Source organism: Rhinatrema bivittatum, chromosome 1, assembly GCF_901001135.1.
Source record: "Rhinatrema bivittatum chromosome 1, aRhiBiv1.1, whole genome shotgun sequence".
Classification (NCBI taxonomy): Eukaryota; Metazoa; Chordata; class Amphibia; order Gymnophiona; family Rhinatrematidae; genus Rhinatrema; species Rhinatrema bivittatum.
In genome coordinates, this window is record NC_042615.1 from 255,803,014 (window position 1) to 255,947,192 (window position 144,179).

The 144,179-nt window shown below is 43.0% G+C and overlaps 2 protein-coding genes and 1 long non-coding RNA gene across 5 annotated transcripts in view; 1 reads left to right on the forward strand and 2 right to left on the reverse strand.

Moving 5' to 3' along the window:
• Positions 1-2,760: 2,760 nt before the first annotated feature.
• Positions 2,761-82,788, reverse strand: LOC115087124 (5-hydroxytryptamine receptor 7-like). The gene is given in 6 exon segments (XM_029593887.1): positions 2,761-5,065; positions 5,067-5,193; positions 52,714-53,279; positions 57,207-57,340; positions 64,404-64,568; positions 82,610-82,788. Coding segments are annotated over 3 exon segments (1,278 nt in total). The 5' UTR covers positions 53,220-53,279; positions 57,207-57,340; positions 64,404-64,568; positions 82,610-82,788; the 3' UTR covers positions 2,761-4,420.
• A 3,031-nt stretch (positions 82,789-85,819) lies between these two features.
• Positions 85,820-102,594, forward strand: LOC115080433. The gene is made up of 3 exons (XR_003853562.1): positions 85,820-85,972; positions 86,075-86,113; positions 102,436-102,594. It is a non-coding gene; the product is annotated as an uncharacterized LOC115080433 (long non-coding RNA).
• A 37,992-nt stretch (positions 102,595-140,586) lies between these two features.
• SLC4A11 (solute carrier family 4 member 11) overlaps positions 140,587-144,179 on the reverse strand; it is a 726,210-nt gene continuing 722,617 nt past the window's right edge. For all 3 annotated transcript variants that reach the window (XM_029593900.1, XM_029593909.1, XM_029593918.1), the window contains exon 20: positions 140,587-143,341. In XM_029593900.1, coding sequence (XP_029449760.1) covers positions 143,278-143,341 — 64 coding nt within the window. In that variant the 3' untranslated portion in view covers positions 140,587-143,277. The remainder of the gene's footprint in view (positions 143,342-144,179) is intronic.

The window sequence follows — 144,179 nt, forward strand, 5'->3', positions numbered from 1 at the left end:
GCTGGGGATCCTCTCTGGACTGCAGTTTTCAAGTCTTGACACAAATTTTCTATTGGGTTCAGGCCTGGGCTGCTCGAGGACATTCTCTCTTTCTTCTTGTTGAGCCACTCCATAATTTGCTTTTGCTTTGCCCTGCTGAAAGATGAATCTCCTTCCTAGTTTATGGCAAACTGCAACAGGTTCTCCTCGAGGACCTGCCTGTACTTTTCACCGTCCACCTTTCCCTTCAATCTTCACAGAATTCCCTGACTTGCTGCATCCTCACAGCACAATGCTGCCAGCACCATGCTTTACTGTAGGGATGGTGTTAGAAGGCTTATGTGCTATGTTCGTTTTATGCCACGAAAATCGCATGGCATGGAGACCAAAACGTTTCACTTTGATCTTATAAGACCATAAAACTTTCTCCCAAATGCGTACAGTGCCCTCTAAGTATTTTCTTTGCAGATGCTATGCGGTGCATCGGGATTTTCTTCAGCAATAGCTTCTTTCTTGCCACCTTCCCATGCAAGCCATGTATGTCGAGTGATCTTGAAATTGAACAGTCTCTAATTTTAGGCCTCACAGGGATCTTGCACAGCAGTTTCCTTAACCCACGGCTGCTGGATTTGGCGTGACAGCCTGATCGCAGCAGTGCCTGGGTGGTGCCAAACTGTTTCCACTTTACAATGATGGATCTGACAGTGCCCCAAGGGATATTCAAACACGCCGAAATTTCCTTATAGCCGTCCCCCAATCTGTATCTTTGAATATCGCTATCTAAGAGCTCTTTTTAGCAGCTCCTTGTTCAGCATATTTTGACCTTTGCTTCACAGTCATTCCATACAACAGTGACAGCATGATTCATCATCCAGGAGTATTCAGATCAGCTCAACTACTGTGACTGGACACAGGCCACCTGTGTTTAACTTATGGGCCTTGTTATGGCAATTTGTTTTTTTGAACTGGAGCTACTATGGGTTTGCTATGACAAAGGTTGTAAAGATTTGTCTAATCAAGACTTTTTCGTTTTTCATTCTTACAGTAATTAGTTTTGGAATATTTATATAATCCTTTCATGATGAAAGTGTATGTTGCATAGTTTCTAGGGATGTGCAGAGGTACGCCATACGTTGCATTCAGGATACGTATTCGTCGGGGGGCAGATAAGTTGCATACATCCGTATGGCATCCCGATACGGTTATACGTCTAATCTTATTCGTTACCCAGCTAAAATTACATTTACTGCAACCCCCCACCCTCCTGACCACCCCAAGACTTACCAAAACTCCCTGGTGGTCCAGCGGGGGTCCAGGAGCACTCTCACACCCTCGGTACCAGTTCAAAATGGCGCCGATAGGGCCTTTGCCCTACTATGTCACAGGGGCTACCGGTGCCATTGGTCAGCCCCTGTCACATGGCCATCAGCGCCATCTTGTGCTCCTGCCATCTGACAGGGGCTGACCAATGGCACCAGTAGCCCCTGTGTCATAGTAAGGGCAAGGCTATCGGCACCATTTTGGTTCCTGGCACCCGACGGCACGAGTGCAGGAGATCGCTCCCGGACCCCCGCTGGACCCCCAGGGACTTTTGGCCAGCTTGGGGGGGCCTCCTGACCCCCCAACAAGACTTGGCAAAAGTCCAGAGGGGGTCCGGGAGCGACCTCCTGCATTCAGGCCTATTGCCAGTATTCAAAATGGCACCGGCGCTACCTTTGCCCTCACTATGTCACAGGGGCTGACGGTCGGTGACATAGTGAGGGCAAAGGCTAGCGGCTGCCAGTACTCAAAATGGCGCCGGCGCTAGCCTTTGCCCTCACTATGTCACAGGGGCTGACCCTCGACCCCTGTGACATCGTGAGGGCAAAGGCCCGAGTGCAGGAGGTTGCTCTCGGACCCCCGCTGGACTTTTGGCAAGTCTTGTGGGGGTCAGGAGGCCCCCCCAAGCTGGCCAAAAGTCCCTGGGGGTCCAGCGGGGGTCTGGGAGCGATCTCCTGCACTCGTGCCGTCGGGTGCCAGGAACCAAAATGGCGCCGATAGCCTTGCCCTTACTATGTCACAGGGGCTACCGGTGCCATTGGTCAGCCCCTGTCACATGGTAGGAGCACAAGATGGCGCCGATGGCCATGTGACAGGGGCTGAACAATGGCACCGGTAGCCCCTGTGACATAGCAAGTCAAAGGCTATCGGCGCCATTTTGAACTGGTACCGAGGGTGTGAGAGTGCAGGGGATGGGTCCCGGACCCCCTGCTGGACCACTAGGAAGTTTTGGTAAGTCTTGGGGGGGGATCAGGAGGGTGGAGGGGTTGTTTAAATTGGCGGCCGAATAATTCGGCGAAAATTCGTTGTATTCGTGGGGAATCGCGATACGTTTCGCTTCCCCACAAATACAACGAATATTGGCACATCCGTTGCGGATTGCCAATACGTAGGGACCAAATGCACACCCCTAGTAGTTTCTAGTTTTAATGCATTTTGATTTGTAAATTTTAGAGAGAATGTGAAAAATGTGAAGACCTTTAGAAACCTTCTGATGACGGAAAGCAGAGCTGCAGCTTTGAACCACAAGTGCTCCTGATTCATTTCTAGCCTCCATTATTCTTACATGTGGGGAAGTCTTGAGCCAGCAACCAGGCAGCGTTAAACACTTCTGCTGTGCAGGGGAAGAGAGCTCTTGTACATTTGAGTTCTGCAATTTCATCTCTCACACAGCCTCTATTAACAGGCGAGTTATTCTGCAATAAAGAGTTCAGGGCCTCATTTTCTTTTTTCTGTGCGGATTAATACAACCTCTATAGCCTTTATTATAATATTTAAGTTCACAGTTTGGACAATGCTGAAAATACTAACCCTCACTCCAGTGTAGGCATAAAGCAACTAGACTTTTCAAAAATGATACACTGCTTATTATCTAAGCATACATCGTGGTACCGTAAATCATACTGCTGCAATAATACCTGCTGCACTAAAGCTGTTAGCGAGAATGCATTTTTTTTCCTTTTCAACAAGCAAGTTATGCTTGAGTGTCTATCAATCACTTTGTCACAAAGTATGAAAACACATCACTTGACTGTGAACAAGCTATAATATGTATTCTAAAAAATATATCACTCTTACTTTATTTTCACTCCTTTGATACTGTACCATTTTCACTTGGTTAAATTTAGCAAACTAACAGGTTTCTTTAAGCATGCCACGTTTAGGTACCAGCAGCATAATGTGCTAGGCTCTGGAACAGTAATAGATTCAGTCTAGAGAGCTGCAGCAAGTCTGAGGACTTTGCTATGAAGGCGCAGCACAGAACATGTATCAGCTGCAACACTGAATACTCGTGAATTCTCTGACAGAGTAAGATTCAAAAGTTTACTACTGCACACATCTGCCAAGCAAAAGGTGATCTGGAAAATAGTTTAACCAGTAAAATGAAGATAATATGCAAAGGCATTGGTTTACAGTATTCAGTTTAAAAAATACATGGGAAAAAGAAAGGTCTGCCAGGTCAGGTCAGTGCAGTGTTATAATAGATAGCAATGCATTAACTAATTCCATCACCTTATTCCTTAATGGTGTCAGTATACGGTCACATGCATTAATGCAGCTGGAAGTCGCTATGCCACATGGAATTGAGGACATCTGGTTAATGCAAGCTGACAAAGCACAGCATCATGGATAACACAGTGAGCCAGCTTTTCCATCCTAGGTGTTGGGTACCATCCACTTAACTGCTTGTAAATGTTTGGTAGTTTTCAGAACTTTTACGCGTTATGTTTGTTTCTTTCCTCAGCACTGTTTTTAGACCAATGGAAATGATGAACAGGAGAATTGCAGGAGGAAAACTATTTCAGCAACTAGAAAAGCTCTTTCAGAATTTCAAATCTTGCTAACAATATTGGGAGCAGAGTGAATGGGGACTTAGGGAGGGGAGAGGGATAAAAGGCAGTTGGATGGTTAGGGCTGGTGACAGTAAATGAAAACGCCTAGGACTCGACTCTAGTTTCCAGCTCTGCTACTGATACTCTAAGTGACTTTGGGAGATCATTTTATCTTCTTGATCTCAGTCTACTTATGTATTACAATAATAGAAGTAATATATAATAGTAATGATATTATTAATAAGTCATATTGACACTGTTTTTTTTTCTATGCGCTCCCTTTTGGAAAGCATGATGTAATCCAAGCATATGAATATGGTAGTCAGGTTACCCTCAGGACAGTTACATGTATGTTTCTGAATTGCTGTTATCATAAAATATATGGAGATCCCATCTGGATGGAAAGGTGCGTCAAAAATTAATTACAGTAATTATTGACAATTCACCGTAAATCAGTGGCCCATGCAAAAGGCACCGGGCACCTCTCTTTTTAAAGTCCATTAGATAATGATCAGTGTCCTATTTGAGTCATCTCTGTACTCTGAGGAAAAAAAAAAACCATTAAAAATTTACAAGATGCCCTCATGTCTCTCTGGAACTTTAAGTGCCTCATGCATGCTTGCAGCGGACAATCTCCTATTTATGTTCCTGTATTTGCATCTCAGTAGGTTCCAAAAAGTAGTCCTTAAATCTCGGTTAAAGAAGGCATAGATGAGGGGATTGATAAGAGAGTTTGTATATCCAAGCCACAGGAGAGTCCTCTCTAGTCGCAGTGGCATGCAGCTGCACTCAATGCCACAAATGAACGGCCGAGCAGTGGACAACAAAAAGAAGGGTAGCCAGCAAAATGTAAAGGCCCCAACAATGATGCCAAGGGTCCTGGCTGCTTTCTGTTCTCTTTTGAAAATGGAAATGTTCTTCCGATCTTGCCTCAGCAGTTTGGACAACGTTGCACATTCTTCAGCTGCCTTGCTTTTCTTGGAGTTGTGGTGAGCTCTGATTTTTTCCTCCATACAATAGATCCCTTCTTGCTCACACAGTCTGGGGATGTTTATGAATTTGTGTTTCTCAGCGCTAATCTTAGCAGCTTTGAAGATCCTGTGGTACATAATAAGCATGACGGTCATTGGAATATAGAAGGCAACTGCAGTTGAGTAGACCGTGTATCCAAAGTCTTGGCTGATTAGGCACATCCTATCCACTGTGACATTTTGGGGCCCAGCCAAATAATGGAGGAAGGGTTATTGAAGCAGACAGAAGCCAAACTATAAATACCATCTGTGCCATTAATTTCCCATTTTGTCTTGCAGGATATGTTAAAGGCCGTGTTATTCCAAGGTACCTGCAATAAATAAATAAATAAATAAATAAATAAATAAATAAATAAATAAATAGAATTTGGTTTAGACAGTTTAAGCTTTCCTTCAATATTTCAATGAGCACTATTTATAGTGATCTCGGTTATAAGAACTGAAGTGTTTGACCCCAATGTATGTTTTGCAAAATATTTGTTAAAGTGGTCAAATTCTATTAAAAAAAAAGAAATATGCATTATAACAAACAGCGCTCATTGGCTTTCAGCCCATTTTTAATAAATAAAAAAAAAAGGGTGAGTGCATCTAAACTGTACATTTATTTTATAACTAGTGTCTGACATTTTTATTAAAATGTATGCAATACACTACCCTTTTTTTTTTAACTTTTCATAAGTTGCATCTGAACCCCATACTTGTTCAGTACTACAAGAACGAAAGCAGTCAGAATTATTAAAAATTAATTATTATGTAATATACCTAACACACCAGCAAGAGGGAAAAAAAATCAACTAGTCCGAGAAGACCTTTCCAGAGCTGGTGCATGGAATTAGGAGCACTTAGGCAAACATTCTCACCCCTTACACTCTGCGCCCCTCCCCCCACACACATACACAAACCACTAACTTCTGAAAATGAATTTTGTGCATTAGTATGAATACAAATCCTGCACTTGTAATTGCAAATTTATTTTACATCAAAAAGGAAAGCATGATACAGATTGCTCCTTTTTTTTTTTTTGCCATTCTACCAAATTACTATTGCCCATTCAGTCTACGCAGTTATTCTAGTTCATGTCTACTGTACCCGAATGTAATCTGCTTTGAAGTGCTGAAAATCAGAATATAAATTAAATAAAAATAAAACATTGTTAGGGATATATTCTGGTTTCTAGCTATAGAAGCAGAGATGGTGTTAGGTACTAAAAAGGCTTGTGCCCAGAGGGTCCCCTTAAGAAACTGTGATAATTAAACTCAATAATCATGATAATCTCCCATCTCCCCACTGAGAACAATGCTGCAAAAAAACAAAAAAAAAACACAGAACAGTTGTTTACCTGCGATTCTGTTGGCTTTATAGACAGTAATTTTGAGAGGCATTTCTACAAGTAAAACAGTGCTTTGCCTGCAGAAATGGCCCCTTATAAAATTACCTGCCTGATATGCAAGTAAATGTATGTGCACATAGCCTGTATGTGCATAAATTTACTCACATTGAACAGAGGCATTCCAAGAGATGGAGGATGGGAAGAGTTTGCACTTATAGGTACATTTTTTGCATTTTTAAATAATGTGTGTAAATTCCCCCCCCCCCCCCCCCCCCCCCAAAAGATCTGAGAATTAGCAGGTTCAATTATATATACTGTAGGTAGTTTTGGTCAGACAATTTTCAAAGATTAAGTATGCATGTACTTTAACTTTGAAAACTGGTGAAATTTATGCATGTATTTCATTTAACATTTCTGTGGGCTGTAGGGCTAGTGCTTTCATTAGAAAAACTAGGCAGTTGCCTAGAGCTCCAAAATTTTGGAGGCAGCAAAATCTCATTAGTGCAAAGCCCAGAGCTACTGCTGCTGGTAGGTGGGAGCACTGTGCTGGAGCTGCCACCAACAGGTAAGTAAAGGAAAGGGGATGCATGACTGAAGGTTTATTTTATTTATTTATAAGATTTCTATCCCGCTGATCCACAAATCTCAGCAGGTAACAGAAAATACACATATAATCAAACAGCAATAAACAAAAATAGCACACAACACAGTAAAACAAAGCCAAAATGAAACAAAGTGGCTGCATAACCAAGCTTAGAGGTTCCTAGACCGCAGTCAATGTTGTCTTTCAGCAAAAGATGAGTTTTAAGTTGTTTCCTAAAGTGAAGCAGATCGTTTTCGGTTCTAAGGTCCTCAGGCAATTCATTCCATAGAATCAGACAAACTATACTAAACATGTTCTCTGGAAGAAGCCAGGTAAGCATGTTTCATCGTAGGCACTCCAAGAAGGAGCTGAGATGAGGAGTGGAGGGCACGATTTGGAGCATATTGGCGGATGACTAGTTGGCGACTAGGGGGAGTTAAGTTGTGCAAGGCTTTATGGACAGTAATGAGAACCTTAAATCTGATCCTCCACTCCACAGGAAGGCAGTATAAAGACATCAGCACAGGTGAGATATTTTCACGTGAGGGATTGCCAGAGATCAGCCATGCAGCACAGATCTGAATTAGTTAAAGAACTTTCAGATCTGAATGTGGAAGGCCTAGAAACATTACAGTAATCCAATGCAGAGAGAACCAAAGATTGGGTAACTATCTCGGCCTGCTTCTCCGACAGTGTGGCCTGGATGTTCCGCCACCACCTTAAACTCAACAAGACCAAAACTGAGCTCCTTATCTTTCCTCCCCCAAGCCCACCTCCCAGCTTCCTCCTTTCTCTGTTTCTGTGGATAACATGGTCGTAATCCTGGTCCCATCAGCCTGTAACTTTGGAGTCCTCTTCGACTCCTCTCTCTCCTTCTCTACACATATCCAAAACACTGCTAAAACGTGTCATTCCTTTCTTTGTAACATCGCCAAAATCTGTCCTCTTTTCTGAACACACTACCAGAACTCTTATCCACTCTCTCAGCTCCTCCCGCTTAGGACTATTGCAACCTGCTCCTCACAGGTCTCCCGGCAAGCCATCTCTCTCCACTGCAGTCTGTCCTAAATTCAGCTGCACAACCTTTTTCCAAAGTCACTACACTCACATAACCTCTCTTCTGAAGTCACTGCATTGGCTCCCTATCCGCTCCCGCATTCAGTTCAAGCTCCTCTTTCTCACTTATAAATGCCTTCACTCTGCAGCACCTCACTACCTCTCCTCTCTCTCTATCTTTACATCCCTCCTCGTAGACTCCGCTTATCAGACAAGTCACTCCTACCTGTGCCCCTTCTCCTCTACTGCCAATTCCCGACTCCGTGCTTTCCACCTGGCTGTGCCGTGTGCTTGGAATAGTCTTCCTGAACTGGCGCATCATGTGAAACCACTTTTAAATCTTGGACCTGTTTGTCTGCTTCTAGTCTTGTTAAACTAGCTTTATTTTCTTTTTAACCATTACCTTTCTTTATGAAATACCCCAAGTCTCTTGTCCTGTATGTTAGCCTTATCAGATTGCAAGTGCTATTGAGCAGGCATTGTCTTGTTGTATGTTTTTACAGCGCTGCGTATGTCATGTAGTTCTATAGAAATGTTGAGAATAGTAGTAACCGGAAATCAGAGAAGACAAGGAACGGTTTAAGAAAATATAGCAGCCGCAGTCTGAAATAGGAGTGCTGAACCAGAGTTAATCTGTGGGCGCGGGGACAAAAGTGGAGTCCAGTAGGATGCCCAGATCGCAAGCTTGCTGTTTAATATGGATGGAATGGTTGTTAAACATTAAAATAGGAAAAAAATAAGTCTGGAAGCACCCTTGCCAAAAGCACCACCTCAGTCTTGTTGATGTTTAAAGCAAGCCTTTTGTCAGACAACCTGCTCTGCATTTTCAAGAGACAAATAGCATATAGTTTAAAAGAGACCTCAAGGAGGATGCCAATTATTCTTGCACTGGCATTGGCGGGCTGTTACAAAATTATCTTATAATGCAGGGATGGCCAACTCCAATCCAATCTTTTTATATTCTGCCTTTCATATGCTTCAAAGCAGATTCATTCAGGTGCTATATGTATTTCCATGGCCCCATAGAGCTCACAATCTGTTTGTTCCTGAGGCAATGGAGGGTTAAGGGACTTGCCTAAGGTCACAAGGAGTGGCAGTGGGATCTGAACCTGGCTTCCCAGGCTTGCAGACTGTTGCTTTAACAACTTAGCTACCTCTCCACTCCTGGCTTCAAAAGCCACAAATGGGCCTCAGGATATCTACAATGAATATGCATGAGATATATCATGCATGCACTGCCTGCATGATATACAAATGTATCTCATACATGTTCAATGTGGATATCCTGAAAACCAGGCCTATTTGTAGCTCTTGAGGACCGGAGTTGTCCACCCCTATCACAATATGAACTAACCATGCAGGCACACACCCTGGAAGAGCCAAGGGGATATACCATACTGCTGGATTCTTACACGCCTGGCAATGTGCTTCTGGTTCCTTATCAAAGGGTCCTCACCAGCTCTGTTCCACTCTGAGAGGAACACCTTGTTTCCACAAAATTATTTAACCCTCTATCACCTCTCTCAATGGAAAAAAATATAAAATGAACACAGAGGGGCAGATTTTAAAAGGGTTACTTACGCGCGTAACCCTTTAAACCCCTCCTGCATGCATGAGCCTATTTTGCATAGGCTCGGTGACACGCGCAAGCCCCGGGACGCGCGTATGTCTCCCGGGGCTCGAAAAAAGTGGCGGGGCGAGGACGGTCCGGGGTGGGGGCATGGCCAGAGGCCTCCGAAGGCCCACTGAGCCGGGGGATCGAGCGCCGGCACTCGGCGCAACTTAAATAATAAAGGTGGGGGGGATTTAGGTAGGGATGGGGGGGCGAGATGAAAGGAAAGTTTCCTCCGAGGCCGCTCCGATTTTGAAGCGGCCTCGGTGGGAACGGGGAAAGCCATCGGGGCTCCCCTGGGGCTCGGCGCGCGCAAGGGGGTGCACATGTTATAAAACCGGGCGTAGATTTGTGTGTGCCGGGTTGCGCGCACAAATCTATGCCCACACGTAGGTTCGAAAATCTGGCCCAGAATAATTACATACCAATCACAGGATTCTTGGCAAACAAAAAATTTACTGGCTCAACATAGGAATCATCAAAAAATATTGTGCTTGAGCTTTAGAAACCACACTGATCCCTTCTTCAGATGTTACATCAGAAATATTATTCACATCTGAAGTCAGGACCTAAGTGGTCTCGACAGCTCATGTACAATATTTTTGGATAAAATTCACATTGGTCCAACAAAAGTTGTCACAGCCTGCACAAAATCACTTTACTCCAGATGCACTCTCTATCTAAGTGCTATCAAGCTAGGTCAAGAGCACAATGTACAAATCTCATCTTTGTATACCTTTCCTCACTCCAAATCACATCAAATCTTCACAGATGTGTACTGTGCTGTTCGTACCTCTGACTGTGCATGTAAAACTGCTACCCAAAACCTAGACCACCACCAAAACCTCACCCTGAGTTATTAGTTGCCTCTCCTACAGTGGTATAAAAAGTTTCTTATATGAGAGCCTTATAAAAAGTCTCTCTCTTTCTCCCTCTCTAGCCAGCAGCAGCCCAAAATGTGGCAAAAGCCTGTCTGGGAACTTCTCAGCTTGTGATGTGAAAATATTACGGGCGCAATAAATTTAACGCGTGTTATGATAAAATATCTATGCAATGCGCTAAAATAGCGTGTGTTGCGATATCTCAAAAATTACCCTAACCACGCCCCCTTTTATTTAATTTTTTTTATTGTGGGCACTATTCTTGCAAAATTTGAAGATACCTCCCTCCAAACCATGAGCTGCTGAGTGACTGTTGACTTTCCCCTTTCTCTAGTTTAAAAGCTGATCTTTTTAAAAAGGTTAGCAACAGCAGCCTAGTTCCACCCTGGTTAAGGTGGAGCCCATCCTTTTGGAATGCACTTCCTTCTTCCCACTTCCTAACAAAATTAAAGCTAAAGTATATTTTATTTTGGGGAGACTTCCATGCTATGGTGTAGGCATTTGTTTTGAAATCTTTGGATTATTGTAATGCTTGTATGAAGGTGTTTCTAAGGGGCATGTTAAGGCTCTGCAGTTGCTGCAGAACTTAGCTGTTTGGGTCTGTTGGCAGCATCTACAGGAAACACTTTTCACCTCCTTAGTGCCAGCTGCATTGGCAGGCTGTGGCTCTAATTCAGTTTCAAGGCTCTTAATTTTTTTTTTTTTTTATTGTAATCAGAGGACCGCAATATTTACAGGATATAGTGTTTGCTTATATCCCTGGCCGGACACTGCGTTTAACTGATAAAAAGTTGTTGGTGGTCCCCTTTGTGAAGGGGGCCTGTCTTCAGGATACCCACAGGTGAGCCTTCTCGGTGATGGGGCCCACCCTTTGGAATGCCATACCATTAGAACTCCATGAGACTGGGAAATAGATATTCCAAAAGAAACTGACAGTCCACTTATTTTGTCAAGTGTTTGACTAAGGATGTGTTCTTATTTGTTTTATGTTATAACTGTTTTTGGTTTGTTATTTTAATATTATGGATGTGCTCTTGTAATCCACTCAGAATGATGAATTTGCAATAGGTGGAAAATAAGCTAAATAAATACACACCAATAGCTGACAAGCAATACAGGCAAACAATACAAGAGAACTGCAAAACAGGAATGAATTGTTATTGTTTAATAAAATGCATATGGATGACACCATACATTTTCTAATTTTAAACAGTAGCCATAGAAACAAAAAATGTTCTCATCTGTATGTACAGTAGCCAGTATCTAGGAGCTGTATCCATAAGCGGTAACTAGATGGCTTTAATCACAAATGAAGTGCATCTGTGAATGCTGCATAACGGAGGAGTACACAATTTCAAAGGACAGAAGCTGATGAAGAGTATTTACGATTTTGTTATTGTTTTTATATTTTTATGATTGTTGATTTGTAAACCGCTTTGAATCTAGCCTAACTGGTATTTTTTTTTTTAAATAAATAAATGCTAAAGGAAACAATTTACTCCTGGAGAATCCTTTTGAAAACATCAGTTCATTGCAGAGAAGACCTTTACAAACTGCTTCCTCTCCTCAGATATCCTTGCAAAGTACACACAGGGAGTTTAACTCCCGAGCACACTTCTTGATGAAGAGTTTGTATTCGCAAATTCTGTGGGTATTTCTGTAGCCATGGTCCCCACTGGGCCACAGATTTTCAAAGGGAAACTCATGGGGCATTTCTCTTTGAAAATCAGTTTTCAGGCCCGCAGGAATCAAGTATCTATGGGCCTATAAATTGCTCAGGGCACTGGTAATAGCCCTCAAAATAATTCTATCTGTTGGTCTTAACTTTAAAAAAAAAATGTAATTCCTGTTTGTAAATGGAAAATTAATTTACATGTTCAAAAGAAGAAATTTATGAGGTCCATTTTCAGCTGCTAGGTGGCTGGAAAAATTAGTCAGATAAACCTAGCTGGGCTATTCAGTGGCGCTGGTGCTGGGTCTCCTGAACCCACTGAATATACTCTGATGTCTAAAAGATAGTTGGAAAAATGTATCTGGCTAACTTTAGGATTGCTCTCCATCAGTATTATCTGGCTGACTTAGCTGGATAATGACACACTGTCGCAGAATGCCCCAGGACCACCCCTGACATATCCAAGTAAGTGTATAGCCAACCAACAACTAGCCTGGTTGTCAGGAACAGACAGGTGGGATTTTTAAATCCCACCTGTCTGTTCCTGACAACCAGTGATTTGTCCGGCTAAGTTCAAACTTAGCTGGACAAATCACTACTGACTATGTATCACATGACTGTCTTGATCCTGGGCCAGCACAGAGGATGCTTCTTGAGTTTTCCCATGTGCAGCTAGACCAGCAGTCTAGCTCAGCTTTTTCTTTTTCTATTGTAAGAAAAAGGACATGTCCCAGACCATAACGCAGCTCAGCATGCTAGTTAGGGTTTTTGACATTTTTTCTAAGTTTAATTTTTTTCAGCACTGCCACTCACCATCACCTCATGAACCTGTACTCTGTGTCCTACTCTGCCCCTGCTGATCCATCCTTAGATTCCTCTTCAACTTTTAGAGTCAGAATCTGATATTTCTAAACCTGACTTTTCTCTTGAGAGTAGTATTGAAGAGAAAAATCTCGCCAATCTAACCTTTAGAACCTTCTCCACAACTAGACAACAAAATGTTCCCCCCAGAGGACATTTCCTTTCCCAAGTTTGTACAGCCGAAGTCCTATCAATTTGATCTGGACACATTGACCCCACAGCTTCTTTATTAGGTCTCCTGGTACCTGGAAAAACTTAAGGAATTGATGACAGGGTCTGTCACAGGACTGCCAGCAGAGGATGGGTAAACACTCACACGCTGAGCTAGATCTTTAAAAAGTACTCGCGCGCGAACAAAAGTACGCTGGATTTTATAAGATACGCGCGTAGCCGCGCGTATCTTATAAAATCCGGGGTCGGCGCGTGCAAGGCTGTGCAAAATCGGCAGCCCGCGCAGCCTGCCTCCGTTCCCTCCGAGGCTGCTCCGAAATCGGAACGGCCTCGGAAGGAACTTTCCTTCCGCATCCCCCCACCTTCCCCTCCCTAACCCACCCCCCGGCCCTACCTAAATCCCCTCCCTACCTTTGTTGGGCAAGTTACACCTGCTTGAAGCAGACGTAACTTGCGCGTGCCGCCTCGCATCCCCCGGCACAGGCTGCAGTGCCGGGGGACTTGGGACCGCCCTCCCGGCCCGCCCCCAAACCATCACCACGCCCCCGGACATGCCCCCTCCATGAAGCCCCGGGACTTACGAGCGTCCCGGGGCTTTGCACGCGCTGGTGCCCTATGCAAAATAGGCCACCAGCGCGCGAGTGCCCTGCATGCGTAAATCCTCCGGGATTTACGTGTGCAGGGCTTTTAAAATCTAGCCCTTTATTCCTGTCAATAAGGTGGTCATGAGATAATGTGTCCAGGCAGCTCAGGTTTTCACAGGACCCAGCAAGCTCGCCAGAGCCTGGTAATCAAATTAACTTGCAAAAGGTCCAGGAAGCCTAATATGCTTGCGTATATCCAACCAGGCCATGGTTCACAGCAGGACAGGACAGGACCGGAAGGCTAATCTGCATACTTCTCGCAAAAGCCCCGCAGAGGACTCCAGAGGACACCGCAAGCCATCCAGGCTTCAGCTCCCACAGACTGCACAATTCCAGGAGAGGAGCAGAAGGCACATGCCCCGTCACCCCTTACAACAGCAGGGTTGAATCACTAACAAGGAATTATTTCAAAACAAGAGACAATAGGTTTGTAACCAGGCATTTATAAAAGTCGATTACTATATTTGTAATATTTTGACTGTCAATTACTGACAAATATAAAATAAACCAATAAACTAGAGTTACTTAAATTAGGTATAAAACAGTCATATTCCCTTAGAAATGTTAAATTGCTAAGAACTCCAATAAAATTAAGATGCATTTAGTAGTCCAGTAACAAGAGGGGGGTTATCCAGTCTTTTGCACAGAGTGCCACATGTATGATTATCTAATAGTTGGTGAGAATTTGTATGGGTGCAGTAGGTGAAAGGATCTCCAAGCCCTCAGAGAACGTGTCTGATCTCTGGAGGCCAGAGTGGCAGACCTGGAGGAGTTAAGGGAGACAGAGAAGTATATAAAGGAGAACTTCAGGGATATGGTAGAGCAGTTTCACTGATGTACGTGTTCACAGTCCCTATTGCAGGCCCAACTTGAGATCAAGAGCAGTGAAGAAGCAGTGGAACACTTTTTGATGTCACAAGTGTCATTATTTTTGTTCTCCTAAGTTTTTTGATTTTTTAACAAGTAACATTTTTTGCTTCAGTTTTGTGCTTTGTTTTTGCTAGGCAGGCAGACACAGAAGGGGAGATGTTAGATAGAAAATGCTGTAGAGGCAGAAAAGTACTGGATCACGGGGTTACAGAAGTTATGTTTAGAAACATCAAGGTCGTGCTGGCACTTCAGGCCCATAGATAACCTTTGCATACACAGCGAGAGCACATTAGAAATTTTGACAATCTGAATGGCTGTATTTTGTGATTGGCTTTTTACTATAAACAACTGTGTAACCTAGTTTAGGGGCTGGAAATGTATACGTGTAAATGCTATATAATATCTCATCAGTAAAGTCATTTGAGAGAGTTTTATACCGGTGTTTTGAGTAGTACTCAGTCTCTCATCGCATTCTCCATAAGGTATGCCTTGTTATAGATAGCATTTAATAGAAAGCTTTTCTCCACAGCTGTTGGCTGTAAGCATCTACTCATTGATCCACATTTACCACCTCCACTCAGGCAGTCCCTGTGCTGCCTTGGAGGACAAAGGTCACCTGGAAGGAGAGCATCATCTTGGTATGTCAGGAAGCACTCCTGTAGTATCCTCTCACATCAAGGATATGTCTCCAGGGGCCCATACCCAGGGGAGAAGGACTAGGATGGCTGTTGCAGGTGGTGATTCGATCAATAGGAATATGTAGGTGGCTGGTGGGTGTGAAGATCGCTTGGTAACTTGTCTGCCTGGTGCGAAGGTGGCAGGCCTCATGCATCATATAAACAGGATTTTAGATGGTGCTGGGAAGGAGTCAGCTGTCTTGAGCACCAATGACATAGGAAGGTGCAGAAGGGAGGTTCTGGAAGCCAAATTTAGGATTTTAGGTATTCTCTGAAATGCTTCCTCGATACATGTGCAGGATCCCATAGGCAAGCAAACTACCAAGTGGATGAGATGGTGCAGGAAACAGGGCTTTAAGTTTGTAAGAACTAAGCAATATTTTGGGGAAAGGAGGTCTTTTCCGAAAGAATGGGCTCCACCTTAACCAGGGTGGAACCAGGTTTACTGGCACTAACCTTTAAAAAGGAGATAGAGTTTTTAAACTAGATAACAGGGGAAAGCAGACAGTCGTTAGGAGCACATAGTTGGCATGATGTATCTTTGAAGGATACTAACAGGGAAATTAGAGATTCCAGATAAAGAGGCTGCAATAAATGCAAAAGTGGCCTAGGTGCTGTTAAATAAGGAGCAGACAGAGTTCAAATATTCCAAATTACCCCTCTCAACTGATAAGCATGTTAATTCAAACAAAATACATACTGTGAAATGTCTGTATACAAATGTTATAAGTGTAAAAAATAAGATGAGAGAGTTAGAGTGTATAGCACTGGATGAAGAAGTGCATCTCAGAGACGTAGTGGAAGGAGGATAACAAATGGACACTGATACCAGGGTACAAATTATATCACAATGATAGGACGGATCAAATTGGTGCAGGAGTGGCAAAGAGGGCATGGAGTCACAGGATAAAAGTTCTGCAGTATTTTCAACAATTAAAAACGGCAATAAGGAAATGGGTTGATAAGTAGCAAAAATTGTAGGGTCAAGGGAGGGTTTTTTTTTTGTTTTTTAATAAAGTAAAAGCCTGACAGAGGCTCTTTTCAAAAGTGAGGGCATCACTCCTTCTGTTAAGGAGAGACTGACAATCTTTGCAACCTGCTGACTCTAAGTCCTGATGTAAAACCTTTAAGAGAGTAGTAGGGCATCTAATCAGAAGGCAAAAACAGGGATTCAATTTAGTGATGTTAATGATCTCATCAGGGGATACTAGAGCAAAACAATCCCATAGAATAGGCAGAGGGGCTGTAGATTCAGAACCTAGTTTAACAGTGAGACAGCAAATAAACTGAACTATTTCACACCTTTTAATAAAATGAGGCAAATTCTTTGCAGAGGTTCAGATCAGCGGCTATATTGGTATCGTTAACTGATGACCTGCATGAGGTCAATCACTTTGCAATCAAAAATAAAATACGACAAATGCCTTTGGCCTCCGGTATCTTTACAGAAAAATAAAAAAGATTTCTTATCAACAAGCATCTTATATTTTAAGTCAGTAAAAAACATAAGGTTCTATTATCCACAGGGGTCCTTTCTCCAGGCGCGTTTTAATTTACAGAGATTTTGCTTCGCAGCACACAAATTGGAATTATACCACAGAACAACCTTTACTCTCTACCTACCTTGATTGCAGATGAGCATCAAGCTAGGTAGAAAGAACATGGTACAAATCTACTTTTCTTTTACCTTTCATCATGCCAAATCACATTAAATCTTCACTGATGGTAACTGTTCTGTTCATACATATGACTGTGCATGTAAAACTGCCCCCTGAACCCACCCCCAAACCTCACCCCGAGTTCATAATGCCCCTGTTGCGTTCGTGCCTCTTCTTGCCCCTCGCTCCTCCCTCTCTACCTTGGGAGCGACTCCCTTCGGCTCTGATGGACAGATGCCGCGGCGGCTTCTCCCTGCCTCTTGGTCCCGGTGTCCCCAGGCTGGCTTGACACTACGGATCCGCCATGTTCCTGATGACGTAAGGGCGCACACGCTCCAGACTTTGTACCAGCAAGGGCGTGAACCTCGGGGGCGTCCCCCCATAGTGAAGTCATCCATTTCCACTTTAAAAGGTCTTTGTTTACTAACCTCTAACGAGTTAGCAAGGAACTCCAACAGGACTTGCTTCGGCAGTCCACAATACTTCCAACAACGATCCGAGTCAGCTAGGGGAATCCTTCTCCACTACTCGGCCTTTTCAAATTTACCAGGATTACCCGCTCCACGGGGGCTCTGCTCTCTCTTCTTGATTTCAGATTGCCAAGATGGGATCCGGTACTCGCTCCTCGAAGGCCTACGTCCCTGCATACTCGGAAGACTCCTCATTGCCTGGAAGCGATCGCAGACGTGAACACAGTGAGTTGTATTGTAGATAGGAATCGGTACTAGCTCCAAGAAGGCCTACATTCCTTGAGCTCTGAAGACTCCCTTCTGTCCTAGACGTTATCGCAGGTAACGGAGATCGAGAGTTATATTGGCAAGATTGCAGATAGGAACTGGTACTCGCTCCACAAGGGCCCATGTTCCTAGAATCCTTTACAGACTCTCTTCTACTCTAGAAGCCATTTCAAATACAGCACCGGCCCTGACCCTACAGGAGAGAACTAGTAAACCACAGTTCTGACTCTCCTCAAATCATGCACAACACACAAAAAGTTGATTTGTTCTCATAACAGTCCACTGAGTCAAATGAAGACAGAAGAAAAAGTCTAATGAAAGAGAAACTATTTACAGTCCATTGACAGGTCTGTCCACGATGGTCATAGATACACTCCTCCCAAAATCTTTACTCTTGTTATGCAACATTTCCCTAACAACCAAGAACAATGCATGCATTAGTCTCCGATGTGTCTTCACTCTCTGAATTGTTATAAAGCAGGTTTAATCTGGTACTCAGCAATTTGCACTTGACTCCATCCCACTCAGTCAAATTAAGATGATTACCACCTAGCCATCCATAAATCAATAGAATATAATTACAGGACATTCCTGATCGCTGTTCTCAGAGAATGGTATCCTAAAGCAGTGTTTCTCAACCCTGTCCATGACACATCTAGCCAGTAGTTTTCAGGATATCCATAATGAATATGCATAGGATAGATCTGCATACAAGGAGAGGCAGCACATGAAAATTTCTCAAGCATATTTTTTGTAGATATTCCAAAAACCCAAATGACTTGAGTATGTCCAGAGGACATGGTTGAGAAACTCTGCCCTAGAAATCCCATCAACCAAGAGTTTCTGTGGATCCCATGCACCTAGTTACCCAAGAGAGGTAAAGCTGTAAAGTATTCTCTCCTTCTCACAGTATTAGGAAGTTTTGAAATGCCATCTTACCCTTACTTTCAGGAGATAAGTTCTCTCTCAGCTACATCCAGTAATCAACTCCCCATTGGGGCCTATTTTGTGTTCATGGGAAATATGCTTAGCAAATAGCCACATATAACTACAGACAGGTGAGCCTGACTTCAGTGCCAGTAAAAATACTGGAAACTATTCTAAAGATCAAAATCACAGAGCATATAGAAAGACATGGTTTAATGGAACACAGCCAACATGGATTTACCCAAAGGAAGTCTTGCCCCAGAAATTGTTGGCTAAAAGACAGGAAACAGAGAGTAGGATTAAATGGACAATTTTCTCAGTGGAAGGGAGTGAACAGTGGAGTGCCTCAGGGATCTGTGTTGGGACCCTTACTTTTCAATATATTTATAAATGATCTGGAAAGAAATACAACGAGTGAGGTTATCAAATTTTCAGATGATACAAAATTATTCAGAGTAGTTAAATCACAAGCAGACTGTGATTTACAGGAGGACCTTGCAAGACTGGAAGATTGGGCATCCAAATGGCAGATGAAATTTAATGTGGACAAGTGCAAAGTGATGCATATAGGGAAAAATAACCCATGCTGTAGTTACATGATGTTAGGTTCCATATTAGGAGCTACCACCAGAAAAAAAGATCTAGGCATCATAGTGGATAGTACATTGAAATCGTTGGTTCAGTGTGCTTTGGCAGTCAAAAAAGTAAACAATGTTAGGAATTATTAGGAAGGGAATGGTGAATAAAACGGAAAATGTCATAATGCCTCTGTATAGCTCCATGGTGAGACTGCACCTTGAGTACTGGGTACAATTCTGGTCGCCGCATCTCAAAAGAGATATAGTTGCACTAGAGAAGATACAGAGAAGGGCGACCAAAATGCTAAAGCGGATGGAACAGCTCCACTATGAGGAAAGGCTAAAGAGGTTAGGGCTATTCAGCTTGGAGAAGAGAGAGCTGAGGGGGGATATGATAGAGGTTTATAAAATCATGATGGGTCTAGAACGGGTAAATGTGAATCAGTTATTTACTCTTTTGGATAATAGAAGAACTAGGGGGCACTCCATGAAGTTAGCAAGTAGCATATTTAAAACAAATCAGAGAAAATTGTTTCATTGAAATCACAATTAAGCTCTGGAATTTGTTGCCAGAGGATGTGGTTAAGGTAGTTAGTGTAGCTGGGTTTAAAAAAGGTTTGGATAAGTTCCTGGAGAAGTCCATTAACTACTATTAATCAAGTTGACTTGGGGAATAGCCACTGCTATTACTGGCATTAGTAGCATGGGATCTACTTAATGTTTGGGTACTTGCCAGGTACTTGTAATATGGATTAGCCACTGTTAGAAACTAGCTGCTTGATGGGCTTGATGGACCCTCGGTCTAATCCAGTATGGCAACTTCTTAAGTTCTTATTGGGCGCTAAGAATCTAAGAACATGCCATATTGGGTCAGACCAAGGGTCCATCAAGCCCAGCATCCTGTCTCCAACAGTGGCCAATCCAGGCCATAAGAACCTGGCAAGTACCCAAAAACTAAGTCTATTCCATGTTACCGTTGCTAATAATAGCGGTGGTTATTATATAAGTCAACTTAATTAAAAGCAGGTAATGGACCTCCTCCTACTGGAATATCACATGTACATATCACCCCAGAAATCTACTGGAATGTAACATCCTTCATAAGAACATAAGACTTGTCATAATAGGTCAGACCAAAGGTCCATCAAGCCCAGTATCCTGTTTCTAACAGTGGCCAAACCAGATCACAAGTACCTGGCAGGACCCCCAAGGGGTAGATAGATTCTAAGCTGCCTATCCCAAGGATAAGCAGTGAATATCTGCAACTCCACCTTAATAATGGTTAATGGACTTTTCCTTCAGGAACTTGTCCAAACCTTTTTTTAAATGCAGCTGCACTAATAACTTTCGCCACATCCTCTGGCAATTAATTCCAGGGCTTAATTATGCATCAAATAATTTTTATTTCTCTTATTAGTTTTTAATGTATTTCCCAGTAACTTCATTGTGTATCCCCTGGTCTTTGTACTGTTCAAAAGTGTAAACAACTGATTAAAGTTTAATCATTCCATTCCACTCATCATTTTTTAGATCTCTATCACATCTCCTCTCAATCATCTCTTCTCCTAACTAAAGAATCCTATCCTCTTTAGCCTTTCCTCATGGGAACTGTTCCATCCCCTTTAGCATTTTGGTTGCCCTTCTCTGTACCTTTTCTAATTCTGCTATATCTTTTCTGAGATGTGGTGACCAGAACTGCACACAATACTCAAGATGAGGTCACACCATGGAGCGATACAGGCATGTAATTCTCTGTTTTATTCTCCATTCCTTTCCTAATAACCCCTTAGCATTCTCTTTGCTTCCTTTTGCTAAGACAGGGATTCAACATTCTAATGAGGCTATAGGCCTTGTATCTAGAGAAGGTTTGTCCTACCTGAGACAAATGTAGTTCTACTGGGAGTAAAAGGCACTGCTGTTATAATTTAAGAAATGTAACTTATGGGCTGCCAAATAAGGGAAACCTTCTAAGGAATGTTACTATGGGATGCTTATCTGTATAGTGCATTATGGGAGACAGCATGTGACCAAATGTGCAGCAATCAGAAAGGGTTCAAAATTTGAGATTAATACAGACATGCAGCATATCTGCCTAGTTACTTAGCAGCTAGTTCAAGGATTCAAAGTCTTAACTGGCAGCTCAGAAAGTACCTTCAGTGCAGCACATGGTTAGATCACATCACATATGCAAATCTGTGAAGCTGCTGTTATTAGGATAGCACAATTAAAGACAATTACACTTTATGCTGCTCAACAAGATGCTTAATGAATTTCACAAAGTTCTATACTACATTTTATGCAGTTTTATTACAGTCTCCTTTAATTAGGGAATGGAAATTGTGCCAGTCTGCTGGGCAAGACTTGAATAATAATATGATGGAGATATTGTCTGTCTATGCAGGTATAGGCTCTAGAGGAAACTGAATAAGTTAATGGATGTTACTAACTACAAGCAGCATGCTTCAAGCCCCCGTTCCTTTTCAAAGAGAATACTGAAAATTCAACCCTAAGAGTAAAAGAATAATCTGTATGAATCCACCGAGCTGTTACTGGATAACCAAAATTACAGTAAAGCAATACTAAATTGCTTTACTGTAATTTTCTTATTTAAAATTTCTTATTTCTTATTTAAAAAAAAAAAAAGTAGCCGCAATGGGTTTACATATCTGGACATTGTCAAAGACACGATCTATGCTAGAGTGCAAGGGTCCATGGATGTCTGGAGACAGAAGGGTAGGAAAGAAAGGAATTATATATAAGCAGTGAAACTGATTAGAAGATACTAAAAATGCCACCAAGTAAATTAAAATTAAGGACAAGTAAAGGATGAGGAACATCCTGGAACCCAAGAGAGCAACTGGGCATCTGGCCAAAACCAAAGATAGTCAAAGGGTATGTTCTTATGTTCACTCCATGAATCTCAGAGGATGAGACATGAATTATATACAAAAATATGTACGTAGACAAAATACAAGCAAAACAGCAAAGGAAACAAATAGCCAAAGAGAAAAAGAGCAAACAGGCTGAGCATAATTAAGATTATATGACATGCTCAAGGTACAGATGCCTCTCGTACATTTTTTTTTTTTTTTTTTTTTTAACATAGCTAAGGTTTAGGAAAGTAACTATGCATCAGTTGAGGAGGTTAGGGCACTCCTTTATAGAGAATGGCTGAAAGCTGTAGTAATCTGGCACAACAACTATGAGAGAACTCACCGATCCCCCAATGACCACAATACCCAACACAACACAACAGGGAATTCTGTAACTAATAACACTTATTTGTTATCACATATACTGTATAAACATGTTCTAATTAATAAAATTTGTCATAACTATTCTTTAGTTTCACAACCAGTAAACAATTTATATTGCACTTTTCATAATACATAAAATAAACTTTACATACGCAATCTTATAGCAGCATCATAAGAGACAGTACATATCACCATATACATATACCCTCACCTTCAAATTATATATATATATATACACTAAATTGATTATACAAAATGTCCGAACATGCCCTCAATAATAACAATACATACCCTCAACCCTAACCCACTAATATCATAATAGTCACATACACTCATCACTCACTCCTCTAAAAATCCCAATCCCCATAAAATATGACCCCACCTGCCCCGATGGTCTGTATATATCACCCAATGATCTATATCTATTAATTGGTAAAGCAATTCCCTCCTAAATATATACTCATTTCCTTGTTCCAACGATGTTCCTGTACTTTCCACTGGACTGATTAAAGTAGTTCACCCAACAAGACTCCTTGTTTCACCCTCATAGGGCCCCGCCATCCAACTGACTTCCATATTGGAAGTTATCCTACCTGTTCGATGTAACCGCATTCTTATATGCATGTTAATTGTTATATTGTAAACCGAAATGATATGTAACTTTGCTACATGAATTCCGGTATATAAAAATGTTAAATAAAATAAATAAATAAGTCAGTTGGATGGCGGTCGGCAGCGGTAATCTCCTTGCTTAGTGAAAGATAGAAAAAAGTCGATGTTTGGAAATTTGTTTTTTAGATTCAAGTGTACTATGCGGCGTGGTTGTGAAGACCGGGTTGAGTATCGGGTATGTGATATATTGTTGGAGTTCTCATAAAGTGATATCAAGCAGTGGAGTTGGAGGTGTTCAGATATTATTGAGAAACGGTGTTATTATGGGTCCGGACATGCGGTGACTTAAAAACCCGTTTGTGAGAGAAAAGCATATGGTCAAAAATAAGAAGTGATATAAGATTTCCCCTGAAGAAGACCTAGGAGGGGTATTATGAAAAGTGCAATATAATAAATTGTTTACTGGTTGTGAAACTAAAGAATAGATATGACAAATGTTATTAATTAGAACATGTTTATACAGTATATGTGATAACAAATAAGTGTTATTAGTTACAGGATTCCCTGTTGTGTTGTGTTGGGTATTGCAAGCTGTAGTAAGCCATACCAGATTCTGATGTCAGGATACAAGTCAGGATTCAAATCACTCGCTGACCAAATGTTTAAATGCCAATATAGTGGACCAGCAGAAATGTTAAGTAAAATACGATTCCAGAAAAAAACTCTGTGTGGTCAAAATATGATCAAAGATATTGGTGAAGATTGTAACTGGATTATATGGAGATTCACTTGAGTAAGCTATTTGCATGACAGCTAGGAGAAAATAGGTATAAGATGTTGTACCAATGGTATTATACATGCCAGTCAGGTTGCATAAAATGAAGCTCTCCAAAGCCTGCAAGGCTTGGAAGGACTGGGGGAGGTGGGCTCCTTTGTTCATGTGTGGTGGCTGTGTCCCTTTCTACAATTATACTGGCAAGAAATACTCCTCTGCATCCAATTTACAGGAATTAGTCTTCCCTTTAATCCGCAGACCTTCTTCTTAGGGAAATACAGTGAACGGTCTGTGCCTTCACAGGGAGGAGGGATCTCATTAGACTCCCAAACTTTATGCTGCTTACTTCTGGAAATCCAGGACCAGCCCTTCAGTGAATAGTTGGTTTCTAATAATGTGGAAAGTGTTCACAACGGAGAGGACTGCATTTTATGTAAGAGACAGATACCAAAATGTACCAAGAATGTGGGCGCCCATCTTAACAGTAGAGGGGGAGGGACTAAAAAACACTCTCTTAAAATGAAAAATTTACCAAAGCGTCCTGGCCACATGGGTGTCTGTTCCTGAGGAACAAAGACACTTTGCGGAATGCCCTCACTTGCTATGTGTTCTGACAGGATACACTTTGCTTTGCTTAGCATTTTCTGAAACATCTTATTCAATGGTGTGCATTTAACCTGACTGGTAAAACATGTTTGCTTACTTTACTAATGCCACCTTGACTGATTTTTCTTTACATTGTAATGTGCCATGCATGGATGGTTACCCTTTTTTCCACACTGATTTATAATAGTTTCAATAAAGATTCTAAAAAAACAAAAAAAAAGCCAAAACTGTGTGCTCAATACAGAGAATTAAAAGAAATCACTTTAAAGAATAGAAACATCGAAAAATAAAGTATTCCACAGCATAGCATCAAAGCACCTCCAGCTGTTGCAAAACATAGCAGCAACGCTTTTGACAGGGGTCAAGCCCAGCAACCACGTGAAGTCGATCCCTTATAAGCTCTACTGCTTCCACAATGATAGTAGGATAAAATTTAAAGCACTTTGTATTATCTTCAAACAGCGCACACACAACCCAAGAAGGGAACTTTGGTCTTCATAACAGGCCCGTTTATCTGCCTAATCACCCAATGTTTTCAAGATCATTGGTATGGGTTCAAATTTGAAACCATCATATACTCATAAACCCAACCTATAATTTTCTTAAATTTCACTGCAATGATGACATGTGTATTTTTTGTACAACTTCTATGCCCACAAATGAAAATTTTTTGAAGTAATCAGATATGGTGTGTGTGTTGCCTCACAGCACGTTTACAGGAGCTATTATAGCTTCAATCAAAAAGCACTGGCACATAGGCTCTACATGAGATATTCCAGGAGGTACCGTTAATAGCCACCAGGAGAGGACATAACATCAGGGACCAGCTGGTCCATTCCAGGTTGAGAGATTTTGTTCCTACCACAGAGGGAACTCAGACGGTGCGGTCGGTGCACTGTATGTGATCATACAATTAAAGGTGCAACCTGGACGGACCCAGTTACGGGGTATACTGTTAGGAGGAAATATGACATTGATTGTCTAACCAATACTGTCATTTATGTAATAATATGTCGTACCCCAAGGTTTATGTTGGGCATACCAGCAGAGTAGTAACATTGAGAATTATGGAACATCATTCACTATTAAATACTTTGAATTTGACAGCACCAATTGTGGCACATTGCATTGAGTTCAAACATGCATTTGATAAATTATAATGGATGGTAATAGAGTATTTACTGACTGGAGAGGGAGATTTGTCAGTTAAATTAAACTATCGTGAGCAGTTTTGGATCCAGCTACGAATCGCTTCTAACCTCTCTCCACGCCATGGACCTCCAACAGATCATAACTAACCCCACCCACAGAACAGGCCACTCCCTCGATCTAATCTTCACAAATTCCCTTCTCCACCCAAACCCCCCACATATACTCCAGTACCCTGATCTGACCATTTCCTCATCAAAGCAATTTGATCCTTAAAAAATACCATTAAACAATCCAACATAAAAACAACAATCCAATTCAGAAAGCTGTGACCTAGAGATGACCTTATAGATGCTCTCACTGACAATCTTAAAAAACTAGACCTCACAGACCCCGAATCTGCCATCACTTCATGGAATCACATCACCAATGACACAGCCAACAAACTATGTCCATTAAAAACAAAATAAATACTTACATCCGTAAAAACAAAACAACCATGGTACACGCCAGAACTAAAAACCTTGAAACACAAACACAAGAAAAGAAGTGGCGCAAAGAACCCTCCCCGACAACTGGCAAAACACAAAACCCTACTACAAGCATACAGATTGAACACTCTCAAAACCAAATGAGACTATTACGCCACCAGAATACACAACTTTCATTTCAACCCCAAAGCCCTTTTCTCGTTCGTAACAGACTTAACTAGAATGTCACTAAAGACTACACATTGCGAAGAAGTCAAAACCAAATGTGACGAACTTGCTCAATTCTTCCACAATAAAATAACTAAGCTCACTACGCGCTTTCCTACCTCCACTACTCCCTTCAAAATCCCCCCAAAAACCTCCGACACCAACATGAATATCTTCGAGACCACATCTGCCACAGAAATTATCTCAATACTAAAGAAAATGAGACCCTCTACCCATCCATCAGACACTATCCCTACCAAAGTCCTCTTATCCATTCCAAACACCATTGCCCAACCCATAGCCACATCATTAATAATTCAATGACCACTGGAAATGTACCTAACCAACTCAAACTAGCCATGGTAAAACCTATACTAAAGAAACCAAAACTTGACCCAGCAGATCTAACTATCACCCCATTTCCAACTTATCCTTCCTAGCTAAAGTTCTTGAAAAAACCGTTAACACACAACTAACTAACTACCTAGAACAGCACCACTTTCTCTTCCCATCACAACACAGCTTTGGTAAGCATTTCAGTACTGAAACACTCTTGACCTCCCTATCCAACTTCATCCTCAGAGGCATGGACAAGGGCCACACATACATATTAGCTCTATTAGACATTTCTACAGCCTTTGACACTATCAACCACCACACCCTAATCGAAAGGCTGTCTGAAATTGTCATCTCTGGGATCCTACTCCTCTGGTTCAAATTATAGATCAGTAACAGACATTCAAAGCCAAAATTGGAAATCACAAATCCAAACCCATCAGCATAACACAAGGCGTACTCCCAAGGCTTCTCCCTTTCCTCCACACTTTTTAACATCTACCTCTTGCACCTCTGCCATCTCCTTGTAAATCTCGGACTCCCGCATTTCATATAAGCCGACGATGTGCAAACTCTCATACCAATCACAGACTCCTTATCCAGTGCACTAAAAAAATGGGAAAGTACACTCTCTTCCATCAACAGCCTACTCACTCAACTCAACCTAGCACTAAATACTAATAAAACCGAACTCATGATCGTCGCACCCCTCCACCTCAACACTATACTCACGTCCACCAACACACCCCCATCCCTCTCAGCCTTCTCACAAACTGTACGAGACCTAGGTGTTACCCTAGACATTCAATTTAACCTACAGAAATTCATTAACTCCACCCTCAAAGAATGCTACTTCAAGCTCCACACACTCAAAAAACTTAAGCCAATCCTGCACCTCAACGATTTTAGAACAGTCCTTCAGTCTCTCATCCTATCCAAACTAGACTACTCAAATGCTCTACTCTTAGGTCTTCCTAAAAACACTATAGCCCCCTTGCAGCTACTACAAAATGCCGCTGTGCGCATATTGACCGGCACCCGCAGAAAGGAACATATCACCTCAATTCTCAAACAACTCCACTGGCTCCCCATCGCCTCAAGAATTCATTTTAAGACACTAACTCTCATACACAAAGCCATCCACAACCCAAATATGCTCTGGTTTAGTGACGCTCTTCAGCTACGCTCCACTACAAGACCCACCAGAACACCCTATCTTGCAACCATGTACACCCCTTCCCCCAAACTCTTTCATCTCACATTTACCAAAGAATGCTCTCTATCCTTAGCTGGACCTACACTTTGGAACTGCATGCCCACCAACATACACCTAGAAATTTGCCCAAAAAAATTCAGACAAAAACTTAAAACTTGGCTGTTCACGCATGCCTACACCTGATACCTATCTCCCCCTCCTTAACTATGCCACCCCCTACCAGATAAACTTCTGAATTTTCCTTACCCCCCTGCAATTCCTAATCCCTCCACCTTACTTTAAAATCTTTCACCTCCCACCCTCCTCTCACCCCTCTTATCTATTCAAGGTACATAATCCCTTAACTTCCCTTTATCCTCCCCCCCCCTTTTTCACTCCCCCCTGTAACTGCAATTTTCAAACTCAACATTTCCCACACCCCCTTACCTCAGTGTTTCATTCTATAGCATCCCCTCCATAATACTTCCCATCCTGTAATAATGTTACTTTCAATGTACCCTCATGGCAATCTTCCCCTTTACCATCTCCTCCCATACCAGCTTCTCACATTTAATGATTGTACATAATGTTTCACAGTTTTGACTGTACATATTGTCCTTTAAGGATTGTACATAATGTCCTCTCACTTTTAACGATTGTACATAACTTCCAAACCTCTCGCTTAATGCTTGTACATAATATTGTCTCAGTTCCGATTGTACATATTGTCCCAGTTTCTGATTGTACATATGGTCGTTTAATGATTGTACATAATTTCTTTTTGTATTTAACGATTGTACATAATTTCCAATCCTTAATTCTATCTTTACCCTCAACTTATTTCCTTCCTCCCCACTCCCCTCCCCCCTCCCCCTCACCCCCCTCTCACATCAGTTTCACTGTAAAGCCATGTCGGCTGCATTCTTGTTTTATGGAAACCGATGTGATGTTTCTAACGAATGTCAGTATATAAAAATGTTAAATAGGCAAGCTTCCGAAACCAAATTTGTTCCATTTGCCAAGTCCTCTCCCCTCTCTTGAGTATTAAGTTTCATATTCAGAACAGATACAATTGGTTCTCTAAGTATAACATTCACATCACCACTATTACTCTCCAGTGTCCGAATAGGTAATGTTAAAAAGTCCTCCGCAGTAGTCCCCTTTCCCACCTCTCCTGCTGTCATCTCTCCGGCAGTATGCCTTAGATCTCTAGCATAGTCCTGGGGGTTACTTTGGAATGGAGGGAAGGGAGTTTCAGGGGCACCTGGGCTCAATGATATTAATTCATCCATGAGGGGCAGGATATGTTCCTTTCCTGTCCCCTCCGCGGACCTTACTCCCGGAGATGAGGCTGTCACCGGTGAAAAGAACCCCTCTATCAATGGTTGGGAAGGGATAGGTACAGATAGTGCGGAGGAATCTAGCCATACTCTGCCCTTCCTCTTTGTATGCAAGCTTGCCAAGAGCGTAGGGAAATTACTGGCCTTACATTGCAGAAATTATCCAAGCCAAATGTAATTACATTAGAATCAATTTGGAGTGCTTTGGTTACTTTAGAAAATTCAATTTCCTGTTTAACTTTAGCAAAAAATGCTTCTCAAAAAACGATTCAAATAATGGAACCAATGATAAAATTACATGAAGTACAAATCAAAGAAAGGTCAACACAAATAACAAATGTTCAGGAAACACGGGTAAAGTTGATTCAATCAGATACTATTACTACTACGAAAATTGAAAATGTCGAGAATAGTATGAGATATGTAAATCTCAGAATATTACATTTTCTCTCTATTAAACTAATTTCACCAAAAGAGCAATTTAAAAAATATTTGAGGGATATACTTATGTTGCCCTCTGAAGCTATTCCCCCAATAGCCAGGATTTACTACACCTCTACATTAAGAAATCTGACTGATCCAATAGTATCAGTTAATAATCAGAATATTGGTTCTGATTTAACTACCTTTTTAGAAACTTCTCTAAAGGAACAGGTGGACCATCGGGGAACATTATTAGTTTCTTTTGTTTTCCCCTCTGATAGAGATTTAATTTTAAGATCTTTTTTTCGTAATAGAAACAAGATATATTATGGATAAAAAGTGTGGTTATATCCTGATATAACAAAGGCTACTCAATCTCGTAGAAAATTGTTCTTGGGAATGTGTCAGAAGGCAAGATCTTTAGGAGCGCAAATAAACATTAGGTATCCATGTAAGTATACAATGAAAATAAAAAATAATAGATATATTTTCTTCGAACCCATACAATTAAGAAATTTTTTGGATAACTGTAAAGCTGAGACCAGTATAACCCAACCTGTTTAGAGGCATCATAGAAAATAGGCTGATATTCTTTCCTTATGGTTATTTATTTTTTCTTGCTTTAGCATGTTCCAGAATTTACTGGATCTTTTCATTACTTTATGAAAATATTAACAGTAAAGTTGCATTTATTATAGGTATTAGGAAGTTAATTCCTTATGTCGTTTTTTTTCTTCTTTTATTGTTGTTAATATTTACTGTAATTCACTTTCTGTATGTGAATAATATGAAAATTGAGAAATAAAGAATTAAAAAAAAATGTTAAATAAATAAAAATGAATAAGATCGGAACAACATTATGGGTTGAATGAGCTTGATTGGATGTCTCTAATTTGAAAAACCATCACTGATTGGTTCTCCATGAATGCCCAGGTGACTTTAAATTCTAGAGGTGAAGCTGTTGGACGTTAGACCGCCATTCAAGACGCCGGAGAGGAGGCTTCTCAGCGCATAACTTGAATTAAGGAAGAAGGCACGGCAATAGTACATGAACAACGAGTTGCAGCGATATGGTAACCCCTGAAGAAGGATTTCATTCAAAACTTGTACAAGTTGGGTTCAGCAATTTATTCATGAATGAGTGGAGGAAGATGCCATAATCTTCAGCTAAGTAGTGGTTTATCTGGCGGTTGGTTGAATATAAGAAAGCCGAGCATGGCATAGTATAAGCACAATAAGTTAACTTATATATTAAAATAGTATCTCACAAATTTCACAGCATGTGGCACAAATTTGATAACATAAGAGGAGGAGGGTTGGTGAGTTTATGATTATTTCAAAGGATGGTACAACCTGGATGGTTATTGCCATAACAGTGTATGAAACCACCACCTTTCATTTCAAAAAATTTTCGTTTGTGGGCATAGAAGTTGTATAAAAAATACATGTCACCATTGCGGTGAAATTTAAGAAAATTATAGGTTGGGTGTATGAGTATATCATCACTTGCTACAGCAAGAATAGCCTGCACGAGGTTTCATGCATTCAGTTGGTTCACACAGGGCTTATTTGGGAATTATTAGAAAGGGAATGGTGAATAAAACGGAAAATGTCATAATGCCTCTGTATTGCTCCATGGTGAGACCGCACCTTGAATACTGTGTACAATTCTGGTCGCTGCATCTCAAAAAAGATATAGTTGTGATGGAGAAGGTACAGAGAAGGGCTACCAAAATGATAAGGGGAATGGAACAGCTCCCCTATGAGGAAAGACTAAAGAGGTTAGGACTTTTCAGCTTGGAGAAGAGACGGCTGAGGGGGGATATGATAGAGATGTTTAAAATTATTAGAGGTCTAGAACGGGTAGATGTGAATCGGTTATTTACTCTTTCGGATAGTAGAAAGACTAGGGGGCACTCCATGAAGTTAGCATGGGGCACATTTAAAATTAATCGGAGAAAGCTCTTTTTTACTCAACACACAATTAAACTCTGGAATTTGTTGCCAGAGGATGTGGTTAGTGCAGTTAGTATAGCTGTGTTTAAAAAAGGATTGGATAAGTTCTTGGAGGAGAAGTCCATTACCTGCTATTAAGTTCACTTAGAGAATAGCCACTGCCATTAGCAATGGTAACATGGAATAGACTTAGTGTTTGGGTACTTGCCAGGTTCTTATGGCCTGGATTGGCCACTGTTGGAAACAGGATGCTGGGCTTGATGGACCCTTGGTCTGACCCAGTATGGAATTTTCTTATGTTCTTAACCTGCTACTCTTCCTTTAAGAAGAAAAAAAATCAGAGCCTGGCTATCCAGCCAAGCCTTCTCCATTTTCACCCATCCTATTGCAAGATTTCCTCCCTTAACAATGAAAACTGTTCTATCTTTCCCAGGAAAAGGGGGGATAGCAAATGGAAATAAATAATAAGCTAATTAAATTCTGTCTGCAAGTGCATTCTAGGATTTAGGACACCAATTCATTATACACAGACAAAAAAACTGCCTATGCATTTCTGAAGCAAAGACATAAAGCCATGAAGAAACTCAGAAATATTGGGGCAGATTTTCAAGGATTTAAACGCGTAGGGGGTTACGCACGCCGGGCCTATTTTCAAAAGGTCCGGCGGCGCGCATAAAGCAGAGCATGGGCAGGGCGGTCCAGGGCAGGGTGGGGCCAGAGCCTCCAGGCACAGTGGCCATTTGGTGCTGTGCCCGGGATCTTGGGCTGGCCATCGGCCGGTGCGCGCAACCTATGCCTACCTGGAGGCAGGCGCAACTTATAAAATAAAGGTTGGGGGGGGGGGGGGGCAGAAGGAAAGTTTTGGAAGGAGATTTCGGAGCAGCCCCAGAGGGAACGGGGAAAGCCATTGGGGCTCCCCTAGGGCTCAGTGTGCACCCCCTTGTGTGCGCCGACCCCGGATTTTATAACATGCGCGCGCCGGGTTGCGCACACAAATGTACGTCCGCGCGTACGTCTTAAAATCCGGCCCATTATATATACACACGCAAACATATACATATATCTCAGGTGCAGCACTGGGATACCAAGAAACACCGTGACAGGACCCAGAAAGATTTAAAAAAAAGACAGTTAGAAATAAGGGCAATCTCAAGAAGAAAGTGAGAACCAGGGGTCCCCGAATCCAGATAGGACAGGGATAGGCTAAAATGAATTCTAGAGGTGACTGAAAGGATAGGTCCAGTCACTGTTTCTCAGACTATAAACTAGGCACAGTCTAAACTCCAGATCCTATTAGCACGGTGCCAGAGGAGAAAAGCAATAAAGACAGAGCTGGGAGAGGTTCCCAGCTATAACCCCCTCAGTTAACCTTGCTTTTATGGCCAAATTGGATGGCCCTTGTTTCTACTCATAGATCCATTTAGTGACCTATTGTCCACACATGTGAACATCATGCTTTCACAGGCATGTATGTAGAAAAACCTTTGATGCCTGAAGCAGCCTGCAATCCACAGATTTACCCTGTGATTTGGAATGGGATCCACCAGAGAACATCTGCATGGAGCCAGATAAGAAAAAATTGTGCTCAAGAACAGATGAAGGCCATGTAGATCATAGCTAGGCTGTCAAGTATATTATGGTACAGGCCTCCAAAATCAAGGAAAAAGCTCAAAAATGAATTTTCAGCTTACAGATCAGAGATCATAAAGAATGCCATGTTCCACAAGAAAAGGCAATAGCAGTGCCTACATATTCTCTGTTCAGTTTATATGTCCTAGGAATAGAAGCCTCAAGGTAAGCATGGCAGACCTAAAATGCTTGTCAGTCCAGAATTGCTACTTCTTTTGGAATGAATACGCCAAGACTTTCCTCCAGATGAGGAATGGAAAGATTAAGGTACAAGAATGTGCATCTTCGTCAGGTGCAAAAATATCCAAAAGCCAGAAGCACCAAGAAACTAGATCCATTTAGGGGCACAGTACACAGCTTCCAAGGAAATACCCAAAAAGAGAGATTTCCACCATAATAACTATCATAGACAAAACATTACCAACATGGACATTGAAACCACATTGCAAGTGACAAGAAAAGGCTATGATCAGCGAATTAGTTGCATTATTGTCCAAGGTATGGTCTGTATGGCATCTGAAGGATTAACGGTTCTGGTCCTGACAGTACCTGGCTGTAGAAGTTCAGCTCTGGTCTCTATTTTCTGAGGCACTCTTGCAAATACTAATGCTCTAAACTTGAAGGAACACACATCAAAGTTGCTAGGGCTTTTACATTTAGGATTCTGACTTTTAATGGTTATATGTCCTCCCCTTCGTGGTAACACAATTAAGAGAGTACAGAGTCAACGAAACATCTCAAAAGCCTGGAAATCATGAAGGAGTGTGATCTCCAAGAGGATTTACTAAGTCGTGATATTTTTCTCCATGGGGAAAATACTGCGGGGTTTACAAAGTTGCAGTGCAACTTCACTGCCCCCCAAATTCCACACGATTGGCAGCCCCAGGACTGTAGGGCCGCCATGCCTTAAAGGAGCTGAAAATGTGAAAGTCCCAAGGGATCTCTGTAGACTCCCCTATCCCAACACTAACCCCACCCTCCCACTGCCCCTGGACGCAGCCAAGGCTGTAAAAACAAAAACAAGAAACAAACTTCTTAACACCCAGGCGCAGACCCCGTCCCCAACCCTTCACCTTTGTCAAGAAGTTGCCCTCTCCAGCCTCCTGACCCCACCTAGACTTAAAGTAGCCCTGGTGGTTTAGTGGGGGCCCAGAGCACCCCTAGACCGCGACCCAGTGATAGACATTTTCCATGATGGAGCAAAGGCAAGCTACCGGCTGGCTAAACGAATGCTGTATTGAAGGGAAGCATTCTCGGGGCCATATTTTGGGATGGATTGGAAAACAACATGCACATATTGTATTTTCAAGTCTAAGCACTATTATTTTCCTTACAAAATCTACCTGCACAATAAGCAACGAGAGTTTCTTTTTGAAATTTTGTGCAAAGTCTGTAGCTAAAAAGTACCCACAGACTTTGTCCCAAAGCAGACAGCATGAAAATGATTTTGTTTCTAAGATTTCATTACTTGCCTTTTTGTCAAAAAAACATTGAAGTAAAGCAAATTCTTAAAACAACATCATAAACAGATACAACAAATAATGGTAAAATAACAAACAATCAAAGTGTTGGGATCGTGGACCCTTGGGCCGATCGGAGCCAGAGGAAGAGCTGCTGTAGGTGATCGCAGCAGCGAGTCCGACCGGGAGGCGGCAAAGACGGACTGGTGGCCGGCCGAAGGTGGAACTCTGGGAGCCCTATGCGACCAAGAACTCTGGCGAGGAAGGAGGTGCTGGTGGTGCTGGCACTATGTTGAGAAGACCTTCGCCCTGGAAGCCGATCCTCCCCCGAGAGGAGCTCGTAGGAGTTCGGCCGCTGGGACTTAGGAGATTCACCCTGGAAGCCGGAGTCCCCCCAGGAGGAGCCCGTAGGGACCCGGCCGCTGGGACTTAGGAGGGCCCGCGAGGGCCGGATCTGATGAAGTCCAAGTGCCGAAGAGTAGTCGCTCGCCAGTCCAGAGTCAGAAACCAATGGATCACCGAAAACCAGTCCGAGGTCAAGAGCCGAAGAGTCAACGTAAGCCGGTCCAGGGTTAGAAGCCAGAGAGTCAACGTAAGCCAGTCCAGAGTCGAGAGCCAGGGAACATCGTAAGCCAATCCGGGATCAGGAAGCACGAAGAACAAGAGGACAGGAGAACGCAGCAACTGGAAGCAGGAATACCTGGGAACCTCGTTGCAAGGCAATCTCTAGGCTGAGCTGCAGGGTTTAAATACCCTGCAGCGTCTGACGTCATCCGGGAGCATCCCCTGCCTATTCCCGCGCTGGCCCCTTTAAATGTAAATCGGAGACGCGCGCGCGTCTAGGGGGCGGGGCCAGCCACCGAGGAGTGCCGGCTGCTGCGTCGCAGCGAAGAGGGCCTGGCAGGAGCGAGTGCAGGCCCGGGGGAGGCGGGGAGACGCCGAGCCCGCGGCAGCCGAGGTCCCCGGAGGTCCGGGGAGCGCAGGCCCAACGTGGGACTCCGATGGCGTGAGTAGCGATTCCGGGGCCGACCCGAAATCGCAACACAAAGCTAGACAGACACAATAAGCATCAGCAAAAAAACCATCATCAGAACTATGTAAATCACCATTAATTCATATCCTAGTTCCTGGACTATTATAGTTGCCTTCTTAATCCTCAATTTAAAATAGGAAACGAATGGTCAAAAAATCAGGCTTTGATTAACTTCCTATATCTCAAATAGTTCTCTTCTTTCCTTATTTTTAATAGTAATCAGATCCAAAATCACTGGTCCAAATGAAAGCTGCATGGAGCATAACCAACAATTTTACATCTGCAACCACAGGCACAAACACCAAAGTTTATTAGGAAGACCATAGTGCTCTGGCAAGCTCATACCTCTTCAATGAAATGGTCAGATATTCAGGATAACCCTGATATAGTATCTAAAAATCGGGGTCTAAACCTTAAATTATATTCTGGCCTTTACTGGCTGCCAGTAAAGATCATTCAGAATGGGCAGGATATGGTCATACTTCTTTGCCCCTATTAGTCACCCTCTCAAATATCTCAAAAATATAAATAAGGCACAAGCAACAAACAGTTTTCATTGGAAATGAAATTCGAGAAAATAAAGGCCATGATATGAGGCTCAAAGGAGATTCACTTAGAAGTAACATTAGAAAATGTTTGCAGAAAGGTTGGTTATTTCATGGAGCAGCCTCTCAGTGGTGGCAAACACACCAACTGAGAATCCTTAACTGCAAAGAAGTGACGTGAAAGCTGGAGATCAGCTATGGTCTATGAAACTGCAAAAGGAAAAGTAAATTTGGCAGTCTAGATGGGCTTTCCCCCCCATCCATTATTATATTTTATTTATTTATCGAGTTTTATATACCGTCGTATGGTTTCGCCATCACAACGGTTTACAAAGTATCCATTAGTGTCTGCTACTTAACAGAAAAGTAGCCAGATGGCTTCGGCATACACTCTTCTGTGAGGCAATGACATGGGGATATCATAAATTGCTGAATCATTCTTATATACCATGACCTTCTCAGTCAATTGGGAAGAATTACAATTGCTTTTGAGGAGGTCTATATTCAAAAGCCATTTAGATGGATAACAATAGTTATCTGTTTAAATGGTATACCCGACTATGTTTAGCACTTATCCAGCTAAATTCTAGCTGGGTAACTAGTTACTTGGCAAGAATTTAGCCGGATAAGAAGGGGCATTCCAGGGACGGGAGGGAGGCATTTCAGGGTGGCTCAGAGTTAGCCGCAAAAGTTATGCTGAGTCCGATATTCAGAGTTATCTGCTTAAGCAATTAACCTCAATCTGTCTGGATCTATTTTCTTTGCAATTTTCGGAGTCAGGGGAACTGGAAGTAGCTACATCAATGTCTTGATGCTTCAGAAAATCCGGGGCAATTCTTTCAATAGGCACAGTGAAATGGCAGCAAAATTTGGGGGTAGTAGTAACTGCTCCCCCCACCAGCAACCATCTCAATTCCCCACCAGGCAAAAGTCCCGATGCCAGCAGGGGTCCTCATCCTACTAGCAGGAATCCCACACAATTTATTAACATGCCATTGGGGTTCCCACCCCCCACCAGTGGGATGATAGAATTGCAGCCTGGACTGATCGGTCCACACTTGTCTGAGATGTGCTCCAGATCAGCTAATCGTCTGCATCTGTTTGAGATGCACGGAAAGTGATGTGATCCTGTCAAACATCTAAGATGCTTCCTGTCATTAGGAGGATTATAACTGCAAAACATCAAAAATCACTGTCAAAGTCTTTAATAATTTCAGGCAATAATTTAAAAAAAAATCTCCAGCTGCCAGCATAAATACATGCCTTCGCATTTCTCAAAAAAAGGTAAAAAAAAAAACCGGATGGGAAAACCTCAAAAAGCCCAGCTATGCTAAGCTGTAGTATTTTACCACGGAGAAAAATATTGCAGGATTTACTAATCTGCGATGCTCATTATGGCAGGTTAGTAAATTCCATGGTAATGGTGCACTCTGTCAAGGCAACACGTGATGGCCTCACAACCTCAGGACCACCCTTTTTATAGGGACCAACTGTTCCCTAAAAAATCCCTCCCCTCCAGTCTACAACTTTAAACAAAATGACACCCTCCCCCATCAACATCCAAGCCCCCAACCCAGAACCTCCACCCCTTAAAGCTTACTTCAAGTCCCTGGAGACCAGTGGGAGCAGGAGTGATATCCATTTGCTCCTCCCCCACCAATGCCACTGTCCAAAATAGCACCAGTTAACCCTTGACACTCTGTGGCCCTCCTCCTCCATGCAGAAAGGCAAAGTAGCATAAGGGGGTCAACAGACGCCAAATAAGCTTTAAGGGGCTCTGTGGATAGTTTAAAAGAGGTCCGGGGGCAGGAATTTATTTAAAGGGCAGGTTTCTCTAGAGGGGGGGTGGGGGGAGCATAAGGATATGGAATCTTTCACTCCGTTTTGGCCACTAGGGCTGAGGTGAGGATGGTGGGGTAGGGCCCAGAAGACATCTGGGATATTATCAGTGCTGGGGGGGGGAGGGGTCAAAGGCCATTTGGGCTCTTTAAGGGCTGACGCCAGGAACATCAGAACAAGGATCAATGTTCTGATGCTGCCAAGGGAAAAAGTTACCTGCACCCTGCACTTTTTGAGGTGTAGTTTGTTTATTTAGCTAACATCAGATATCACAGCATATTAATGGACTGATTTCTATGTATTTGCATGCAAATCTGCTCACTAACATACCCACGGTTGCACTAGGTTTGCTGCATTACAGACAATGCTCGGAATTTGAAATTCCACGCATTCTGCGCGTCAGTGCTTTTAATGCAAGGTAAATGCTGTTTTCTTCACGTCCTGCAGACCAGTCCAGACCAACGGGTTTTCCCTCCTACCAGCACATGGAGGCAGAGGACCACTTCTTTGCCTTCAAGCCGCCTTTCTATATAATGCGGCCTAATTGGAGGAGGCGTCAGTAGTCCTCTGCCTCCAGTAGATGGTAGGCAGACAGTCCAGCAGGAAAAAAAAAAAATACAAAAAAACAAACCAGGATGGGGCCTCGGAGTTTAACCACCCAGGAAGTGGAAAGCACTCCTCCCTGGTAGGCCAGGGCCGAGTCAGGGGATCAAGTGCGGGGACGGCTGACTGTGTCTGCTCTTCCCTGTCTCGGGGCAATCAGGGGGGAGGTTGGCCTCTGAATTTCCCAGCATGTGGAGTAACAGCGTGAACGGCACTGCATAACAAGTCCATGGCAGACACAGTCCATGCTTCCCCTACCCTCAGAGACCGGGTATGCAAAAGAGGAAGAAGTGTGGGCGGTGCGGGGCACAGCGCACACAAAAAGTTTATCATTGGCTCCTTTTGCAGGACCTGCGATGGGGAAAAAAGGCAGCGCAGCACACGCAAGAGGAAGGGGAACGTTTGGATCATAGCCCTGTGGTCCTGTCGCTATCCGCACTGCCAGCGCAAGGGCGCTCAGGAACATCAGGCCTGTAAAGATCTTCCCCTGTAGGGGAGCCATTGCAAGAAAGCCAAAGGTCCCCAGGCTCCTCAGTGCACTTTATCAAGAAGATGCACAAGACCATTTAGAGCTAAAGGGGCAGAAGAGTCATTGCCCCAGAGCCCTGGGGGCAGGAAATAAAGTCCCTCCATAAAGACAGCACGCTGGGAACTGGAAGGGGGGATTGTCTCTCCAGTGCCATGAGCTTGGTCCCCTGGGGAAAAACATTTCCTCAGGGGAATCAGATGAAGAAGCAGCATTCAAAGAGTGAATTGCATTCACAGACAGAAGACTCAGCAGTTAGGGCTGCTTAGACAGCAGGAAATGAGTGCTGTTATTTCTAAATTCTCTGAGGCTTTGCAGTTGGAGGAGGGGCAAGTGAAGGAGGATATGCCCAAAGGTAATCCAATCCTTACAGGCATCAGGAAGCCAACAAAAGTATTTGTGCTGCACTCCGCCATTCTGGATATGATGGCAGCAGAGTGGGAGACTCCAGAGCTGGCGTTAAAAAAATTTCAAAACTGTGGAAAAATTGTATCCCCCTGCAAGGAAGAGAGAAATTCTTTAGAACACCTCAAATAGATGCTGTGGTAGCAGCACTGTCAAAGAGAACCACAATTCCTGTAAAAAGGGGGTTCAGCTCTGAAGAACCCAAAGGATCGTAAGCTGAACACCTCTATGAAAAGATCCTTTGATTTGGCCAGCTTAGCCCTGCAAGCAGCAACCTGCAGGGGCAACGGTCTGCTGGTTACAGCAAGAACAGATCACATAGGACCAGCGGGGTCAGGATCATGTACTCGTGGAATCAGGGGCAGCCTTTCTGGCGGATACCTTATAAATGGATCTCTTCCAAGCAGGTGGCCACGTCTGTCATCTCCAGGCGATTGCTGTGGCTAAGAAACTGGTCAGCACCTTCAGCCTTCACAGCAAAGTTAACCAGGACACCCTTTAAAAGGAACCTGTTATTTGGTGAAGATCTGGCAAAAATGGTAAAAGAATCTGGAGATTCATAGCCACAGAGGCTTCCGGAAGACAGGAGGCCCTGGCTCAAAACCGCGACTAAATGTCAGACATTATAGGCCGGGAAGATTAGGGATACAGAAGGTTAAGTCTTCCAGGAGGTCACAGCCCTTTCAAAGCAATTGGCAGGGAAGCCACGAGGGTAAGTTCAGAGAGGCGCCTTCAGGTAAAAGGACCGGCTGACAATTACGGAAGCTACTCCTTGATCCTACAGGTGGGAGTCCGCCTGCAAAAATTATACGAGGAGTGGACCCATATCAAGGGCGACAAATGAGTGCTAGAGGTGGTTCACCAAGGTTACACATTGGTATTGAAGGCTCCAATACACAAAATTATGTCAGATTGCCTTTCAGGGGCTCAAAGAAGAAAAAAAAAAAAAGAAGAGGAGGTCTGGTCAATGGTACACAGGTTATTTCAGGTGGGTGCAAGTGTGCCTGTACTGAAGCAAGAGTGAGGAAGAGATAAATACTTGATATATTTTATTGTACCAAAGAAGGAAGGGACGTTTCAAACAATATTAGTCCTAAAAGGACTAAACAGGTACCTGAATATACCCCATTTTCAGATGGATTCACCACAGACGGTAATTGCAGCAGTACGCAAAGGTGAATATCTATTTTCATTGGACCTCACAGAAGCATACCTGCATATAACTGATCAGGCAAAGCCATCAACAGTTTGAGATTTGCGATAGGAAGTTGCCATTTTCAGTTCAAGGCGCTACCATTTGGGCTAGCAGCAGCCCCAAGAACCTTTACAAAGTTGATGGTAGTAGTAGCGGCGATCATCAGGAAGGAAATTTGCGTTCACCCATACTTGGACAACTGGCTTAGAGCCAACTCATTCCAGGAGGGGATGCAAGCAATGCAGAGGATGATACAGGTATAACTGGACCTAAGCTGGATAGTGAACCAAGCCAAAAGCCACATGCAGCCATCACAGGAATTGGTACATCTTGGGGCTCAATTTGACATAAGAATAGGCAAAGTGTTTCTAAAGCAGCAGAGGATTCACAAGCTGCTGCAACAGATAAGAGCAATCCTGAAGAGCCAAAAACAGATAGCCTGGGTGTATTTATACCTTCTGGGTTTAATATCAGCAACCACAGAGGTAATCCCTTGGGAGAGAGCTCATGTGAGACACCTACAAGAGAGTCTCCTGTCTAGGTGGTCACCGCAGGAGGGATACTTCAAGTGGCTCCTACTTTCAAAAAAGGCAAGAGGCAGCCTGGACTGTTGGCTGTCCAAGAGCAATCTGGAGAAAGGGGTAAACCTAGATGCTCCCCAGTGGATAACAATATCCATGGATGCCAGCAGAAAAGGATGGGGAGTGCTTTGCAAAACACACATAGTGCAAGGCCTCTGGTCTCTGAAGGAGAAAAGATGGTCAATAAATGCCCTGGAAACAAGGGTGATCTGGTTGGCATTGGTGGAGTTTCAAGGAATACTCCAAGGAAAAGAAGTAAGGATTTTTTCAGACAATGCCACAGTGTGGCATATGTGAACAAGCAAGGAGGTACAAGGAGCAAACAGGCCCAAAAAGAAGTCCAGTTATTAATGCAATGGGTAGAGAAGCACCTGCAAGACATCTCCCCAACCCATACAGCAGGAACAGCCAATGTTCAAGCACATTTCTTAAGTCACCATGAGCTGGACCCAGCGGAATGGGAGCTGGTGGACTTTGCCTTTGATCAGATAGTAGTCAGATGGGGACGTCCCAGTTGGGACTTTATGGCAAACAACAAAAATACATCTTCAGCAGGTCAAGAAGCAGTCTAGCCAAGGGAATGGATGCATTGACGCAGACCTGGACACAAGAGTAGCTATTATATATATCCCTGCCATGGCCGATGGTGGCCAGGAAGATTGCAGTCATTCAGGGAGAGTAGTATCGGTGGCCCCGGACTGGTCGAGACATCCAGATCATCTCAGGTGCAGCAGAGTGGAGCCAATAAAATTCAGCCCGGTCATAGGTCTGCTTCATCAGGGCCCAGAATACATGGAGGACCCAAGTCCCTTCTCACTTACAGCCTGGCTATTAAGAGGCAGAGATTGCAGAAGAAAGGGTATTCAAGACAAGTAATCTCAACATTATTAGAATTATGGAGACCTTCCACCTCTTGAGCATATGCAAGAGTCTGAAAATGCTTCAAGAACTGGTGTGAACAGCAAAGCACCAATACAAAGAAGGCAGAATTGCCAGTAATCTTACAATTCCAGCACACAGGGGTGGAGAAGGGCTTGGCGGTGAATTCTTTAAAGGTGCAGGTAGCAGCAATCGCCGGCTTCAGTGGCCAAGTTAAGGGGATCCCTATAGGCAGGATTTTAAAGAGAGCGAATCGAGTACGTCCTCCTAGGAGAAATCAGGTGCCAACATGGGTCCCAAACCTGACTGACACAGCCACCCTTTGAGTCAGTCAAACAGGCATTAGTGAAAGACTTCATGCATAAAACAGTGTTTCTGATAGCAGTCAGTTCAGCTAGAAGAATCTCAGAGTTACAAGTCTCATCATGCAGGGACTCATATCTGTTGTTCTCCAGAGAAGAGGCACAATCAGACCGGTTCCCTTGTTCTTACCCAAGGTGGTATCATGGTTCTATATTAAATGAGGCAGTGGTGCTGCCCGGGTTTAAGGAAAGAGGAGGAGTGGACAGGAAGACAATCATAAAAGGATTTGATGTAAGAAAGATCCTTCTAAGGTATCTGGAGGCCACCAATCACTTCAGAAAGTCGTATAGGTTATTTGTGCTGCACGCAGGATCACGTAAAGGGGAGGCAGCATCAAAGATGCAAGATGGATTAAGGAGGCAATAGCTTCAGCCTACATGCTCAAGGAAAAGAAAGTGCCAGAGGGCACAATACACACTCCTCCAGGACCCATGGGCAGAATCTGGGGCTGTTTCGCCACTAGATATCTGCTAAGCAGCTACTTGGTCCTCACTGCGTACCTTCACTAAACACTATAGGTTAAATTTGCAGGAACAGAAGGATGCAACATTCGCCAGAGGGGTGATGTAGGCAGCCCTGGGACACTCCCGCCGAGGAAGAGTACTGCTCAGGTACATCCTCATTGGTCTGGACTGGTCTGCAGGTCATGAAGGAAGGTGAAATTGGTTCTTATCTTCTAAATTCCTCTCTTTTAATCCTGACAGACTAGTCTAGAATCCACCCTAAGAGGAATTTTCTTTTCTTTGCCTCATTTAGCGTAAATATAAAGGATGAGAAGACATTGGAGCTAGGGGGTAGGAAAGGTAAATACTCCCTACGCTGTAGAAACGCGAGGAAGGAAAAGAGAGACATTAAGGCTCAATTTCTTTATTTTCTTTTTCTCAATACATTTCTTTTTGCCAGACCTTAAACACAATAAAAAGAAAGTGTTTAAACACTCACTCTGGGGAAAGAACAGAGGGAAACAGAGTACGTATCCAGGAAAAGAAGGATGCTCCATTACACATGCTTAGCTAGAAGGAACGCACACTCAGCATGGGCAACAGACTACTGACGCCTCCTCCGACTAGGCCGGGTTATATAGAAAGGCGGAGTGAAGGCAAAAGTGATCATCTGCCTCCATCTGCTGGTAGGAGGGAAAACCCATTGGTCTGGACTAGTCTGTCAAGACTAAAGTAAAAGGAAATTAGTAGACAAGAAACAAATTTCACCTTACCGCACGTCAATGCACAAAATAATTAAAATAAACATTATTAAATTTCCATTTACTGTTTAACAAAGATACCTTCATGAAATATTCTATAATAATTTTAAAAATTCTAGATCCTTTGGCAATAGATAGCACTGGTTTGATAGAAACTAGGGGACATATTTACTAAAAATGTGTTTTTAATATACTTCAGACTCCCGTGAACTCAGGATTTACTAAAGAGAGAGTGTTAAGCCCATAGTGGTATCACATGTTCCCAGCTTCCTGGCTCTCCAATCGAGGATATAAGGATTAAGCCCCTGCTTCCCCCACTCCCTAAGGGAGTCTGCTTTTTTGCCAAGTCACTTTCAGCCCTCAACCCCCCTTCCACACACACACTCCAAGGTTTAACAGGGCTTCAGGTCCTAATGTTCCCTCCTTCCCAAAGAGCTTCAAAAACATGGTGAATCCAAGGCCCCAAGATGCCAAAATTCAAAATATTGCCAGCTGACCTGTGGCTCGTGTTGGCCCACATGAGGAGAATCCACAAAGGGGCGCTGTACATCAGCTGGTGCCATTTTTTACATTTCGACAACAGTGGAGCAGAAGCAAATGGGAATCACTCCTAGCCAGGGAGTCCTACAATTTCTTCAGGAGGCAAAAGGAGAGGTCTGGGGGGAGAGGGGTCTCATAGGTTCAGATTCCCTTTAAACCTTGGCAGGAGTGAGGGGGCTGCCTTGGAGTCTACCTTGGAAAAGAGGATGGGAATTAACTCAAACTACTATCCTGTTTCCAACAGTGGCCAATCCAGGCTACAAGAACCTGGCAAGTACCCAAACACTAAGTAGATCCCATGTTACTAATTCCAGCAATAGCAGTGGCTATTCCCTAAGTCCCGGATTTACGCGCATAGGTGGGGTTACGTGTGCCGAGCCTATTTTAAAAAGGCCCGGCAACGCGCATAAAGCCCCGGAACACAAACGGCAGGCGCAAACGGTAAGGTTAAAGGAAAGGGGAGGGGGTAGGAAGAATAGAGTAGGGGGAAGGGAAGTTCCCTCACAGGCCACTCCTAAATTGGAGCGGCCTGGGAGGGAACGGCTGAAGACCACGGGTGTCAGCGCACACAAGATGCACTAGTGTGCACCCCCTTGTGCGTGCTGACCCCCGATTTTATAACATGCACGCACATGTTATAAAGTCGGACGTCCATAGTTAAAATCTACCCCCAAGTCAACTTGTTTAATAGCAGTCAATGGACTTCTCTTCCAAGAACTTATCCAAACCTTTTTTAAACCCAGCTACATTAACTGCACTAACCACAACCTCTGGCAACAAATTCCAGAACTTAATTGTGCTTGAGTGAAAAAGAATTTTCTCCAATTAGTTTTAAACGTGCTACTTGCTAACTTCATGGAGTGCCCCCTAGTCCTTCTATTATCTAAAAGAGTAAATAACTAATTCACATTTACCTGTTCTAGACCTCTCATGATTTTATAGTCCTCTAACTTATCTCCCCTCAGCCGTCTCTTCTCCAAGCTGAACAGCCCTAACCTCTTTAGCCTTTCCTCATAGGGAAGCTGTTCCATCCCCTTTATCATTTTGGTTGCCCTTCTCTGTACCTACTCCAGTGCAACTATATCTTTTTTGAGATGCGGTAACCAGAATTGTACACAGTACTTAAGGTGCGGTCTCACAATGGAGCGATACAAATGCAATATAACATTAAATTGGCCAAACGGTTAAAGCCAGAAAGATGCTTGGCTGCATAGGGAGAGGAATGGCCAGCAGGAAAAGGGAGGTGAGATTGCCCCTGTATAGGTCCCTGATGAGACCTTACTTGGAATACTGTATACAATTCTGGAGACCGCACCTTCCAAAGGATATAAACAGGATGGAGTCTGTCCAGAGGGTGGCTACTAAAATGATCAGTGGTCTTCATTCTAAAGCATATGGGGATTGAGGAAAGGCGAGATGGGGAGATATGTCAGATACATTTAAATATCTGAAAGGATTCCATGTACAGGAGGTGAGCCTTTTTCAATAGAAAGGAGGCTCTAGAATGAGGGGTCATGAGATGAGATTGAAAAGGGGTTGACTCAGGAGTAATCTTAGGAAAGAGGAAGTGGTGGAGACAAAAAAGCAGTATCTGAATTTAAGAAAGCATGGAATAAATATGGGGGGGATCTCTAAGGAAGTGATGAGAATTATAATGCTAAATTAGTAGGACGGATGGGCAGACTGGAGGAGCCATACGGTCTTTTTCTGCCATCATGTTTCTATGTTTCTAAACAGCATCTCCTCTGGCGTGCTGGAGTGGTGAGGCCCTGTTTGGATAAGGGGGAGGGGTGTGTATAGGGAGTAGTGTGACTTTTTTTTATAAGATTTAGAAGTGGAGGGGGCTGGGGGGGTTTTCCAGTTATTTGTTTTGGGCCTCACAGTCTAACACCTTTGGAGAAAGACAGCAGTTTTCCCTTCCCAGGGCACTCCCTGCCTAGAAGGGTTTGCCTCAGGTTGAATAAAGTGAAACCTTTTTAAGTCATTTTTGGAATTTTCTCTTTCTTCTTGAGAACCTCTAGTCCTAGCTGCGGGAGGAAAAGGACCCTGTTTTGGGAGGATAAGGGTAGAGAAAACCTTGTGCCCCTCTCACAACCAGTGGAAGAGTGGTGACTCGTCATAAGAACATAAGAAATTGCCATGCTGGGTCAGACCAAGGGTCCATCAAGCCCAGCATTCTGTTTGCAACAGTGGCCAATCCAGGTTACAAGTACCAAAAACTAAGTATATCCCACAAGAGAGTTTTGTTAGAGTTTTGAGAATTTGAGGTCACCCTTCCTTGCCCATTATGTCATCTGCACTGTCTACTGCTCTTGAATTTCAAAGATTTCTTCCCCTCATCCTTCCATTTCCACTATCCCTGACATCAACTCATCCTTGTCCCTATCCTCTACCCATCTTCTTCATATTCTCCTGCTCCTCCTTTCAGCCAGGGTTATCCATTCCAATCCTGGTCCTTCAATTCAATTTTCACCCCATTGTCCCATATCAAGCCATAACCCCTCCAATCTGATCACTATTTCCCTTTCTCCCTCCCTCTTGTCTTCATTTCTTGTGCTCCCTTTGGAATGCGAGCTCTGTCTCCAAGATGCTTGCCTTTATTCATGAACTATTTTATCTCTCGTTCTCTTCATCTCCTTGCCTTAACTGAAACCTGGCTTTCCCCTGAGGACACTGCTTCAGTTGCTGCTCTCTGTCATGTTGGTTATCTTTTCTACCACACACATTGCCCAGTAGGCCATTGTGATGGGGTTGGACTCCTGCTCACCCCCTCCTACTTATTAACTCCTCCTATTTATTAACTCCTTCTCTCACCTTCCTTTGAAGCCCATTCCATCCACTATACACACCACTACCTCTCTGGGTAGCAATCATCTATCGACCCTCCCCCCCCCCCCCCCCCCCCCCCCGATAAATCTCCTTCCTCTTTCTCACTGACTTCAATTCCTGGCTTTCATTCTTCATTGACCCATCTTCCCCTTCCCTTATCCTTAGTGACTTCAACCTCTATTTTGATGACCCCACTAACTCTTATGCCTCATAACTCATTTTTTAGAACTTCTTCATTTGATCTCCAACTCTGCTCTATCACCCCTATTCTCCTGTATGGCTGCTGCCTTGACCTAATCTTTTCTTTCAACTGCTGATGTGACATCTGAGAGACCCCCAGTGGAGTCTTCACCTGGAACCTCAGGTACTGTTGGGGAGGAGAACCCACTAAGGATACCCCCACTCACCTGGGACAGTTATCTTTCCAAACGCTGGAGGGTAAGCAAATATCAGGACCCAATGCTGATGAACACTTTCACAGAAAGAGAAAAACAATTTGTGGAAATAAATTAGTCTGGACTGGATGTAACTGGGAACAGCTTTGATGATGCAAATTGATTATTTTGAACTTGTTCCATCCATTTACATCTGCTCTTAAGTAACATGAAAAACACTCATGGAAGAGGTTCCACCAATACATAGAATCATAGAAATGACGGCAGAAAAGGACCAATCGGACCATCCAGTCTGCCCAGCAAGCTCCCACACTTATTTTCCCATACACATCTGTTTCACCAACCACCAATTTCAGGTCCCTTGTTGGTAACTGTTTGATTCAAGTTTCCTGCCATCCCCTGCCATTGATGCAGATAGTAATGTTGGAGTTACATCAAAGGTGAGCATAAGGCTTAATGGTTAAGGGTAGTAACCGCCGCATCAAGCAAGTTACCCCGATGCTTGTTTACCCAGACTGTACAGATCATTGCCTTGTTGGATGTTGTCTGAATGTAAATCCTGTTTTCCACATTTCCCCCTTTTCCCCTGCCGTTGAAGCAGAGAGCAACGCTATATATGCATTCAAAGTGATGTATCAGGCTTAATTAATTTATCCAGATTGTGAAGTTCAGTCCTTGTTGGTTGTTGTCTGAATGCAAATCCTCTTTTCCACATTTCCCCTTGCCGTAGAAGCAGGGAGCAATGTTGGAGTTGCATTAACCTTGCAAAGGATTACTGAGTAAGGGTAGTAATCACCATGTAGTAGCCTCCACTCCAATAATCTACCCCCATGGCTCTTCACTTCATTCCCATCCTCTAGCCTTTATGGATCCACAGTGTTTGTCCCATGCCCCTTTGAAATCCTTCACAGTTTTAGTCTTTACCACTTCCTCCAGAAGGGCATTCTAGGCATCCACCACCCTCTCCATGAAGAAATACTTCCTGACATTGGTTCTGAGTCTTCCTCCCTGGAGCTTCAAGTCGTGGCCCCTAGTTCTACTGATTTTTTTCCAACGGAAAAGGTTTGTTGTTGACCATGGATCATTAAAACCTTTCAAGTATCTGAAAGTCTGTATCATATCACCCCTGCTCCTCCTCTCTTCCAGGGTATACATATTTAGGTTCTTCAATCTCTCCTCATATGTACACCTTAGGGACTGAAGATCATCCTTCTTCCCATTAGAAAATAACCCATGCCCTAGGGTAAAAAGACTAGTGAGTGAATTAGGTGTTGCGTCCGGTCTCAGACAGCTTCGACCCCTATGCCTCACCTTTCTCTCTGCTCTCCCAGCTAGCCTTGGGAAGATGGCCACCGCCGTGTCTGCATGCCACTCTCTCCGGCGTCCCCGGAACGGCAATGGCAAGGCTATACGCCATGTTTCTCCTGAGGGCCTCCTAGGATATGCGCGCGCACACGCCACCCACGTCTTTATCCACGTCATGGCGGGAACCTCGGGGCCGTCCCCCTCGAGTGATGTCACGCCATCCAGGTATTTAGCCTGCCCTTCGTTTGCTAACAAATCGAGTTATCAAGGACTGGATATGCCTCCGGTCTGAGCTACTCTGCCGCTGGAAGCTCTCTCTGCCCTTCAGGGTATTCTCTAACCTGGGTACCTGCTCCTCGGGGGCCCTTTGCTTTATTTCAGGTGCCTATCTGGGATACCAGGTACTCGCTCCTCAAGGGCCTGCTCTCCCTACCTCGGTGCCTGTAATCCAACTACTTCTGCTTGCTGGGACCTCCCTCTATACAGCTACCAACTTAAGGGCTGATACAGTAAAAACGCGGGAGAGCGGGCGAACGCCCACTCTCCTGTGCACGCAATAAATTAGGCCCGGCGGTAAAAAGAGGCGCTAGGGACACTAGCGCATCCCTAGCGCCTCTTTTTGGACGGAAGCGGCGGCTGTCAGCGGGTTTGACAGCCGACGCTCAATTTTGCTGGCGTCTGTTCTCAAGCCCGCTGACAGCCACGGGCTCGGAAACCGGACACCGGAAAAATTGAGCGTCCGGTTTTCGACCCGACAGCCGCGGGCCCCGTTTTTAATTTTAATTTTTTTAATTTTTTACTTTTTTAAACTTTCGGGACCTCCGACTTAATATCGCCGGCAGAAACTAGCGCCTACCTTTGGGTAGGCGCTAGTTTCTGAAAGCAAAATGTGCGGCTTGGCTGCACATTTTGCTTACTGAATCGCGCAGGAATACCTAATAGGGCCATCAACATGCATTTGCATGTTGCGGGCGCTACTAGGTTCGGGGGGGTTGGACGCGCATTTTAGACACACTATTACCCCTTACTGAATAAGGGGTAAAGCTAGCGCGTTTTCCGTGTCCAAATGCCGGCTAACAGTGCGCTCCATCGGAGAGCACTGTACTGTACCGGCCCGTTAGTGAGTAATCTAACTTTGTCAGTCTGGCTCATCTACAGCTCAGCACTGGGAACCTGCATCCGGAACTCCCTATACTATCGTGTGCTGCTACATCTACCATTGTGAGACGGGTCTCCTCTGCCGAGGGCCCCTGAACTGCTACCACTGGATCACCTCACTACTGCCACCTCTGGTGGTATCATTCAGCTGTATAATAAAAGACAAATCTATGTGTTTGTGTGTCTCGAGTCTAGCCTAGTACTGTGGTTCCTCACGGGGCTCCTCCCCGTGGGAGTGGCCATCACCACAGTACCCAAGAATCTACTCCAACACCTCAAAACCATAACATAGGGTTTAGCCCTGTGGCTAAGTGTGATCCATGACAATTTCAGTTAACACCCTGTATTGGGCCTATCGAGGTGTATCCGGATTTTTGAGACGGCATATGACAAGAAGAGACTCATCAGGAAATTTAAAAAAATCATGGGATAGGAAACAATTTCCTTTTGTATACTGGTAACTGGCTACAGGATAGGAAACATAGAATAGGATTGAATGGTCATTCCTCTCAGTGGAGAAAGTTAAATAGTCGAGTGCCTCAGGGATCTGTACCATGGCCGGTGATTTTTATTATATTTATAAATGATGTGGAAAAGCGAGTGAAGAGATCAAATTCACAGATGACACAAAATTATTCAAAGCTGTTAGATCACAAGTCAATTGTGAGAAATTGCAAAAGGACCTTGCGAGACTGGGCATTGGGCATATAAAATTTAATGTGGACAAGTGCAAAGAGATGCATATAGGGAAGAATAAACCAAAATGATGCCTGGCTCCTCATTAGGCATCACTACCCAGAATCTTGGCATCGTGGACAATATTTTGAAATCTTCTTTCCAGTGTGCAGTGGCAGTCAAAAAAGCAAAATTTAATGTTAGGCATTACGAAAGAAATGGAAAGAAAAACAGAAGATATCATAATGTGTCTGTATCGATCCAAGATATGACTGCACCATGAGCACTGTGTGCAGTTCTGGTGCTCCTATCTGAAAAAAAGATACAGCAGAATTTCAAAAGGTTCAGAGAAAGGTGAACAAATTAATAAAGGGGATGGAATGGTTCGCCTTTGAGGAAAGGTTACACAGTTTAGGGCTCTACAGCCTAGAGAAGAGATAGCTGAGAAGAGATATGATAGAGGTTGAAAAAATCTTAGGTAAGGTGGAATGAATAGACATAGAATGGTTATTTACCTTTTCAAATAGTATTAGGGGTCACACCATGAAGCTAATAGGTAGCACATTTAAAACAAACCAGAGAAGGTATTTTTTCACCAACACATCATTAAACTGTGGAATTTGTTGACAGAGGATGTGGTGAAAGCACTTAGCATAGCTCAGTTTAAAAAGGATTTACACAAGTTCCTAGAGGAAAAGTCCATAAACCATTATTTAACCATGTAGACTTGGGAAATCCACTGAGTCTATTCTTAGGGTTCATACCAGGTACTTGTGACCTGGATTGGCCAATTTTTGGGGACAGGATGCAGAGCTTGATGGACATTCTGGTTTAATCCAATATGGCATTTCTTATGTTCTTATCTGCAGGCCAAGGCTCTGAGGGGGGGGGGGGGAGAAATAACATCTCAAGAGGTATAGTTAACTTTCCAAGGCTTATTCTGAATCATGAGATTTATCGCAATCTGCGTTAGGTCTTTTTAATGTTAATGAGCTGCTTTGCATATATTTGCATGGGATATAGCTCATTAATAAATTCCTCACATTGGTAATAAATGTGCATTAATGTGTTTTTTTAACTCACTTTAAAAGCACCAAATAAGGTGTTAATACCACTAGTAAACAGGCCTAGATTAACCACAATGAGATTATAAAGACAGATCATCTATTTAAGAGATGTTAGATTTGGTAGTACTTCACCGCTTTCAAAAATTAAACTAAGTGACTCGGCAACCTTTATAAGATGTTCCCAATTTAATTTAAAAATTAGCAAAAGAAAATAAGTTACATTTATAGCAAAACTGCAACTTAAGTGGCAAATAAACATGAATTGAAGAAAGTGTCTTAAACTTAGATTATGTGATATCAAATGCTAAAAGATTCACTTCAAGTTTCTGCCATCATTAGGAAGCAGTTAATCGTATATAAGGCTTCTGACTTTAGGTTTTAATCGATAAACCCCATTAAATCACCCTGATGCAAAAAATAAATAAATAAATAGGTGTTTATTAGATAAACAGTTGAAAAACACCATTTCCCCCTAGTACTTTTTCACCTCTCCATTGCTTAACTTGGATCCTCCACTTTCTTTTTGTGCCTTTTCTATGGTAACAACTCCTCGGGTTTACAACTGTATGTATTTGATTCAATTGGAATAGGTACCCAACAATTATACCTGCATCGTAAAAACACAGCTTTTTGGTATCCCCAAAATAAACACCTACATTTTCAATTTATAAGCACCTAAAATCAGAAGCCCTAGTCATACAGCAGTCAATAATCAAGTGTTTACGCATGAAAACGTGTATTCACACATGCAACAACGCAGTTTGATTACTGTAGATAAAAGTAGTCCGAGTTAGGCCAAGGGAGTGAAAGTATGCAGGGAGATTTTTTTTCAAATATCCACACATACTTTCATGGACATACTTTGCACCTGCCCCCATGAAGACATAAGCATATGCAGGCACTTCTGTACCCATCATTTATGCACTAGCCGCATTTTCAAGCTCAAATTCTGCATAATTATGTTCATTCAAATATCCAAGGTAGAAGGGTCCTCACCTGTCCACACTGATGACGCACAGAGTCATGATGGAAGCTGTGCAGCACATTACATCCATGGCAATAAACACGTTGCAAAACACTTTTCCAAAGAGCCATTCTCCGCCAACCAGGTCAGTGATAATCACAAAAGGCATCACAGCGAGAGCTACTGACAAGTCAGCTGCCGCCAAGGAAACAACCAGATAATTGGATGGCTGTCTGAGCTTCTTTACTATGCAGACTGAAATGATCACCAAGCCATTACCAGCAATGGTCATTAAAGTGATGATGGAGAGAACTATCCCAATGACAACTTTTTCAATATCCCCATAGAGCAGGATCTCCTCTCCACAATCGGTGAAGTTGGTTGAGTTGGAAAAGACCAAGTCTTGCTCAATTGGAATGGAGGGTCCTTCAGTCATGAATGGCGATGGAAGAAGGTCCTGAGTATAACAGACTTGCTCTGTGTTGTCTAAAGAAAAATGATTCTCCATATAGTGACTCGGGTTGAGTTGTATCAACATTTTTCTTGATTTTAATGTGTGGCAACATAAATTTACTCACATTGCACTCACTGTAAAATCCTACAAAAAAGGTACATGCTATCAGTCAAATATAGAAGTGATGCAATATATAAACCTAAATCATCTTAACAGACAAATTTTATTGTCCACACCTTACCTGTTAAGAAGCCTATTTACTCAGATTTACCTTCCACTCCCATCCATAACTCTAACATAAGTATCAACACATTATTTTTCATACATATGTACATACAAACAATATATAAGAAATGTGGTACATTATAGGTCCTTATCTGCAGTCACATTCTATGTCCCTATACATACACACAGACACACACACAGTAATTTTCAAGAGAGAGATATACTAACATATTATAAAGGAATAAATTTAGATTTGCAATTATTCCAGAAATCTTTTCTTGCATTATTGATTACAGAGGCTACCATAACAATGTGCAGTATCTTTAATACATATTGGCATTTTCATGCAACAAAGAAAAAAGAATTAAATTTCATAAAATGTATGTAGCTATAAACAAAGAATAGGAAGGCCAGCCTGGGGCTCAGCAGCAGTGCTGTACACTTCCATGTGGAGGACCTGGGTCCAATGCATAAGACAGCTAAGGCTGGAATGAAACAGAGACACAGGTCGCATGCTTTGCAGGACGTAAGTATTGGCCATTGCTCAACAGATACACCTAATGACCAGACATAGGTTTCTTGTTAGCCATGTTTCAGAGGGAGCCATGGTTTCTGGGCCCTAACTGAGGACTCTCACTGGAGATGGCTGGACTGATTTGAAAGGAAGACAAAATAGGGAAAAATCCCTAGGTATTTTTGAAAAAAAGGCTCATGGTGCTACAGCCCATGAGAGACAGGTTCCAGTTCTAACTAAATCCCTCAGGAATACCACCACTCACTCTGGGTAAATTTACTCACGTACAGGACATACACACACACTTTTACCCATGGAAATGCTTTTGAAAATGACCCTCCCTCTGAGCCCACACACAAGACACTTTAGACATTACAATAGCTTTGGTTATTCTAGATACTGTAAGATGCATACAAAATATCATGGTGTCATTAACTCAAAAGTAACAATTTTTTAGTGTTCATGATAATTAACAATTCAAATGTTACGCAGAGTCAGAAACCTGTTTAAAAATTTTCACCTTAATAGATGTTCTTGGGTAACACCAAGGAGATATTTGGATGATGGCTATGATTCACTATTTTAATTGATTTTATGTTTGTGTTTATTTTATGATGATTTTATGATTGAACTAAATGTGATCCACACTGAATGCTTTTTACAAAGGAAGATGCAGATACAAGATTTTATTAATTAAATCAGCCACACAGATGTTTCCAGTAACTGTCTTGCACCAGTGCAGAGAATCCATCCAGAGCTTTCAGGACATACAAAGGAGGTTTACTGTGCAGTGCCAGATCTGAAGCACCTCAGGCTAACATTCAGCTAAGCTACTAAGAACAGATACCAGCTCCCAAAGGGAAGGCAGATGGGTTGTGGGACTTGTTGCACTGCTATCAGAGGATACCCATTATAGGTGAGATATTTCACTGATGATAAGCAAGTGCAATGGAGTCATACTGGTGAAATGTACTCAAATACAGAGGAGATGATACCACTCTAATGTCTCAATCTGTTGCATTTGTTTGAAATAATTCAATAAAATATATTACAAAATAAAAAGTATGGGAAGGAAGACAAACATGAACAATGGTCAATGAATGAGAACATGAATGTTTTCTGTTGAGAAGAACCTCCACTTTAGTATTTTATCCTCTTATTTTTGGTAACGCAAAATCAGAAACATGGGTCAAAAAAGTAAACCTGAAACAATAAAAGCTGATGCTACAAAACAGGGCATAAGATGGACTTTACTCCACAAACATGCCTTATAGACAGTCCAAACCTAGAATATCAATAAACAACAAACAGAAGAATGTGTGGCTTGAACTCCATATCAAAGCCTTGGCAAAATGTCTTCTAAGTAGGCACTCTGTTGACCTGAAACAGAACCTGGCAGCATAAGCATTAATATGCCCTTCAAAGGTCAGATATGCCAAGGCATAATAATAATGAGAACTATGATCTGCTAGAAAGAGCGGTCTTGTTACTGTGAAGTATTGTTTGTTGGAATCAAAAACAAACAGAGCTGTGTGGATCTTCTATGGTCTTTGGATTGCAATGGAGATGTCTTCTTCTCTCTGGAGCAGACTAATGTACGACATGCAGCTCTGCCTTTATGGACATGAGGCCAAGGGAAGAACGTTAAGATGACTGAATGATTAAGTTGCAGGTCCAACAGCATCTTGGACAGAAACATGGGATGTGTACAAAACACCACCCTATTCTGATGAAATATAAACATAAGTTGGATAAATTGCAAAAGCCTGAAGAAATGATTATCACCAAAAATGCAATTATCCAGATCAATTACTTGAGCTTTCAAAGAGTTGAGAGGCTCAAAAAGGACTTCCATCAGCTGGGTTCAAACCATGTTGATGCATCATAACACAGCAGGAGGCTTTAGGTAAATCTTCAATTGAAACATTAAAAGGTTAATCACTAGAAACGTTTCTTGATGTTTTTTAATCCATCTATACAAACATACTTCTTACTTCCAGACAATATTAATTGTATTTCTGTATTCAGAATTTCTATCGCTAATAAAAAAAAAATGTAAAAATGAATTTAAAGCATGTTTTAATATTTATACTCTGTAGTACAATCATACTTCCTCTGAAAACTATCTCAGTTCACATTAAAAACTGCTGAAAGCAACGCAAAACCAGAAGATTTATGTAATTATCTTCCATCAATTTTATTTTTAGAATGCAATCCACCTAGTGTGCATAACAACCCCCTCACCCAAAAAGAAAATGCACCCTAGGAAAAAAGAAAATGTGTATATTTTTCAAATCCAAATAAAGACAGCTTCTACAAGTAAAGAGCAAATGGACAATGTTATAACGCCAGCCCAGACGCGGTCTAGGGATCGCCTATACCTCTGCTTTATGGTGACCCAGACTTCTCTTGAATGTTCAAAAAGTGACACTGGGGCCATTCTGTTCTTCAAAATACTTTAAGGGACATCCCAGAACATCAGCTTCCCAACGCAAACAAGCCCCGAATGTATTTGATCTGGTCAACTAAGCTCAGAGCCTCTCCTGCTGGTCCCAAACAGTTCTTGGTACAGAAGCTGCAAAAATAGGTATGGTGACCATCGTCCAGACATTTGTAACACCTGATGTACTGATCCACCTGAGAAATTTTCTGCAAGCACTCTGGGCACCTGCTGAAAAAGCTGGTTAGCTTCTTAACCATGGTAAGGGAAATGGACAATGCAAAAATCAAATTGTGAAGACATTTTTCAAAGAAGTGAGTGGTGTTAAAAAGAGAGAGAAAAAAAAAAAAAGTGTGTGACCAGGCTACTGGCAGCAAGCACAAGTCTGCAAATCAGGTGCCAAAAAACACATCCAACAGCATTGTAAAGGAAATAAAAATAAAGAAGAACCAAAATATTAAGGTGACTCGCAATGAAAAAAAAACAGTTCTGTGAAGAGTGCAGAAACCACCAACACATCGGTTGGCATTCCAGTGAAATGTTTTCTTCAGAATGACAAAAATCTGGAAAGCAAGTAGCTGCATGTTCCACAGTGCACGCCCAAAAAGCTTCCCTAAAACCCTGCATACCAGCACAAGATGAAGACGTGCGGTCCCTCTGTGTGGCTCCATTGCACCAGCTTACCATCAGATACATCAAATTATACTTTATCTGATCTCCCACAGCTCCCGGTGGGAAACAATGAAATTGCTTCAACATTCAATCCAAGATCTAAAAAACTGCAGTAGAATTAAGAAAATCAAGTCCGGGCACTTTGCATATCCTTGGAATACATAAAATTCTTTCCTGATAGTTTCCTTTGAATATTTTCTCACTAGTGCTCAATGATTACCTGTACAGTTGCTGGTGCTTGGTATCTGGCAAGAACTGCCCCCAGCCTGCTCGCTCGACATATTCATCTTCAAAACATCTATGAGGTTTCTTCTAAACTTTCACTTGAGTTGCCCAAATTGATCCAGCTTTCAACTATTAAAAGGAAGAACAAAAGGATTCAGCCTGTAGAAAATAACAGTCTCCAAAAGCACCCTATTCCCTTGTCCTCAATACCCCAATCCTATCCCAGTACCCTCAGTTCTCTGGACGGGATGTTTATTTCTTCAGAACTGCCTGCACAATCTGTTGATATTTACATTCATGAAGCCCACTTCAATTTGACAGATCATTCATTCACAGTTGGAGCAAATTCTATCCCCTAGGCCTGACCTTCTAGAGTAGAAAGGAAAAGGAAAGAATTCATGTAAATTACTGGCTCCATAATACATTTCAGAGCCAGATTTAACTTGGGTACCGGTTCCTCTGCAAACCCAAATGCTCTTCTCATTGGGTTGAATATTTGATTCCCAGTAATTGTAAACTGCAGTTATTTCTGTTTATAAGTTCCATGTCATGACACAGATTTTTTTTTTGTTAGTTTCAATCTCATAATTATCTCTCCATTCAAAATAAATCCCCACCCCAATTATGGACTAGCAGTTAAAAAAATGTTAACCACATTTTTCACTAAAGCTTCACGGAACATATAAAGGTGAATTTTAAAAGCCGGGTGCGTGCCAAAAGGCAGGTGGTGTGCATGCACGTGGGACATGCGCATGTCCACCAGATTCTAAAAGCCGCCTACATGCGTGCGCATCTCCCGATACGTGAATGAAGGGGGCGGGGCCAAGAGAAGTGCGCACAAGTACTTACACACCTGGGCATGCGCACAGGTCCAGTGTCGCGTAACTTTGCTTCTTCTATGGAAGAGGGGGTACAAAACAAAAAAAAAAAAAACAGGCAACCCTGAGTGGTTTAAGGGATCTGGGGTAACTGGGGGGATTGCAAGCTAGAGAACCAGGGGGGGTTGAGGGCCTAGCTCTAGACTAGGCAAACTGGTGAATCTAGTCATGGCGTGGACACACATCCGTTATAAAATTCCCCCATTCCACGGCTCATATCCGGACGTGCGTGGCTGCACTCGCCCAGCCGCAAAACGGGCACACGTACGTGCACCTAGGCTATTTTATAACATATTTATTATTTATTTATTTATTTATTTATTTAGGGTTTTTCTATACCGGCATTCGTGATTAAAAATCACATCATGCCGGTTTACATATAACAGGGGGTGTGAACACAGAAACGGAACATTGATAAGTGCAAAGAGTTCTTAAAGTTACATTACAACAGGGATCGTATAACTGGGAAGAGAAACAGAGTAAGATAACCGAGCAGTTAGTAAAACTATTTACATTATATTATAAAGTCTCTTAAAAGATATTGCTGTCATTCAAATGGGATCAGGGAAGGCTTGTTTAAATAACCAAGTCTTAAGCCTTTTTCTGAACGTAGGTAGCGCATAGGGGCGGATTTTAAATGCCCTGCACGCCTATTTTGCATAGGCCGCCGGCGCGTGCAGAGCCCCGGGATGCGCGTAAGTCTTGGGGCTTCGTAAAAGGGGCGTGTCGGGGGCATGTCGGAATGATGCGGCGTTTCGGGGGCGGGCCCGGGGGCGTGGTGCCGGCCCAGGGGCGTGGTCGAGGCCTCCGGACCAGCCCCTGGATCGAGTGATGGCGCGCCAGCAGTCCGCTGGCGCGCGTAGATTTACGTCTGCTTTCAGCAGGCGTAAATCTGCCAACAAAGGTAAGGGGGGGGTTTAGATAGGGCCGGGGGGTGGGTTAGGTAGGGGAAGGGAGGGAAAGGTGGGGGGAGGGCGGAGGGAACAGGCAGCGCGCGCTGGGCTCGGCGCGCGCAGGTTGCACAAATGTGCACCCCCTTGCGCGCGCCGACCCCGGATTTTATAAGATACGCGCGTATCTTATAAAATCCAGCGTACTTTTGTTCGCGCCTGGTGCGCGAACAAAAGTAAGCGCACGTGTATGTTTTTTAAGATCTACCCCATAGGTTATAAAATTGCTGTGTCCCTGGGGACACACAAACGCACAAATATCAATGTGCGCCCACACGCCCCTTTGAAAGTTATCATAATTAAGTAGAAAACAGCAATGAAAACATGGTTTGAGTGATTTAGGGATTTGAGTAATGAAATTATGCGCACACTTTTTTCCAATCCACCTTTAAAGCTCTCCCAACATAATTCCCCTTCTTAAAATAGAAAATCTCAAGCAGCTCCAATACTGTCAATCTCAGGATGAGAAGAATGCACCATCAGAATGGAAAGGACATATCATCTGAGCAACTGTACGCTGCTGTCAATCATGTCCCTGAACATATTATCCCAACAGATTGAATAAGCTTTATTTAGTTCTTGCCCAAATTAATTCAGGTTTTTATGATATCCATGGAAGGTAAAGGAGAAGACGGAGATTCACCGATGCATTACAAACAACAAAAGTAAGATTTTTTGCATCTTAAAAGTTACCCAGTTTTCTCAAGTTCCTGTTTGCATATTAACCAAGAAGTAGACCATACAATTTGCCTTTACTGTTACCCATTAAACACATTTTATTATCAAAGAGAAGTTCTCTCCTTGGATTGTATTCAAAACTAGATATTTTTGTTGGTAAAAGTAGACAGATATTTGCATCTAAATAAATTAGTTTATATTTCAGATTCATGCATTATTAAAAAAAAAAAAAAAAAATTTAGGTTTCCTAAGGTTAAAGATGATTCAAACTTACTCTGGCCATGCTGTAAATTCTCAACTTTTTGATTGCAAGTATGATTAAACAGGACTGCTAGATTTAACTCTCACTATAAGACACTTGAAAACACTTTCAAATCCTCCAATAAACAGTTCATTTTGCAGTGTCACAGCAGTATGAAGTTTCAGAGGAATTTAAAATTACATAGGCCATAATCATGAGAAATGTGGGTATCCACCAACAAATCGTGCATAGGAACACAATCTCCTGCGAGTCAGAACTCAATATTCTAAGACAATGTTTTTAAATTTTCAAAAAGGGAAACTTGCACACGCAGGCCTTCCCTCTGGGAATTATTCCACCAAAACTGGCTGTGCACAATCACCCCTGCTAATTTGGACTCAGATTTTTTTTTCTTAGAGGAAAAATGCACGAGTGCTTTTGAAAATACAAAAAACTTTAGCGTGTTATTGCAAACACTCCCCGACCCCATACCTGGGAACATCTCATCAAACCACAGGTTACAGTAGGCGGATAGGCCCAACGTGTGTGCATTTACCTGCAGGCAATTTTTTAAAAGCCCATTTCCACGGGTAGAACTCTCTCTCGCCCATGGAAATGGCTTTTGAAAACAACTCTCTTTGGGCATTTCTGATTTTACCAGAATACGTTGGCTTTCTAAGGCAGCCTCATCAAGGACCTCTGAATGTGATTTCAGGGCTCCTGCCCAAACTATTTTCTCTGCAAAATCTGTTCTCATCTGAGGTCCTTGCCGAAAGATTTCTTCCTGACACTATCCTCTTAACCATACTAAAGGAAATCATTTTGAAATACAAATACCAACGAGTGCAGCCAGCTCTCCATTTTATTATGCATTGACCTTTATTTTGCACATGTTAACATATTACTTTATAGACTACAGGGACCAGAAACTGTATCCTTCTAAAAAGTACTTCAGCGGCATTAAAACACTACACTGAAACTTCATCAACTGTATTCCATAAGGAAAGCAGATTACCAGGAACCCTGAACAGCACATTCAAAATTGCTTAAGAACATTATTTAGATCCTGGTGGTGCTTCCATTGATTTAACATGGCATAGGGGAAATGACTAGAATAATAAAAAGGAATACACCACGGGGGTGATTTTCTAAAGGATTTACAAGTGTTTATGAAGCTACTATTGTAGCAATTTTCAAAAGCCCACTTACTCAAGTAAATGCTTTTTAAAATCAGGCCCAGTATATTTTAAAAATCCATAGCACAACAAACAGAGACTATGAGAAAAAAAAGTCAAATTACTAGGACAACATTTTTAAGTTAAATATTTCAGCAAATGAAATCAGAACCAGTACAAGGAGATTTTATTGACCTGCAGGTAACGAGGGATGAACAAGATTACCATGCAGACATTTAGAGATAAATCATTTTATCTTATCGGAGTTTAATATATTAAACAAATACTTTGCTTCAGGCTTCCCAAAAGGAAATGCTGAAGAGGATGAGAGGGAGGAAGAGGATATAAAAATTGAGTTGGTTAGACTATTGGAAGGGGACTTCTAGAAAGATAAGATAAGCAAACTGCTAGGGTAATAAGAGTCAATAAAGCTGTGAGCTTAAGGGTATTAAAGGAGCTAAACCAATAGTGCTCAGCCTTTGCCACAGAGTAAATTAGCAGGCAGGTGAATCTCAATAAACTACATCAATGTGTTATCTTTCACCCTTAAAACGGATATCAGAGCTCCAGGTTATACTGTGTTTTAGAAACAATGGAGTTAAAAGCATCCCGAGGGCCTAAAAATACCAGGTGCAGATCCTTGGTCATAATACTGAGCTAAGATGTCCTATCTCAGCTTCTGTGTCTAATATAAACAGCTGTTTCTTATCATACAGGACAAATATATTAAATAAATATAGATTTATTTTTTTTTTACATATGGATTTGCTATTAATGGTTGAGAGTTATGGCAGTAGTTGTCCAAAAAATAGGAAATCACCTATTATAAAAGAACAAATGTTGGATTGGTTAAGAATGACCACAAAGCAACTATTTAAGCTTTTATTTTTGCTTCCCCATTTGCAGAGCTTGTATTACCTCTGCTGAACATGAAGTGGCACAGATTTGTTTTTAGTCTCCTTGTTTTAATATTTTGGGGTTTTTTTTGGGGGGGGGGGGGGGGTTTACTTGTGTGTCAGTTTTGAATATTCAGGATTCTATATCAAGAATTCTTCAGTAAGACAACCTGATGAAGCGAAACATTGTTTGCGTCAAGACTGCATAAAAAAAAAGAAGAAGTTTTATTATGCAACCTGATGTAATGCTTCATTGATCTTTAGGATTTTTTAAGACATCTACGAGACTTTGATGCGTATTCATTTTTTCTATTAATTTATTTAGTTTTTTCAGGTTTATGTGGTTGTGTGTGTTTTTTAAACATATATTAAATATTTAATTTTTTTTTTTTTTTGCTGCTTATGTTAAGAAGAGTAGAAACCTAGTGGTTAGAGCAGAAGGCTGAGAACCAGGGAAGCCAGGTTTCAAATCCCACTGACGCTCCTGGTGACACTGAGCAAGTCACTTCACCCTCCATTGTCTCAGGCACAGACTCAGGGTGTCATTTACTCAAGGTTTTCTCCCATTTTGTATCTATTGAAAATTCATCTTTAACCTTTTTTCCCCCAAACGATACGCGCTGAAAAATTAGCACACACACACACACAAATAGCATGTACCCGCAGATATGCAATTTTAAATATTTCAAATATACACGTGTGTGCAAAAAGAGGCGGGGCCAACATTTAGGCATGGAAGTTGCTACTTTATAAAAGACACTTGCGCATGTAGATTTGGCAACTTGCTCGCGTATATTTACACCCGCCTATCATCTGGCGTGATATTAAGCTTCTTTATTGTGAAATACTGACTGGGTGAGAGGCCCCCAAAACAAAGCCCGACACGAAATTCTAACCCGAAGCACATCTCTAATAAAATCTCACGGGTATATTTTTAAAATATAAAGTAAAAAACAAAATGCATGTATAGCAGTTCAGTGTCACTTAGCCAGATAAATTCCAATTTGCTTTGCTGCCACTTAGCCAGATAAGTCTTAAAAGCGCTACTTATCCTGGCTAAGTAGTGCTTCTAAGACTTATACAGCTATCTTACTTACATTGTCATTCATCAAAATGCATTAGGGCCCTAATGCCCGCGATACCGCCATAACACATTTGTTATTTTTCGCAGCGCGAGATGCGCATGCACATTTTGAAAATTTAGTCAAAGGGGAGGAGTCTGGGCAGACGGAGTTTATGAAAATGAGGGGTGTATGATGTTGCGTGCGACAGCATAACGCACGTTATCATGCCGGAAATAACTACACCTTTCTCCTGGCGTTATGCTGTACGATATGCCCGAACCGGGATTTAAGATAAATATCCCGTTTCAGGCAAGAGGGGAGGACTGGAAGAGAAAGAGTGTCTGGGGTGGCACACTTATATATCATCTATTTATACCACTCTAGGAGGGTCAACTAGTAACTCGAGGTCAGGTTTTGGGGGCCAGTTTTACATGCACAATTAGTACAAGCAGCACACTGAAGATTTTGTCATTTGGAGTGATGACAGGTACACAAAGATGAGATTTGTACAGTGTACTCTCACCCTAGCTTGATGCACTTTCTGTCTAGCAGCTATCAAGCTAGGGCGAGAGTACATCAGGCTAGGGCGAGAGTACACTGTACAAATGTCATCTCTTTGTGTACCTGCGAAGAAAAAAGGGGCGGGGGCGATAGTATGCATCCAGCCACATCATGGTAGTGTGTTTTCACTAGCCGCAGGTGCAGCTGCAGTGCACACTATCGCCCCCATAGTGTCACCTTAAAAGGTGGTATTTCCGGCGCTACTGCCAGAAATAATGTCTAAAACATTATCGCCCGCAGCAGTGCAGGAAAAAAAAAATGTTCCTAACCCCTCCCCTTTCCCTCATTTAAATTTTAACATCACGTTGCGGTTGCTATCGCATGCATTAGGGTGTTATCACACACGATAAGGCCACATCGCGTTTTAAAGAATGACCCCTCTGGGGACTGGGAAACAGCTATAGTACCTGAAGGTAACTTGCCTTGAGCTACCAATGAAAAGGCGTGTGCTAAATCCAAATAAATCCATCAATAGAAATGACTATTGTGATTTCCTCTTATTTTCTTTTACCTCTTTACACACACATAGTGACCCACAGTTTTCTGTGCCATTTCAAATGCATCACAGGCAGGATAAACTTGAGAAACCTCTTGTTTCTCCTTTCACCAGAAGGAAGTAAAATTCCTTTCCCTCATGCAAAAACTGGGCCTAGATGCAAGTTGCTTCCAACCCCCCCCCCCCCCCCCCGCCCCCCTTCAATCAATGGGATCTGTCTCACGATCACTCACAAAAGAAAAAGTCTTCTCACCTTGAATCGTTGTTTCAAAAATAAAATGTGCACTGAAGGAAAACAAAAGTCCTCACCCAGAATTACAGTCCAGCAAAAAGAGACAATACAGATCAGCAATGAAAATTCCAGCAGAAGAAGCAGACTCCGTGGCTTATTTGCAGTTGAAGATCCAATCAATTGAATCTGTAAGTAAAGCAATAAGAGACAAACAAGATCACTTGGCAAATCGACAGAGGTAAAGGAATATTTGGATACTGGATATTCCAGAATCAGTCAAAGAGGAATTATCAGACAGTCAAGGATATTTACAAGTTCAGTGTGCCAGGATGTAAAGGCAGTGAGGTAATGATGGAAAGGGCCTATAGGATCCATAGATGACAGGAACATAACTATGGTAAAAGCAGGGCTAATACTGCCTGTTCACACTACTTTAAAAATAAACAGACCCTCATGAATAATGAGTGAGAAGAACTCAATAAGCTTTAAAGGAGCAGAGATACACAAATACTTTGGGCCTACAAAACAAACACGGAGCAGCAGGAGGTAAAAAGTTCTCACTCTTTCAAAAGCCCACATAAACCACTAGGGCAGTGGTATTCAGCCAGGGGTATATGAACTCCTGTGGGTACTTGAAAGCTTGTCAGAGGGTACACAGCCAGACCATCATCACTGCACAGGAGAGGAGACCCTAACCTACAGCGGTAATCACCTGCCACTGCTGCAGGAAGAGCCAGCCTCATTGTTCTTGGTGGTCTATTTGTTGGCAATGATCTGCACTCTCTCTCACCTCCTGGATCACGTGCATCTCCCAGTCTCATGGCAGCTGAGGAGCAGGAAAAGCTTTCACCACTGGCATGAGAGGAGCAGGATAGACAGGCAGCACAGTGAACAGTGAAAGCACTGTTTTTCCTGTCCTCACACCTACTGCCCTCCCCCTCCCTGAAACCTGCACAGGAGTAGAGGCAGCCACCGGGGGAAGGAAGCACAGCACTTTCACTGTTCCTCTGGTATCTGTTGCCTTTGTCAAGTCTGGCTACTCTTGTGCTTGTGTTGGTTGCTTTGCTTTTACTCCCCAATTGGCATGGGAGAGTAAGCAAACGTTGAGAGGATGGCGATGAGAAGTGACAAGAGGTAAGAAGAGAATTAGGGGCAAGAAGCTGGGGAGAACAAATAGGAATAACAGACAGGTGGGGGGAGACAGAATACTGGTGCATATGTGTCTGGGGGAAGGGTGGAAGACATCCAGAAAGAAGTAGCTAGCGGACTGGGATGAGTGGGTAGACAGAGTGGAGGAAACAGATAGAGGGAGTATGAGCTGAGAGAGAAATGGGGAACTCAGCCAGGGTAATGGGAAAAGAAGCAGGAGAGTGGAAATGTTGGTAATAGAGAGAGATAGTTAAAGAAAGATGGAGAGAAAGGAGATTAAAGAAAGATATCAGAAAGAGATGAAGGAGATCTGAACAAGCACAGAAAAAAAAGGAAAAACGGAAGAGAGAATCTGGAAACAAAAAACAAATAAGTCGCCCACATGCACGCACAAGTACCAATGTGTGAATATCTCATATCGGGAGAAAAAAGGAGGCAGTTTGTGTGTGTGGTATGGGTGTACCAGTGCGAGGCCAAGAGATGTGTGTGCAGGTAGCTACGCACCTGGGCGCACGCCCAGATATATTTTAACGCAAAGTTACTTCTGCCATGGACGAGGTGTAAGTCTTAGTAAAACTATTTCCAGACATCGCTGACATGTTTGAAAGGGTCTGGGTTAACCGGGGAGAGTGCAGGCTATAGAACCAAAGGGGGTTTGGAGGAGCTAGCTCTAGATTGGGCAAACTGGTAGCCAAAACTAGTGAAACTGGTCATGTCCTGGATGCGCATCCGTTATAGAATTCCCTCACTTGCTCGCTTCAAAGCCAAACTAAGCTGCTGTGTGCGCGCAAGATTAAAATTAGGAGCATATATACGTGGACAAGGGCTATTTTATAAAATTGCCGTATATCTGGTTGCGTGCCCCTATACACATGTATACATGCGCCCGCACGCCTGTTTTGAAAGTTATCGTCCCCGAGGATAACTGTGCAACCGCATATATGCGCGCATATGACCTTGTAGGAATCCACGATAGGATTTTATAACCCGTGTGCATGACATATGTGCATATTATAGAATATGTGTAGGTCTACCCTGCAAAAGGTTTGCGCAGGAACACTTACGCACAAATACATGCACTGCATTGAACTTCTGCACTTTTCCCATCAATTTTAAAAATATCCGCCTGTGTATTTTACGTGTGAAAATAAAGTAGGACTTGTATAAAACCCGATTTACGCGTGCAAGTCGGTAGATTTTAAAGCATGTGCACATAAATGAAATTACCAGTTTTCCCGGTTCCTCCACCAGTTCACCCAGTCATTTTCTAGGTCACTGAGACCCTCCTGGTTCTGCAGCCTGAACTCCCCCCACCCCCCCAGCCAATACTACATAGTAAACAAGTTTGATATCAATTCTGCAGGTTAATTAGCCAGTGTTAAATTATGCAAATAAGTTGTCAAATGTCTGCGCACAATTGTTGTCCTCACCCAAGAACGCTCCTTTTTTTATGCACTTATATGTGTGCATAAGACCTAAAGTATGCGTGTACCTTCCAGTTTATAAAAAAGTGACTACGCGCGTATAGGCTACTTGCGTACGTATATGGTAATTTTTATGTGCGGAACACTTTGAAAATTACCTCCATACTTATTAAAAACATATTCGTGGAAGTCCAATTTCTGCCCAGACTGCATCCCCCAGAATGCCTCTGTGGTATGAGAGGAAAAATACCTGGCGTACATCTTGTATGCGTGCATTTTTCCCTGTGTGTCAGGTGGACAATTTTAAAAGAGGGCATAGGCCTTTTAAGATTACACTCCTTGTGTGCAAGTACTGACAAAGAGTACTGATGTACTTTTGTTAGCTCTCTTTTCTGCATGCGGTATCTATGCCTAAAAAGCACCATATCCTATTTTTGGCATATTTTTTTGTCTGGCAGGGAGAAGTGAGGTGCTGAAGGCAGTACCAGCTTGTAATATTCCTCTGACCACCTCCCTGAAGTGATCAATGTAAACTTGGGATGTATGGCACACCCTCCATTACTTCCCTAAGCATCAAACTGGTGCCAATTTACCATAAAGAGACAAGGCACAAGAAATGTATACTCCAGCTTCCTCGGCACCACAGGCTCTACCACTTCCTGCCAGGTTCAGTTTAAGTTTGTGTGTGTGGGTGTTTTTATTTAACAATTAAAACCCAACTGAAAAACAGGCCCAAATATTGCACTGAAATGCAAGTATAATATATGCTTTGAATGTTGCTGTTTTGCAACCCTGGAGGGTACACAAAACATCTCACTCTTAAAAAGAGGCACGGTACTCATGAAAGGGTGAGAATCACTGCACTAGAGGGTCACTCTCTGCCAGAGGAAAAGGACTGGATCACTACAGCAACCTCATATGGAGGAACTGTGGAGAGACTCGAGCAAGGTCTCTCCGCTCTCACGAACTAGCCTTTACAGCTCTTACACCTCCGGGCTCCTCTCCAGAGATCTCCCAACTCCCATCAGGTCTAACGGCTCTCTAGCATGTCCAAATCACCATATGTTGACCATTCCTCATATTGTATTTCAGTCCTTGTAATTAACCTGCAATTTTAGTTGACCTCAAATGTATCCTTATGTATTCCTTCTGTACTCCTTAGGTACAGAGAAGGGCTACCAAAATGATAAGGGGAATGGAACAACTCCCCTATGAGGAAAGACTAAAGAGGTTAGGACTTTTCAGCATGGAGAAGAGACGGCTGAGGGGGGATATGATAGAGGTGTTTAAAATCATGAGAAGTCTAGAACGGGTAGATGTGAATCTGTTATTTACTCTTTCGGATAGTAGAAAGACTAGGGGGCACTCCATGAAGTTAGCATGGGGCACATTTAAAACTAATCGGAGAGAGTTCTTTTTTACTCAACGCACAATTAAACTCTGGAATTTGCTGCCAGAGGATGTGGTTAGTGCAGTTAGTATAGCTGTGTTTAAAAAAGGATTGGATAAGTTCTTGAAGGACAAGTCCATTACCTGCTATTAAGTTCACTTAGAGAATAGCCACTGCCATTAGCAATGATAACATGGAATAGACTTAGTTTTTGGGTACTTGCCAGGTTCTTATGGCCTGGATTGGCCACTGTTGGAAACAGGATGCTGGGCTTGATGGACCCTTGGTCTGATCCAGTATGGCATTTTCTTCTGTTCTTATGCCTTAGGTATTCCTTAGATATTCATTATGTACTCCTTAGATTCTCCGTATGCATATATAATCCTTTAACTTGTTCTCAAGGTTGTAAGCGTTTCACCTAGCATTCGTTTGCTTCTTATGTTCCCTGTAATTTAATGATTACTCAAAGTTGATTTGAAGTTCTATTCACTTGTATCTCATGTTCCTTGTACCTCCCCCAGGCGACTTTCAGTTTCTATGTAAACCGGTGTGATTTGTATTTTATACAGGAACATCGGTATAAAAAAAGTTATAAATAAATCTAAAATACTCTCAGCGCACATATTTCCAAATCCGGTCAGAGAGTGGAACGTTTTGCAGATTACTACAAGGGTCCGTGTTCATCACAATTACATATACCACAGGATGACACGGTGAGGCGGCTGACGAAGCAGGCCATAAATCTTGATGAGTTTCTAAGGAATGTATTAATAAACCTTTTTTTTCCACTGAAAGAGGTTAGGAAAGCGATTTCTTGTTGAGAAAATAATAAAGCAGCTGGGCCAGACTGTCTGCCTGTGGAAATGTATAAACATATGAAGGGTCCTCTGACGTCAATTTTACTGGAAGTGTTTAAACTTGATCTTTTTAAAATGACAATTTCAGTAATCCCTAAGAGGGGCAGAGATATGCTTTCACCTACAAACTCCCCCTTTTTTTTTTTTTTAAGTATGGACTACAGGATTTTTACTAATCACCTGCAAATTGAGAAATATATCGTCACTTAGTTCCTCCTAACCAAAGAGAGTTCATAAAAGGTAGCCACAGCTCAGGCTACGCAGCTAGAGAGTCCAAAGCTAATTTTGCAAAAGCTTCGACAAACCTGAATTGCCCTTCTTTTGTCTCTTATACAATTTTGATTTAAGGGAAATTTCATCACTTGGATTAAGACTTTGTAGCTTGCCCCAACAGCCGCAGTACAAGTTTAATACTGTAGATGGATATCAGTTCCTATCTTCCCGGCATGAGGAACACAACAGGATTGTCCATCATTCCCCTCCCCCCCTTGTTCGCCCTCACCATAGAGCTCCTGATGATTTCAGTGAGTTATGCAGACACAATGAAGGGGCTCACAACGAGGGAGGGGGGGGGAGAGGGGAAGAGGGGAAGAGGTGTATTCCATCTCATTATAATGCAGATGACACTTTGATCCACTGGAAAGATCCCTCCACAGCACTCACGGATCTCATGGATGTTCCAAAGGAATTTGGCCAATTTCCAAACTGGCAAATCAGCGTTAATGCGCTGATGTTGCGATCGTGCCTGCTCTTGCCCTCGCTCCACCCTCTCTACCTCTGAGGCGACTCCCTTCGGGTCTGATGGACAGTTACTGTCGCGGCTTCTCCTCGCCAACGGGCTGACCTCATTCTGCGGATCAACCATGTTCCTGACGATGTAGGGCATGCGCGCACGCCCTCCGAAGTTTGTACCAGCAAGGGCGCGAACCTCGGGGGCGTCCCCCTGTAGTGACGTCATCCACTTGCAACATAAAAGGTCTTTGCTTACGCTTACGAATTGAGTTAGCAGGGGCTTGATTGCGGGGATCATCTCGACCTGCTTCATTCTCCGCTGCTCTGCCTCTTCGAACTTACCAGGGATACCCGCTCCTCGGGGGCCCCACTCTCTCTTCTTGTTTTCAGATTGCTAAGATGGGATCCGGTACTCGCTCCTCGAGGGCCCATGTTCCTAGAACTCTGAAGATTCTCTTCTGTCTAAGATGCTATCGCAAGTATGGAGATCGTGAGTTATTATTACAGATTGCAGATAGGAACCAGTACTCGCTCAAGGGCCCATGTTCCTAAAACCCTCCGAAGACTCTCTTCTATTTCAGAAGCTACTTCATATACAGATATTGTGAGTTCTTATTTCAGTTTGCATATAGGAACCAGTACTCTCCTAGAGGCTCCTGTTCCTGAATATACTAACTATTCTCTATTGCCTAGAAACCATTACAGAGATAGATAACTGAGTTACCATCGCTCTCTCAGAGCTGTCCCTGGAACCAGGTACTCGCTCCTCGAGGGCCTAACTCTCTCCAGCTACTGAGCCTTCTTATTAATTTATGTGAGTGTATCATCTACTTCTGGTTATGTATCCAGCATACCCTGTCTACTCACTATCTATGAGTCTCTCTCTACAGCTCAGCAAACCCGGAGAATGCAGTTCCAGGATCTGAGGGACTTCAGCCCTGCCGGGCACATCAGCTCACTACTGCCACCTCTGGTAGTTCTACTACCTGTCTAATAAAGAACTATCTGTGTCTGTCTCCATACGCCAGCCTAGTCGGTGATCCCTCTCATGATATCCTCCTGAGGGCGCTGTCATCAGCCCAAGGATTCACCATTCTACATTAGAGTGCTCATCTCTCACACTTCAAGAGCTGAGTACAACAAACTGCTACCTTGCAGTCTAACCCTCAACTGTTGCTAACATCTCCTTCCTCAGGAACTGTATCATAACCAATTGCTACTTCTTAGCAGGAACCATACAGATGGCCAACACTTCCCTTCTGGGGAACTCTCGTATATCAGGTTGTCACTCTGTGCGGAGATCCATAACAGATACTAACTCCTCCTCTCTGGAAGAACAAATCTTATATGGTTGCTGACCTCTCCCCTCTGGGGAGCAATTCCATAACAGTTTGCCAACAGATTGCTATCCTAGCAGAGACTAACAGATTGCTAGCTCCTCCCCTCTGGGGGAGCAAAGCTCTACAGGATTGCTAGCTCCTCGCCTTGAGCAAACCCTAACAGACTGCTAATTCCTAGCAGCTCCTACAATAGATTGCTAACTCTGAGCAGAAAAGATAACAGCTGATTTGCCAGGACTGAAGAATGGCAGAGCAAGGGGTGTTGAGATCTGATTTTTCAGGTGGTCCATAGGTTTAAATATGGGAGTTATGATAATAATAACTTCAAATGATTGGCTATCTTCTTATAATTCAATGTATATAAAAGATATGAAAGGTTTGGGGGTAGCCTGCACAGAACAGCAGCTGCTGCTATTACCCCAATTAAAAAAAAATACATTTAAAATTACGGGGCAAATGCTGTTGCTATTTGAGGCAAGATTTGTAAGTGGCCAAGGATATCTCCCCCCTCATACCCCATTATCAATGCAGGGTTTCATTAACGATAGGGGGAGGAGGCATGGGAGTCAATTATGGATCAAACATGCTCCCTTCTGAAGGTAATTTTAAAAGGAGTTACACATCTAAATGTAACATAGTATTGTAGAAATTTTAAATGCACTTCCACCTGACTATCGTATGGACAATTCATTATGGCATATACTGAAGCAAAGCTCACTTGCACAAGAGAAGTGACTTACATCTATAAAACCCAATTTTGAATGTATAAATGCTTTTTAAAATCAGGCCCTTAGGTTCTTCAAACTATTTGAGGAGGAAAATTTTGTTTTGGGGGGAGTTTGGGGAAAGGATTTTTACAAGAGAAGGGTTTATGAATATAATTGGCAAACAACTGTCGTTCTTTCAATATTTTCAAATCAGAAAGTCTGCCTCCAGTGCCGATAGGCTACTGGAAGAAATGTGAGCACCTCTGATGTCTGGGAAGATATTTGCACATCTGGGTATAAAAAGAGCTAAGTTTCACAGCTGTATAAGGCTCTGGCAGATAGAGCTCTATTATTGTCTTGTAGGCACATGCAGACAGGGGAATAAGCTTTAGGCTCACTAAATGTAGCAACGTTCTGTTTGGATATTTGAAAAAAAAAAAAAAGATATTCAAATTTTCCCTTTTGGACCTATCCTCAATACAGCATTTAGGTGTATAAGTGGACGTGTGGATATTAAGGCTAGTCTTTTATAAACTGGGTGACAGGAATTGTGCAGTTTATAAAATACCACGTATTTCTGCTCTGAAAGTCGATGTGAATGTTTCAGTATACATGAATACTTCCAATGCAAGAAAACGCATACCTTTTCTACTTATTGTATTCGCATACATGCGTATCTTTTAGATGCGTAAAAATCTATGGGTAGATTTTCAAAACTAGCACGCGTCCATGTGCACACACTACCCGGCGCGCACACAAGGACGCCCGATTTTATAACATGTGCGTACATGTTATAAAATCAGGGGTCGGCTCGCGCAAGGGGGTGCACAGACACCCGTGGCCTTCCCCAGTTCCCTCCCAAGCCGTTCCAATTTAGGAGCGGCCTGGAACTTCCCTACCCCCAAGCCTGACCTTCCTACCCCTTCCCGCCCCCTAGCCCTATCCTAACCACCTCCCCCCCCAAAAAAAACCCTTGTCCTATCTTTTGCGCCTGCCTCGGGGCAGGATGCAAGTAGCGCACACTTGCATCCTGCCGGCATGCGATCCCCCGGCACAGCGGCAAATGGTTGCTATGCCGGGGGTCTCTAGCCCCGCCCCATCCCCCCTGACCACCCCGCCCCTTTTCTTCGGCCCCGGGACTTACAGACGTGACCAGGCCTTTGAAAATTGGCCCGGTGCTCATAAGGCCCGGTCAGCACGTAAACCCGTAAAGCTTTTAAAATCTGGGCCATAATATGTACACATAGTAACCCCAATTTATACACAGAGGCAGGTATTTTATAAAATATATGCATATATATTGTTTTGAAAATACTTACTTGCACACGTACTTGAAATCACCAGTTCAGGGATACTTCCGCCAGTTCACCCAGACTCTCTGGCACTTCATCCAGATCCACCCCCTCCCCCAATAGTTTACCCAGACCTCCCATCCAAAAACTGCAGACAAGTTCAATTTCACTTGTGCAAGTCAATTAACAAAAGTAACCGTGTACAAATAAATATGTGTATATTTCTTACAAAATAGCAACTACTGTGCGTACTTCTGAACCCCACCCGAAACATCCAAGTCCAACCCTCCCCCCAGTAAAGCATGCACAGAAAATGGAAAGTAAGTGTGTACTCTCGACATTTATAAAATAGTTCTTGTGTGCGCACATACTACTTCCATGCATATATGCTATTTTTACACATGCAACCCCTTTGAAAATCCACTCTTTTAATTTTAGTGAATATTTCTAACACAGTCTGATATCACGCCTTAAAAGGTTAGTAAATGAGATTCTAATGTCCCTTTTTTTTGTCATCAAAACTGTGGAAGGGCAGGAACTTTTGACCTTATGTGCTGGAGCAGTCCTATCATCGAGGACGTCTGGCGGGAGGTACAGGGTGCAATTTGTAAAATCTTGGGTATAAAGAAAACTATTTAGGAATTCAGCCATTTTGGTGGAGCTGGATATAGAAGAGAGTGCCAAGAAGAATTAATACAGCGTTTGCAGCTAGCCGTGAGCTGCGTACTGGCTTAGATACCAGACAAGAGTGACGCTCCTTCTACTCAGTCTGAAATGAAGCAAAAGATATGGGCAAATTTGCTATGGAGAAACTAACTTGGGGACTTTGAGAGGTAAATTATTTTTCTTTTGGAACACTTGGATCTCTTTTTTTAAATCTGTAAATTGTAATGTCGGCGAGGAGGGGATGAGTTGATATATATTCTGCCTTCTCGGGTGTTGAGAATCTATTTCTCAATCAAAGTCAGTTTTGGACGTAGGATTCAATCAATAATACACTCTTGGGGACAAGGAGAAGTGTTTCATATCCTAATGATTTTTGGAGGTTGTGGATTATTTTGTTCTCGTTCTTTTTCAGAAGGTTTTCATTGTTTATTGTTATATGTGTGTGCATTGTTAACGGAGATTGAAGAAAAGAATTAAAATGAATCTGATTTCTGTTGCAGTGTCAAATGCTTAGCTTGCTATTGTTTGTGGATGTTTATATTAACCGCAATACGAATCTCTGCATCAACATGTCAAATGAATCATCAGTACTTCAAACAGCTCTTTCCTAGATTTGGGGTAAGGTTCTAAATGGATTTCTATCAAATTCAAAATAGACCCTACATTTAAAATATCCTCCCTTTCCTGCACATGAGCTAAAGATTAATAAAACAAATGTAGAAAATAAAAAGCAAATAAGTTCAACATTCTTCCTTTAACTATTTCTATTCACACAGAATTGGGTTTTCTTTTCCGCAAAAATGGGACGGCAATCCTCCACGGCTTAAAAACACCTCCCATTTCTGATCCAGCAACCTTCACGTTTTATCATCTGCGTTTCCTGTACAAAAGTAAATGCTAACATTTCTCACAAAGGTGTGCATGAAGGAGCTCTTTTTTCACTCTCTCTACATCTACATACATTAATGATCCTCGCACATTAACTTACGCACATTTATCACAAAACAAACGGGAAATCAAAACAAAGAAATAGAAAGAGGAGGTCAACCTGCATAGCAATCATTTGTACATTTTAAGGATATGCAAACCTTACTTATCAGTTGCGTCAAATAGCAACTTTTCTATTTGCTAAGCTCACAGGTGAGCAAACTACAGTCTGTGCAGCTTTCCGCCCATCCTGCTCTTAGCTGAATTGCACAGCCCAGCCTTGCCCGGCGTCTGAAGTACGGGCTGGGTTGTCACTGGCCGTCAATGAAGCTCTCAGTTTCTCTCATATCCCGTTCCTCACCAGCCAGTACGGCACCGGTCCTACCCGGGGTGAAATTCTCACAAAGAAAGGCGCCATCACCAAGCTCTCGCCGGCAGCTCCTGCAGCCTCACGTGCAGCAGCAGCACAGTCTGCTCTACCGGGGCTTTCCCGCCACAACCTCAACACTGCATGCAGGCCTTTGCTGTTGCATCTGCGGCCTCCCTCCATGGCCTCGCTAGCAAAGCTGGCGCCTTCTTCCATCCATCATGGGCCCCCTTCACCGCCCAGACTGCAGCCCAGCACGCTACAAATAAAATCCGGGGCTGCACGACCCTCTGCACCATTTCATCACTTCATTATTTATAAACACTTCATATTACACATTTTCCAGCAATGGTCTCAAGGCGGCTTACAATCAATTTTAATAAACTAAAGTACATTAGCAGACACATTAGCTGTAGTATCGTGTGCCATTATAATGGCATTATGTCCAGGGACAGCTGAACATAGTTTTATTCTAATAAACAGCCTGGGGGGGGGGGGAGGAGGTCTGGTTGAACAGCCATGCCTTGTGGTAAGAGAAGAATAGGCTTAGGGGTAAAATAGAAAGATGGGGGAAGGGAATATGGGTGGTTGTAGGAGAGAGAGAGCACGAGAGGTGGGCTGGGCGAGAGGGATTGAAAAGAGAGGCTGGAGGGTATGAGACAATATTCAAAATTCTGATGTCATCTCAGTAAGAGAAACATAAATTCCCTCCACTATTCAGTCTGGGTCAGATTTTCTTACACGTGTACCCCCCGAAAACCTGGCCCAAACCCCCACTGCGTGCGCCGAGCCTATGTTGAGTAGGCTCGGCGGCGCGCGCAAGCCCCGGGACGCGCACAAGTCCCGGGGCTTTCCTGGGGGGGGGGGGCGTGTCGCGGCTGGAGCGTCATCGGGGGCGTGGCCGCAGCCTCCGGACCAGCCCCCGGACCGGACCTTGACGCGCCAGTGGCCGGCCCAACGCACGCAAATTACGCCTGCTTCGAGCAGGCGTAACTTGTACAACAAAGGTAGGGGGGGTTAGATAGGGCCGGGGGTATGGGTTAGGTAGGGGAAGGGAGGGGAAGGTGGGGGGAGGCCAAAGGAAAATTCCCTCCGAGGCGGCTCCAATTTCGGAGCGACCTCGGAGGGAACGGAGGCAGGCTGCGTGGCTCGGCGCGCGCAGGCTGCCGATTTTGTGCAGCCTTGTTCGTGTCGACCCCGGATTTTAATGGCTACGCGCGTATCTATTGAAATCCCGTGTACTCTTGTTCGCGCCTGGTGCGGGAACAAAAGTACGCGTGTGCGCAAATTTATAAAATGTACCCCCTCTGTGAAGTAACACAAAACCTTGCAAAAAAAAAACAAACACAAAAACCCACACTCTGGGCATATGCAGCAAACCCACCGGAACAAATCAATACTAATACCCAGAACTCACGCAGCAACCACCTCACCTATGAAAAGGCAACCCTGCAAACTTGGCAGCGTTCCTTAGAACACCACTACACCTCTTACTTGTGGGGAAATTCTGTGCCACTGTACTGAATTTTAATTTTTTGCACTGAACCTGATGGAGAGTTACTGGGCAGGCAAAAAATACATGCATCCATTGTGAGAAGATGTCAGCTTGGGTCACATGGCTGGAAGAAGGCAGTGTCAGCATCAATGCAGCCAGGAAGAAGACATACATCACATGCTAGTGTTGGCCATTTGTAAAGGAGAAACGTTTGAGATCGATTTTTTTTTACTTTGCCGATGCCATCACTGCTGCTAACGCTGTTAGACTGCACCAAGAGGTGATCGCTAAGCACTCGGGGGGGGGGGGGGGGTTATCTCTAAATTCGGAGGATGAATGCAGATTCGGGTTCTCTCTCTCTTAAGCAGCCATCGTGCCCGATGATGTCATTTCCTCCTGACAAACAACATTTTCAGTATTTAAATATTGTGCACAGAATTATCCCGGAAGTAACCTTCTGTTGGGAGATGCAAAATGTAAATCGGAGCCAGCTGGACTGCTACAGATCCCTACGCAGAACCTATACATTAGCTGAATCTCTCACCAATGGCAATGGTATAACAAAGGAGTAGGTACAGCAGGGTCCGAGAGCAGACGTGTGAGTGTATGGGTACAGGATAGGTCCAGATATTAAAGCGAGTGTGCAAGGTGTGACTAAGGGACATAACTGGGGCATAGGCGGGAGAGCACACGTGGCTCATGGGCTAAGATGCTTGTGCAATAAATACAAACCACCTTTAAATACATTTTAAAAGCTGCATAAAATAGCTTTAGCGGACAAGTTTGATATCTGTTTCCTGACACTTTCTCTGTTATACTTTCTCCTATTTCCTCTGAAATGGTAAGAGGGACTTGTGACTCAGTTCCCATTAAAGGAGAAGGAAGTTAAAATTGTCATTGTTCCTCCCACAGGACAGGCTTTGAATTACAAGAATCTCGTTTGTCAAATATTAACAGTAAAGAAGGGTGCATGTGTTTATCAATAAGTTTGCTACCTACCAATTTACAGTAGGTCTCAGTTCTACTTTAAGGCAGGTTCCCACATAGGATACTCAGCGTTTCTTGTGTGTCATTCAGTTCACGATCTCTGTGTTCAGTCCACCTCCCGATACCCTCTGTAGTGGGCATTGCTGGATCCTGTGAATCCTGTGGGATGCTGCTTCTGTGATTCATTTCTCTTGTTGTCCTCCATACTGTGTATTTCTGAATCTCAGGTGTATGCATCTGAATTACTGCCGTGTTCATGGAAGTTCTACCGTGGCTCTGTTCTATGTTTGGAGAAGATATGCAATATACATATGGACCTTTCTTTTCAGTTTTTATTTTGTCTTTCTCAGGAACTTCTCAGTGTTTATGATAATGAACAAAAATGGGAGAAAATTGGAGGATAAAAATAGGTTAATATGCCTCATTATCCTATATTCTAAGCAGCTCACAAGTGACACTAATATTAAAAATTTCAAAACATTAAATAAAACAGGTCAATATGAAAATAAGAAACAGTAAAATCAAACATTATAAACCTAGGAATAAAATTGGAGAGTCTTAAAAAGAAATCAATACAAGCAAACAAACATATAGGATAAAGACCAAATAAAAGCTATTGAAATCAGACACTTAATGACGACCACCAGCCAACTAAAAGTAAATTCAACCTGTGAATAAGATCTAATTAAGAAAACCGCCTAACTAAAAAGTATACTCAACTCATATACATGTAGATCCATACAAAAATACCCATATTAGGGCACTGAACAAACATTATTGGGGGGTGGGGAGGAAGAAACACAGTCAAGGTGATCTCATAAGACTTCATCCTTTCAAAAAATAAAATAAAATAAAAAATACCTGGAGCCAGCCTGGTGGCTCAGTAACAAGAACTGTCTACTACCAAGCAGAGAGTCTGAGTTCAGTTCCAGATCAGCTGCAGAGGAAGCATTCACATCCTCCATAGCAGGAGGGAGGCCCCGTCATTGCACAACAGCAACACCTAATGACCACAGAGTCCACATTAGCTGATATCAGGCGCCGCCATGGTTTGTGGCTCGCGACGTAGGCCTGTCGCTGAAAGGACTGGGTTAGGCCAAGTTTGGGAAACATCCTGGGGTGTAACCCAATACAAGCTGGTTTTGGTTGAGCTGAAATCCCAAAAGGGGCAGGAAGAAACTGCCAGAACAGCAAGAAATTAAAAAAAACAAAAACCCTTTGCATCATCTGTTGTCCTTGTTAAACTCTTCAATCTCTCCTTCTGCCTCCTCTTCCAAATCTGGCATTTTTCCATTTCTTCCTCTGTCATCTTGCTTTCCCTCGTGTTGATTCTTTCAGTTTCTCACCTTACCCCTCCATCCACCCGTAAACTTCCTTTTCCCTCAGCTGTCTCCATGCCTCAGAACTCACGAGATCAGGCCTGGCTGGTGCCTGGAAGGTGGACACACACACACACACACTCCCCCCACGGAAAACCGGGTGCTGTGAGCTGCATAAGGCAATGGCAAACTTAAGCAGTAGTCTGCCAAGAAAAGGTTAGTGGCGATGTGGTGGGGCTGTGATTGCCTAACCCTTGACACCCAGAAATGGACGTAAAGAAGACAGGAAACAAGCACACAAAACACCTTTCTAAACACACTAATATTTCACACACCCCCTCAGCTTCCACCTCTGCCTTCCTCCCATCTCCTCTTGTAGCCCATCTTCTATGATCGGTCTTTCCACACCTCCTCTGCTGACCTCGAGTGCTCTCTCAGCTTTCTCTACCTTCTACTCCTCCCCACGCTCTTTTTGTCTTCCCGCCTCCAGCACTTACTTTTTCAACCTCTTTCCTCCCACCCACCATCAGTGCATCCTCTCACTCAGCTTCCCTTCCCCTTCTTCCTCCATCTGCTGGCACTCTCAGCCTTTCCTCCTCCAGCAGTCATTGTCTCTCATTCAACCTTTCCTCCCCTTCTGCCCAGCACCACTTCTGCTTCTGCACACATACCAAAATCATCATGTCGAAAAGCCGAACGGCCATTGCACCAAGCATTTCATGCAGTCCTGCTCCAGGTACTATACAGTTCTGGCAAAGAGTGCATGCAGCAAGCAGCAATAGCCATAGGAATGACAGCTTTATCTATGCAACCCTCTCTCACATTTTAGCAAATCAAACCATCTACTAAAAGAGCCAGAGAAAGAAAAATCCTAAATGTGCTGCACACAGAAAAAATGAAATCACTATAAAACTATGGAAATAAGTTAAATCATATCCATGCCAAGCATGTTCTGCCATTCTGTAGCCTTGAAAGTAGCCTATTGCTGGAAAATCTCATTTTTATGGTTTTCATATTAAAAGAAGAAATTTTAGCTAGAACTAATAGAACCTATCTTTCAGGACACACACCCATGTCCTCCGTAGGCTAAAAAAAAAAAAATCACTATTTTTGATTAATAAAGAGGGGGGCAAGTCAGTATAAAATCAATGGTCTCTTAAAAAAAAAAAGCCAGTATTTTCAAAAATGGCCTCAGACAATTTTGGCATTGCTATAAATACATGAAGCAGGCACACCAGCCATGATTATATTTAAAAAAGTAGTTCTGAGTCTGAAAATATTGGGGCATGTAAGTACTGAAAGAAAGCAGATAAAATGATAAACAGGACTTACAAATTCAGCAATGTTTAAGAAATATTAAAATACTTTTGATGAATGTAACACTGAACGATTGTGGCTAGGTCACGACAGTATGCTTTTCTTGGACGGGTGCATCTGAATAGTACATCATGTAACTTTCTGTCCCTACCTGTACACCTGAGGTAAGACACAGAGTAGAAGGTGGAAGAATCATAGACTCTAGGGCACCTAAAATTTGACATTAGATAATATTTGCTAGGGCTCAACGCAGCCCCCTGCACAGAGCAATAGAGACTAGACTAAGGCATAGAGAAGAAGAGACTGGAGGTAGGAGAAAGTAGTAAAATAATTTTTAAAAAAGCAGAAAGACATTTAAAAAAACAAAAGGAAAATAAGAAAAAAAAAAAGCTTTTTTTTTTTTTTAAAGGTGAGATGTAAGGAAGAAAAAAATATTTCCCCTGGCTCGCACTTAACATTTCAAAAACTTTTAGGTCATGCTCCCTTAATGATATTGCACAAAAATTGCTGGCCCACAGCTACAGAAACTGACAACTGTGGAAGCCAAGCAACAGCATAGCTAGGAAAAGGTGGTGAGCTGCCAGGAGCAGGAAGGAAGGGTTCCAGAGTCCTGGTAAGAAAGAAGATGGGGTAATGAGCATGAAGGCGTGGGAGGGGATGTGTTATGAGCGGAAGCGATGGAGAGGATTTGTGGAGGTGTGACATTGAATGGGGATGATGGAGATGTAACAGTGGTGGTGGCAGGAAGTAGATGAGAAGCAGCAATGGGGATGGGGAGGGGGGAATAGATGTCATGATGCAGAATAATGCTTTAATTACACATGCAGTGGCTTATTGTGGCAACACACCTGGAAGGTTCAAGGCTTTGCTTTTAGAACTCTAACACACATTTTCCTTCTATTTAGTGACTTCTCACCATTTCAATGGCAATGCTAGGCTTTCACATTGCACCATCATTGCAGACTTGTACAGTTTTCACCTCAGAGTTCAATACGCCTTGCTGCAGAATTTACTGGCAAGCTGCAGCAGAAAACTAGGGACCATGACTGCATCTAGTCCATCACATAGGCAAAAAGTGCACATACCACACATCAGTACCCACCAAATAATTTTTATTTATTCAGAAAAAAAAAACCAAATTAATAAACCATTACACAGGTAAAAGCCAAAACCTGCATTGGAAATGCTTTGCTCTTAAAATGTCATTTCACCTGAAATTTCTCTAGTGGCCTTGACTCATAAAACGTTTACATCTATTACCTTAAGTAAGGCAACCAACCCAAAACAGCTCAGGAAATCTCATATCTGCTGATTCAGAGACTACATGCTTTTCATGCAGGGATATGAAACTGGTTGCAACAGTGTTTCCACAATTACATTTACTTGTAATAAATATTAAACGAGTACACAGAAAGCACATGTAAAAAACATACAAAAAGAACCCGTTCAACATGAAAAGTGATAAATCCAAAACAAAATGTCAAAAAACCTCAAACCAAAATGTAACAATCGCAACTCCCTATCATGTATTTCTTTAAAAAAACAAAAAGCAACTATCCTTTTAAACAGAAGACTAACCTTTGCCAACTGCTAGAAAAGATTAAACACGAATAACCCACCTACCCTTTTTATGGAATGCCTGAGATTTATATGTTAAACTAATAACAAAAACAAAATTCCCCAGAAAAATAAAGTGAAATTAAAATGTTCATTCATTTCCCAAACTGGCTATGCAAAAGCCTTCCGGAACCTCTTTTGCAATTCCTGTGAAAGGAAAGTATCACGCAATACCCCTTTTAGCTATAATGAAAACAAAAGTGGCAAATGCTCTTACAAACTGCACGATCGCTCCCTTTAGTTTCCTCTCTCAGCAGACCTTTTCCGACGCACATCTGTAGGTAACTGTGACATGCCGTTGGATTCGCTCCTGGGGCACTCGGTGCACCCCCGGTACACACTGTAGTCAGTTATCGAGAGACAGCTATGTGGCTCTGAGGGTAACTATGTTTCATACAGGATCGCAGAAGCACCAAGTACCTTGCAACCTGAATGTTGAGCGCCCAAGGCGACCGTGAAAAAAAAGTCAGGTCCATATGTAAAATGTCTTTCCATGACCATACAAAAGTATTCCGCTCACTCTCCTTGATTTTTTTTTTGGGGGTGGGGGGGGGGGGGGGTAGTATAATTTACTTAGATGCTCGGGATAGTTTTCGCAGTTTAGTTTTCAGATTCGAAGTCTGACGGCACTCGGGCTTTACCTGTCAGGATGGGGCGGCGTGGCACCCACCGCCAAGCCCCCGACGGGACTTCCGGAGCCCTGCAACCCTACCGCCTCGCTCGCCGCAGCCATCAAGGCACTAAAAATCGTCCCAGCTCCCGCTCCGCTTCAAGCGCGAGCCACACCACCACCACCACCACCACGGCTGCCCCGTGTCTCCCCCCGCAGCACTCGCCGAATCGGCCGGTACACCAGCCAATCAGAGCGGCGGGGCGGACCGGGAGCCTGCATCTCTCCCCGCCCACAAGGCGATGCCTCACCAATCATTTTCAGCGGTGGGAGGAAAGGGGCGTGGAAAGGTTCGACACGCTCCTTTAGTCCCCCCTCCCCCCGCCTCCCGGATGGTGCTTCCGACTCCCATTGGCTGGAAAATAAAAATGGGGGCTGTGTTCCCTGTTCCTCCCTCTCTTAAAGAAACGCCTCTGGCGGAGGTGAGCATGCTGCTGACTACAGAGCTCGTCCATTACTACCGCTGGCCTTAGAAATCAAAAGGCATACAGGCCTATCCTGTAAAGTGCGGCCGTGTTTACCCTGCTCCTAAGCCGCTTCTAACTCACGTTCCGGCCGCGTTAGCCCTTCCTGCGATCCCGAATCCCCTTTAACCTAGTTCTACCGCGTCCTAAATTCCCCGGGCAACCCCTTCCGCCCGCGGCATGTATATTGCATGCAAACCAGCGAATTAGCTCGATATTGCATGCAAACGAGCCAATTAGCTATTCCCCTAGCATCCCGTAACCCGCGCTGTGACTAACGCTACCTTTCCCTGCTGTTTTGTCGCGCGTTTAACTTGCAAACTTACCGCCTACCCTGACCCCTGCGGTAGAGGCAGGGGTAAGGGTAGATGGCAAGCTTTCCCCCAGACCCCGCTCACCTGCCCCCACCGCGATCATGGGTGCCGGTCTCCGTGGCAGCCCCAGTCCTCTCCCCTGCTCCCGAAGCCAAAAAAAAAAAAGTGAAAAAAACGTTGCAGCCCCCCCTCCGATGTCCGGACTGGGGCTGCCACGGAGACTGCAACGGCAAAGCGACTTTTCAGTGTCCCCCCTCCTCTCGGAGCAGGGCGGAAAAGCCGCCCTGCTCCGGGAGGAGGGGGGACACTGACAGCGCAGAAGCAACGGCGAAGACAGCGGCGAAACGACTTCTCAGTGTCCCCCCTCCTCTCGGAGCAGGGCGCGAAAAGCCGCCCTGCTCCGGGAGGAGGGGGGACACTGACAGCAGCGAAGCTTTCCCCCAGCCCGGACACCTGCAAAAAATTTAAAAACTTACTTTTTACAGCGGCGAAACTGAGCGGCAAAGCCCGAACCCGACCCGGCGAAGCCCGAACCCGACCCTGCCCCCCAACCCCAAACCCGGACCCGACAAGCGACGAAACTGAGCGGCGAAACTAAAAAAAAAAGAAAAGCAATTTTTTTTTTTTTCAAAATTGACAATTTTGGTTTTTTTCCAAAAGCGACTTACTTTTGGGATCTGTCAAGATCCCAAAAGTAAGTCGCTTTTGGACGCAAGCAAAACTTACTTTTTACAGCCATCTGCAGGAACACGACCTGGCTCCGTAGCTCCTCCCGAAGACAAAGATGGCCGCCTGCACGGGGAAAGCGTGCAATTGGCCGCTCAAGACGTGACATCGTGACGTCACGTCTTCAGCGGCCAATTGTACGCTTTCCCGTGCAGGCTGCCATCTTTGTCTTCGGGAGGAGCTACGGAGCCAGGTCGTGTTCCTGCAGATGGCTGTAAAAAGTAAGTTTTGCTTGCGTCCAAAAGCGACTTACTTTTGGGATCTTGACAGATCCCAAAAGTAAGTCGCTTTTGGAAAAAAACCAAAATTGTCAATTTTGAAAAAAAAAAATTGCTTTTCTTTTTTTTTTAGTTTCGCCGCTCAGTTTCGTCGCTTGTCGGGTCCGGGTTTGGGGTTGGGGGGCCGGGTCGAGTTCGGGCTTCGCCGGGTCGGGTTCGGGCTTTGCCGCTCAGTTTCGCCGCTGTCATCTCTTCTCCCCTCTCCCGGAGCAGGGCGCGAAAAGCAGCCTTGCTCCGGGAGGAGGGAGAACAGACTGACAGCGGTCCGGTTGGGGGTCCGGGTCGGGTTCGGGCTGGGGGAAAGCTTCGCCACTGTCTCTTCTCCCCTCCTTCCGGAGCAAGGCTGCTTTTCGCGCCCTGCTTCGGGAGGAAGGGAGGGGGGACTGGCAGTCCCGACTTCTGGTATCTGTCATTTCCATTTGAAATGACAGATACCAGCGTGGCGTGAAGCCTTAGGCCCGCGCACCCAGGATCCTGTATAGGCGCTCTATCCAGTGTCCTGGGTTGCGCGGGCCTAAGGCTTTTCGGACGCGGCTTACATTTGCATATAATTAGGCTTCAGGATCGAGCGGTAGGTGAGCTGCACTGTGCGGGCGGTAACCGCGGGTGCCGTAGGCACTAACGCAGCTCTTCCTACCGCTCGGTACTGGATAGGCCTGAAAATTGGTCACCTCACCCTGCCACATAGAACCGCCGGTGGCAACCTCGCAGCCCCATCTTCTTTGAGAAACTGAGGAAAAAGCACGCGATGGGAGCGATCGATCCACTGGGGGAAGCCCGATCTCCCGCTAGGCCAATCTGCTCCTGCAAGGAGAAGATGTCGGATAAGGAGCAGCTGAGAGGACTAGGGATGGGAGTGGTGAGAAGCAAGGAGGAATGAGAATAACGATAATGGGAGATGGGGAAAAGGTCAGGAATGTGGGATGCTGGAAGGAGAGAGGAATGAAGGGTCAGGGATTTAAGAAAGGGAAGAGGGGATAAAATAGGTTAGGAAATGGAGTTTAAGATTTGAGGAGAAGGGAGAGGTAGGAAGGAAGAGGGATTCCAGAAGCTGAGAGAGAAAATCTGAGAGCAAGGCAGGAAGGATCTGTATTGTAATGGGTAGGCGATGTCCCTAACATTCGCCAGTCCTTCTCTCCCTTACAGCTCCTCTCTAACCTCTTAGCAAATAATATATATATATATACACATATTCCCCTCTCTCACGCACATCTCATTATGCAAAGACTTCTGCTTACCCTCTTTTTTTTTTTTTTTAACTTTCCACAATGAATCCCTGGCTTGCCTCCTCCCCACCCCTTCCTTGCACCTGCCAGGGGAGGGGCTAAATCAAGCCCCATTTCCTTTTCTGCCTCTTTCTACATTATTTCATCTCTTACCACCTGTCCTTTCTTCTTAGTGTCTCCTCCACACTGCTCTCTTCCCTCCCCCCAACTAATTCGAGCTCTATGTCCTCTCTCAGGCTTAGCCACTTCTTCCACAAGGTGCTCAGTAGGAGATCGGGAGCTGCTCGGCTGCTGGGGGTAAAAGGACTTAATACTTAAGTGAATAGGTCAGATAAGTATCATTCTTGTTTAAAATTAGTTTTTCAAGTTTACTTGCGCTATTTTAGTGTAATTTAAGAGTTAATTCTTTGTTCCTTTTTATTTTCTAGGAACATGTGAACACTTGTACTTTGGATGTTTCTATTCAGGTAAACTTATATAATCTTGTTTTTTATCTCAGCTTTCTGTGTTCACCTTTTTCTTTCTTTTCCTTTCTCTTACGCTTTAGTTTGTTTTATTGTCTCTATATGACTAGGCCTGTCTCTCTTGTTGGAATGTACACAGTTCTCATTTCTCTGCTTGTGGCTGTGGCTCAGATTTGAAATGAGTATGCTGGCTGGAGTTTATGAACACAAGGATCTATATTCTCCCTACTACCCTATCTCTATCTCTACAAAAGCAACAAAAGATTCTGACCTATCGCCAAAGAATCTTCCGGTCGCTGAAATATTCCCAAGTGAGGTGTCCACATTGGCTTAGTGTACTGTGATAACTAGCTATTAAATAGGTATACTCCAATTATCCTTCTATCTTATGTTATAACTAGGAACAATAGCATATCAAGGATGGGACTCAGTCACTCCATGGAATGGTCATTCTTATAATGTAAAGTGTTACTAGGAAGGGATTTTGTTCCTAGAAATATTGTGCAAAAGAGGTCTAATGTTAAACCTCTCTTTCACCAATACAGATGAGATTATTTCCCAATAATCTTTAAGAGTAGGTGTTTACTTTTATATAGACTGGTTTATTATAAAAATTGGGGGGGGGGGGGGTTGTTTTGTTTTTAATTTCCTAGGATTCTTTTCTGTGATCTTAAAGAAGTCAAAATTTTCCCAACTTTCCAGGAAAAGTTCCTTGCTATTAGATATAACACTTCTGTGTCAATGCCAGAAAATTATTCCGGCTGGCTTTCTTCAAAACCTGTTGGCTAGGTTTTTTCTAATAACTTCCCAGAACTGGAATTTGATTTAAATCTTATATTTCAGTCTCTGAGAGCTAACAAGTTTCACAACTTTCTCCCATTAAGTTTGTTTCTTCACTCTACATTTTGTGTTCATTCAAACTTTCTGAGCTATAAAAGCTGACAATTGATTGTGGGTCAGCTACTTTTATAATTAACTTTGACTAGTTAGTCTTACGTTGCTGTTGCTTTTTTTGATTAAAAAAAAACTTCATATTTACACTTTCACTCACTCTGAAGTATTGGGTTACTGTTCCTATAATTTGCCAGGTGTTTTTGCAACTTTTAAGCACCTCTGAGGAGTATGAGCACAGCACTCCTCGCAGTTCAAAATTCAACTCTACTCTCTAAACTGTCACTGCATTTTCTGACTGAAAAGATCCCTACTCTGTCTGATGAAGCCAAAATAGTTCTGAAACTTGCTGGAATTTCAATAACACTTCCTCATACAAGTTCTCTCTTTTGCTACAATGTATTTAAGGAGTGTATTTTTGTGTTATACTGGCTATTTAGCCTTCTATCCGTCCCATCACCATGTTTCCTTTCTGTTACCTAGATTCAGAAAATGGCTTCGGAATGGTACCTGGCCCTGGTGAACTGTGCTAGTTTTTCTAGAGAAAATCCAGACTGGATTACTTAATTGACTGGATGAGTTGATTTTACAATACACCTTATTTTTAAAACTCAGAAATGTTCCCCAGGTCACAAAAACATACTGGGTGATGCCAAACACCATTTTTAGATATTTTGACATTTCCATTTAGTCTAAAACCTTCAAGGTGGCAATGATGCCCATTTCAAAGAAGATATCCATAAAAAAAGACAGATCCTCAACCCTTTCTCTGATGCCCTCCATGCTTTATGTAATTTATTTTGTGTTTTAGTATATTTAGCCCCCAAACGGTCACTCTGGAACCAGCGCCAGTTGTGTTTTATTTTCCCATTTACATGTGCAGCGGGTACTTGCTCAGTGCCCCCCTACCAGTTTCTCACCAGTGCTCTTTAAAGTCCCTGGGTCGGGTGCACAGCAGGATCACAGCCTACATTGGAGCATTGTGCTGGGGGCTTTCCTGCTGCCCCTGAGCCTGACAGAACCTCCTGCTTGAAAACCACGGCACAAACTTACACTTCTCACTATGCAGCCTGAGACTTTGGCAGGAGTGGAGGCAGCGGTAGTGGCCTGATGCTGCTCTGCTCACGCTGCCTATTCTCTCACTCATCCAGTGTGTCCACCAATGCCACAAGAAGCTTCCTTTTGCTCCTGTGTTGGCTCCATTGTCATGGCTCCACCATGCCAGCAGCAATGCAGTGCTGTCTCTTGGCCTTTCTAGGACTTCACACCAGGGCCCTCCTGCTGCACCATAGATCCTCCTTTGAACCGCAGAGAGCTCTCCTCCATTCCCCGTGTAAGCCAACCAACTCCTTCCTTCCCTCTGGCCCCTGTAGCACCCCATCCATTTCCTTCAGCAGCCATTCCTCAGTGTGCAACAGAGCAAGCTTATGCATTTCCATGATGCCTCAAATCATGAACTTTCTTCCCAATGGATTCATCGTCACCTACTACTCACAATACACCAGCGTGACCCACAGCACATCCAAGGGACACAGGGATACCCAGGATAACTCCAGGTAACCCTTATTTTTTTTTTTTTTTTTATTAACGCCAATTTATGAACAGGCTTGGGGTCCTAGAGGAGACTCCTTACACTTCCCTCCTTCCATGTTGGTGTCTTTACCTCCATCTCACCTCCTCGCCCATAGACTTTGTTTGGAAACTCTGGATCTGATATGCTCCATTTGGCTTCTGGTCTCTGTGCAGACCCCAGCATAACTAATCCAGGAGGATGACACTATACTGGTTTAGAAGAGGATGTATCTTCCCCAGTTCCAGGTCAAAGGACACAACAATCCTCTTATTAATTTACTATATATATATATATTTTTATAAGTCAGTATTTACATTGGCCTTTTCAGCTCTGGGTCCAACATTATGGAATAGTCTACCTGTGTTGCATCAGATTTCAGATACTTCAGTTGACAGAACACAAATAAGCTTCAGTGAATAAAAGAGCTTTTATCTAATGTTTGACTTTATTAGGCAGATTGTGGGTTATTTTATTAGATAATACTGTGTTATAGATATGATGGATTATATATTTCATGTCTGTTTATATGGCTTTATGTATTGTTTAATGTATTTCTTTGGAATCCTCCTTGGACAGTTTATTTGTGAAAGCCAAAACAGAAATGCATTTAAATAAGTCAATGATTCAACCCAAATATTCCATTTTTCAAGTTCATGGAGAAATGGACAACATTCATTATGTTTAATTCTTTACTGTAGGGCTTTCCAAACTTTTAGACAACATGCACCCATATGGCACTTGAAAATTTGTATGAACCCTGAAAACAACCCCAAGAAATTAGCAGGGGCCAGAGTTGTCATCCTTCAAAAGTCTCACACCTTTCTCAGCTTCCCCATTCAGCTGATCCCTGATCTGTTCTTGGATCTTCCCTCCAGCTGATCTTCTCACATCTCATTCATCTCCTCCCCTAGGCTTACTCCCTCTATCTCAATCTTCCAGGCTCATCCCTTCTCTTATCATCCCATCCACTCTCACCCCCCCCCCCCCCCCCATCAGCTTCTCTCTTGTATTTAGTAGTTCCTCCCTCACAGCTGATTCTCGCTTATCCCCTCTCTCTCACTTTCTCCCAGTCTCACCCCCACCAGCCTCAACCTGCTTCCCTTGGGACCCTCTCTTGAATGACCATCAGAGTGGCAGGAAGAGGACAGTGAGGGTGTCTTGGGTCATCTCACCTCCTTGAGTCTGGCAGAGAGATTTTTAAACCAGCCAGCAGTGGGTGATTGCACCCATGGGAGAGGCGCAGCCCGAGCCACAACTTTTCTGGCCGGAGCTGGCAGCTGCATTTATCATTGGGGGAGGGGGCTGTAAGGTGGGGCAGAGTTAGGCCCTCAACATTTCTGGCTCGGCCCAGCAGTGGCAGAGATTACCAGGAAGTTGTGGGGGGGCAAAGTGGAGATACTAATTCTACCTGGCTCCCTGCACTGTGTCCTCCTCAGTCACAAATGGCTCTTGGAAAGTGCAGACTTGCTCTGCCCTTTTTTTTTGGGGGGGGGGGGGGTGAAGGAGATTTTTGCCTTGGAAATATTCAAAACCTCAACTGATGATTTTGTGACCCTGTTTGAGATCAGAATCACTGCTTTACAGACTGGGACAGTAATATGTGATTGATAGTTATGCTTTTCAAGGTTCAGTAGGTTCTTTCCCCCTAAAGAAACTCTTGTTAGAAACTGAACTTAGCATACCATATTTATCTAGTCCCAAAAGTATACTCGGGGAAAAGGAATCCTTTGCATTCTGCAGCTACTACTAATTTCTATAATTCTTCTAGACATATGTAGCACTTTACAGGGACGCACAATAGTTCCTGCTCCAGGGAGCTTTCCAGTCTAGTCAAGGCACACACGAGAGGCTTCAGGGAATGTATCTGTTCCAGTAAAAGATTTGAAATCATGTTTGATAGTCAAGCTACTGCAGCAAATCAGGCCTATAAGAAAAGCATATCCAAGACAGAAAATAAATGGAATTGCTGCTGCTAATCCATGAAGTGAGAGACAGAGTGAAAACCCATGATTCTATATATTGGGAATAATATACATTGAGGGGGAATTGCAGAGAGATGCATACAAAACCTCTACTGGATATATTAAGTGGAAACAGATACTAATGGGTAGAAATACTGACAGGGGTAACAAAAGATTGCAGTCCAAAAAAGTGAATGGGTTTAATTAGGAAATCATTTCTAGGTACTTGAGGACAGGGAGGTATACAGATGCATTGCAGAGAAAAATATGAATGAGTCAGTATGGCAAAGAAAATAAATCTGAGAGCAATACAAGGCATATGGAAATAGAAAAGAAATGATGATAGATGATTCAAGGTTCCAATTTAAATTCAGGTCTGCAGTGAAGACTGAGAGAGCCAAAAACTTTAGTCTGAGAAAAAATGAACTAAGATTTGTTTCCATAATATATTTATTACTCCCAGTCAAAATACAGGGCTCAGTTTACCTGTGCCAGTGAGTGTCTGGCGTGAATAGCTTTTCAGGCCAGCCAGCAAATTAGAAGTGAAAGAAATCACATCTGTCTCGCCCTGAGTTGTGGGGTACCTTAACTGCTTCTTAAACTGTCCACTAACCTTCCTTTTATCATGACTTCAGTGCAGGGCTGGCTTAAAGGGGTAGGTACCTATAGGCAATGGGGGAGGGGGCATTATCCTCCCCTTCGTCCCTGTACAGCGGGGGAGATCCTTCCAGCCAAAATCCCCCTCTTCACCTACAAGTTGTGGCGCTGCTTCTCAAGGGGCCGTAAGATGAAGGAAAAGTCAGCAGACCTGACCCTGTGGTGCCCCTCATCTCACATGGGTTTCCATGGTAATGGGAAGCCTGTAAAGGAGGGGAGGGTGTGGTGCCACAGGGTCAGACAAGCAAGTCGGGGCTACTGAAGGTCCCCTCACTAATTTTTCCCTCATCTTCCAGCACCGAGAGGAGAATTCCATGACGGTAGGATTCAATTTAGGAATGGCAGCAGCGGTAATGGTCCAATGCCTATATACTTTGATACTGGAGGCAGTTGCCTATACCTAAATCTGGGCCTGCATCAGAGGAGAATATTATAACAAAACATATAAATAGTAAAACAGTGTAAGTACAGAATTCACAAGCAAGATTAGCAAACCTATTTCACTGACCTCCCATACATAGTTCTGAGACCTTGTAAAACTATGGTAATGTATGCTACTTTCACTGTTTCATTGCTTATAAGCTCTTAACTGTACTGCATTTAACCTAAATCCAAACAAGCTGAATATATTAGTCACATAGCCTACTGCAGCCTGACATTATCCAGCAATTAGACATTAAATCATCAATGTTGTGCCCTTCTGTTTCAGACGGCTGCGACCTTATTTGCTTACCTCCTTTTCTCCTACAGCACAGTCTAGGGAGGCTGCATTGGCCCCTGCAGGCCTGAGGAAAGAGGAAGAGTACTGTAGACCATGTAGGCTGAAGGAGGAGTCTGTTTGGGGGAAGAGGCAATGAGTGAGATCCTGTGTGTATGAGAGAGGGCATGTATGTATGAGAGCGCACTTGTGTGTATTTATTTATGAGAGAATGTATGTGTGTATGGAGAAGGTACAGAGAAGGGCAACCAAAATGATAAAGGGGATGGAACAGCTCCCCTATGAGGAAAGGCTGAAGAGGTTAGGGCTGTTCAGCTTGGAGAAGAGACAGCTGAGGGGGGATATGATAGAAGTCTTGAACGAGTAGATGTGACTCGGTTATTTACACTTTAGAATAATAGGACTAGGGGGCATTCCATGAAGTTAGCAAGTAGCACATTTAAGACTAATCAGAGAAAATTCTTTTTCACTCAACGCACAATAAAGCTCTGGAATTTGTTGCCAGAGGAGGTGGTTAGTGCAATTAGTGTAGCTGGGTTCAAAAAAGGTTTGGATAAGTACTTGGAGGAGAAGTCCATTAATGGCTATTAATCAATTATACTTAGGGAATAGCCACTGCTATTAATTGCATCAGTAGCATGGGATCTTCTTAGTGTTTGGGTACTTGCCAGGTTCTTGAAGTCTGGTTTGGCCTCTGTTGGAAACAGGATGCTGGGCTTGATGGACCCTTGGTCTGACCCAGCATGGCAATTTCTTATGTATGAGAGAGGGTATGTTGGTGTGTGTATGTAGGGTCGATGCAAGGGTATTAGGTGCTCCCCCCCCCCCCCCACACATCACTCTTCCTCCACACAATTCAAATAAAAATTATGCATTTATAATAGAATAAGTACAGTCACTTAAGTAAAATGAATTACAATTTCAAAGCCACACACAGACATGCTGTATCACACATACATACAGATCTGCTCTCCTAGACATACAGGCATACATTCTCATTTCCTCCACCCTCCCTATCAGAAGAACAACGGCAGCTTCCTCCTTCTGCCCAGTGGCAGACAGGACTTCATCTTTCGTGCGGCCATCGGGGCTCATGCTAGTCTGCTTCCTGTGCCTGCTGCTGCTCCTCCTACAAATTGAATGCCATGCAGACCGAGCTCGATGCTGGAACTTCCTGCAACAGCCCCGGGGTATTAGTTGTTTTCCTCCTGCTTCAGGCCATAACAGCATGGCCTTTCCTTCTTCTTCCTACCCATGCGGACTCAACACTTTTTTTTTTTTTTTTTTTTCTTCCAGGTTGTGTGGGTGGGAAGAGGAAGCCAGGCTGACACCATCCCCAGACTGTTTTTCTATTAATAGAAATTATTGAATTAAAAAATAGTTTGCATTTGGCATGAATGCAGTTTGAAAACGCCATCTAGGAAGCCCAGACAAGATTTAAAAAAAGGTAGAAAGAAATCCAAATGCTTGCCATCATGGTTCAATGGTGAGGTGAAAAAGGCTATTAAAGCCAAAAAGACATTTAAAAAAAAAAAAAAATGAAAGGTGGATCCAAATGAAAAAAGGAAAGAACTTAAGCATTGGCAGGTATAGATGTAAAGCATTAATAATGCAGGCCAAAAGAGAATTGGATAAGAACTTGCCAGAGACAAACATTCAGACTAAAAACATTTCAATTATATGCAAAGTATTAAGCCTGTGAAGGAGTTGGTTGGATCACTAGATGACTGAGGGATAAAAGAGGCACTTAGAGAAAAAAAAGCCATAGCAGAAAAACTAAATTATCTACTTCAGCCTTTACTCAGGAGAGTGAGAAGATACCTTATGCCAGAAACATCCTTTGAGGGTAATAATTCATAAGAACTGAATCAAATCACACTGAACTGGGAAGAGGTCACAGAACAACAAATCACTGGGGCCAGATGGTGTCACTCAAACTGAAAGAACTAAAAAATGAAATTTCAGACTTATTACTAGTAATTTGTAATTTCTCAATCAAATCAGCTACAGTACCTGAGGATAGCCAATGTAATGTCTATTTAAAAAAAAAAAAAAAGCTGCAGGGGTGAATCAGGAAACTACGGACTGGTGACTCTCTTGTTGGCGCTAGGAAAAATGGTAGAAGCTATTCTGAAGAACAAAATTACTGACCAAATAGATAGTCTAATGGGGCAGAACCAACATAGATTTAGCAAAGGGAAGTGCCTCTTTTATCCTTCACTCATCTAGTGGTCTTAGAAATCAGTTATATTTTTTTTGAAGGGGTTAACAAACGTAGATAAGGGTGAGTTGGTTAATAAAGAATATCTGGATTTTCAGAACGCATTTGCCAAAGACCCTCATGAGACTTAATCAGGATATTAAAAAGTTGTCATGGGATAGGAGGCAATGTTCTATTGTGGATTGATAACTGGCTAAAGGATAGGAAACAAACAGTAGGAGTGAATCGTCATTTCTTTCACTGGAGAAAGATTAATTGTGGAACATCCCAGGGATCTGTAATGGGACCCAGCATGTTTTAATATATTTAGAAATGATCTGAAAAAGGGAGAGAAGAGTGAGGATATCAAATTCACAGATGACACAAAATTATTCAAAGTTAAAGTTGTTAGATCACAAGCAGATTGTCAGGAATTGCAAGAGGGACCTTGAGAAACTCGGGGATTGGACATCTAAATGTCAGATGAAATTTAATGTGAACAAGTGCAAAGGAGCTTGGAATCAAGTATTAATTAATTCCAAGCCTCTGAACCCTGAAGTTGCTTTCCATATCTGTCCCAAGCATGTCTAGATTCCTTCCTTACCTTACAAGTGTGGCTCATCTCCATCCTCGGGCTACTCCAGGCATTGTTCTCTTATTCTTTGAATATTACAGTCCCATACTTTGGTTCACCATTGAGACCCTCTCATTTCTTGCCACTAAATGTTGTAACTACTACAACTATGATTTATGATTTCTAAAGTGCTACTAGACATATGCAGCGCTCTACAGATATCGTCACCAAAATTAGTGAGGCCGTTGGCCAAAAATATCCAGCTTCCTTTATCTCCTTGATATTTGGGTTTTATTCATGGTCTCCCCTTGCAGATTACCAAGGCCTCCTTGGAAGCTTGATGCAATCATACTACCATTACTAGTGTGTTAACCGCCACGCCTGTGCAGGTTATTCCATCCTCCTTGGAAAACTGATGTAGTTTTCCCTCTGCTGTTAGGGTTGTAACTGCCAGTCTCTGCAGGTTATTCCAGGGTAGTTAAAGGTTAAATCTGGCAGGAAATGCATCCCTATTGCTGCATTGCACTACAGTAGGTAAACATAACCACCTTGGCTAGATATGTGAGAAGATTGGAAGTGTGCAAAATGGACTTCCATTTATTCTTGAGGAGCTCTTATCAGTGTATAATGTAGACAATTGGAATTCTCCTGCTTACATGTATTTAGCCTAGAGGCATTTAGAGATTGTGCAGAAAGCTGCATCGATTTGTATGGCATAATTTCTTAATTGTGATCAGTGTCATTAGCACTTTTCCCACTATGCAACTGGAATAGATTTGCACAGCAGTAAATAGCATAAAAATGTTAAGTAAATTTTTTGCAGCATAAGAAACATTATCTAAGGTAAATATCTCAAGATAAATTTTGCTTTTACACAGCTTCAGGATAAGAGTCTTTTGTGAATTTCCTGATAAGATTTTTAATGAATAATGGAAATTTTCCATTAAATGATTTCCTTTGTAACTGGATTAACAGAAACCTAGTCAGAGAGGAACTCAAAGTGAGAGAACAGAAACATACTCTATATTTTTGGCAAAAGCTTATAATTAAAAATGATTTTATGCAGATCATTCAATCGCTTTGCCATTCCTGTTTTAACATTCTGCCGATCGAATCCCTGACTGACTGCACTTGCCACAACCCTACTCCCCCAGAACGCCACCATCAGTCTCTTTGCACACCACATGCCAGCGCACATTATCAAGGCCTTGTGGCAGGGAACTGCTCTGGGTACTCTCCGATGATGTCGGGCTTTTCGGGTCATTTAAACTCCGTAGGATCCTCACTCAGCACCAGGTCTTTCTGCTTAGCAATGCGTGTTACTTTATCGTGTCCTGCTCCTTGTTCTTGTGCCTCAATGTCTTGCCCCTGTTGCCCTGTCCTCGTTGCCTTAGCTTTTCTGTTACCTTAACTTTGTCTGACTGTGTCCAGTCTTTCCAGTCCTGTCTGTCTCAGCCTGCTTCCCAGAATTGATTTCTGATTTGGACCACTCTCATGCCTGCTTCCTGCCTCTGGCCATTGCTTCAGTCACAGATCTGTCTTGCCTGTCACCTGCCCTTGCTGTGGACCTGGATTATGCTCTGCTCGCTGCTGCTCCGACCCTTGGCCTTTACCCACTGCCTACCTTGATCTTAGTTTGGCTCTGGAGCTTTGTCGTTCCCCCAACCCCTCCCAACTAAAGGCATTTCACTGCCCCTGGCCTATGGCTGCCTCCCCTCAGCTCTTTATACAAAGTCTGGCTTGGGGCCGAGCACAGCGAATCAGAGCTGAATAGACACAGAAAGTGAAGATTCTCCAGACCTTTTAGGGCTGATTGACTCCATGGCCCCAAGAGTTGATCTATGGTACTGAGTCAACTCAAGTCAGCACTAACTCATATCAACTCCTGTTTTATTATGAGTGAGTTTGAGAAATCTTAGGGCTTCTCCTACAGGTTTGAAAGCTTGGTTCTAAAGAGGATACTCTTTTTCCCCTTGGAACTCTTTTTTTTTTGTTTTTGCCCTGTGGGATCTCGCCTAAGTCCTGTCAGTCCCTGGACCCCAGGGGTTCAACCTGCAGGAAAAGGGGCTGATACAGGGGAAGCCCTAGTTTTGTCCCAGCCCACGGCACATCTGCCAGCTATAGGTGCAAACCTAGTAGGTTCACCTACTAGGTTGTGCCAACCACAGCACAAGAGTCCACATCCCTTACAAGATTGCTGAGGCCATGGACCTGGCCACCTTTCAGGCTATTCCGAGCCTAGCCCAGTGTATCCAAAAGTAGTAAGGGATCCTGGATCAGGTGACTGGGTTGCTCAAAAAGCTTGCAGTAAGGATGGATGCCATACAGTTCTACCTCCAAGTCAGGCCCCACCTCCATCAGAGCTGGCCCATATCTAGAGACCCATTTCATACCTGCCACCAATTCCCTGTTACCTCAGGGACCCCATAACTTCCTATAATTTAAGGAATCGGATGGCCAGCGTGCAAGGAGGTCGCTCCCGGACCCCCGCTGGACTTTTGGCAAGTCTTGTGGGGCTCAGGAGGCCCCCCCCATGCTGGCCAAAAGTCCCTGTGGGTCCAACGGGGGTCCCGGAGCGACCTGCCGTCTGACGCCAGGACTCAAAATGGCGCCGATAGCCTTTGCCCATACTATGTCACAGGGGCTGACCAATGGCACCGGTAGCCCCTGTGACAAAGGCTATCGGCGCCATGATGAAACTAGCACCGAGGGTCTGAGTGAGTTCCCGGACCCCACCGCTGGACCACCAGGGAGTTTTGGTAAGTCTTGGGGGGGTCAGGAGGGTGGGGGGTTGTAATTAATTTAGTAGTAACGTATTTACAGATCGACAACTTATTGAATTCTCCATACTTCCGCATGAAACGGAATTGACCCCCCACGAATACGTATCGCGTACGCAACGAAAACCTTTTGCCTGCACATCCCTAGTTCCCTTATTCTGTATTTGCTGAGGTCTGTCCATGTTCTGTGTGTGACCAAGATGATGTATTATGAGAGTATGTAGTTTCTATGTAGAAACCTCTAGCAGTTGAGCTTATTCTGTTTTCCCCAGTAGGTGTATTGGTGTTCTAGGGCCTGGTAAAATTTTGCAATGCTACCTTTTCATAGAACGGGTTGTTGCTGTTTGATTCCTAGGAGTTAGTGCTATTATGGTATGGCCGGTTTTTTTTTTACAAAGGTTCTGAATGTCTACAGTGTGCCTGTTAGTGAAGAGAGTTTGATTCTGTTAATGAAACAGCATGAGAATTTGAATTTTTTTTTTTTATATGTTGTCACAGTTTGTTTTTTCTTGTTTTCTAAGGTGTTGGTAGGAGATCCTTGCTGAGATTCCAGCTTTCAAACTAAATCCCATTCACATCCATGCATAAAGCTTACTGTTAGAAGAGCAGGGCAGGGCCAAGTGGAAGGCTATGACAGCAGTGTTATGTTGCAATCAGACCCTGGCTCAGCCTGTGGATAAGAAGAAAAAATGTTAGCTGACTAAACACAAGGGTTGCTGGCCTTGCTACTGTGTAACATTTGGCTAGCCATGGGACAGTGCCACAAATAGCCACACTCACCCTCTTCAGCCACCGATACACCTCAACACTACTCTTGCACACTGCCATGCTCCTGCTCAGTTTGGGTCCTCCTTAGGCACGCGTGCACAATGCATACTTATTCTTAAAGAGGCCATGGCGATAAAGCTCCATGGCATCCTTAGATGACATCATCTGGCTCCTGTCTATTTAATGCAGTCCCAAACTCCTGCTCATTACCCTCAGCAACAGGTCCTTCTGCCTAGCAGTGCGTGTTAACTTTGTCTTCTTTCTTCCTGCCTTGCTTATTGTCTGCCTTTGTCTTGCCTCTGTTGTCCTGCTCCTATGGTCCCGCCTTGTCAGTATTTCCTGTCCCTGGTCCTCTGTGTCCTGACTCCTTGTCCATCTCGGCCTGACTCCTGCCTTTGACATTGCTTCAGATCCTGACCATTCTCTTGTCTGCCATCTGCCACTGACCCTTGCTTTGGACCTGGACTATGCTCTGCTCACTGCCTGAACTGACCCTAACCTGGCCCCAGACTCTCTCCTTCTCTCAGCCTTAAGAGACTATGGCCTAAGTCCTGCCGGCCCCTGGAACCCAAAGGCTCAACCTGTGGGGATCGGGGCTGGTAGAGGTGAAAGTCCAGTCCAAGCCCAGGGCGTGTCTGCCAGCTGGAGGCAGACACGCCCTGGTCCTAGAAGGGTTTTACCTCTAGGCTGCACCTACCACGCCCCAGCGCAAGAGCCCACTTCGCTTATACACTGCCACAAAGGTGGATGGGTTGAGATTAGGGAAGACTCCTGAAGTACATGAGGGATACTGCTTTCCTACAACCCCCACTCTTCAACCAACGGGTCTTCGTCCATTTACAAGACAGTTATCCACTTCCTGGAATCAAAATGTTGACAAGCACTGCTCTAACCCACTTCACCTATAAACAGTGTTTGATCGCTCAAAGTTATTTGGGGGAGGGGTGAAGAGCAGCCTGTGAAGGATTCTGCCTCCATTAGAATCTCAAGCTGGGGAGCAGCACCGTAACGGATTTGGACAAAGCAGCAGAAAAAGTAGCACCAACCGTGTTGCCAAACGAGTTATGAGGAAAAACAAAATCAGAAGGCAACTGGCTGCAGCTTTTGGGATGTGGTTGGATGGTGCAGTTTTGTTATGATAGTCAAGAAAAGTATGTTTTCACAGTCTTATGGGATAAGTAAACAGAACTACTTATTGACAAAAAAAATTAAAAATAAAATATGATAGTTCAACTCTAAGCTGAATCTGCAGAGACTTCCACCGACCTCAAACTTTTGCAGCAACAATACAACACAGGATACAGAGTCCTGAGCTGCAGGGACCGTGCTATCAATTCCCCTTGCAGATTTTCAAGCCATATGTGAACAGCTCCCTCTAGTGGCAGGCACCTGAGAGAACAAGGATAACAGTTGTACCAGAATTGTAGCTGAGTCTCCTTTAGTTTAAATGGCAGGGATATTGCTTTCAGAGACAGAGGATGTTAATTCCATTCTTCACATTGGCACTTACTTGTATATTTTTTAACCTCAGATTTTTGTAGTTATTTCAAAAACTTCCAAAAATAAGTGCAATTAACTGATTTCCAGAGGGTTTTTTGTTGTCCTTGGGGAAACTGAGGGGCAATGTACTACAGTGTGCTAACTTTGGCCATTAAAGTGCATAAACGTGCATACTAATGGACAATGTTAATGACATAAAACTGAGGCAGACAGAAAAGGACAAGCATACTTTACACAGGGGAATGGTATTGCAAAACTTAACCTCATCTCCCTGAGGTGTAGTTTAAATTTATGGCATTAATGTATCTGTGAGGCAGTTTGCTTGCATACTTTCTTGCTGTGCTCCTAAACAGTGAGCTATTTTGTATAGTGCTACATCTCATTAACATAGATTTCACATTAAAACTATCTCAAACTAATTTACACAGTTGTTGCATACAGTAACAGTGCTTTTAACACAATAGCATTGAAAATGCTTTAGTTTTTCTGATCATCTCTTTACCGTTTCCTGGGTGTTGAAGGTTGGATGATGGCAGCTGCGGCTTTAGTGTCTGTGACTTTTTCTTTATTTCAAAAAGAGATTTCCACCAAGTGTATATCTTATACTGGTACTTGTGTTTATTTTAGGGTGTTCTCTGCTGCCCTGCTCAAGATTTATGTTTAAATCAATTTTAAGTTTTGAATTTAAATTTAATAGGAGTGCCAAGGATGGTTTCATATATTATTAGGCTACCCCTTCGGTGCCATTGTTGTTCTAATCATAAACACACCCTCCAGCCTCCATTCTTTTTATTCAAAATGTATTTTTCTTAAAAATCTCATGAGATGGGCTACAGAGAGACCCCTCTTTAATTTTATATTTTGTATTATTCAAACTTCCATTTTTTGTCCATATATTTTTCTTCGTGTGAAACACACTTTGACCATTCTTTCATTCAACCGTCGGATATATAACTGCTGTACTTAGCTTTGAAATGTCTCGAACAATCTCGACTTGCGCAAGTTTTGACAGAGAATCCCTGTTACAGTACAAGCCTGTTAAAGATCAGAACAGATTAGTATGCATTTTACCTCCAAGCACGTCCACTGCAGCCATAAGTATGTCAATTAGGAAACATTAGCATATAGTAGCCCTTCACAATATTTTGGAAGAAGAACCATAACAACTAGAAGAGGGAGAAACATCAGGGATCAAGTAATTCATGCCCAGCAAAAAAACAATACAAAAACTAAAGTAAAGGGCTACCATAGTAAATGTGGTAAGTGTACAGCCTGTGACACTACAATTGAGGGAGATGTATGGATCGACCCGGTGATGGGATACAGAATACATAGAAAATCAATAACGGATTGCACTACAAAAGCAGTAGTATAAGTGATCATATGCCCATGCCCGAAGGTTTATGTTGGACGCACTAGTAGGGCCATTAAAATTAGGATGGCGGAACATCGGTCTCGTATAAACACTAATACAATTTCAGCCCCCATTGTACAGCATTGCATAGAGAGTAATCACTTTTACGAACAGTTGCAGTGGACTGTGATTGACAGCATAGCGGACAAACAGGGGGGCCAGTCCCTCCTCAATTACCATGAGCAGGCATGGATCTTTAAACTTCATACTGAACAGCCGGCAGGACTCAGTTATCAACTGGATTGGCTCTCCCTGATTTAGAGCTTGTTGATAGGTTCAACTTGTATCCAGGCTGTGGTTTAAAATAAACAGGAAGTTAGAGAAATCAGACGCCGTCAGGATCGGTATAACACGGAGGTTTGTTTGAGCACCAAAGAGCCACAGAAGAAATAGCATTATGAAATGAGGATGAATTAAGCCCTGAGGAAGACAACATCTGTCGAAACTTGAGCAAGTCGGGATTGTTCGAGACATTTCAAAGCTAAGTACAGCAGTTATATATCTGACGGTTGAATGAAAGAATGGTCAAAGTGTGTTTCACGCGAAGAAAAATATATGGACAAAAAATGGAAGTTTTAATAATATAAAATAAAAATTAAAGAGGGGTCTCTCTGTTGCCATCTCATGAGATTTTTAAGAAAAATACATTTTGAATAAAAAGAATGGAGGCTGGAGGGTGTGTTTATGATTAGAACAACAATGGCACCGAAGGGGTAGCCTAATAATATATGAAACCATCCTTGGCACTCCTATTAAATTTAAATTCAAAACTTAAAATTGATTTAAACATAAATCTTGAGCAGGGCAGCAGAGAACACCCTAAAATAAACACAAGTACCAGCTGAAGGGGTTTTTGTGACTTTTTCTCGGCAAAACTGCAGAGGTTTGCTGTAGCTCACAGCATTTGCTCTTTGATAAGGGTCGCCCATCCAGGTTTTAGCCAGAATTGGCCTTGCTTAGTTTCTAAGGTCTAAAAAGTTTGAGGTGCTCCCAGGACAGTATTGCTAGGAAAGAAACTGACTTATTACATTCTGAAAAGGAACATAGAACCTTGGATTGAGGTGGAGTTGGCACAGCCTGTAGAGAGGAGCCCTGCAGCTCCTCACCGGCGGCTGGCAGAGCGGGACGAGACAGAGGCCCAACTGGAGCTTCGCCTATACCAGCCGAAGTTCCCCTTAGGTTTTAAAATATTCATAGTGAAGGTGTACAGTATATTGAAGAAATTCTTATGGTGTTTTATGATCTTTCCTCTTTGTAATCAAATTCTAATTTTTAATGTTTTTTCTAAGTTTGATGTCGCCAGATTAACTGTGGGATCACCATTTTGGCTGAAGATGTGTTGTGAGCGCATACCATGATGGAATATACTGGATGAAATACAGACCTGAATTGGAGATTTTTCTCTGCAGCTCATTTGTATGCTGGAAATAAAAATCCATCGCACAGTCTATGGCTCTCGTTTTCTCTTTGGCAATATGTAAAATTTTTTTGAGAAATTGACCTTTAGCAACTAGCAAAATTGCTTCTCTGTATTTAGCCAGGTGTGGATTATAAAGGTTTATATTGTCTATAATCCTAGTTTTATACCATTGCTGTTCAAGAAGGTGTTGTGTTTGAGGGCCTAGCTGGGCTGGTGAAACCCCACAGGAGCAGTCCAGGACTACAGGACAAATGCAGGCTAAGCTAGGGATCTTTGGCCTATATCAGCCATGTCCCCCACAGGTTGAGCTCTTGGATTCTGGTGGCCGGCAGGACTTTGGCAGAGCCTGGAGTTGAAGGTAGTGCAGGACTGGAACCAAAGCTGGGACTGGAACAGAGTGCAGGTAAGGCTGAACTGGAACAGGGCACAGGTGAGGCTGGAACTCTGGAACAAAGTGCAGATAAGGGTGGAACCATGGAACAGGATGCAGGTAACGGTGGAACTATGGAACAGACTAAGACAGGACAAGACAAGGACAACATGGAACATGAAACAAAGCCTGAAGGCAGTAGTACAGGAAGGCCCCGAGAGGCATGACAGAAAGAGGCCTAGAGAGGCCACAGGGCAAGCAAGGCCAGGATGGACAGAGGTTGGGTGTAGGCCACAAAGAAAGGAAGAAGCCAGAAGGCCCTAAGTCTACAGGACAAGGTGGATAACAGAAGGCTGGATGGCCACAAGGGAAGAAAAGACTAGGAACAGAAGGCCTGATAGGCCACAGGGCAAGGCTAGAGCATAAAGCCTGAGAAGGCCACATAATAAGGGAAGAACAGAAGGCCATGAGATAAGGCTAGACAAACTGGAAGGCCTGGAGGCCAGAAATCAGTTCAAGGCAGGATGGGGCCAAGTAGGGAGCTGAGTAGATTCTATGATGTCATTGAGGGATGGGATCGACAGGTTTAAGTAAGGCTGGAGTCTGGGTGTGGTGCAGGAGGGAGGAGCTTGGCCAGCCTGTCGAGTCTGCTCACTAGGGTCCCCTGGTGGAGGGGAGGCGGCACCTCAGCCAGAACCATAGCATAGAGAGGATTTCATATCTCTTAACCTGCATGGAGCTTTATTATGTCTTCAAATAGAAAATGTTTTACTAGGGTTAGATCATTAATTATAAGAGAAAGCAAGCTATTCCAGTAGGTCACTGCTTTGGTAACATTATCAGGAGCTCTTCCAAGCTAGATAACCATAGATTTCAAAGAAGGTCAATGTTTTGAGAATTTTCTGATATGGCTAATGAGACTGGTCATTTTACCTTTGCAGGTAGTGAAAAATAATCATTCTAGAGTACTTCCTTGCAAATCAGTTTTTGGGGTTTTATGGTACAATTCTTTCATAAGAACATAAGAAATTGTCATGCTGGGTCAGACCAAGGGTCCATCAAGCCCAGCATCCTGTTTCCAACAGAGGCCAAAACCAGGCCACAAGAACCTGGCAATTACCCAAACACTAAGAAGATCCCATGCTACTGATGCAATTTATAGCAGTGGCTATTCCCTAAGTAAAATTGATTAATAGCCATTAATGGACTTCTCCTCCAAGAACTTATCCAAACCTTTTTTGAACCCAGCTACACTAACTGCACTAACCACATCTTCTGCCAACAAATTCCAGAGCTTTATTGTGCGTTGAGTGAAAAAGAATTTTCTCCGATTAGTCTTAAATGTGCTACTTGCTAACTTCATGGAATGCCCCCTAGTCCTTCTATTATTCGAAAGTGTAAATAACCGAGTCACATCTACTCATTCAAGACCTCTCATGATCTTAAAGACCTCTATGATATCCCTCCTCAGCCGTCTCTTCTCCAAGCTGAACAGCCCTAACCTCTTCAGCCTTTCCTCATAGGGAAGCTGTTCCATCCCCTTTATCATTTTGGTTGCCCTTCTCTGTACCTTCTCCATCGCAACTATATCTTTTTTGAGATGCGGCGACCAGAATTGTACACAGTATTCAAGGTGTGGTCTCACCATGGAGCGATATAGAGGCATTATGACATTTTCCGTTCTATTAACCATTCCCTTACTAATAATTCCTAACATTCTATTTGCTTTTTTGACTGCTGCAGCACACTGAGCTGACTATTTTAAAGTATTATCCACTATGATGCCTAGATCTTTTACCTGGGTGGTAGCTCCTAATATGGAACCTAACATCGTGTAACTACAGCAACGGTTATTTTTTTTCCCTATATGCAACACCTTGCACTTGTCCACATTACATTTCATCTGCCATTTGGATGCCCAATCTTCAAGTCTTGCAAGGTCCTCCTGCAATGTATCACAGTCTGCTTGTGATTTAACTACTCTGAATAATTTTGTATCATCTGCAAATTTGAAAACCTCACTCATCGTATTCCTTTCCAGATCATTTATATATATATTGAAAGAAGATGGAGCTGGTGGGTAAGACATAATAGTGGCTACAAAGAGGTAGGCAAGCCAAGAGAATCATGATGTTTGACTGGTTCTGGCCTGCATGCCTTAGATTGCCCATCTTTAGTATAGCTGATGAGTGGTCACAACCCAAGGCAGAAAGGCAGGGCATCTGAAAATAAATTGCCCAACCTGGAAATCTGAGAACCAGAGTATCACAGAGAAAAAGGAAGTTGTTAAAACTGAACAATAATTTTGAAGCTGAAACAAATAATGAATGACTTTGGAACTACAGCTTCAAAGTCGCTTATAGAAACAACTTGTAATACTAGTATATTGACTCAGGAGAAATAAGCCACATGACAAATAATAAAGATTTTTTCACAGACATTGATTACAGTGTGAAAAATAAAGTATTCCTATCAGATGGTTAAGACAGGAAACAGAGAGTAGGATTAAATGGTCAGTTTTCACAGAGGAAAAAGGTAAACAGTGAAGTACCTCAGGGATTTGTATTCGGACCGGTGCTTTTTAATATATTTATAAATGATCTGGAATGGGGTATGACAAGTGAGGTGATCAAATTTGCAGATGACACAAAATTATGCAGGGTAGTTAAATCTCAAGCAGATTGTGATGAATTGTAGGAGGACCTTGCAAGACTGGAAGATTGGGCTTCTAAATGGCAGATGAAATTTACTGTGAACAAGTGAAAAGTGATGCATTAAGGGAAAAATAACCGGTGCTGTAGTTACACAATGTTAGGTTCTATCTTAGGAGTTACCACCCAGGAAAGAGATCTAGGCATCATAGTGGATAATACATTTAAATCGTCAGCTCAGTGTGCTGTTGTGATCAAAAAGCAAACAGAATGTTAGGAATTATTAGGAAGGGAATGGCAAATAAAATGGTGGATGTCGTAATGCCTATGTATCTTTCCATGGTGAGACTGCACCTTAAATACTGTATGTAATTCTAGACACTGCATCTCAAAAAGGATATAGCTGCACTGGAGGGCAGTCAAAATGATAAGGGGCATGGAGCGGCTGCCCTATGAGGAAAGGCAAAAGAAGTTAGGGCTGTTCAGTTTGGAGAAGAGACTACTGAGGGGTGATATGTAAGATGTCTTCAAAATCATTAAAGGACTTGAACAAGTTAATGTTAATCGGTTAGTTACTCTCTCAGATAATAGAAGGACCAGGGGGTACTCCATTAAGTAAGCAAGTAGCTCATTTAAAACAAATCAGTGCATAGCTAAGCTCTGGAATTCATTGCCAGAGGATGTGGTTACAGCAGTTATTGTAACTGGGCTTAAACAAGGTTTGGATAAGTTCCTAGAGGAAAAATTCATAAACTTATGGTAATTAAAAAGCAATAGTAGCTTGTGATTTATCTAATGTTTGGGTACTTGCCGGGTACTTGTGACTTGGATTGGACACTGTTGGAAACAGGATACTGGGCTTGATGGACCCTTTGTCTGACCCAGTATGGTATTTCTTATGTTCGGGCTAGATTCCTGTCCCGAATGGAGATTGCTCCAAGATGGCAGACAGAGCCACAGAGAGTGCTCTGTTGGGATACAGCAAACAAAGTTGGAGATACTGAAGACTGCTTTCCAGGACAGGAGAAGATGACAGTAACCCAGATTGTATACTCTGACAAGGTACCCTCGCCAAACATCATGTTTCCAATGAGTCTTGAGCAGACTGTTTCCACAAGCATTACTACTAAGATGGGTGGAGATGTATCCATGGAAAAATCAGGAATCCCTGCTGGTGCTAATTGAGGTAGAGTGCAGAACAGGATGTTACTACAGATGTAAACCCAGACGAGACTGTTAAACAACCAGCTGAGAGGATGGAGAAGACTTCAAATAGAACAGATGGCACAGAAGAAATGGAGCCTAGAGAAGACTCGTACTCTGGTCTACTCAAACAACAAAGGGTATAGAGGTGTTCACAGACTTTCATACAGGGTGGAAGCCCAAGAAATATCAAAATCCTTATCAAAAGACTGCTGAAATGTAAGACCAGGAAATAGAGGAGAGTGGCACAAGAAGTAAAAGATTCTCCCCATGAGGACACAACATGGACTCTTATGAGGTTTCCACCAGAGACCACCACAGGGACATTCTGGAGATGATGTGTTTGGAAAATTGACCATTTAGCTTTCAACAAGGAAGGCTGGAGGACCAATAGAAAAAGAATATCTTCCAAAGCAAGGTGTTAACATTTCCTGGTTCTGTCACTTGACTTTGTTGGGAAAGGGTGGGACTATAATGGTTACTTAAAGCAGAAAACAAGGCTACTTCCTTTCTCCTTGCTATTGTCTGGTCATACCAGCACACCACATCATAGCAGCTAGAGTGCTCTTGTGATATTGCAGAGATTTTTTAGACCATTATAGCAAGGAACAGGATGCTTATAGGGTCATTTATCAAAATGCGATAAGCCCTTAATGCATGCAAAAATGCCTTTAATGCATGCGATAGCACCATAACATATGGTGCGATGCAAATCAAAAAAGAGGAGGAGTGGGCTTACCATTTTGCGAAGTCCTATGACACAGCTTTAATGCCGATTTTAGCTACAGCCATGTGATAGGTTGTGTTACGGCTTGAGCGCATTTTGCAATGTGTTCTCAAAGGCCTATTTTACTAGTTTTGAAGGAAAGAGAGAGAGACTAGCCATGATGCCCTCACCCTAGATAGGGATTTATATCTCTATGGGCGGCCCACCTAGTAACTCGAGGTGAGGTTTCGGTATTAGTGTAGGGGGTTAGGGGCCACTTTGACATTCAATGTGAGACGTACGAACCGAACAGTGCTCTCTTGTGAACATTTGATGACCCTCGGAGTGAGGAAACTCACCCAAAGATGAGATTTGTGCAATGTTTTATCAAACTAGCTTGATGTTACCCAGGTAGAGAGTCCATCAAGCTAGGTTAAGAGAACATTGCACAAATCTCATCTTTGGGTGAGTTTCCTCACTCCGAGGGTCATCAAATGTTCACAAGAGAGCACTGTTTTGTTCGTACATCTCACATTGACATTCAAAGTGGCCCCTAACCCCCTACACTAATACCTAAACCTCACCTGGAGTTACTAGGTGGGCCTCCCATAGAGATATAAATACCTACCTAGGGTGACGGCATTATGGCTAGGCTCAATCTCCCCCCCCCCCCCCCCCCCCTCAGTGGCCCTGCTAGTAAACATGGTCCCCCTAGTGGTTGTATGTAGAAAATACCACATTCTGGCACTTATCTGAAAGTGCAAAAAAGTTATCGCAATTTGTAGTAATTTAGCTCTTCGCATAGATATTAGTGCAAATTGCGATAAACTGCCTATTGCCATAAAACATGCCCCTTTTTCTATCACATGCGGTAGTTAGTGCATTTTGATAACTCCAGGCCTTAGTTTGCTTGTCACTCATTTTTTGGGTTATTTTTATGAGTTTTCCTTGTACCCCACCTAGTATTTATAGATAGAGCAGGTAAGAAATGGCTTTAAATAAGCTCGTTATATCTATAATGTTTATTATTTTTCTATCCTGCTTTCCCAAGTAAAGTATCCTTGCATGCTCCCACAGAAGAGTGCTGAGTTATTTCTACTCACTGTAAGTGTTTGTCCTGTAACGTATGTTTATGGACAAGTTTGGGTCAGAGCAGTGCCACTCTGACAAAATGAATAATCTTCCCCAACTGTCACATAAGGATGTTAAATAAGAGTGGAGAAAGTGTTAACATTAGCAGCAGCACTGTGGGGACCACAAGAGTGAGAGAAAGCACTTCTGAATGCCAGACTGCTCAAGCCTCCCCTGGCTGGTAGTTACTCTGGAAAAGATTGAACCAAATAGCCACAAGAGGCATAAGAATGTAGTCTTAAGCTACTAATTATCTACACCCCTTCTCCCCGGTTGGGAAGCTCCTGCTTGGAATAAAGGTTGTCTGGGCTGCCTGTGAGGGAGCTGGCTACACAGAAAATGACAAATCTAAGGCAGACACAGTGGTTCCTTCTCTCTGGAGTGTTGCATGAGGGGGGGCGGGGATTAAACAATGGAGCACTCAGATCTTGAGGCTGAATCATTGCCCATGGGTGGGAAAACAGGCAGAAAACCATTAGTAGGCTGGTAGCAGAGCTGCTAAGAAGACACCCGCTGAGACCCTGGAGAGGAGGAAAAAACAGCTGTGATTAGAGCAGCCACTTAAAGAAACACCTGAGGCGCATAGTGTGGGGGCAATTTTTATAATGAACTGGGAAAGGAAGATTTCCTTTTATAATTTAATCTGTGCTAATGAGAGATAAGCAGCTTGTGTAAACTTGTGCTAGAGAAATTCAGATACTGACAAGAACTCAGGAAATTTAAAAAGGAAAAACGGTTTTGAGATGCCTTGATAGAGAAGAGAGAATGCCAAGTTAAAATTCCTAACAGTGAGGAATTTGGGGGTAATTTAAGTTCTGATACCTTTTAAGCCAAAAAAAAAAATCAATTCACTGTTTATGAGACAGAAAGCACAGTGAAAGCATATTCATGTTATATTCTTTTAAGTGGAAGTACAAGAGTGAGGAAGTTTAGCAAGAGTGGAATGATAAAAGACATTGTTCTGTGAACATATGACTGTGAACCTGAACAGAGAATTTAACACCAAAGGTAATAGGGAGATTAAAAGAGAAAACATTTTATTCTGAAGCTATTGTAAGAAGACTTTGCTGTAAAACAGAGTTAAGTTCCCAGTGCTGACAGAAATATATGTAATTTTAAATTTTTCAGAGTGGCCGAGAGGAAGAGCATATGCTGCACAAAATATAGGAATGTATGCTACTGAGGGCTAATTCACATTTGCTAGAAAAATTCAAAACAGAATAAGGATACATGTCTTATTTTTTTTTCCTAGCTAGAATAAAGCTTCACTAAGGTACCTGGTCCAGTGACTGAATACTCTTTCTCTAGATTTCCAGTGGAGGATGCAAGAGTATAGACAGATTTTTTTAAATTGATTTTATTTGAGAACAGAGTGACAGATCACTTCCCTAATCTTCAGTGAGAGTCAAAAGGCCAGCGAACCATGAATGTGTGCCCAGCTCGACCAGTCCAATGCAAAAAGGACTACTATAACTGGCAAGGGACTACTTGAGAAAATTGAGCTTACATATCATTACGCTGCTTCACACATTTGAGTATTCAACTGTTCAAACTCAAACCAGAAATCTGGTATGCATTAGGTATACACAAAATATGTCTTGAATCATCTGAAAGACAAAAAAGTAGAATTTCAGGGAAAGGAATTAGAACCTATGGACAGAAAATTCTGCTAAGTTTTGAAAAGTTTGTGTGCAATGCTCATCTGACATCGTGCACCATTTTCTGAGGCTTCTGGAGAAAAGATGGAATGAGGTTGCAAGGTGTGTAAAAATACACTTATTTGTGAATTAGAGGGATTTAATTACTTTCCTGATACCTAGGTCAGAGTCTAAATTGTCACCATGTTGCCTGCCTGCCATGTCTATCAGTCCCTCTTCTCCTCTCTTGGATGGATACCTGGTTTAACCTCAGCCTGACCCCAGAATCATCTGACTGCTTCCTGTCTCTGACCATTGCCTGAACCTCGGATATGCCCGATTGCTGCCTGCCTACGACCCTAACTAATACAGACTTCCTCATCTGCCAGTAGCAGAGACCCCACCTAAGTCCTGCTGGTCCCAGTATCCAAAGGCTCAACCCAAGGGGAACGTGGGCTGGTATAGGTGATGTCCTGTCTAGTCTCTGCTTCACCTGGGTCTGCCTGCCTATGGTGGAAACCTGCAGGGCTCCTCCCTGCAGGAAGAGTCAATCCTGCCTGGGCCCATGGATCCACAGAGAAAACACAAACTACTTGTGAAATATAGGGATGTGAATCGTTTTTGAACGATTAAAATTATCGTCAGATAATTTTAAAATCGTCCAAAATCGTTAGAGTGCACGATACAATACAAATGCCCCTGACGATAAATCGGGGGCATTTGTATTGTATCGTTAAATAGGGCGCGGGAAAACCGGCACACCAAAAAAACCCTAAAACCCACCCCGAACCTTTAAAACAAATCCCCCACCCTCCCGAACCCCCCCAAAATGTTTTAAATTACCTGGGGTCCAGTGGGGGGGTCCCGACGCGATCTCCTCTCTGGCCACGACTGCGTTAAGAGAAATGGCGCCAGTGGCCCTTTGCCCTTATCATGTGACAGGGCAAAGGTAGCGCCGGCGCCATTTTGGTTCCTGGCTCCCGACGTCACGCGTGCAGGAGATTGCCCCCGGACCCCCGCTGGACCCCCAGGGACTTTTGGCCAGCTTGGGGGGGCCTCCTGACCCCCACCAGACTTGCCAAAAGTCCAGCGGGGCTCTGGGAGTGACCTCCTGCACGCGGGCCGTATTGCCAATCTTCAAAATGGCGCCGGCGCTACCTTTGCCCTCACTATGGTCCCTCCTTTAAAACATCACAGTTTGGTTAAACCAGGCTCCTCACACAATTTATCGAACAATTGCACAGTTCTGGAAGTCAGCATCACAAATTGGCTGAAATTACAGCACTGGAATAGCTAACTTTGGGGCGGATTTTCAGAGTCCTGCTCGCCTAAATCCGCCCAAATCCGGGCGGATTTAGGCGAGCAGGGCCCTGCGCGCCGGTGAGCCTATTTTACATAGGCCTACCGGCGCGCGCAGAGCCCCGGGACTCGCGTAAGTCCCGGGGTTCTCCGAGGGGGGCGGGTCGGGGGCGGGCCCGGTCGTCGCAGCGTTTAGGGGGCATGTCGGCAGCGTTTTGGGGCGGGTACGGGGGCGTGGCTACGGCCCGGGGCGGTCCAGGGGCGTGGCCGCGCCCTCCGTACCTGCCCCCAGGTCGCGTCCCGGCGTGCAAGAGGCCCACTGGTGCACGGGGATTTACGCCTCCCTCTGGGAGGCGTAAATCCCCCGACAAAGGTAAGGGGGGGGGGCTTAGACAGGGCCGGGTGGGTGGGTTAGGTAGGGGAAGGGAGGGGAAGGTGAGGGGAGGGCAAAAGGAAGTTCCCTCCGAGGCCGCTCCGATTTCGGAGCGGCCTCGGAGGGAACGGGGGTAGGCTGCGCGGCTCGGCGCGCGCCGGCTATACAAAATCAATAGCCTTGCGCGCGCCGATCCAGGTTTTTAGCAGATACGCGCGGCTCCGCACGTATCTACTAAAATCCAGCTTACTTTTGCTTGCGCCTGATGCGCCAGCAAAAGTAGGCCAATTCGCGCTATTTGAAAATCAACCCCTATAGTGCTTAAAGGACAGTCTGGCACCTGTGACCTCATCTGGGCCATGCACTGGCACTAGCAAGTCTGAGATTTGAGGGGTGTGAGTTTAAAGCGTATATAATTTTATTAGTTTTTAAATTCTATTTTGACACATTTCGATATTCAGTGCTAAGATTTTATGCCATGGATATATGTGGGTTTTCATAAATAAAAAAAATATAATTAAAAACAAAAGCCAACCTAAATAAGAACCCCACTGCTGACCTAAGGGAAGGACAAACAATCGTGTTGGGAGGCAATGGAAAAGGAAAATGCAAAAGCAAACTTCTGTTGCTGGCTGGACCTATGTAGGCCTGATCCACCCGTAGATGGGAATATGTGGATGTGCCCATTATCCAGTCTTTAATTAATCGGAGATTTCCTGCCAAATTATATGATACAAGATCTGGGACTCCCAATCCCCCCCCTTCCCCAGGGCCTGCGCAGCCACTCCAGCGGAATGCGTGCTTTCCCCCCCCTCCAATAAAAACGCCTCTGTAACTTGTCCAACTGGGTCACGTCCGCCCGACGCAAAATAATAGGCACATTTTGAAACAAATAAAGCCACTTAGGCAAGATCACCATCTTAAACAACTGCACTCTTCCTCCTAATGAGAGGGGGAGGTCCGTCCAAGCTTTCAGTTGTTCACTGGTATGCTGCAACAATGGAGGCACATTTAAGTTGTATAACCTCGTGAGATCCCGGGGAATATGAATACCGAGGTATGTAAAAGAGTCCTTTGCCCATTGCAGAGGAAAGTCTCCCCCCCACTCCTGTTGTAATGATACCTCGCCGGCCAATGCCTTAGATTTGTTCATATTCAGCCGCAAACCAGAGAATGTCCCAAACGTCCGGATAAGTTGTAAAAGCCACCGCAAGGACTCGTGCGGCTCCGTTAAAAAAACCAACATGTCATCAGCAAATGCTGCATACTTGAATAGGGACAGTTGAAAACGCACCCCCCTTACCTCTTTGGTAAGTTGTATCGCTACCAATAACGGCTCTAATTGCATTATGAACAATAACGGGGACAGCGGACATCCCTGTCGCGTACCTCGAGAAACCGAAAATACTTCTGATTGCGATCCGTTAGCCAAAATGATCGCTTCCGGACTGGAATATAACAACTGTATCGCCTGAACAAAGAAACTGTCAAAGCCCATCAATTCCAGTACTTGAAAGAGATAAGGCCACTCCACCCGATCAAAGGCTTTTTCTGCATCAAAGCTTATCGCCAAAAAGGGTGTTTCTGAGCATTGACACATAGACATGGCCGCCAATATTTTCCGAATATTAGCAAGCGCGTAACGTTTCCGCACAAAGCCGACTTGATCTTCTCCAATTAAAGAGGGAATCACAATCGCCAACCGATCCGCCAGGACCTTTGCAAAAATCTTATGGTCAAAATTTAACAAGGAGATCGGTCGATAAGACTCAGGATCCAACTGGTCCCTTCCCGGCTTAGGAATCAACGTAATATGAGCACGATTTTCATTATTTGGAAAAGAACCCGTTTCCATCATGGCTTTGAAAGCCCGTGTCAGTGGTCCAGTTACCTGGTCTATCAAACATTTATAAAATTCCGCCCCATAGCCATCCGGCCCCGGCGCCTTGAACTTTTTTGCCTGCTGAATTGCCCCACGTACTTCAATTTCCGAAATGTTCCTATTTAAAAAGGTTTTTTGCTCCAATGTCAACTGCGGGAGCTGAAATTTAGAGCAAAATTTTTCACAAGCCTCCTTACTCCAACCCTCCACCGTATACAATTCACTAAAAAAATCCCGAAAACGCTGCAGTATATCTTTGCGTTCTGTTAGTAAGGGTCCCGCTCGTGATCTTATAGCCGGTATATGCCGCGAACCCCGCGCCGACTTCACTAGATTAGCCATTAACCGCCCAGCTTTATTACTGTGCTGATACAGCTTATATTGATAATACAAAATGCTTTTACGCGCTGTTTGATGTAATAAGGTATTTAACTCTCCCTGAATTGTGTGGTAGGATGCTCTGTTTTCTGCTGAATTATGGCGTATTAAACGCGTGCGTGCCTGCTTAAGCAGGAGTTTGTGTGTCATGGCTTTTTTCCTGTGGGACATATAAGAGATGATATCCCCTCTTAACACTGCCTTGGCAGCATACCAGTAAAGAACGGGAGAAGAGGCCTGCTCCTCATTAAATTCTGCATAGGTTCCCCAACTTTTTAGCAAAAGCTCTCGAAATTTCTCGTCCGCCTCCAAAAAAAACGGGAACTTCCAATGAGTAGAATTTGGAGAGAGGGGATTTAACTCTACCTCTAACTTCACCAGGGCGTGGTCTGAGATCACAATGTCTGCTATCTCAATACCCCGTATCTTCGCACATCCATGCACACTGGTCAAAAAATAGTCAATCCTAGTTAAAGTCCCATGCGCTCTCGAGACATGGGTGAAGTCCTTTTCACCCGGATGAAAGACTCTCCATGTATCCATCAACTGCAATGAGGATTCCAAATATGCTGGGCCTCTACCGATATCCAAACGTGGCTTTAGTGGCGGGGACCTATCCACGGTGGGATCCCGAACTGTGTTAAAGTCTCCACCTACTATCAAAAATTCCCCCAAATATGGGATCAAGTGCTTATGTAACTCTTTGTAAAAGCTAGGCGTATAATTGTTGTGCGCATAAACATTACAAAAAATTACTTTTGTATTCGCAATTTCCACCCTCAGAATGAGGTACCGCCCCAGCGGATATTTAATTTCATTACACAAAGTATATGCGAATGAGTGCTGAAAAAGAATGGCCACCCTGGCCGACTTCGTGGAAGCGGATGCAAAATAAATGTCACCCCCCCAGAGACGTCCCAATTTAGCATGCTCCGCATCCGTCAGGTGCGTCTCCTGCAGGAAAGCCACTTGAGCCCTCCTTCTTTTCAACAAAGATAAGATCTTCCGCCTCTTAACCGGCGAGTTAATGCCACAGACATTCCAGGTGATTACATTAGTGACTGAATTAGAGATTTACTGAGAGTGCAAACACCATGAAAAACCAGTATTGTAATATACCACAGCGGAGACCCTCCCAGCCAAGATCTCCAACTGTTTGCCAAAGGATTCCCCAATCCCTCACCCACCGGGCCTCTTTTAACACAACCAAACCACCAAAGAAGGCAAAGAGAACCTCCCCCTGAAAGCCCCTTCCCCTCCCCTCTCCCACCCCCCCTTTCCCAGTTAACCCAACTCCCGTCATACCCTACTGATCTTCACAAAGATCAAGATCACAGGCCTCTAAACAAGTCCCCTACCCCACCTCTGGACCCCATCCATCCCTCTTGAAACTCCCAAATAGGTCCCACAAGAACATCCGGTAATAATTGTTCAACTGAGCAGCAACTGCTATTCCAGCCCAGCCTGAACCGAGGGTATCGCCCTCCCCGAGAAACCGCTCATAGATTCATACATTTCCCCACCTCCCCAGCCCTGCTATATCCCGAGCTATGAAACGGCTTGCTATTGACACAGTACACCTTATATCCCCCACCAACCCCTCCCCCTAGATCCCGCGGGGTTCCCCATAATAACTAACTTCCTAAGAGTCCTTAAACCCAAAGCCCTAGGTCCCAATAATTATGCATTCGGACCCCAAAGAACCGCGCCGGCTAGGAAATTTCAGGTTCTTATGCCGTCTAAACGCTATACCCTGCACAAGGTTCCCTCTCACTCCCCAACCCCCCACTGCCTCGCTCTGCGACAAATGTGTGCAACCATGAACCAGAACATTTAATTGAGCAATAATTAAACAATGCATTAACTAGGTATAACAAGCACAGATTCCCACCGGTCATTGCAAAATATTCCCCACCCTTAAACAGTAGCCGGTGTAATACATTCCCAACGCAACCTCCCCCGTTCATTCCACTTCCCCACTTTCCCCTCCCCCTCCCGCTACCGAACACGTGGCGTAGCCCCTATACCCACGAGCAAGTTTTAATTATTATAAAAGTAAAAGTCCCAACAGCTCCCAATCAGTTACACTACCAACTGTGTTCAGTCGCCCCATCATCTACCAAGCTGGTAACGGAGGAAAACTCTAGTCCCATGCAATGCTGTTGTAATTGCTTTGGCCAGGAACCACGTGATCAATTAATACTAATTACTGCTCAGTCCAATTAATCCACTGCCGCCGAGACTTCCTTCTCCGCCAGTAGCAGTCGTGCCTCCTCAGCCGTATCACACCACTTCACCCCCGAATTCAGGACCACTCTCAATCTCGCCGGGTAGACCAAGGTCGCTCGAATTCCCTGCGCAATAAGCTGTGTGCAGACCGGCGCCATTAGCCTTCGCTGCGCGGACACCGCCGCAGAAAAATCTTGGAAAACCATAATCTTGGCATTTTCGAAGGTAAGCTCTTTCTTTCCCCGGGTTGCCTGCAGTATTTCGTGTTTGTGGGCATAATTTAAGATTTTAGCGATCACCACACGGGGCCGCGCCGCGTTTTGGTTCCTCTGGCCCAGCCGGTGTGCCCGTACAATATGCAGCCTGCCATGCGTGGTCGAAATCCCCAAGTCCTTTTCTAGCCAAGCCTCCAGCCTCGGGGCCAGCGCTCGATCCTCAATAGACTCGGGCAGTCCGATGAACCGCAGGTTTGACCTCCTTGATCTATTTTCCAGGTCTTCCAGCCGTGCTGCCTGGGTTGCTACAATTTTTTTCAGGTCTCTGATGTCTGTTTGGGCCACATGGAGGCCATCTTGCGTTTCAGAAACGCGGGACTCGATCTCCTCAAACCGGTTTTCAAATTTCCCCAGATTAGAGGACAACTCAGTAATTTTAGAGGAGAGATTTTGCAACTCTGGACCCAGTGCTTCCAGCAATGCACATTTTATATCTGCAAGGGGTGCCACTGGGGAATTGGAACTCTCACCAGCTGACGCCATGACTGGAGATGAAGCAGGCTTCAGCTTTTCTTTTCCCTTGTCTTTCTCCTTCCGGATCACTCGACTTGACATACCAGAAAAGATATTCTCAATGTGAGCAATACCAATTCTGCAAATTTAGGACCTTTTTGCACCAATCCGAGGGTGGATGAGGTCCGATTTAGAGGCCTGGCGCAGAGAGAGAAGGAATCACATCTTCTCCCTACAATGCCCCCTAGTGATCTCCCTCAATTTTTTCGTGATATCCAATGTCTGCTATTACCTTATCTGGATGACTTTATTATTTTGGGTGGGGACTTCAATGCTATCAGAGACATGCAATTGGATAAATCTAAGGGAACCATCAGGGATGTGGGTGCTAGTAAAGGCCTGCAACGCTTGGAGCGTTCCCTGCATTTAGTCGATGCTTGGCGGATACTCCATTCTACTGAGCGTGAATTTACGCACCTTTCTAGAGCCCATGATACATGGTCACGCCTGGATTATTTGTTTCTCAGTGCCCATCATTTCTCACAATTAGGAGATGCTAATATTGGTGAGGTCTTACTGTCCGACCATGCGCCAGTCTGGATAGATTTGCAATTATCCTCAGATCGAGCCACCCCAAGAATCTGGAGATCCCCTTACTTTTTGGCAGATGACCTCCAATTTCAGGCTCATTTACGTACCAAATGGAAAGATTTTGCTACTCTGAATGTACAACATGAGTCCAGTCCTATCCTCTTTTGGTATACCGCCAAGGCGGTCTTACGGGTGACATTATTTCATACCTAGCATATAGACATAAATCCCTGGATAAACGGCTTCTGTCATTAAGTGCTCAATTGAAAGTTGCTCGCATACGACTGCTCAAAACCAATCTTTCCTCTGATAGAGACACTTACAGAACCTTACAAGGTGCTATTAACTCTCTTCTTCATCAAAGAGCAAAAAAAAAGTCTATTATATTATCAGTTCCGACTATATGAATATGGCAATAAATCAGGGAAGCTCCTTCATAACCTAATCAAAACCAGGCGCAAATCTAGCCACATTGCCGCTATACAAACTACTAAGGGGTCTGTAGCTACAACTACCAGAGACATTCTCTCCCAATTCCACCAATTTTTTTCTAGGCTTTACGCCTCTGAGGGTTGGAACCCGGCTGCTTGTGAGAGGTTCTGTGAAAAAATTGACTTACCTCATCTTACAGTCTCTCAGCAAAATTGGCTTAATAGGCCTTTGGACGTGGATGAGGTACAATTGTCGATAAAACAGGCGAAGTGATTTAAGGCTCCGGGCCCCGATGGATACACTGCAGAATTTTACAAGTGCCTAATTGAGCCTCTCAGCCCAGTGCTCACTAATGTATTTACAGAGTTGATTACTGCAGGCGAATATCCTTCCCATGTGAATCAAGCCCATATTAATTACACTTCTTGTTAAACCTGGGAGGAAAGCACAGTCTGTAACATCTTATAGGCCAATTTCTCTTCTCAATGCTGATCAGAAAATTTTAGCCAAGATTTTGGCAGATCGCCTGGCTGCAGTACTCCCCTCCTTGATTGGTCAGAATCAGGTGGGCTTTGTTCATAAAAGATATGCACTCACTAATATTCGCAAGATTATGGCCGCAATGGAAATGAGTCAGTCAATGCAAGATCCCTATCTCCTGATCAGCTTTGATGCAGAGAAAGCTTTTGACAGGGTGGAGTGGGGGTATTTATTTCATATGCTAAAAGTGATGGGAATTGATGGCATGTTCTATGAGGCTATCCAGCTTTTGTATAAGGAACCTAAGGCCTTAATAACGGCCAATGGCTCACGGTCTGAGGTGTTTCCAATTGCCCGAGGTACCCGACAGGGTTGCCCCTTGTTGCCATTATTATTTCTCATACAACTCGAACCACTCCTTATATAACTGCTGTCCACCCCCAGCATCCGCGAGATTCGAATGAATTCGGAAATTTTTAAATATGCGGCTTTCGCCGTTGATATTATGGTATTTCTGACGAATCCCCATAGTTCTTTGCCGCCCCTTATGGATTTGCTATCAGAGTTTGGTAGGTTTGCCGGCCTTAGACTTAACTTTGACAAGTCAGAGGCTTTAGCCTTCCCAGATGCTCTTCGGGAGCGATGGCCTAACCCCGTCCCCTTACAATGGGCAGTTGGTTCCCTTCGATACCTGGGGGTTATTCTTTCTAATTTGTCTACTCAACTATACTCTTTAAATGTAGACCCCGTGCTTAAGCACTCTATAGAGACGTTGCGCACTTGGAACAGTTTGCCCCTTTCATTAAGTGGTAGGGTCAATTTATTTAAGATGGTATTGCTGCCGAAATGGCTCTATTTAATACAGAATTTACCACTGTCAATCCGTAGAGCTGATATAGTTACGATGGATAAAGAGCTCTGGTGGTTTCTCTGGAGGGCGGGAGATCTAGAGTTTCCTTGGTTGGGTTACGGGAGGGGTGGGGGGAGGGCGGACTTGGGGTCCCGGATCTCCATCTGTATAATTTGGCGGGGAATCTTCGTATCTTTTGGGATTGGATAGTGGGGAACTCCAATTATGTACACACCCGGGCGGAACAAGCTCTGATATCCTCTGTGGCATTAACTTATGCTATGCAAGCCCCGTTTTCAGGTCTCCCATCTTTCGTAGTTCAATCCCCTTCGATACGTACATTGCGACTCGCCTGGCGGGAGGTTACTCGGCTTTTGCAGACATCTAGACTATGTGCTTACCTGCTACCTATACAAGAGAACAGTGATTTCAGCCCTGGCACCCACATGGCGGGGTTTCGGCATTGGAAGGCTAAAGGCATTACTCATCTGGGCCATGTCCTGGATAGTGAGGGGCAACCTTTATCTTTTTCAGAGTTACAAATGCAGTATCAATTACCTCCTGGACAGGTGTTTTGCTACCTACAACTTAAGCATTACATACAGTCCCTAACTATGGAATCACGTTCACCGACAGTTTTTTCTGCCTTAGACAAGGTATTTAAGTTTGATGACTGCACATCCCCTTCCATGTCCCACTATTATAAACAGCTTAAGGGTCTTACATAAGAGCCTTATGCATTACTAGTGGATCGTTGGAATAGAGATGGATTGTTCACACTCACTATACCACTTCTTCAAGCATGCTTTAAACGGATATCTAGCCTCATGGTAAACATGTATTACCATGAGATGCAATTTAAATTTTTAAGCTGAGCCTGTATATCCGCTCAGATTACTTATCATTCGGGCGTTACTCCCTCAGCCCGGTGTAATAAATGCACACATGATGTGGGTACTATGTCCCACTCATTTTGGTCTTGCCCTCCCATCCGTAGGTTTTGGGGTCATATTGCCACATACCTTATGAGGTTGCTGGGGATTTCCCTCTCCATCACTCCTTTGCCATTTCTTTTTGATTCTTGCCCCCGATTGCCGGCAGGGAAAGGTATGCATCTTTTTCTTTTAAAAGCATGCTTGATTGGAAAAAAGGTGATACTGTTGCAATGGCGGGCCCATCGTTTTGAACTTGGCGCAATTAACTTCACCATATGCTGCGAATGGAAGATTTGAGTTCACTAACGTCCCCATTATTGCGACAGAAATTTTTGCTGATTTGGGACCCTTACTTACAAGCTTTGCCGCATCGTGCTCGCAGTTTGATCCTCAATGACTGCTCTGCTTCTGGAGGTCATGTTGGACCCCCATACATAAGAAAGAGCAGGTGGCATGTTCATCATACACAGCATGATATATTTTTGACTGTTCGTGTTGGAGGACTTCTGGGGTGGCGCAAGAGGAGGGGGGTGGAGGGATAGGAGGTGTGCAATGTTTGTATAATAAATTCACTACCTGTGGTTTTGTCTGGCGAGGGTTAAGTGTTCCAGCTCGCCCAGACTGGTTCTTGTATGTCCTATATTTGAAAATTCAATAAAATTATTGTACATTGAAAACAGTGGCTATGGCAGGGCTCAATGAATTTACTGATTGGTATTCTTTAACCTAATGCGTAGTACACATGTTCTTTACTTTTACGCATACGTTGAACTGATTTGCATACGTCTTTGATGACATAATTTCCTGTTTCTTTTGTGAACTCCTGAGTGTTTCCTCATGTTTTTACAGTGATTTCTGATTCAAACACGGTCACACACTGTCCACTGGTGAGATTGTATACGGATTATAAATCCCCCTGAAGCAGATCAAAACAAAATGTGGAGCCATGTCAGGGAACTTAAGATTTTTGCCTCACCAGATAAGTTACTGGGTTGTTTTTTTTTTATGGACTTTAATTTGGGTTTCAGCTCACTTTTTGTTTTGGACATTTAAATTACAGTGAAATCTCGACACAAGTTTTGAAACAACCCATTTTATTTGCAGTTTTGAAAATTCAAAAAGTATTACAAATTTACCTTTCTTTTCTCAACCCTTAAAGAGTTTTTAGAGTTGATTTAGTGGCGGTCTACAAACATACATAGACGGTATTGTCTGGTTCACATTTATTGTACTTCCATTTATTTTCTACCAGTGGGGAATCATGACTGAGAAAGTGCATCCACATAAGTTCAGTAAGGCAACAGAATTTTATTTCTTCAAATGTATCATTCTGTTCATGAGGTATTACCTTTTTCACATCAGTCCCTTGTGTGCTATTATCAAGAAACACTGGGGTATTCTTGCTCTTCCCTTGGTTTTAAACTTCACAACACGCTTCGTATTTAGGAGAGGACCCAGTCTTAGGGATTCACTCACTTCTACCTTTTCCTGCTTCATTCTGATACACTGCTGGATGGCCACAAACCATGTGGTCGTTGTCGTACATGTCCCCTCTCGTTTTCATTGACTATGTTCCAACATCAAACTAGTCTTAAATGCTACCATCTTAAATTCTCCACTGGCTCTAATTCAATTGATGTGGTCTATGTCATTCTATGTCCTTGCCCTCTTTTATATGTAGGCAAAACAGCATGGGCTATTAAGGCCCGGATTTTGGAACATTGCAGTTGCATCTGGTACTTCTGTATGGAGGCACTTTTGGTATCTCACTGGGTGGAATTCAAACCCGACATCCAAGCCCTTTGGGTTTTTTTTGTGATTGATGAGGTGCCTCGCCATACTAGGGGTGATTTTGACAACAAAGAAAGCAGTGGTGGATTTTCACTTTAAATACTTTGGTCCCTGCTGGATTCAAGCAGGAAATTGAGTGGGTTTCTTTCTTCTGATTCCTTTCTCTGTTTTCTGTTTTACCTTTTCATATATGTACTTATTTCTTTGCATTTTATATATTTTTTTTAGTTCTGTCTTCTTTGTTGCCTGTTCTGGTTGCCTATTACAATTGGCAATCATTACTATATGATTGGTTTATTGGGGTCATGTGACTGTTTGGCACCCTTTCATAAGTGTGTATCTTCTCCATAATAGAAGTGTTCTGGCTCAGTATCATTCTCTTCTGCTAAAGTGTTCTTTAAGCTACAGTATTTACAGTTGACAGTTATGTTCCTTTTGATTTATCCTGCCTTAGGTCCTATGGTAGCACTCTCTCTTGTTTATGGTTTATGCTGTATGTAACTTTGCTCCTTTTTGTTTTTATTTTAGCGTCCTGTCCCTCCCGATGCAGCACTACGTATGAAACACGTACCTGTCAGGGGACATAGATATATGAATCTTTTTACTTCAATGCCTCATGATCGGAATGATCCATTTGCTAAAATTCTATTCCTTTACTGAACTTATCTGGATGCATTTTCTCAATCATGATTCCCTGCTGGGGGCTTTATATGTATGTCATCTCTTCTTTTACGGACTTAATATTTTCACTAAGACAGAAGCAAGTACCAGCAGGTGATTTGTAGACAAAGGTAAAAGATGCTGGAACAAAGAGTTCAGAGTGTCTAATATGTAATCTAGCTCAGGTAGATTCACTCTAAGTCCTACATTGTCTACTACAGGGTGCCCCCACATCCAGGCAGATTTTCAGGATATCCTATATGAATATGTGAGATAAATGTGCATACATTGGAAATCCACTATATGCTAATTTACCTCATTCATATTCATTGTGGATACCCTGCAAATCCAAATGGCTGTGGGCTTGGCAGGATAGGTTTTGGGAGCCCTGGCCTACTATTTCTATCTTCCTTAGCCACTTACTGCAGGACCTCCCAAACTGTGGATTGGGACCCCAAATGGGGCTCACAAAATCTTCATCTGGGGTCACAAGTGATTCAAATGGCAACACTCTTCAGGTGTCAACAGCATTCATTTTGGAAGGCAGGGTAGGGCCTGTGAACCAGCTTGAATGCACAGGCTCTGCAGTGGGCCCCCACCCTCGCCTGAAGCTCTCTGGTAACAGGAATCCCCACGGGGAGGGATTAGGGCCTCTACTGGATTAGGAGCTTATCCTGGCTCACATGTCACTCGCTGACTTTCATTACTAATGCTGCTGCTGTTTGCAGATCCCTGACTGGCCTGGGACCAGACCCGGTGGGGGGGAGGGAAGACTGGTGGAGATTGCCACTGCGCCTCTCCTCACCCACCACTGACCATAGCCAGGAGAAAAATGTTGCTCCTGTTGTAATTCACCTTTGGCCCAGAGCCCATAGAAAAAAAGTTGCTACAGACACTGGCCAGAGAGTTGTTGAGAGAACAGCAGCTGCAGAAAGGGTTTAATGGTTGGATCAGCTGGAGAAGGATTGGCTGTAGAGGGGGAGAGAGGGAGAATGACAGAAGATTGACTGGAGGATGTAAGAAAGGAGCGGGGGGGGGGGGGGGATGTGAGAAAAGGATTGGAAGGATGGAGGGGAGGCTGAGTGGTTAGAAAGAAGGGGTTGTGAGTAAGGGAATGTGGGGTGGGGAGACAGAGGATCAGTTGGGGTTATAAGAAGAGTTTGGGAGAAGATCAGCTGGGAGGGTTGTGAAAAGGTCCACGGGGGTGAGGAAAGGGATGAGCTTGGGCGATGAGAGGGGGTGGGAGATGAAAAAGGGGATCAGCTGTAGGTGAAGAGGTCTGCTGGAGAGATGGAGGTTGAAAGAGGAGATAAGCTGCAGTGTGGGGACAGGGATAATTTGTTTTAGTCGTCCTTTGGGGGTCATGTGAATTTTCAAATGCTAAAATGAGGCCACATTACCTAAAGGTTTGGGAAGCCCTGACTTGTGGACTTTAAACAAATGCCCTTACTGAATTTTACTGTAGTTCTGCCACTGTGCACTAGATGGCACCTGACGTCTATAGATAGATGTGCTGAGGCATACTCAGTGTAAATCACATTTTCTGTTAGGCTTCCCCTCATGGTGGCTGTTAAAATGTTACACTGAAAAATTTCAGGCAGGTTTACTAGGCTCTTTTAGGGAGGACCTACTTACCTCAACCTCCAATATTCCCTCTAATTTTTTTGTAGGCTGTGTGTGCAAAAAAAAAAGTTCTTATAAGCAATGTTTTAGAAGCGGTGTACAAGTTTGTGTGCAGTGTTCTTTGAGACGCCATTCCATTTTTCTTTTCTTGTGCATGCTTGTTTGAGGACCTGTCTTCTCACGCACATATGCACAGCTTGCACAGATCATGGCTTATGGCTCAGTTAAAAGAGGAGTCGGGTATTAAACCAACGCAGTCAGTTTTCCCACAGATGTAGAGGTTAAGAGGTAAAGCAAAAGTTTAATTCATAATATATGGCAATAGGGATAGCACAGTATGCAAAGTGTGCATTTGACTCAGTCTCATCTATATTTACAACAGAAGTGAATGTTACAAATAATTTTATTGTACAAGATTTCTTCTAGACAATATCTCCTGTTTAAATATTATAGTTAAAAACTAATACAATTGTAGTGCAGATTTTCACAATAAAGCATATAGTTCCCTTCAATAAATGTCACACAGAAATAGACAACCTCTTCAGTTTCACTTTACATTTTTACCATTTCATCTCAAAAATCTTATGAGAATAAATCAGATAACCCTTTCTGATCAGAATTGAAAAAAAACATGAGTTCAAGTGAGCATGGCCCTATAGCTCTGGGGCACAGGTGCCTCTCCCTGCATAATAGGGCTAGCAAATCCAACCTTGGTTTTGTCATTCATGTGTTTGTTATATTACTTATTTACTTTGTGCTTCATATTGAATATTCATTTTTGTATAACCATGAATAAAATAAAGATTAATTGCATTTATTATTCATAGTTATACAAAAATAAATACTCAATATACAGTATATACATATACACACACATATATATATATACATGCTTAGGCCTGGGCATTGGAGTCTGAGAACAGCAGGAGTGGGAGACATTAACAAAGGACAGTGACCCACACATGGTGCAACCGGTTGGGACAGTGAAGAGAGACTACAGCAGCACCAGTAGGATGGGGTGCATGGGATACCATTATCACTGGACTGAGAGAATGCATGTTGGGCTTTGTGGGTGTCTGCTGGTAAAATAATTTTCTTATTAACTAACAGGTAGATTTTGAAAGGTGCGCACGCTTCCCGGTGCACACGCATGGACGCGGCGATTTTACGACGTGCGTGCACCGGTGCGCGCATATTATAAAATCGTTGGGCCACGCGTAAACGCGCGCTGAATTTTGTAATCCACACGCGCAAGGGGGGGTACAGTTTTGCAAATTTCGCGCGGTGACACATCCCGGCCTTCCTCAGTTCCCTCCCAGTCCGCTGCAATTAAGGAGCGAACTGGGAGGGAACTTCCTTACCCCCTACAGATCTTAATCTCCTCCTTCAAAGAACCCTGTTGGCTTAGTCATTCTCCATACACAAGCTCATTGGTACTCACATCCCATCACTGAATTTTTCTTAGAAGGAACTCCAGATAAGGCCACAAGATCTCCCCTTTGGGGAAAGTTAGGAATAGTTAAATGTTGGCGGGGTCCCCAATGCCCAACAGTGCCTGAAAAAGGAGGCCCCGTATGCTGCCAGTGGAGCCCATCCCACCAGCAGGAGGAGCTCAGGCTTCGTACTGCCAGTGGCAGAAAGTGTAGAAGCTCAGGCCTTGTGCCGCCAGTGGAGTCCATCCCACCAGCAGCAGGAGAAAAAGGAGCTCAGGCCTTGTACCGCCAATGAAGCTCATCTCACTAGTAGCAAGAGGAAGATGAAATCAAGCCTTGCGCTGCCAGCAGCAGAAGTTGAAGAGGAGGACCCACCGGCAGCCAAAAAAAAAACCAACATAAAAAGAGAGAATGCATGAGAATGATGTAGAGGCAGTGTATGTGTGCCTGTGTGTTTGACAACAGACGGAGTCGAGCTAGCAACTTCTGAATTTGAGCTTCCGGCAGGAACACCTTGCCTTGCTTCATATCGAACCGAACTCCCAGGTATTCCAGTGACTGAGTAGGCTGAAGACTGCTCTTGGTTAGGTTCACCACCCAGCCGAGCTCCTGCAACAGGGAAATCACCCTGTGAGTCACCAGTTGGCTCTCTTCCAGCAACTTGGCACGAATCAGCCAGTCATCCAAATATGGGTGTATTAGGATTTCATCCTCTCAACTTTGCTGCAACTACCACCATTACCTTGGAAAAGGTTCTGGGAGTGGTGGCCAGACCAAAAGGCAGCACCTGAAACAGAAAGCGGCATCCTAGAACTGCGAAGCGCAGGAAGTGTTGATGTTCTGTTTGGATGGGAATGTGAAGATACGCCTTGGACAGATCCAGAGAAGTCACAAATTCCCCTGACTGCACGGCCATGATCACCGAGTGCAAGGTCTCCATGTAAAAATGCTTCACTTGCAGATGACAGTTGATGCCTTTGAGGTCCAGGATGGGATGGAAAAGAACCCTCTCCTTTGGCACAACGAAATAAATGGAATATCTCTCTGTATTTTCTTGAGACATGGGTACTGGGACCACAGCTTTCAGACTGAGGAGCCTTGCCAATGCACCCTCTACTCCCTGCTTCTTCTGCAGGGAATGGCAAAGAGACTCCGTGAACATGTCCTGAGGAACACTGCGAAACTATCGCATATCCTTCTCGTATCACCTACAGGACCTACTGATCCGATATGATTTCGACCCACCTCCGAATAAAGAGAGAGGCGTCCCCCTATCTCCTGTTCCCGGGGATGGGTCAGCAAAACTTTACTGGGAGGTTCAGGAGGTTCCACTACCCAAGCCTATGCCTCTTCTGGGTTGTCGGGGACAAAAGGATTGAGACCTATTGAAGGGCCGAGTCCTCTGAAAGGACGCTCCTCTCTAAGACCGAAAACGCTTGGATCCTCTAGCACGGCCTCTCATGTTAAGGGAGTGCTATGCCTGCTTCTTATCTTCCAGCAAATGAGGAACTGGAGATTCACCCCACTTACTGGCCAGTTTCTTCAGCTCGCTGCCAAACAAAAGCAAGCTGTGAAAGGGTAACTTGGTGAGATTAACCTTGGAGGTCGCATCGGCCGACCAATTTCTCAACCATAATTGACGCCTGGCCACTACTATTGAAGTCATTCCCCTGGCTGAAGTGCAAACCAAATCACAGCCCACAATTGCCAAGAAAGTAGAAAATGGTTCCATAACTGCCCTGGAATTTATCTGAGTCATTGACCTCCCGGGACAGAAACAAACAAGAGCGAGCCACCAAGGAAAAACAAGAAGCGATCTGCAAGGTCATTGCCACAGCTTCAAATGCTTGCTTAAGGATAGTCTCAATCTTTTTATCATGAGCATCCTTCAAGGCCGTGCCTCCTTCCACAGGAGGCACGGCCTTGAAGGAGACTGCACACACAAGTGCATCTACCTTTGGAAAACATAAGTGCTCTCTTACCACTGGATCCAAAGGGTACAGGTCTTCCAAAATCTGAGCCCCTTTGAAATTAGCCCCTGGGGTGCCCCACAAGATCAATCAATTCTTGAATGGCCTCCATCACGGGGAAAAAACAAGAGGCTTTATGCAAGTAAACCAAAATGGGATTTTTCTTTGGCTCAGATACTGAATCTGCTCCAGAACTCCAAGCATTGTCAAGGTCTGGGAAATCAGAGCTGGCAGTTCATATCTATGAAAGAACCATAACATAGTTCTACATGGCTCTAACACAGCAGGGGGGGGGGGGGGGAATTTCACCATCCTCAAGAGAGGCAGGATTGGTGTCATCATCTGTGCCATCTAGATCTGTATCCAGAGATTCCACTGCTGCTCTAGGAGTACTTCAGCACTTAACAGAAGGTCTCAGCAAGGTTTCTACCTATGCCTCTGTCGAGGAGCATTTGACAGGGCTGAGGACAGCACCTGAAGAAAGGATTGCAACCCCTGGAAAAATTCTATCCATGAAAAAGTAGAGGAATCCAGAATAGGAGGAGCTTGAGGAGTACTTACTGAGCTACCTTCCCCTGCTGAGGAACCAGTTAGGGAAGTTCCAAATTCAGGCACCCCACCTAAGTCATCTTTACCCAGACTCATATCCGGCTGGGAAGATCCAGGCTTAGTGAAATCAGAGGAAATCAGTTCTCCCTGAGCCTCCAAATAGCGCTTGCACAAATCAGTGGGCATTCCTGGCTGAAATGCCCAAATATGACAAGCAGTGCAAAGAGAAAGATGCTTAGGCTTCTTAGTTACAGGCGCCATTATGGCTGACAGTGTGCTGAGTGGTGGCCGGAGATGTGCATCTTTTTTTTTTTTTCGCGCTCAACTAGGATCTCAAAAATTATGTGTCCCACACTTAGGAGCGCATACCTAGGCAGCCAAAAAATTAATGCCGAATTTTCAAAGGCCTACACGCGTAAAAACCAGGGTTTACACGAGTGGCCGAGCCATGCGTGCACATTTTATAACGGGTCTGGCCACGCACATAAACGCTGGTACGCACACAAGTACCAGGCCTCTCCAAAGGTGCTGGCTGGGGGGTGGAGTCTGGGCAGGACAGAGGCTGGCCGGGACAGCAGCCATTAGCCACTGTTCTGGGGAAGCGTGTGCTGGCAGTCGGCTGGTGCGCATAGATTACTGCTGCTGCAGAGGAGTAGTAAGTAATAAAATAAAACATTTTGGGAAAGTTAGGTTTAGTGGATGGGGAGGAGAGGGTAATGGGAAGGAAGGTTAGGCAGAGAGGTAGAGAAATTCCCTCCCAGTCTGCTCCTTAATTGGAATGGACTGGAAGGGAACTTGGGGGAGGCCCGATTGCGTAGCTGCACGTATTTAGTGAAAATTTGCCCCCTGCACGTGCTGCCAGCACATGCGCATCACCATCAGATTTTATAACATGCATGCGCTGGAGCTCTCATGTTAACAAATGGGTGCTTACACGTGCACGAGCCGGAAACCTTGCACACATGGATGAGAGCGCACAGCTTTAAAAATGGACCCATAAGTGCACAAAGAAACTTAAGTGAACAGTACCATTTGAGTGCAGAGAAAAACGGCACTTAACGTAGGTGCACAGACTACAAGGCCAGACTCTGTGCCCAAAAATGGAGTGCGCAACCTGGATGCACAGCTAGATGCACACACCGGACCGACAATCCTGTAGAGGGCAACCTTAGTAAGCACACGAAAAGTCATTGCAGCCTACCACGCGGTATGCAGGGAAAAGCCCTGGAGCGGGGCCTAGCCTAAGGAGGCTGCTCAACCCGCAAGGCTGCCCATGTCCCTAGACCTCCCTCGGTGAAGGATGAAAATTGGAACGGCGCAGTGAGCACGGAGACCGGGGGAGGATTCAGCCCTTCCTTCTAAGTCCCTGTAAGTCTCTGCATAATTATATATATTTTTTAAACTTACCGGAGCTCGGCCTTACCTGAGATGTCTCAGGCTGCGGGGGAAGAGGGCATGTGCCATCACCACTATGCTTGGCTTCCTGCACCCGCTGCCTTTCAGCTGCTCAAGCAGCTAAGTCCACACTGGCTGAAAAGTCAGTCAACGGATTAAGGCACTTGTCTGAGGGACTATGGAAATCGTGTCAGGAATACTCAACTGTGGGAGGGACCATTTGGTATCACCATAGGAGAGCGGGATAAATTCTCTTTTTCTTTAAAATGAAGCAATCCCCAGTGGGGAGATGCACATCTACCATCTGCTAGAGACGGAGAATACTGTTGGGCTGAGGTCACTGCATCTGCTGGTAGAGGTGCATAACCCGCTTGTTCTGGATTAATCTGACTGGTTGCTAAGAAATATGGCTTTCTTTTGTTTGTTTTATGAAACTTTAATGGCACTTTTAATCATGCACTATTACAAAATGCCAGAGGTAAGTCAGGTTTGTATAGAATTGTAGACATCATAAGCCAGGAAGACCAAGGTAAGACAGTGAATGTCTGCTCATAGTAAGCCTGAGGCAATATGAGACAATATGTCAGAGACAGTGAAGGGGTGGACACACGGGGAAAAAGATGACAAGAGTAGAGGATTGAAGACCTTATCGGACCAAACCATTGTCAATTAATTTTCTCTTCTTGGGTCTCCTGAACTAAATGAAAGCAAAGTTTTTATAAACTTTATGATATTCATCTGTGGAACTCACTTATATCCTCGTTACAAGTCAGTGACAAGATGTGCAGCAGAATTGACAGATTTACAGGAATCTGATAGAAGCTGTGATGTGAATATTTCTAATATGAACCCTAGAATTTGGCTACAATCTAATTTCTTGTGGGCCACCCAAGCTGGGATATGAATTGGTGGCCTAGAGGTAAAAGGCTCCACAATGCTATGACAGCTCCTTCGAGCTATCTTGAAGATACAAGTTACCGTTTCATAGAATAAACTTCAACATTAAATCAAAGTGTGGTTGTGTGTGTGTGTGTGTGTGTGTGTGTGTGTGTGTGAGAACACCATGTGTTTGTTGCGTCTGCAATGAAAGTTTGCTCTGTTACAAAGCGTACCATGGAGTATAATATTAACTGCTGCCCCACAGAACTTGGTGTATCTAGCCACCTCTTATTTGCTTTTAAAATGATACTTTTCTACATTTCCCAATATAAACACTGATCCAGTTGGTGGTAACCAAATCCAGTTCTGGTCTACCTGAAACAGGGCTGGTTTTCAGGTAGCTAAAAGATGCAAGTTGACTTGGCTGGCTGTTCAAGTGCTTGTAAACATATTTCATGAATATTCAAAGGAAAGCAAAACAGAGCAATCCTGGGTTCAACTATCCCGCAGAAGGCTCATCCTGAGAAGAATGTTGCCCTTTACTGATCACACACCAATTTTTAGGAAGCTGACATTCAAAAAACAAACAAGAATGAATGTTGCCTTTCTCATTGCAATTTTTTTTCAGCATAGCACAAACATAGACTATTAAATTCTGTAACACAGCAATAGCTGTTTTTGCTGACAAGGTCCTGTTCTTTAATTAAATGACAAAACAAAATTATATTAGACACAAACAAGAAACATGAACTTTTTTTATTTTAGAAATATAAGAGTTCCTTATACATTAAAGGAATTGTTAAAGCAGCAACTCTTTTATCAAAAGAAAATTAGCATATACAGCATTTAACACTATCCAACTAAAGAGGCATGCGTTTTAAATCATGTTTTCCAAGTGCAAGATATATTTTCTATCTATACAAACAAAATCTTTTGTTTTGCCACATATTTATATAATTGTTCCCATCAACAGGTTACACATTCCAAGAGACAGAAAGGTGCTGGAAAGGGCAGAAGTACCAGGAATATCCCAGCAACGTGCAAAACTTGTAAGCATAGTAACTCCCCAATCACTAAACTGTTTTAACTTGGGTCCAGATTTCAGGGATTCTGCTGATCACTGCCTTTTGGGAGAAAGGATCGAAAATAAAAGCTCTTCTGCATCTATATTTCTGTCATCCCTGATTTTAAGATTTTATACAGTATTATCAGGCATCATAAGTGGTTAATATGTATTACCTAGCATTTATCTGCATGGGAGACAGACATATATTAACATTCCCTTTGTAAGGGCAGCTATTTTAAGTCCTAAGATAGAAGCACATTTCAAGTTACTTGGTTCCAACACTGTTCTGATAAGAGGAATCCTAAGAACTTAGTGCCCCATAAGAAACCCAGTGACAGCACCATTAACTTGAGAAATTCAATGCAACACTTCAACTTTTTTGACCAAAAAAAATGTAAGATGCTGGTCGCATAGTCAAAGATGACTCTATATTTCAACATGGTACCCTTGATCAAATATGGACCCTCTTTAAAATGGATTTTAAATTGCTGAAATACAGGCATTTCTGTTAGAGGTCCATATTCTAAAGATCCAGTGCATATGATGAAGGTTGGCTTTTCCCAGCAATACCATTTTAGGTCAATCCTGTGTGTGTATATGTGTGTGCGAAATTTGAACTCTATAATAGAAATCTCCTTTGTGTTTGTGAAATTGATTATCAAGCTGTATAAAATATAGCTCTGGTACCCAATTTTTGAAAATAAACTTATAAATTTGTAGAGTGCTAGCCTTAAAACTTCTGGAAACATGCGGCATTTTCTGCACACTGACTACAATAGCAAACATTTACAGGCTTGCCAGGGATTCCCATAAAGTTTAAAAAGCAGGTGCTGTGTACACATACATACATACATAAATAATTAAAGGAAATGCTTGATCAGCCTCAAACATCACAGAAAAATAAATTCTCTTCTTTAATAAGTTTAATCTAAATGATTACCAGGAGAATTTAAGGTTTTATAGGAATCTGGATAAGGGGTAACCATTTTTCTGAAAATGAAAAAAAAATTCCCCATAATTACGACAAAAATAATTTATGTCCCACAGAAAGGTTTGGTTTTTTAAATCAGGATCCATCTCTTTGCCTAATTTAAAAGATGATGCTATATTTCCCAAACAATGCATACATTAAAGTGTTTGTTACTATATTGTTGGTATACAGAAAGAGGCACAAAATCAAACTGTTATTGCATTGTTTCCAGGAAACCCAGGATGTTTGGATGGTGTTGGATCTTTTATTGCACTATCAAAAAAGTTATACAGATATGTTGTAACTGTCAGAGCCTCAGGTGGTTTCTGCAGTTCCTCCGAGATGCAGATGCATCTGAAGAAAAGATCCAGGTGGCCTAAGGAAGACAACATCCGCTGTGTATAATTTCTTTGTGTTGGTCCAGTACTACAGTGCAGCTCAACCTGGTCCTTGAGCACCCTATAGCCTTTCTGGTTTTCAGGATTTCCACAAAGAATGTGCCTAAGATAGATTTATATACAATTGAGGCAGGCATGCAAATCTGGTTCAGGCATATTCACTGTGGATATCCTGAAAACCAGACTGGCAAGTGGGTATTTGAGGAAGGGGTTAAAAACCACTGCAGTAAGAAAAAAACATTCCTAAGCATCCAAGTAATACATGCTAATTGAAGTGCATATCAAGTATTTCCTCTGATTTCTCTTAATCAGATACAGAGGGGTCCATCCTTGGTTAAGCCATAAACTATTTGCTTAAATGTAATCTTTATGTTTATTCAACTCTGTGTGCCTTTGAAACAATGGCTGCCAAATGTCAAACTTTGAATCTTGAAGTTTAGTATAGTGAATTAAAACCCAATTGCAATCTATGAGGTGTGTCATTCATTTCAGAATTCATTACATTCATGAATACTCATCGAAAAAGAATGTAGCCACTGACACCAAAAGACAACATAATAATAATAATAATAATAATAATAAAAAAAGACAAAGGGGCTGATATTCTATGAACAGCTGAGCCTCTAAATTTACACCCCTAAAGTTAGGTGCCTATTTTCAGACGAACTTAGGGGCCCAAGGTTTCAGCTGAAAATTCATATAAATTTAGGAGCATAAAAGTTAGAACCCTAAATTTAGGTTTGCTATTCATCTGTGCAGATTTAGGACCCTAAATGAGGTGCCTAGTTCTGAAAATCAGTACTAAGCACCTATTTTCCCACCCTAACTCTACCCCTGTAACCATCCACTTTTTAGAATCCTAATGAAACTAGGAATCTACATTCAGAGACTCAGTCCTAGTAAATCTGCAGGCCAATTTATGGGCCTAACTCAGAAAGTTAAAAGCCTAAACTCTTTGGAAATTGGCCCCAATATGCCTACTAACTGACAAGACTGTACCCTTCCCAATCTAACAGACAAGCATCAGTACAAGAAATACAAATGGAAGGGTATACTTTCAAATTAATTTTATGTAAACGTTCCAACAAAATTATAATATTAAGTAAAGTTCAATATTGTTCTTGACAGGACTGCTATTTTTCTTGATGGAAGGAAGAGAATAGTATATGGAAAGAAAGAAAGAAAGGTGTCTGCTGAAGGCATTTTGATGTTTATTTTATTTATTTATTTAAAAACTTTTCTATACCGTCATTAAGTTAGGTACCATCATAACGGTTTACAAGAAGGCACCAATATTACTATTGGAAAACAGATAAAATCTATCACTAAACAAGTGCCAAGACTTTACGGTAACATATCTCGTTTATAATTACTCATAATTGTAAGTGTTATATAATGTCCATTCTTTCTTGTATCATATTTTAAAATTGAGAGCAAACATATTTAAAAATAAAAGTAGAATATATACCCGTGTAGGTTGGGGTAGTGTGCATGAGTGTTCTGCAGATCGTTTTTTTTTTTCTTTTTTCTTTATCCCTGTATACTACTCTCCTTTCTCATTGTTGTAAGCTTGTTTAAATAACCATGTTTTCAAGTGTTTTCTTAAGGTTTTGATGTCTGTTTGTAAGCGGATCTCGACAGGCATGGCATTCCATAGCATAGGACCTAAGGAAAGCGCTCTTTCCCTTACTTGGGTTAGTTTAGCTGTTTTAATTGAAGGGATGGTCAGTAAGGCTTTATTTGCTGATCTTAGGTTTCTGTTAGGGACGTGTAGGCGGAGGGCTGTATTCAGCCATTCGGCTTTTTCGTTATGTATTAATTTATGTATGGTACATAGGGTTTTGTAATGTATTCTTTGCTCGATGGGTAACCAATGTAATTCTATTAGGGTTTCAGTGATGTGGTCTCTTTTATTTTTACCAGTCAGAATTCTGGCAGCCGTGTTTTGCATTATTTGGAGTGGTCTAATCGTTGTGTGTGGTAATCCAAGGAGAAGGGAATTACAGTAAGTGCTAGAGAAAATTAGAGCCTGTAGCACTGATCAGAAGTTATTTGTTGTAAGTAGGGGTTTTAGTCTTCTAAGGGTCATGAGTTTGGCGTATCCTTCCCTTACTTTTAGCGAAATGTGTTGTTTTAGGTTAAGTTCAGTGTCAATTATTACTCCAAGGTTTCTCACTTTTTCTGAGAGTTTAATTGTTTGGTTGTTTTTGAGTATGATGGGGTTTTGGATGAATTCAATGTTTTTGCGTTCCAGTAGTAGGAATTCCGTTTTCTCTATGTTAATCACTAATTCCATCTGGTTCAGTAATTGTTTGATGATATCCAGATACATGTTTGCTATGTTCAGTGTCTTTTCAATTGTGTCATCAATGGGTAAGATTAACTGAATATCATCAGCATAAATGTAATGTGTGATGCTTAGACCCGCTAGTAGGTGACATAATGGTAGTAAGTATATGTTGAATAGTGTGGCTGATAATGCTGATCCCTGAGGGACTCCTGTTTGAAGGTTTATTTTATTTGACCTTATGTCCTTTATCTGTACTTTCTCAGGGAAAATGTTGATATTATAACAAAGGTATCTTATTACTGTGCTTTTTTTTTTTATCATAACTTTCCAATTCAGACTAAAAGTTTGGAGAAAGAAATCTATCAGCAAATAGGATATTTCCTGATTTGTGCCAAACAACTATACAACAGTAGTTAAATTAGGGAGTTTTCTTATGCACTGCAATCACAACCATGCTAAACTTATTGCAGATACTATGAAGAGTAGCAATTTAGCATGACGGTAACTTTTAAACTGGCGTGAGGGTGTACATGTGCACGTGTTTGTCAGTCCGCACTCATGGATACAGCTATTTTATGACATATGCATGTATATGTGCGCATGTTAGGATGAGGTAGGTGCATGTGTGCACGTAATTGTGGGCATGCATATATGCAGACAAATTCTGCTTCCACTGTGTAAATGGGGGGAGGGGGGTGGGGGATTTTAAAAGGGGCATGCGTCCATGCCATTGCTAGTTTCACCAGTTCGTTCCCAGATCACTCAGGCAAGGGATAGGACTTCCCAGCCACCCTAGTTTAAGTCTCCCTTTCCCCCTGTTAGTCCTAACCCTTAAAACCCCACCGACTAGCCTAGATTTGTTTTTATTTTATTACTTACACACCATCCATAGCAGGGGACCTGGGGCGCACCTGTGCACATAAGTACATGCGCGTCTCTTGGTCTTCCCCTGACGTTCCCACGCCCAGACTGCACCCCTTTTTGAAACTTTTTATTTGTGCGCAAAGCGGGAGATACCTGCGGACTCAGGCGGCTTTTAAAATCAGCTCGGCGTATGCCGGCCCAACTCATGCACGCATCTTCCGCTTTGGTGTGCACAGGACTTGTAAACTTCTCCTGTTAATATATAATATAAAACTGGGCTAAATTTAAGATGAACTTGAATGGAAAGAAATATAGCTTGCATAATTTGAAAGTAATTTCCAGTGGTATGGTATATAATTGCATTACCATTACTGTTTTGGATCACTTTTGATTATAGGCATGAAGACATATTTGATCCAAAAGTGGGCGAGGAGATGATATTTTGTTTCCACATCCTAAAATCTCCTATCCTACGCTAGCATTTATCAAGTGTTGTAGCTGCTAATTAGGAATTATTTTTCAGATTTCATTTAAAAGGTGGCTAGGAATCTGAAGGAGTTACTGCAATGGCATCCCACCACAATGGTGATTGTATTAAAGGATTTTCAAACCACTGTTCCATTTAACAAATTGTGTGTAATTCTTCTAAACAAATTCATAAAGTATAATCATAAATTCAGCGTGTGCCAGAAGTGAGCTGCAATAGCCCTCAGGACTCACCAACTCCCAGAATAGGCTACCATTTGCAATGTGAAATTTCATGTTTATGTGATCAAAGATTCAATGCCTTACACACAATTCTTCTTTGTAGTCTAAATCCAATTCAGAATTAGCAGGTCTGGCTCAGATAAGGAATGCCCTTTAATAAGAGATCAATATCATTACTTAAAGCGTAATTGGTTTTCAACAGATGATATACCCATTTTATAAAATATGTCAAATTAATTTACTGAGTTCAGAAAGCCATTTATAATATAACATACATTTCAAAATATAATACATTGAGCATTAAAAAGAACAAGTATCAACAGCTGTCAGAATTCTGAACTGGACAGCACCACTATACTACTTATTACACTTCAGAGCTACATGCATCTCTATAGATTAAGTGCTGGTGATTCCACTCAAAGTTAGGAAAGCCATACCACATAACTATGGAATTCTAACAAACACAATCATTTTAGCTACTAATTTAGGAAAGAAAAAATAGTTGCCTTCCAAATTTTCAGAAGTTATGTACATTGCTACATTTAGATCTTGCATTGCACAAGCCACATACCATATAAACAGAATCAAATTCTGAATTAAATTTGGCAATACTGTACATAAATATTGTGCATTTAGAACAGTACAGTTTTCAATAAAGGAAGAAAGCTGCCATTCATTTACATTCCAACTGTCCTCTCTTCCAAAGAGGCATTAAAGTGCAGGAATACAATTTGCAAGATAAAAGCTGTGTCTTTGGTTATTTTCCATTCCAGGAAATGGCAGGTTCATATTAGCAATTGAGAATCAAAAGATCTTTCAAAACTGGTTTTTTGAAGCAAAAAGCAGCTGAAAAGGATACGTGGCTAACATTTCTGGTGTCAGGGTTTCATGGATATTTCCACAGTACATGCCACACATTCCCCGATGCTCACATTCAGACTTTCGGTACGATACCCTGTTTCTCATAACCTGAAATGCATGCTACAAAACACATCCAAAATCACTAACATATGCAACAATTAAAACAATCCCTCCAAAACATGTTGATATGCTGGCACCAGAGAATATTATAAACTGGTGTGTGGTTTATGAAGGACAACACGATAACTGGTTGTAATCCAAACTACGGATTTTTTTCTATGAATGTTGTCTTACAAACATGTCATATGGTAATCCAGCAGACTCAGCTGGTATATTTTCGCTTTTGTGAAAACATTTGAAAAGAATGCCAATGTGTCTTTATGAAAGATTCAAAAGAATGGATCAAACCTACATAGCTATTTAACTAACAGGAACTTACATTTCATAAGAAACACCAGAGCAACAATCGGTAAAAATCTGAGATGTTAACTGATTGCCGTATTGAAAGTGTTTCTACACTTCCCTCCCCCAATATATTTTAAAAAATATTTTCTTGACCAAATTCTGAGGGCCACGAGAGTGAAACAATTGACTGGATTATTTGATCAGGAAAAATACATTAGCAATCTAGTCTGTAGAATACTCCATTACATGGATACTGCACTATACAATAGGTACTGCCATTCTATACAAAGTACAGTCTTCTAATTTTGTAGCTCTTTTTGTTCTTGTTTTCTCTTTAAGGCAGATATTTTAACTTGCAATATGGTGGGCTTTTCATTTATTTATTTATTTTTAGCTGCTGTAAGAATTCTGCCCGATATTAGAATTCCAGAAAGCAAAGTAGAACACTACATGCATTTTTTTTGAATGCTAATGTACCTAGGCTTTGGGCTTAGATGTGTTTGCTGCTGCTGTGATAAACTAATAGGACTAAGTGAAGTGTGGGGTGCTATTCAAGAGACAGCAGTTGTATGTGATCCATCTGAATTGCAGTTAACTAGAATTAAATTTCCATACAATTTCTAGTACAAACAGTTTCCCAAACTTGATTTTATTTATTTATTATTTTTATATACCGACATTCGATCTGAGATATCACATCGGTTTACATTCAGGTACTGGACCCTCACTAAATAAGTCTAGTTATATCTGGAATGCATGCGCATGAGAAGTATTTGCACTCAGAGGAGACCCAGTGGAAATCCGGAAAACAAGACCAATTAGATACAGCTTCCAAGGGGGGTGGGAAATCTTTTCCTGAAGACCTCTCTCTACACTGCCCACACTTTCAAAGCAAAAGGCATTACTGATCACGTGCCCTGTCCGGATGATTAGAACATTTTTCTATTCACAGCAGAGGAAAGCAACCTTTGCAATTCAAATTTGAATTGTAGCATTCCATTTTATGGCACTGAAACTCACACAGAGGAGATGACATGTAGAGAACGCTCTGATGTCTGAGCTGGAGCACACTGCAGGATGCAGATACAGTGCCCGATAGCATGCTCTCTTAGTGCAGGCTTCCTACTTATAGCCATTCTGTTCCTCTACCATGGCCTCTAATGAAGAACTTACTGCAAACTGACACTTTTATTTATCTGATCACATTTCCAGTGATATTAAATTGACATTTTGATCACCCTATAAATCCTGCCTTCTCGTCCAGTATAATTATAATAATAAAACCACTGAAAAGCTATTCCTTAAATTGGTTCTGGTTCCGTTTTGTTATGCTATGGGGTAGATTTTCAGAGCCCTGCTCGCCTAAATCCGCCCAAAACCGGGCGGATTTAGGCGAGCAGGGCCCTGCGCGCCGGTAAGCCTATTTTACATAGGCCTACCGGCGCGCGCAGACCCCGGGACTCGCGTACGTCCCGGGGTTTTCGGAGGGGGGCGAGTCGGGGGCGTGTCGGGGGGCGGGCCCGGTCGTCGCGGCGTTTCGGGGGCGTGTCGGCAGCGTTTTGGGGGCGGGTACGGGGCGTGGCTACGGCCCGGGGGCGTGGCCGCGCCCTCCGTACCCGCCCCCAGGTCGCGGCCCGGCGCGCAGCAGGCCCGCTGGCGCGCGGGGATTTACGTCTCCCTCCGGGAGGCGTAAATCCCCCGACAAAGGTAAGGGGGGGGTGTAGACAGGGCCGGGTGGGTGGGTTAGGTAGGGGAAGGGAGGGTAAGGTGAGGGGAGGGCAAAGGAAAGTTCCCTCCGAGGCCGCTCCGATTTCGGAGCGGCCTCGGAGGGAACGGGGGGAGGCAGCGCGGCTCGGCGCGCGCAGGCTATACAAAATCGATAGCCTTGCGCGCGCCGATCCAGGATTTTAGTGGATACGCGCGGCTCCGCGCGTATCTACTAAAATCCAACGTACTTTTGCTTGAGTCTGATGCGCAAGCAAAAGTAGGCTGATCGCGCTTCTTTTAAAATCTACCCCTATGTGCATACATCTAATTCTACTTGGAATATCCTATACTATACCCAAATTAAATCTTAGCCCCTCTTAGGTGTCAAATGAACAGCACTCGCTTCTAAGGGTAATCCAAAAATTGCATTGTAGTTAGAACATTTATGCTACTGTACCTTTACATAAAAAGAAAGTCTTCCCTGATGAAAATTACATTCTCTGAACCAGTCTCAACTATGAACTATGCAGGCATCATTTTATAGGCAGTATAAAGAGATAAAAAATTAGATTTAACTCTCCTTGAACTAGGACTTTTATTACTTTATATGCACAGGCAATTACTTACAGTCTTACTGTACTTTTATGTAACATTACTGGCTTTTTTAGATAAACAAAATTTTTTTTTTTAATTGCAAATCAAAAAATAAAACTTTTTTGCACTAAATCTCAGCTTCAAACATTCTTTTATGGCAAGGGTTCAGGAACTAATGAGCCGAGTAGGTTATCTGTAATAGTTTCATATCACTTTATCCTAGTCTTTCATCCTTTTTGTTATTTCCTCCTCATCTTTCATTATGTGTTCTGTTTCCCTTTCTACTTTACAATGCCTATACTTGCACATCAGGACACCCCAGAGTGCTTCATGACCTATGTCTTCCAAAAGCAAAAGGGGAAAAATGAGGGCAGCACAAGGGACAAAAACACTGCATCACACAGAAACTAAACAAAGTGGATCCCAGTAAAACTAGAGTTGTTTATCATATAACCACTAATGAAACGTTTGACCTCTGCAAAACGAACAAAACCCCCCCCAATGATAAGTACGGTTATAAAACTGTCCTTCTAGATGCACCGAAAATACAAGCAAATTCATATAGACTAGCAATGAAAGTGCCATAGCTCACTGTCAGCTTTGCACCCTTCTCTACCAGGAGGATGAAGTTTGACAGGTTACAAGAAATACACACCACTAAGTTCAGCAACCGAGCTGAATAGTGTGAAGAAAAATAAGTAAAAAAAATAATAATAATAAAGCAATCTATCTTTGGCAAGATGATATCAGATTGAAGAGGTTTTAGTTTATCAATCATTTCTGTCTCATGGTTTCATGGCTGAAAAGCGAGGGGAGAGGTATTACTTATACTGAATTAAAGCTTCAATAGTCATGAAGTTGCTGTACAAATGAAAGGCTGCAAAATTATTAACCTACTTGTGCTTTGAAAAAAGGTTTTGCAAAGCACCCTGTTTTTCACTTCTCTCTCATATGTACATGACAGTACAGTGGAATCCATATGTGCGCATTCCACTTCTTAAAAAAAAAGAAAAACACGATCATCATCCCATGTCATGACTAAAGAAGAGATTCCTGTTTTAAGGATACTACTTGTAAACAGAGATTTACATTATGGCCCCTGTGATGTTCTTATAAGAGAAAAACACTGCATAATGTGACTTCAAATTAAAAAAAAAAAGCATGCACAAAAAATACAGGTCGTCAACAGCTGGTTTCAGTTGCTAAGTCTATGCAGTTGCATATTTTGGATGAAGTACTGGGTTTTAATTGGCATTAACAACTTCCTGTTGATCTGAACTATTGTGAGAATGTGTCTTTGAAACTTGATAATTTGTTATCACTACTATGAGGCATTTCATTTTGAATTATGGGAAAGATCACCTGAGGATTTATCTATTAGTAGTACAAAATGAAAGGGTAGCAAGGTTTTAACTCTTACATATAACAGCAATTCAAAATATGGACACAGTGATTTGTTACCACTTCCAAACATTAAAAAGAAAGTTTAACTGAACACATATTTCTGCATGCACACACACCATATATAAATAAAACACACAAATCACATATGTACTTGTAAAGTCAATACATTTGACGGGATTTTATGCATGTGTTAGGAATTGACACCAAATGATTTTGTGCATAAAGAATGCAGTTGCTGCTGTGCAAATGTACAATCTCTAAACTACAGAGCATAACATACAACAAAATAACATACAACAAAATAAGATCAAACAATTCTCAAATACAGCATAAATCCATGTAACATAGCTTAAATGTGGTTTGAACCCAGCAGCAATGTTAGTGCTGCTGCGTAAATCTACATCTGAACATCAGAGAAAAAAAATGTAAGATGTCCACTACAGAGCAGTTTGAACCATTCCAGTTTTTATTATGAGCTTACGTAAATCCACAAGAAAAATAAACGTCTTCACATGCCCCTAGTTAACTCAAATAAAATCCTGGAAGGATTCAAGCTGATATAGAACAGGACTTTTAAAAGAACTCAGCTGAACACTTTTGGTAGATTTGCAGAAAGTAACTAATGCACATTTTAGAAATATCAGGAAAATTAATTTCCTTTCAACTCTCAACCTTATACAGCACACCGTTGACTAGAACAGATCACTTCTTTTTCTCTCACTGGCTGAAACTACTTAGTGCAGGGCTGCTAGCTTAGATAGGATCAATTAAACATCATTCTTGGAATTTAGAAAAAAACTACTAAAGACCAAAATAATTAACCCTTACAAAACAAAGGGACAAATATTGCCCTTATACCTATACATATCAATGTTCAGTTTGTCTGAGACAAGGGACATAAAAGGTAAAAAAAAAAAAGTGACCCTTTCTTAAAGTAAAGGACAGGTGACAACCCTTGCTCAGCACAACCCAACAACAGAACTATCTTTGGAGTTTCCGGTTTCGGACATCACATAAAAGCTTGTTTGCCTCAAAAATCTCAAGAGGATCCATCCCCCTTTAACCATTCTGCTTTGCTCACAGACTTCAGTTTTTTTTATTGTTCCTCTTAGTATGTCCTTGGTGAGGCTGTTACCAGAGCAAAAGCTGTACAGTATTCCAACCCAGAGATAAAGGAGTGAAAAATGAGCGAACATTCTGGATCTTCAACATCCAATCAATCCCCCTGTCAGCTGTGAGCTCTTCGCTACGTGTGTGAGAGAACTCAGTCTAATGCTCCGCATCCATCGCATCCAGGTACTTGGATTCAATGATCCTGGGAAGCAAGTTATACCTAAGGATGAAGGAAAATCATTAGTTCTAGTCTGTACACCTTTTTCAGTCACACTTCTACAACTCTGTGAATCACGGGCTGGCTTTGCAGAAGCATGCACTGGGGTCCTCTGAAGTCTCAAACTGCTGTCAATTGGAGGGCACAACATCTTCTGTCCCAGCATTTTAGTAATTATGCACACTGACCTCAGGTTCTGAAATGTAAAGGCTGCTGGACGGCTAAAAGCTCTTATGCTGCCAGTGTTTGCGAGGCCCTTCTTGGGGCTTAGTCAACAGCCGAAGCTTTACTCTGACCTTATTTAAAGCTGCATTTCAGCCACACCAACTCATGCCAGCGAGGCAGAGCTGCTCCACCAGGGTGTACAGGTCCAAGAAACAGCGTTGTACTCTGAGGGGAAAGGTACTTTCTCTGCAGTTTTGTGACTTGCCTTTGAATGTCTCATTTGCTCTATAAACCAGATAATGCATTTCTGAAAATGTGAGATTTTTTTTTTACTTGAAAATGTTTGGGTTTAACTGCAATTTAGTGACAGAAACACAAGGAGAGCTGCACGGTTATGTAAAGCAGATAACTCAGGATTTTATTTATTTATTCCTAGCAGGGAACTACTAGAAGTGATTTATCTGCAAGAGGGGAAAAACCTATAACCGTAAGCAGCTGTGTGTACCAAGAAAGCAGTGTTTCACATTTTTTTTTAGGTCTGAAAGCCTCCTCATCATTAAGCATCACCACTAATTAAGTAGTAATTCCAAACATAAATTGTCTAAATGATCAGGATTAATGTGAAAGGAGATCACTTTTTTTTTTTTTTTTTTTTTTTATAGTTTTTACAAATGTT